General features: G+C 45.8%; 14 protein-coding genes and 4 long non-coding RNA genes across 22 annotated transcripts; 8 read left to right on the top strand and 10 right to left on the bottom strand.

Moving 5' to 3' along the window:
* Positions 1–396: 396 nt before the first annotated feature.
* LOC4340276 (26S proteasome regulatory subunit 6A homolog) lies at positions 397–5,024 on the bottom strand. Its single transcript, XM_015785616.3, has 10 exons — positions 4,799–5,024; positions 4,522–4,638; positions 3,622–3,729; positions 2,863–3,054; positions 2,487–2,678; positions 2,086–2,204; positions 1,861–1,948; positions 1,414–1,533; positions 1,170–1,310; positions 397–623 (listed from the first exon to the last, which is right to left on the bottom strand). The coding sequence occupies exons 1-10, from the start codon at positions 4,931–4,933 to the stop codon at positions 546–548; spliced, it is 1,290 nt and encodes a 429-aa protein (XP_015641102.1). The 5' UTR covers positions 4,934–5,024; the 3' UTR covers positions 397–545.
* Positions 5,025–6,002: 978 nt separating this feature from the next.
* LOC4340275 (uncharacterized) lies at positions 6,003–12,421 on the bottom strand. 2 transcript variants are annotated; one of them, XM_015786547.3, is made up of 9 exons: positions 12,043–12,421; positions 10,802–10,863; positions 10,523–10,672; positions 9,736–9,912; positions 8,977–9,192; positions 7,208–8,886; positions 7,021–7,086; positions 6,866–6,935; positions 6,003–6,779 (listed from the first exon to the last, which is right to left on the bottom strand). In XM_015786547.3, the coding sequence occupies exons 1-9, from the start codon at positions 12,317–12,319 to the stop codon at positions 6,141–6,143; spliced, it is 3,336 nt and encodes a 1,111-aa protein (XP_015642033.1). In that variant the 5' UTR covers positions 12,320–12,421; the 3' UTR covers positions 6,003–6,140. The 2 variants fall into 2 exon arrangements, with proteins under 2 accessions (XP_015642033.1, XP_025881776.1); XM_026025991.2 differs by lacking the exons at positions 6,003–6,779; positions 6,866–6,935; positions 7,021–7,086 and having other exon boundaries at positions 8,812–8,894.
* Positions 12,422–15,873: 3,452 nt separating this feature from the next.
* Positions 15,874–19,116, top strand: LOC4340274 (probable galactinol--sucrose galactosyltransferase 6). Its single transcript, XM_015788409.3, has 6 exons — positions 15,874–16,291; positions 16,374–17,495; positions 17,588–17,797; positions 17,882–18,016; positions 18,122–18,431; positions 18,548–19,116. Exons 1-6 carry the CDS (start codon positions 15,897–15,899, stop codon positions 18,899–18,901), a joined length of 2,526 nt encoding a protein of 841 aa, XP_015643895.1. The 5' UTR covers positions 15,874–15,896; the 3' UTR covers positions 18,902–19,116.
* A 2,132-nt stretch (positions 19,117–21,248) lies between these two features.
* Positions 21,249–25,682, bottom strand: LOC136356800 (uncharacterized). Its single transcript, XR_010741795.1, has 2 exons — positions 24,912–25,682; positions 21,249–24,214 (listed from the first exon to the last, which is right to left on the bottom strand). It is a non-coding gene; the product is annotated as an uncharacterized lncRNA (long non-coding RNA).
* A 1,960-nt stretch (positions 25,683–27,642) lies between these two features.
* On the top strand, positions 27,643–35,971 carry LOC112939312 (probable inactive receptor kinase RLK902). Its single transcript, XM_026026218.2, has 3 exons — positions 27,643–27,699; positions 33,303–34,069; positions 34,574–35,971. Exons 1-3 carry the CDS (start codon positions 27,643–27,645, stop codon positions 34,677–34,679), a joined length of 930 nt encoding a protein of 309 aa, XP_025882003.1. The 3' UTR covers positions 34,680–35,971.
* Positions 35,972–37,638: 1,667 nt separating this feature from the next.
* Positions 37,639–38,252, bottom strand: LOC4340273 (small ribosomal subunit protein eS30z/eS30y/eS30x). Its single transcript, XM_015788955.3, has 2 exons — positions 38,115–38,252; positions 37,639–38,040 (listed from the first exon to the last, which is right to left on the bottom strand). Exons 1-2 carry the CDS (start codon positions 38,116–38,118, stop codon positions 37,856–37,858), a joined length of 189 nt encoding a protein of 62 aa, XP_015644441.1. The 5' UTR covers positions 38,119–38,252; the 3' UTR covers positions 37,639–37,855.
* A 653-nt stretch (positions 38,253–38,905) lies between these two features.
* LOC107281237 (ubiquinol oxidase 1c, mitochondrial-like) lies at positions 38,906–39,763 on the top strand. Its single transcript, XM_026026217.2, has 3 exons — positions 38,906–38,934; positions 39,077–39,476; positions 39,568–39,763. The coding sequence occupies exons 1-3, from the start codon at positions 38,906–38,908 to the stop codon at positions 39,625–39,627; spliced, it is 489 nt and encodes a 162-aa protein (XP_025882002.1). The 3' UTR covers positions 39,628–39,763.
* Positions 39,764–40,586: 823 nt separating this feature from the next.
* On the top strand, positions 40,587–41,935 carry LOC136356963 (uncharacterized). The gene is made up of 2 exons (XR_010742069.1): positions 40,587–41,322; positions 41,399–41,935. It is a non-coding gene; the product is annotated as an uncharacterized lncRNA (long non-coding RNA).
* A 1,954-nt stretch (positions 41,936–43,889) lies between these two features.
* Positions 43,890–45,179, bottom strand: LOC4340272 (probable calcium-binding protein CML30). The gene has a single exon (NM_001421357.1). The coding sequence runs from the start codon at positions 45,140–45,142 to the stop codon at positions 44,432–44,434; it is 711 nt and encodes a 236-aa protein (NP_001408286.1). The 5' UTR covers positions 45,143–45,179; the 3' UTR covers positions 43,890–44,431.
* Positions 45,180–50,078: 4,899 nt separating this feature from the next.
* LOC4340271 (pentatricopeptide repeat-containing protein At5g48730, chloroplastic) lies at positions 50,079–53,933 on the bottom strand. Of its 2 annotated transcripts, XR_001546402.3 has the most exons (4): positions 53,387–53,933; positions 52,896–53,302; positions 51,226–52,664; positions 50,079–50,482 (listed from the first exon to the last, which is right to left on the bottom strand). XR_001546402.3 is itself a non-coding variant. In XM_015785808.3 (3 exons), the coding sequence occupies exons 1-3, from the start codon at positions 53,819–53,821 to the stop codon at positions 51,971–51,973; spliced, it is 1,536 nt and encodes a 511-aa protein (XP_015641294.1). In that variant the 5' UTR covers positions 53,822–53,933; the 3' UTR covers positions 51,045–51,970. The 2 variants fall into 2 exon arrangements, 1 of the variants encoding a protein (XP_015641294.1); XM_015785808.3 differs by lacking the exon at positions 50,079–50,482 and having other exon boundaries at positions 51,045–52,664.
* A 1,308-nt stretch (positions 53,934–55,241) lies between these two features.
* On the bottom strand, positions 55,242–61,984 carry LOC4340270 (uncharacterized WD repeat-containing protein C2A9.03). Its single transcript, XM_015788009.2, has 10 exons — positions 61,698–61,984; positions 61,407–61,596; positions 59,989–60,156; positions 59,805–59,891; positions 59,057–59,191; positions 58,812–58,922; positions 58,483–58,574; positions 58,295–58,400; positions 58,127–58,213; positions 55,242–55,892 (listed from the first exon to the last, which is right to left on the bottom strand). The coding sequence occupies exons 2-10, from the start codon at positions 61,578–61,580 to the stop codon at positions 55,479–55,481; spliced, it is 1,374 nt and encodes a 457-aa protein (XP_015643495.1). The 5' UTR covers positions 61,581–61,596; positions 61,698–61,984; the 3' UTR covers positions 55,242–55,478.
* A 9,027-nt stretch (positions 61,985–71,011) lies between these two features.
* LOC136357110 (uncharacterized) lies at positions 71,012–73,300 on the top strand. The gene is made up of 3 exons (XR_010742190.1): positions 71,012–71,150; positions 71,242–71,325; positions 73,054–73,300. It is a non-coding gene; the product is annotated as an uncharacterized lncRNA (long non-coding RNA).
* A 6,220-nt stretch (positions 73,301–79,520) lies between these two features.
* Positions 79,521–81,809, top strand: LOC136357113 (uncharacterized). The gene is made up of 3 exons (XR_010742193.1): positions 79,521–79,659; positions 79,751–79,834; positions 81,563–81,809. It is a non-coding gene; the product is annotated as an uncharacterized lncRNA (long non-coding RNA).
* A 1,118-nt stretch (positions 81,810–82,927) lies between these two features.
* LOC136356898 (uncharacterized) lies at positions 82,928–84,505 on the bottom strand. The gene is made up of 3 exons (XM_066311444.1): positions 83,954–84,505; positions 83,390–83,881; positions 82,928–83,035 (listed from the first exon to the last, which is right to left on the bottom strand). The coding sequence occupies exons 1-3, from the start codon at positions 84,503–84,505 to the stop codon at positions 82,928–82,930; spliced, it is 1,152 nt and encodes a 383-aa protein (XP_066167541.1).
* A 5,066-nt stretch (positions 84,506–89,571) lies between these two features.
* On the top strand, positions 89,572–96,386 carry LOC4340269 (fanconi-associated nuclease 1 homolog). Of its 3 annotated transcripts, XR_010741752.1 has the most exons (16): positions 89,590–89,766; positions 89,869–90,016; positions 90,457–90,992; positions 91,068–91,172; positions 91,748–92,009; positions 92,098–92,160; positions 92,587–92,661; positions 92,736–92,854; positions 93,763–93,833; positions 93,906–93,993; positions 94,118–94,258; positions 94,345–94,362; positions 94,508–94,568; positions 94,759–95,032; positions 95,157–95,390; positions 95,683–96,281. XR_010741752.1 is itself a non-coding variant. In NM_001421242.1 (15 exons), exons 1-15 carry the CDS (start codon positions 89,662–89,664, stop codon positions 96,130–96,132), a joined length of 2,895 nt encoding a protein of 964 aa, NP_001408171.1. In that variant the 5' UTR covers positions 89,572–89,661; the 3' UTR covers positions 96,133–96,294. The 3 variants fall into 3 exon arrangements, 2 of the variants coding, with proteins under 2 accessions (NP_001408171.1, XP_025881989.1); NM_001421242.1 differs by having other exon boundaries at positions 89,572–89,766; positions 94,345–94,568; positions 95,683–96,294; XM_026026204.2 differs by lacking the exon at positions 89,590–89,766 and having other exon boundaries at positions 89,885–90,016; positions 90,518–90,992; positions 94,345–94,568; positions 95,683–96,386.
* An 82-nt stretch (positions 96,387–96,468) lies between these two features.
* On the bottom strand, positions 96,469–98,759 carry LOC4340268 (uncharacterized). Its single transcript, NM_001421233.1, has 5 exons — positions 98,529–98,759; positions 98,354–98,427; positions 98,149–98,252; positions 97,993–98,061; positions 96,469–97,110 (listed from the first exon to the last, which is right to left on the bottom strand). The coding sequence occupies exons 1-5, from the start codon at positions 98,600–98,602 to the stop codon at positions 96,844–96,846; spliced, it is 588 nt and encodes a 195-aa protein (NP_001408162.1). The 5' UTR covers positions 98,603–98,759; the 3' UTR covers positions 96,469–96,843.
* Positions 98,760–98,894: 135 nt separating this feature from the next.
* LOC4340267 (ALBINO3-like protein 2, chloroplastic) lies at positions 98,895–106,544 on the top strand. The gene is made up of 15 exons (XM_015788185.3): positions 98,895–99,376; positions 99,871–99,977; positions 100,459–100,586; positions 100,711–100,782; positions 101,590–101,691; positions 102,281–102,340; positions 103,334–103,399; positions 104,262–104,309; positions 104,717–104,815; positions 104,986–105,105; positions 105,198–105,253; positions 105,342–105,459; positions 105,565–105,630; positions 105,721–105,830; positions 106,224–106,544. Exons 1-15 carry the CDS (start codon positions 98,907–98,909, stop codon positions 106,360–106,362), a joined length of 1,761 nt encoding a protein of 586 aa, XP_015643671.1. The 5' UTR covers positions 98,895–98,906; the 3' UTR covers positions 106,363–106,544.
* Positions 106,389–109,543, bottom strand: LOC4340266 (uncharacterized). Its single transcript, XM_026026216.2, has 2 exons — positions 108,253–109,543; positions 106,389–106,810 (listed from the first exon to the last, which is right to left on the bottom strand). The coding sequence occupies exons 1-2, from the start codon at positions 109,007–109,009 to the stop codon at positions 106,806–106,808; spliced, it is 762 nt and encodes a 253-aa protein (XP_025882001.2). The 5' UTR covers positions 109,010–109,543; the 3' UTR covers positions 106,389–106,805.
* Positions 109,544–110,862: the final 1,319 nt, after the last annotated feature.

The following is a 110,862-nucleotide window of genomic DNA, read 5'->3' as shown; positions in this document are numbered from 1 at the left end:
TCACCCATCCACTGAAATCCAAACGAGGCCTCGTCATTTCCCCCAGTTCAATATCATAAGACGTTTTTGATTTTTTTTTCCTAAGATAAAACTTTCTTGAAGCTTAATTATTTATAGAAAAAATAACAACATCTACTACACCAAATCTATTTCATTGAATATATTTTTCTATACTATATGTTTTGTATTGAAAATATTGTTACATTTCTATAAACTTGGTCAAAGTTTTTAAAAAAAGGTTAAAACTTCGAAAAAGGTCAAGTTAGCTTCCAAAAAAGTATGAAACGGGTTACTACAATATAACGTGGTTGGCCTGGTTCATCGATCTATCGCCCAGCATCTATATGATAAATAAACAAAAACTTTCCAGTTTCCATCACATAAGAAGCTTTCCAGTTTCCAACTTTCCATCACATAAGAAGCAAGTGATGACTTTATAGTGTAAAAAAGTTATACCTCAAATGAAACGTGAAGCCATATTTTCGATTATCCAAACAGTATGGTTACAAACAACTCCAGAGCCCTGATGATTCTAGCATAGCTTGTTAAGCGTAATAATTTAGGCTAGACTTCTTCTTAGCCTGCACCTGTATTATGCCTTCGTTGAAGTCCTCATGAGTCACCTGCGCAAGAAACGATCAGGATAAGAAACCACAAGTAGTTATCAACATAATTAGAGTTGGTAACAAATAGCTTATCTAACAATGCCAAGCAGATTAACACAATCTCCAGTAATGAAATGCCAAAGAAACTTAATGGTGTAGAGGGATTGCCTAGAACCCCCAAAAATAAAGCTTTGCAAAACTATTTCCTATGAGCAGAAACCACAAATTGGCAGGCAAAGCGGCACCATGTCAGAGCAGAATCCTATGCTGAGTGATACCACAAGAGAACATGTCCATGGGAAAAACATACAGTGCTATTTGTGTGCATGGCATTTAACTTGTGAACCCTGAGATTTTTATCGAGTTTTGCAAATATTCACATAATATCCATCTAAAAACAGTCACATTAATTCTTTACTAAGTTCTGTCAACTAGAAACAAATGAATCTGGAAAGAATCTTTTCCCCCTCAATAAAGAACTGAAACCAAAACCTTAGGGACATTACGGGATTATAAGAACAAAGGAACGTTATGGGATTATAAGAATAAAATAGGAAGTCACACCTCTGTAGCATCTCGCCGCAGTGCAAGCATACCAGCTTCGACACAAACAGCTTTCAGTTGCGCTCCATTGAAGTCATCTGTTGAGCGAGCCAGCTCTTCAAAATTCACATCTGGGTTTACATTCATTTTTCTTGAGTGAATCTACAGAGAACCACATATTAGTTAAAGCATGACTTGTGGATTACAAAAGCAAATGGATGAATAAACATTAGCTGATTAGACATCACAGGTTCTGGAAACCTACTTGCAAGATTCTAGCTCTTGCTTCTTCAGATGGATGAGGAAACTCAATCTTTCGGTCCAAACGACCAGATCGCATCAAAGCAGGATCAAGAATGTCAGCACGATTCGTTGCCGCTATGACCTGACCAATAATATACCATCAAACAGATGAAATGACTAAAAAGAAAACATTGCTAATCAAAACATAGAGATTCGAAGCAATGATATCAAGATGATATTGATAAATGAAATTTCAGAAGCTAGATAAAATCGTAGCAGCGCAAGGATGGTTCATGAACCAAACATAAACATGGATTTGTCTTTTCAACATGAAATGTAACACCATCCATTTTCAGATTAGATCAAGAAATCAAAAAAGATCAAGTGCTCAACTAAACCATCAGGGCAGGGATAATCAGTACATGCATGTCGGCATGCAACAAAGAAACAAATATTAATATATCCTAACCTTTATCCGCTCGTCACTACTAAATCCATCGAGTTGGTTCAGCAATTCCAACATAGTCCTCTGAACTTCTCTGTCACCACTAACCTCACTGTCATAGAATAAAGCAAAATGCTTGTTAACAATAAGAATATATTTTTTTCAATAAGAATGTTTTGATTATATTATAGAATTTGAAACAATGTAGGAAAAATTCCAGGGGATAAAAATCATGTGAGACATACATACCTGTCAAACCTCTTAGTCCCAATGGCATCAATCTCATCAATGAAAATGATGCAGGGAGCTTTCTCCTTAGCAAGCTGAAAAGCATCCCGAACCAGCTTTGCTCCATCACCGATAAACATCTGGGCAAGCCCAAAAAAATATGATTATTGTTGCGCTAGAAAACCATATGCAAGTAAATAGTAAATAAATAGACTTCTGAAGGCAAGGCTGTTCATATGTGATTCTTGAATGATATTCATAGAACCATACAATCAAATTGACATCTGTGTAATACCAACAAACAATGATGATCAACCACATAACTATTGCCTCCCCATGAACACCAAATAAATATCAACATGGTCACAAGAAAAAAAAAAGATGATAATCAATGGAGCTTTTTAATTGAAATAAATAATTACCTGGACTAATTGTGGACCAGCTAATTTCAGGAACGTCGCATTTGTCTGTGCAGCACATGCACGAGCCATCAATGTCTTCCCAGTTCCAGGTGGTCCATACAAAAGAACTCCTTTGGGGGGGCGAATGCCCAACTTTTGGAACCGATCTTTGTGTGTCATTGGCAAAACAATTGCCTCCACAAGCTCTTGAATCTATATTCAATAAAATAGGATGGAAAGAATGATAAATTATGAAAAGGAAAAGATGGATGGAAATGTAACATGCTTGATGCATGAAGCGATACAAATTGCTCTATTATTCCCTAAAGAGATGGTTGTCAATATTTCCAGTTCCAAAAAGGAACACTGAACTTTCAACATTTATTAAGCAATGTACCTGCTTTTCAAGACCTCCAATATCATTGTAGTCCTCTGTGGGTTTTTCATCCACCTCCATTGCCTTTACTCGTGAATCATACTCTGATGGCAGTGTGTCCAGTATAAGGTAGCTGTCTTTGTTTACTCCAACCAAATCACCAGGCTTGAGTTTATCAGGGTCAACTAGCCCAACCACAGGAAGGAATATAGTCTGCAATCGAAATAGGAACAAAGGATATTTTACAAAAATGAGTTTGATTTCTCTTTTTTTTTTGAACTATAAGTCATGCTTAAGCCTAAAAAATATTATGTTACAGAATATTTCATTGCTTTTAGATATGAACCTAAAACAGTAATACACATTCCAGCGGACATTTGGAAGTAAACATATGTTTCAATAAAAGACTCACAATCCCACATAACAAAGTCCGACACTATTGTACCAAAGCAAAGACATTAACTGAGAGCACTTTGCTTGCTGGACGACAGGCATAAATTGTTCTGTAGAACTGTTTACTTTTACAAAATTTCCAACCAACTACACTTGCTTCAACATATTCTTCTTTGCAGTTATATTCATTTTATGGATCATATCTAATCCAAACCATTCAGTTACAACAGAAACCTTATTTTAATTGCCAATATAGAAATAACTGATATGTGAGGCATGCTGTAATTTAATCAATTTTTTCCATTTCATGAATAAAGGAAGTCGTCCATTCATATGATGTAAAATCTAGGAGCTAAAGGAATAGGGAAACCAGGTTTTTGTTCTTACTTGTCTTGTGGAAGTCTTCAGAACAACACATTTTCCTTTCCTTTGTGAGTCTAAATCAATATTAGCACCATCCTCCTCAGCTTCATCCTCAGGGTTCATTTCCAGAATCTAAACAGTTGAGAAAAGCAGAAACCATATGGTTACAATACGCAATTGTTCCAAAACAATAGGTCACATTAATAGGGAAACAGCAATTTCTGGTAATAGCACTTAATTATCATGCCGAATCAATAGAAGTGGTTTAGTTTTAAATACTTTATCTATGATGAATCGTACCATATTGCAAGTCATGTAGGAGTGCAGATACTCAAATGCATCATAGGTGATAGTATCTACAGAACCATCAGATGTTATGCTTATGCAAATTTGCGTTAATCTACTCAGGATGAACTTATTCAGACCTTGAAGATCTTGAACACTAAGAGTACTGACATAGACCAGTAATCAAGTTGAAATGCTATTTGATGTTAGTAATCCAAGCCAGATCAAGTTGTTGGTTGTTACAGTCCTATGGATCAAAGTCACATAATTTAGACTTTAGAGAGTTATTACTGCTGCAAATACATGCTAACACTTAGATAGATAATGTGTAGGCACAAATAATGGAAATAGCAGAAGCAAAATCAAATGATCACAGTATCAATATTTTCTTACAAGGAATTGTGGATCTTCTGAACACAGCGAGCTAAGACAGATTATTGAATTACAGAACAATGTTGACAAGAAACAGGATGAATCAGACCAAAAGCAATTTATACCGAATTGCCCCCACACTAAAGCACACGCATTTGGCTTTTCTCTCACGCACTACTCCACGATCTCATATCAAACTAAGAAGTATCTCAACACAATAGAAGATCCAATCTGATAAACTAGGATGGCATTTTTGTTATTTTTTACCTCAACGATGTTGCCGACGAGGTAGGGAAGCTGCTTGTTGAGCTTAATCTTCTCCTGGTTCTCCTTAATCTTCTCCTTGAACGATTCCAGCTCCAAGTTGGTCCGCTGCAGCTCATCCTGCGCACCAAAATCACACCAAAAAAAACCCCAAACCGATCAGACGACCCGGAAACCCTAATCCAAGCAAAGATTCACCGGAGGAGGCAACTGGCAAAAACCTCGGAGGGAGGGGGATCTAGGGTTAGGGGAGAGAGAGAGAGAGCGGAGGCGGGCTTGCCTTGAGGACGCGGATCTCGTTGTCGAGTAGGCGGGAGGCACGGACGATGTCCTCCGTGGACATGGAGGCGAGCTGGTCGTCCTCCGCGTCGTCCACGGCCATCGCCGCCGGCGGGGGAGCGCCGGATGACGTCATCGGCGGTAGGGTTTCGGCCTCGCGTCGGGAGGGGGGGGGATCGGAAGCGGCTCGACACCAGCAGCGGAGGCGAGCGACTGAGCTAGTTGCCGGGGAGGGAAGGACACGTGTACTTTATATAGGGTGTATACCGTAACGTACTCCTACGGACTAGGGAGAAAACGGGCTACGGTGGTTTCCATTTTTTTTTTCCTGAATCGGAGGTCCCCATCAGTTGACCACTTCTTATTATAAGCCATAACGGCTTATTAGCAATTAAAAAAATGATATGTGAGTAAAACTTTTATATGTATGGTCTTAGTGATTGAAAAGCCAAAGTTGAAAAAAAACTATGTTGAAAAAACATTAAAATCAAATTCGAACTCAAGTTTTAAAAACATTTAAAAAAAACTATAGGGCAACCGATGAGGCCCGGAATTAGAACAGGAAGCACAAATACAAAAAATGGAATTGAATATTATAGAATACAAATGCGAAAACAGTAACAGATATTTATCGGAATATAAAACCTCTCAAACTGAACTTCTCGAATCAACGAAGAGATGTAGCTTATTATTATTTCTACTCAATATTTCTAGTATATCAATTTTGATAATAATACAACTACTCCCTCCGTTTCACAATGTAAGTTATTTTAGCATTTCCCACATTCATAAATATGAATATGGGAAATGCTAGAATGACTTACATTATAAAACGGATGAAGTAGTTGTTTATTTTATTTCCCAATAGAACAAGAATCATATTCATCTATAATAGTAGAGATAGAGATAGATCCTTATTTTGATGGTTTTGGGAAGGAAAATCCTTTTCCACGAAAAGCCTAATCAATCTTTCAATCAGACTTGTCTCAAAAAATCTGCTACCCAGAGCCAATTATATAGAGTGAATTATATTTTGAAGTTAGCAACCATGAAAAAAAAAAGGCTAAAGTTAATCCTAAAATCAAAATTTAAACTTCAAGATAAGCTGGTAATCCACAGGAACAACAAATAGGGCCCGATAGGCTTTACAAAACAACCGAGGAATAGTTGAGGAGTGAAGATAACCAGTATTACGGTTCAGGATATTTGACAAAGTCAAAGTGTATCTATTCCAACAACCAATTTAGTATAACTGTATACAAATGTACAGCAGTCTTATAAACTTTTTTCGGGAATACAACTTTTTTTAGACGATCATACAAGCAAATATGTTCGTGGCATATCTATCTTTTTCTTTTAAGCATTTCAAGTATTAATTCCGGTTTCCTACACGCTTTGCTTTCCATGTAATGCGATGAGAAGGCATCAGCATCAGTATCCTTTTTAGAGCTAAAATTACCAGGAGGAACTGTACTTTTTCCAGGTTCCCTTGGCTTCATTGAGTACTTCATGATCTTCAACCTCTTTCTCCCTAGACCCACAGAGATCTTAATAGATTCATCATTCTTCTCCAACTCAGAAATTGGGTGTTTGAACTTCCTCAAAATGTCGATTTCTTCGAGCGCGATGGCATTGTGAGGAGTGCAAGGGTCAGTAAGATCTTTTCTTCTCTCCATTGGCAATTTATCCAGTTTAGAAAGGGAGAATGATGAGTGCTGCAAGGTTGAGATATCATATCTTGATGCTCTCCAGGCTGGTGTAGTTGCAACCGAAATGGGACGATGTGGGTGACTGACTGCCGCTTGAAGTAGCATTTGCTGCTTTTGAAGGAAGGAACAATCATTGATGAGCTTGCTCATCTTTAGGCACATGATGATCTTGAGCCAGAGTTTCTCAATCTGATTAATGGTTTCCCCATGTTGCATTTCACGGTATAATGTGCCAGATAAAGAGAGACATTCAGTTAGTTGCTCTCCAATTATCTGCAAGGGGATGAGTTGAAGTTTTGTTAGTGCAACTAGCATGAAAGATGCCATGAGCCTTGTACTTGTACAAAGATTTCACAAACCTCAAAGAATAGAAGAACATCTTTCTTCAACAGAAGATACCCAGCGAACGCAGATAAAGATGAAAAAACCCTGACATATAACCAAAGTAAGAGAAGAATAATATAAAATCCAAACTAAAGCAGATTCCTGCTAATGATTAAATCCAGATGTTTACCTGCTCATGATCTGGTGTTGGGTAGTTGGATTTGCTTTGATAACAATAGTTGACAGTCCCATAAACCTGCATTTGCCATGAATTTGTTGGGGATTACTTAAACATTCTGAAATCATCAAAATTTATCCTTTCATGTCAGACAGGACAGATTACAAAGTATTTCCTCTGTAAGTTTAATTCAACATACCTGCTAACAAGCCTCAAGCAACACAGAAGGATGCTAGGCTGGCTATATCCAGCAGACTCTTCACTTGCTTCTGTTGGCTCTTTGATAGCGTAGTTCAAAATATGACCATTCTCTAATAATCCGCTAACTAGTTCGCCAAGAGTAGAAAGGATAGCACAATTTTTAAACTTCTTCTCTGAACAGTACTCAATGTTGGCTTGGAACAGGGAGATGTTTTCATCAATTATGCTTACAACAAATCCACAAAAGCTCTCCAGGAAAACCTTGTGATCAGCCTCTGGACCATGATTGGAGTTTGCACAAATGGATCTATAAACCTCAATAGCCACTTCCACCTCTAGGTCATGTGTCAAAGAAAGGTATGACTCAGAAGAACTTTCAGAGCCACAGAGAGTAGATTTCCTCCCAGGCAATAGGAAAGCAAAAAATGGATAGCAGAAGAACTGATAGAGTACATCATGGACACCTGCGCCGCAGATAATTTTTTTTAAGTTTGGCGTAATTTGCCCATTCAAGCGCTTCGCAATTTTGTTCCACACCATCAACCATCTCATTCTTAGCCTATTATCTGTCAGAAGCATGATCTGCTTATACATAAAAGAAACAGCAGCATGAAAATTGTCCTGGAAATTGGATAAGCAAATAATTATAGCCAATTGCTCAGCATCTCCATGTGAGAGCTCTCCAGTAAACTCAGCTACAATTGATAGAGACAGGACAATCATGTAAACTTCTGGAGAAACCATTTCCATGTAAGAATATGACTTCATTCCTGGATATGATAACTTTGGGCTGCAATCTGCATATTCCATCTCTTTTATGTGTTCGATGTCTAAGCCTATCACACAGATTCCAGAAGCCAGTAGGCAATGATCCAATTCCTCCAAAATAACTTTCACAAACTGAAAAGCATATTGCAGTAACACTGAACAATTGTTGTTGTTTTGCTTTCCTACAAGATCCATAAACACCTTCTTCACAAACTTGCACACCTTAGCAACGCAAATCTGAGCGTTGCCATTAGCACATTTTGCTTTACAATCAACTTGAACTCCCTGAACAAGCAATCTGAAAATATGCGTAGCAGAATCCATAACAGTCACCACGCTTTCAAGAGTCATCTTACGAAGTAGTTCTGGATTTACAATACAGACCAGGATGTCCAAATGAAAATCAAAGCAAGTAACATCCCATGGTAACCATCTGATACACTGACCATCCATCAAGGTCTTGAGATGTATACAGGATTGGGACAGCAAGTTCTGATTCAGTGGAATGGGCAAATACTCTCCATGTGAGGCCATGTCTCGGACTTTTGTTGAAATATATTCATGAAACAGATTGACACAAAATGAATAAAGCGGCTTATTCTGAATATCTGGTCCAATGGAGAAAACTATTTTGAGTACTGGCCCAAAAGCAGCCTCCAGAATAGGTAGCTGATTTATCAAATCACCAAGTTTATATAAGAGGTGATGCCATGTGCTCAAGCAGGAAGAACTTAAAGCAATACTATGACTTCTTGACAGAATTCGACCCAAAGGCATCATAATTAGCCTTATCTTTTTCAACTGAGCATTTGTATCTGCTCTGGATTCAATGGGAGAAATTTTAGTTTTTGGAACCAAAGTCTCCGAAGCCTGAGGAAGAAATGCATTCACCAAATTTCTCCAGGCAACCTGTAAAACTGAAAGTATTATCATATTACGACAGGATAGATTCTCTTAATGGAGAACAATTTCACTTGATAAATGAACAGTTTAGCTCACCATTGTGGCAATCTGGACTTGCGTATCAGAATCAATGAACAACTGCTCAGGGACCTTAAGGATTTTATTAAGTAGATGTCTATTATCCACCACATGTAAGCCAAGTAAGGATATGTACCAGCCCCATGACTTCACTGCTTGAACTTTCTTTACAGGATCATGGATCATATTCAACATACAAGAGAGCAGAGAATGCTCAAGGTCTGAAGCTATTGCCTACACAGCAAGCATCAAAGAAAATTAAGTTCAGAAGCTGTCACACCATGTAGATTGGAAATGGGATTGCATTAGCAAGTAACATGATACAACAAGCGGTTGGTAAATAAGTAATGCAGCATCAGAATTGCAAAAGGATGCATTAATATGGCACATCTCTAAATCACAAAAATAATATAAAGATTCACATGTCAAATGCCACATAAATATGTGACAAGAAAGTGCCATTGACACGTGCCAGTCTGCCAGATACACATTGGCCAAATTAATCTACCAATAACTTTTAGTTTGCTTTGTACATAGATTCTATAGCATTTCAGAATTACAGCTCAGTTCAGTACAAATACTACGGAGATAGGCCAATGTTATTTTTTTTTGTTTGTCCACGAAGTTTTCAACAACTCAACATAAAATATTTCAATACCTAATTTATTAAGTGTTTTTTCATTAAAAAAATAATATGTGGCTTTAACAATGAAAGTATTATGCTACCAATTAGAGGCAACTCTTAGACATTCAGAATAGGAGCAATATTTCAATTACCTTCGATAGAAGAGATTGTGGTGGTAAAACAACAGATGACACTTTAATCAGGCACCTTTCTGCCATATCCCTTTCTGCCTTATCAACACTCAAGAGTCTTCGGTATATCGGTGGAACCCATATGCTTGATAGTTCCCTCATTTTTTCTGGATTTTGACTCGTAAGTTTCATGATAGCCTTCACAGTTATCAAAGGGAATGTAAGTTCTAAGTGGTATTAGCTGGTAACACAGAAAAAGAAAAAAAGAAGCATGTTTTGACTCTCAGGATAAAGGTGCTCGAATTTCCCCCTAAGAATGATTGTCCAATTGTCCTATATTGTCCAATTCTCATAATAGCAATGGCATAAAAAAATGTTTTTTTACTAACTCACAACTGTTTCCTTGCATTGCCTATGCCAGTGCAAGAGCTATATGTGTTGGTGTAGAATGAAATTCATCCAAAAATGTACATAAAAAAGACAGAAGGAATCAATTAATTAGTAGCCTCGCTCATTAATTCATGTGGAAAATCTGTAAAGCTGTCTCAGTTTATAAGATCTTTGCAGGGTTTCAGGTCAACTCCAAACAAAATAAAAAGCTTATGAATGCCGTTGATTATCTGGTCATTTATTGGCATCATACTACAATGCAAAGCAATTATTTACATGACTTGTTTGTTATTTGCATGTGATAATTCCTAAACAATCAACTATACAGGAATCAGATGCTCAGAAGATAAATTTATTGCATAACTGCACATCCAGAGCTAGGCAATGAAGTAGGGATCAGTTCGAGTATGCAGAATACCTGAACAGCCTCAAATGTTGTAGACAAAGAACAAAATGGATTGTCAATGGCATGAACAATAGCAGTTAGCAAAGAAGTTGCTCGATGATCTACAACGACAGCCTCCAATTCTTGCACAGAGATGCACCACACACCCAGATTACAAATAGCCTACAGTACAAATTGGTAAATTAAATAGGATAAAATAAGAACTAGATTACCAAAATATAATCAAACTCTCCATGCTAACATTGAACAATAGAAACATTTATACACAGAAGGATAGAAAGTGTGAACAACCTTCATCTGAGTGGTCATGATTAGCTGTATCACGGTATCTAATACTGACTGAGCCATCTGCCCTGCAGGATTTTTTTTTCAAAAAAAAAACAATATCAAAATTGTCCGTTCAAAGATAGAAAGCTATAAACATTATCAATCATGTGTATAAGCACATTGAATCAGTTATTCAGTTGTGAGGGGCAATTGACTGGTACAGAATGGAAGGGATAATGGCAAATAAAATAGCGACAATAAAATATGTGTTACTCCTTTCATCAACTATAGAAAGCACGATATACATTAAAAGAAACTTGTTAATCCTAACATCGTTTACAATATTACCTAACAGGAAAAAAATGAAAATTGACAATTTCCATAAAGGGCCAGTCCACTAGCTTATAACTGTACCATTGGTGGATGTACCTATAGTCATGTATATATTGTCAGAATTTAACATCAAGGGTTAGCGTAAACAACAGTAAACTATATGTAACAATCTTAAATTAAAGAACCTAAACCATCAACAGGACAGGGCATTCAGTAGAATAAACAAGTTAATGCCTAGAAATATCAAATCAGGCTGCTGGTGAAGTTCAAGCTCAGGATCTCAATGTGTATGCATAGGAGTAAGTTTCGGAAATAAATCACACGGTTAAGGCCTATTTTAGGGGACCTTTATTCCATACACATAAAAAAACATTTTATGCTTCGTTTCATTAACCGGATTACACAAATGTACTGGGGAAAGTGAAATCATCCCTCGAGGGGATATCCTCTCGTTTCATGCATGTCACCTAAATAGTCATAAAAAAATATGAAAAAAATTGGCAACATAGATTAATATGAAATATATCACTCCACAAACATGCAAGTTTAAATTCAACTTCTACAAGTTGTAACAAAAATAACACATATAGTTGCGAATGTGCGATCACTATTTTCAGTTTAGTTTGTTATTTTTGTTATAACTTGTAGAAATTTAATTTGGTCTTGCATGTTTGTGGAGTGATATATTTCGTATTAATCTATTTTGTCAATTTTTTTAAAATTTGTTGATAACTATTTAGATGACATGCAAACAACAAGGGGATGTCCCCTCGAGGCCTTGAGGGATGAAAATCCACATCCAAATGTACTGTAGGAGTAGTAACTAAGCTGAATCAAATTTGTGACATCACAGTTACTCAACAATCCCAAGTCTGCTCAACCGAAACTGCACATTTCACTGACGAGTTGTGGATACAGGGGAGCCATTCTACCTGAGACGGTGGAGACGAGGACCGGATGGTAGAGCGTGAAGCCAAGGCACTTGAGCGCGGAGGCGGCGACGGCCTCATCACGGTCACCGGCGTCGCGTAGGAGGAGCGGGAGGAGGATGGAAGGGGAGGCTGCGGCGAGGTCGGCGGCCGCGGAGGGGTCATCGGCGCACGCGCGCTGCAGGTGGAGGAGACGCGCGTACGCGGAGGCGCGGTCGGGCTCGGCGGCTATCTCCGCCACCTGCCGCTCCACGGACGGCGGCGCCGGCGGCGGCGGCATGGCAGTGCAGCGGCGGAGGGCTAGGGTTTCACTGTTTTGGCGCGAATGTGAAGCGGCGGCGCCATTCGCGCGCGCGGCGCGCCCACAAATTCAGGGGAAGTTGGCGGAAGCGGAAGTGACACTGACACTTGACGTCATCTTGCTGCAGATGCGGTAGATGTACACAAATACGCCAAGATATAAGAGAAGGCGTATTTTGATGTCAATGGGCCTCTCTTTACATTGAACCATTGAGGCCGCCTTTTATGGGCCGAGTTTCTGGGCTGTCCAGTATTTTGGTCCAGAATTGGACCCGTTTGAAGGAGGCATGAAGGCTCATTTGGTCCAGATCTTCTAGCCCACACATTGTGATGCTAGCCGAAAGACCAAGTGATCCATATCAAAGTAACAAAATTATGACATTTTTCAACTTTTTTTTCGTCTCTTTGTCTTCGAATTCGATGAACCTTTAAACAAAACTATGGAATGATCTCATGGACCATGATGGGCTAGCTCATATTAAACAAGACAGTAAGTGATCTTTTACTTTTCTCCATTCTAATTCACGATTCATCGCAGCACCACATCTGCACTCGTTTTAATGTAAGGGCCTTTCGAAATGTACAGTTTTTTATAAGGCTCAAAATAATTACTGCAAAAAAAACTCCTACAAAATTCATGCGTTCAGCAAAAACACGCCCAAAGAACCGTCGGCGAAATATCTTCTTTCTTCTCTGATCCAACCAATAACCCAACCTGACCATCATCCACCCAATCCATTCACGAGCTTAGCCGACTCGAAATGCTCAAGCTAGAAATCACCAAAATTTCAGATTACGGACAGATCGACAATGGCAGCCTCCCCGGCTCAAAGCTTGTCGCCATAGAAGACTCACGCCGGATCAGTCCAAGAACGGAGCAAGCAGCCGAGGCAGACAGCCTTATCGTTTGGCATATTGAAGAGAAAAACTAAAGGGCATATTTATAAATAAAATAATTTATAAATAAAACTTTTTTATGTGTTTTCTCAACGATCTAAAAGCAAAAGTTGTAAAATAAACTATATTAAAAAAAACCATAAAATCAACTCCAAATAGAAAATTAAAAATTTAAATTTTGAACGATACGCATAGGTAAAAGCGAAAAGACGATGCTGTACACGGGAAACTGTCCTTGGCACCAATGGCCACTCGACTCAGCTCTACTGCCAATCGCTCGCATTTAGCCGCCAACTGGAGGTCGTCGAGAGAAATCTGGGGCCATCTCGCCGTCTCGATCCTCCAGTAGTTCGAGGTCGGCATCCCCCAGATATTTTTCTTTCTTCCTTCTCGTCAGATTTTGTAATAGTTGCATGCATGTGTGATATGTGCTTAGATCATAATCATGCACTGATTGATAGTGTCACTGCTTTCTGACGGCAAGGTTACATTGGATTGTTGGTTGGTTTGCTTGTTGGCTTTTCTGGTTTCTGGATTGATTAAGGTTTCTCTCTCTCTCTCTCTCTGAAGATGGGTTGGTTCTGTCCGTAGATGGAGCTGTCAAAGAGTGGCCACTTGCTGTTTAGTTTTGTAATAATCGTAATAATCTGAGCATACTACGAATGATGCCATGTTGCATTATTCGCATAAAAGAATAAACTTTAGGCAGACTTTGGTATCCTTCCATACACTGGTCCAAGTATCCGAATAAAACTGCATTATCTGAATACACATATCACAGCATGCATTATTGGTGGGAGACATAATTAGAGAGATAGATTAGCGAAAAAGAGAATTAAATAAGCTTTCATTGCTCATGATTGGGGCCGATGTGGCACGAGCAAGGCAACAGCTGTGCGGTGCATCACGTGGCTGACTGGCTGTCCAAGTAAACACAAAAGTCGATCAGGGTCTCGATTTCTTGCAGGTGTGCTTATCTAGACCCGGGAAATTTGCTTTGTTTTGTCCTAGTTTATTTATATCAGGTTATCGTATATTACAAGTAGAGATTTTTTTTTCTAGAAAACAGAGCACTAGTAATAGAGAAATTTGACCCTCTAATTCAATACTTCAATGACGCGCGGGATAGAATGGCGAACCATCACATCTTCGATTAGAAAAACAACAAATCATTAAATCGCACCAGCAGGTAGCTAGTACTCCCAACTATGGAGTACTGCCTCCATCCTAATTAGGGGTGGGCGTATTTAGACCGAACCGAAGAACTGAACCGAAAAGACCGAGACCGAGAAATTCGGTTATTTGTTCGGTCCCAGCCCTCAAAAGACCGAATTTATTTCAGTCATTTCAGTTATTGGGTTCGGTTAACCGAATTAACCGAAATGACCGAAATTTTGGCTCAATAGGCCTAGGCAGCCCAATAAGCCCACTAAAACAAACCCTAGATGCAACCCTAGCACCAGTCCACCACTGCCCGCACTCCCCACAGCGCTGCCTCCACCGCGCAGCCTCCTCCTCGAGCCTCCACTGCGCCGCGGCCGCCGGCTCCGCCCTCCACCGCGCCGCCGCTGCCTCCGCCTTCTACCACGAGGCCGCCGCCGCCGTCCTCCATCGCGCGGAGGCCACCGCCGCCGCCGCTGTCCTCCACTGCGCGGCGGCCACCGCCGTCCTCCACCGGGCGGCTGTCCTCCACCGCGCGGCTGCCGCCTCCGTCCTCCACCGTGCCGGCGACGCCTCCGTCAAATTTTTTCATTCCAAACTTCCTCCTGAAAAATTTCGGTCAGACCGAGACCGAATTTGTCGGTCCTGAGTTTTTTTTTGATGAAATTCGGTCTTGGGTTTGCAAAGACCGAACTGACTGAAAAAACGAAGACCGAGACCGAATTTTTCGGTCTGACCGAACGCCCACCCCTAATCCTAATATGTAGCAACATAACCCATCCTAGATTGCTATATATTGGGACGAATATGTAGCAACATGACCCATCCTAGATTGCTATATATTGGGACGGAGGGAGTAATAAGCTTTAGAATAGCGACAAACAAAACAAACCCAACAAACAGAAAGTCTTGTTTAAAGCGAAGTAAGCGTCAACTGATCGGATTTCTTGTGATGGAACTAGCTCGTCAGGGTTTAACACGGTTACTCGCATCTATGACTAATTATCCTTTCGGTGGTAAGCCCATGTTGACTTCCTTAATGCCAAAATATGCAAGCTCGGTCTTTCAGGAATTGCTCATATGGATAAGGCGTACGTGTGTACTTATCACAAGGCATGAGTTAGTACAATGTTTCTAGAAAAAAGAAAGCTTGTTATTAATTAAAAAAAATCAGACAGAAAGCCAATTTGACCTTGTTCCTTTTGTCCGGTGACGTGTATCCGCCGTGTCAGCCTCGTCCGGCTTCATCCCGTTGCGTCCCATTTTCCTCGCCCTCGTCGCTAGTTCGCGACCCGTATGCGTCGCGTCGCGTGTTCGCCCACCACACCACCACTCACCTCACTCACGTGACGACTCGTCCAACCCAAACAGCTCAACCCGACCAGCCAACCCAATCCTGCACACGCACGCGGCACGCGCGCAGTGTCAGAGTCACAGGCCAGTCACCAACCAACCCGATCCGATCCAGCCGCCGCCGCCGCCGCCAATCACCCCCGCCAATGTCCGTGCCGGTGGCGCGAAGGCTGCTCATGATCTCCACCACCCGCGCCACGCCGCCCGCCTCCTCCTCTCCCCTTCTCCCGCGCCCGCGCACCATATATACCTTCCCTTCCCGCGCATTTCCCCCCATCGCATCCGCCCCTCTCCCCTCCTCTTCTCGCCGGTGCCAGAGGCGGAGCAGGTGCGCCGCGTCGTCGTCGGAGATGACGGTCACGTCGTCGGTGAAGGTCGCTGGTGGGGAGCTCTCGGTCCATGGGCGGACGGTGCTGTCCGGGGTGCCGGAGGCGGTGCGTGCGTCGTCCGCCGCGGCGGCGGGGCCCGTCGATGGGGTCTTCCTCGGCGGAGACTTCGCCGAGCCGGCATCCCGCCACGTCGTCTCCCTCGGCGCGATGAGGTTTTCGATCTCTTCGATTCGATGTCTTTGTCTCCAGATTTGATGGCGCTAATCGGATTGGTGGATTTGGGGTGGGAAGCAGGGGGGTGCGATTCATGGCGTGCTTCCGGTTCAAGCTGTGGTGGATGGCGCAGAGGATGGGGGAGAAGGGCGGCGACGTGCCGCACGAGACGCAGTTCCTGCTGGTGGAGTCCAAGGCCGGCGTCGATGGCGGCGGGGGTGACGCGTCGTACCTCGTCTTCCTCCCGCTCGTCGAGGGCGCGTTCCGGGCCAGCCTCCAGGGGGGCGGCGCGGGCGGCGACGAGCTCCAGCTCTGCGTCGAGAGCGGCGACGCGGGCACGCGCGCCGCGTCGTTCGACCGCGCGCTCTTCGTCGGCGCCGCGGACTCCGACCCCTTCGCCGCCATCGCCGGCGCCGTCGCCGCCGCCAAGTCCTGCCTCAAGACGTTCCGCATCCGCGCCGAGAAGAAGCTCCCGGGCATCGTCGACTACTTCGGGTGGTGCACCTGGGACGCCTTCTACCAGGACGTCACCCAGGAGGGCGTCGAGGCCGGCCTCCGCAGCCTCACCGCCGGTGGCGCGCCGCCCAAGTTCGTCATCATCGACGACGGCTGGCAGTCCGTCGGCACCGACCACCAGAACCCCGACGACACCGGCGCCGACGCCAAGGACAAGCAGCCGCTCCTCGCGCGGCTCACCGGAATCAAGGAGAACAGCAAGTTCCAGGACGGCGACGACCCGGCCGCCGGCATCAAGACGGTGGTGCGCGCCGCGAAGGAGAAGTACGGCCTCAAGTACGTCTACGTCTGGCACGCCATCACCGGCTACTGGGGCGGCGTCCGCCCCGGCGTCGCGGGGATGGAGGGGTACCACTCCAACATGCAGTTCCCCAACGTCTCGCCGGGCGTCGTCGAGAACGAGCCCGGCATGAAGACCGACGTGCTCACCACCCAGGGGCTCGGGCTCGTGCACCCGCGCGCCGTGTACCGCTTCTACGACGAGCTCCACGCCTACCTCGCCGCCGCCGGCGTCGACGGCGTCAAGGTCGACGTGCAGTGCATCCTGGAGACGCTCGGCGCCGGCCACGGCGGCCGCGTCTCGCTCACCCGCCAGTTCCACCAGGCCCTCGACGCCTCCATTGCCAAGAACTTCCCTGAGAACGGCATCATCGCCTGCATGAGCCACCACACCGACGCCCTCTACTGGTACACGATTTACATTAACTCGATTGAGTTGAGCCAATGGTGATGAATTCGATTCTGATGTGTGCTAAAAATTTTGATCAAATTTTTTGCAGTGCTAAGCAGACGGCAGTGGTGAGAGCATCGGATGATTTCTACCCGAGGGATCCGGTGTCTCACACGATCCACATTGCCTCGGTGGCGTACAACAGCGTATTCCTCGGCGAGTTCATGCTCCCGGATTGGGACATGTTCCACTCTCTTCATCCTGCCGGCGACTACCACGGATCGGCGAGGGCGATCAGCGGCGGCCCTGTCTATGTCAGGTTCGCACAATTCATTCCTGAGTTGTTATGAATCAATTGCGATGCCAATGTAGCTCAATTGTGTTCTTGGCAATGGCATTGCAGTGATGCCCCTGGGAAGCACAACTTTGAGCTGCTGAAGAAGATGGTCTTGCCCGATGGCTCCGTTCTTCGCGCGTGGCTACCTGGCCGGCCAACCAAGGACTGCCTCTTCACCGATCCGGCGCGTGACGGCGTCAGGTGAATTCGACCCCCTTTGCTCGAATTGTCGAGCTGCACGTTGTGCCAATGCATCTTGGAGCATTTGTCTGAACAATGCTGAACTGTGTTGCTTGGTTGCTGTAGCTTGCTGAAGATTTGGAACATGAACAAGTTCACCGGAGTGCTCGGAGTCTACAATTGCCAGGGCGCGGCATGGAGCTCTGTGGAGAAGAAGAACATCTTCCACAAGACTGGCGCCGAGGCCCTTTCTTGTGGCGTCAAGGGCAGTGACGTCCATCTTATCGCCGACGCCGCGACAGATTCCGAGTGGAACGGTGATTGTGCGGTGTACCGTCATGCCAGTGCTGATCTTGTAGTCCTTCCAAATGGCGCAGCACTGCCCATCTCCCTCAAGGTCTTGGAACATGACATCCTCACCGTGTCCCCAATCAAGGTCAGGCCATTGCCTCATCTTCTTCTCCACTAGTATCACATATGTTTTAACCTGCTGTATGGTTGCAAATATTGGCTTGGCATCTGTGGACTGAACAATGAATCTTGCCATTGCAGGATTTGGCACCCGGATTCAGGTTTGCACCAATCGGGCTAGTCGACATGTTCAACAGCGGGGCAGCGGTCGAAGGCCTGACCTATCATCGTCTCGACGGCGTAAAGTCACTCAGCAATGGCTCTGCTTCCACCTTGCCTGAGCTTCAGAGCTTGAGCTCCCAGGCCATCGGATTGGTCTGCATGGAAGTGAGGGGATGTGGAAAGTTTGGTGCCTACTCTTCAGTCAGGCCAAGAAAGTGCATGCTAGGCTCAGCTCAGGTGGAGTTCACCTATGATTCCTCATCTGGGCTGGTGATCCTTGACCTGGAGACCATGCCCAAGGAAAGGGTTCACAAGATTGTTGTTGAGTTGTAAGATTCATTGTAGTGGTATCACTGTATCACAAACACATCAGAATGTGAGCTCTTGTGAGTCCATTATGATGTTCAGGAGCAGCATATGTTGGTTGTAAGAATTTGGAGAGGTATAGGATTTGATAGTGCACATATCTGATTCTTGGCTCAATTGAAGGATGGAATATATGGTGACATTTTTTCTTTCAGAAGAAAATATATGATGACATTGTTGAATTGATCTACTACCATTGGTAGGACTGAACAAGTGGGCTTCAGAATTATGCTACTCTGACGAGTACCTCTTCATTTCTGAACCCTCCAGTGTTGAGCACATGGTGACATGGTAGCATTTGTACTACTAACTCCGTCCTAAAATACTTGGCGCTTTGAGTTTTATTTGCAACATTTGATCATTCGTCTTATTCAAAAAATTGTGAAATTATTATTTTTTGTTACTCGCTTTATTATAAAAATACTTTAAGTATGACGTATCTTTTTTTATATTTACATTATTTTTTCAAATAAGATGAATGGCCAAATGTTGCAAGTAAAAAGTCAAAGGGACCACTAATTTAGGACGGAGGTAGTAATATTGATCATCATCATCATCATATTCTTCTTCTTTCTTTGTTGTTGGTGGTGGTGCTGAGATACCCATTGCAATTTCAGTTTGTGTGGCTGTACACTGAAAAGGAAAAAAAAACATCTGTAGGAGAGAAAATGACTGGAGTGACTCTAGTATATACTCCGTCCCTAAATATTTGACGCTGTTAACTTTTTTAAACATATTTAACCATCCGTCTTATTTAAAAAAAAATGTAAAATATGTAAAGCTATATGTACACATAAAAGTATATTTAACAATGAATCAAATGATAGGAAAAGAATTAACAATTATTTTTTAAAAAAATAAGACAAACGGTCAAATATGTTTAAAAAAATCAACGGCGTCAAATATTCAGGAGAGACAGTACTTGTTTAGCTCAAAAAGCAGTGAATTCATCACAGCGAGGTCAAGACACGAAACACTGATGGCCCTTTGGCCTTTGCTGTTCGGACATGTGCCAGTATGGTTCCTGAATTCTGAAAAAAAAAGTTTCAGTTTTTTCTCAGAGCTGATGCTCTGGAAGGCTGCAATCCTCCAGATCTGGAGTAGGTTACTATTTGGGCATGCTGCATGCCCACACTGTACAACACAGTAACACACAGATGACAGCTTTTATTATGCCTCGTTGATTTGGCCTCTACTGATTTACTACTGTCTAAAGAAAAATGTCCGCTTGGGTTAATTTTGTCTGAAAAAGTTGTCTATTTGGGTTAATTTTGTCTGGTGGCGAAGGTGTCTAGCCGGCGGGAACGCCAACAACAGTGTCACCGGAGACAATGAAGGAAGCAGGAAAGGAAGAACGGTGAATGAAGAGGGCGGCGGCGGTGTTGCTGAGCTCGTTGACGCTGAGGTGGATGGAGATGGCAGCCGCGCTGGATTTTTAATATTTTGTTTTTTAAATTTATTTTATAAAATAGATCCTTGAAAAAACTTATTTCAGAAATGTACTCTTTTCTCAGCGCTATTTTCTCAGCACTAGATACCGAGATCCAATGTCCCAGCATCAACGACACTTATATCGTCCAAGGAAAGAAAAACACCCGATATATATAGGGGTTGGCGACAAAGAGACCGGTAAAGGGAACCTATTTGCATAATATTTTTTAAATAGGGTTAAACTATAATTTTTGTTCTTACAAATAGATCCTTGGTGTTAGTCTCTTTGACACCAACCCCATTCACATCAAGTTAGCGATCATGTATTTTTTTCGCGAACGCGCAAAATGATTGCACGCCAATATATTAGAAGAAAAGAGAGTTTGTTTACACAAAGCAATCAGCCAGACCAGCTTATGCCAAGGTAAGGGAGAAAAGACAAAACAAGAAAAAAACCGAAGGAGAAAAAGAAAGAGACTACTACGACGACTAAACACAACTCCAATCAGCGGAAAGGAGGCAGAGCCACACTACCCTCCCAAGAAAACCCCAAAAGAAGCAATGCCAGCTAACGACCAAAGATGGCCCTCAGTGAGGATGGACTCTAGAACAATTAAGATCGAAGAGAGAGTAGAGTCGAAAATCTTGGAGTTCAGTTCCTTCCATAGTTGCCAAAATACTAGGAGGACCAGAGAGTAAACAAGCCGGCACGGAGATGCTCAGGTAAGCAAGCCCTAGAAGAAGGCCACCAGTCATGGAGCTAGCTGTCCACGAGGAGGAGAGAGGGCAGTCCAATCAGAAGACGACAGCACACGGAGCCAGATCTATCAAGCCGGCACGAAGATGCTCAGTTAGCAATCATGTAAGATTTAAAATATTAACGTCAGTGTAATTGGCACCGAGACATTGAGCCTCAACTTCAATAGCCTTGGCACCGAGAAGAGTTTATTCCTAAAATAAAGTTTTCTGGGGATTAATTTATAAAATAAGTATTCAGAAATGATCAAAATGTGAAAACATCCAGGGCAACCGCAGCCGCAGGCCCGCAGCGGCAGAACCTCGATACAGGGACCATTGTGCAAAACAACCAGGACCGCTTCAATTGGTACTTTGGTAGCGATCCAAAGTAGGGACCACTTTGCAAATTGCTGTTGACTGACATCCACACCGTTGGTCGACGAGCCTGCGTATTCACAGCCGTTGGATCCCCTCCCGCGCCACGCCCTCCGCCGTAGCCGTCGCCGTCGCCGTCGCCGGCCCTCCGCCTCCACGGCGACGGCGATCTCGTGATCGCCGGAGAAGACGAGCTCCTGCGACTGCGAGATGCCCTCCTCGATCCGCCTCCTCCTTTCCTCGCCCACTTACTGCAACGCCATGTGTCTGTTTCCATCGGATGATCCGTACGTCGCGCGGGCGCGGACGCCGAGCTCGAGATGACGAAGCCACGAATTCTTCGACGCCGGCGATGGCGCGCGCCGACTCGCCGTCTTCTCGTTCTTATCGGCGGGGAGAATGCGGCGGCGGCGGTGGTGCTGCCTGCAAAACTGCAAAGAAGCAGGAGTCTGACTCTGACGTCTTGTTTCTGAACTCTGAAGGAGTGGGTGGGAGTGAGCAAAGTGCAGTTCTGAATCTTGGCGGTTGCAAAATCTTCAGAAAAATCCCCATTTATTCGGCCGTATTCATGCAAAATCATGGTGTGAATTTCACTCAATTATGGGCATTGGGCAGCAAGTTAAAAATCAAAATATCACTATCTTTTAATTCGACAGCTGAGCAGCCTTGTTTCTGAACACTGAGAGAGTGGAGTGAGCAAGGTGCAGTTCTGAATCTTGGCAGTTGCAAAATCTGTAGAAAAATCCCAATTTCTTCGGCCATTGCACAATCATGGTGTGAATTTCACTCAATTATGGGCATTGGGCAGCCAGTTAAAAATCAAAATATCACTATCTTTTAATTCGACAGCTGAGCAGCCTTGTTTCTGAACACTGAGAGTGGAGTGAGCAAGGTGCAGTTCTGAATCTTGGCAGTTGCAAAATCTGTAGAAAAATCCCCATTTCTTCGGCCATTGCACAATCATGGTGTGAATTTCACTCAATTATGGGCATTGGGCAGCCAGTTAAAAATCAAATATTATTACTATCTTTTAATACGGCAGCTGAGGCTTAGCAGCTGCTCGTGCACTGATAGAGTGACACTGGCTGACTGACAGGTAAAGGTTGGTTGCTGCTGGGCTTCTTCTCTCGCTAAGCTAGCTAGCGGCAGGAGTAGGGTAGAGCAACAGTGGAAGAAACACTAGGGTTTCATACTTCCATCAAATACTAGTACTGTTTACTGATTAAACCAAGTTATTATGATTCAATGGTGACTTGGGCAAGCACAAGCTAGAAGAAGTCCTTCTGTACTTTTGTGCTCATGAGCCCTTCAGTTTTCATTATTCAGTTCATGATGCTATTGTTTCTCTCTATATATCCCTTTTTAAAGAAAAATGTGTATGAATATACAAAGATGAGAGATGAAAGTGTGTGCAGGGAAGTAGTATATCTGATAAAATGTGGCCTGTGGATCCATCCTTACAGTTCAGGCCTACAAGGGAAATCAGGCTGATTACTGTTGTCAGTTCAAGAAACAAGAGCATTGCAATGCTAGTGTAGAATAGTTTCAGAAGACTGAACAAACTAAAACATAAAGTGTACAAAACTTCTGCTATAAATAACATATATACTCTTCATGCATGTTGTTGGATACTATTTGAGTTTGTTTCAGGAGGAAATGAAAGCACAGATACAAATTAACATTCCTGGTAACGAATCAAGACCAGTGTATATACTACGCTTAAATATACAATAATCTTCAGTAGTATGCCTTAATTTATTCTCACTTTTGGTGTACTTCCATGTACTGTTACTCCAATTAATAGGATGATTAGGCAAATATACACCCCAAGTTGTTACTGGAGTATTAACACGTGGTTTACTACATGGGTCCTAATTCCTAAACACCTAAGACCAGTACACCACATGAAAGAGTGCACACCATGCATGCATGTTCAGACTTTTCTTTCTTGAAGCAATTGTTCAGAGTTAGTTAAATTAGTACTAATCAGTACAAGAAACCAAATACTAATCTGTACATGCATGAGAACAGGGCCCTCATGCATGTAAGCACAATCCGCTGGATGTCTACATCAAACTGATTGTGTATTTCCCTACTGCAATAATTGAACCAAAATGATCACAATATGCAGCAGCTATCCATATGGTCCTGAATTCCAAAGTGGCCACATCTCTGAATTGACACTTGCCAGTTTGTTTCTGCATCACCTTTCTTTCCATGGATGGCTACAGTACTCTTAGTTCAGGGGTGTGACAAGATGCATCCACACACTGAATCACTGAAGAACACACATGCATCCCCCACACATCATCAGAGATCTCCATGGCTCAGAAAAATGCAGACTGTTCAGGGGTAAGAGGCCAATGTCAGTGCAGTGTTGCCCCAAGACAACACACACAGAGCACAGCAATGCAGAAGAGGCAGTGAAAAGAACAATCAATGGCAATGGCATGCAGTGCATGACTATTTAAGGAAGCCTCCTTGACCTCACCAGTGGCTGTGATGAGCAGCAACCATGGCAATGGCAGCATCTCCATGATCAGGAATACAAGTCCCATCATCTCAGTGTGCCTTTGCTTGCTCACTAGGCATATCAGTATAATTGGGCTCTCTCCTGTCTCTTGCATACAGCAAATAAAGGGCCAAGCAAAGGACTGGTATGATTTGAGGTTTCATGATCTTTGGCAGAAACCCTTTTTTCTCTTTCACCACCAAAAGATCTACTCATTGCAACCCCTGAGGAACATCTTTCACCATGGTCAGCATATCCATCAGTTTTATTTTCAGAAAGCAGTCTTTTGTTTCCCCCTTTTATTGCAAAAGTATGTACTGATGTAAATTAGTAGTGGGAAACAGTATGGAGTATATATAAAGTAGAGAATATCAGCAAAGTATCTATTAGTTATCTTAAATACTGATGTAACATCAAAACTTAAGAGAAGTGGCTAGTCCATGCATTATATTATCCAGTAATTAATTAACTAAAAAAACAAGAAACTAGCTAGTCTATACATATTACATGCATTAACATTTTGGCAAGACCTCAAGAGAAGGAAAGAAAAGAAAACAAGAATGCACCTACAGACATCATGTCGATTCGCTGCGAACTAATTCATATATAATTTCCTAGGGCATAATAAAAATAAAGTTGATGCAATCAGATTACTTGCATTTATTGGATAAGTAACAGTTAAGAACACAAGGTGAAGAACTGAGAAACTATAATCAGAAGTTAAATGCCAAACAATGGACCCAACAAGACATAGTAAGAAAACTATTTGAAGCTTTTCATTCAAAAGAAGGCACGAAACCAAATCTTGTCACATAATAGAGTTGGAGAGCCATGACCATATAAACTTTCTATAGTACTTGCCTTCTAAATATGTAGGTACCTTGCATCTACATCCTAAAATTGGTGAAAGCTCCAACTAACCTTGCTGTCAATTGACCTCTCTCTGTAATTTCCCACAGCTTTATTGAACTGCACACTCGTGCAAGCAAAATCCACACATAGGGATGCTAATCTCTCTCAAAGATGCAGTTCAAGAAAGCTGTGGAAGACCACAAAGAGGACCATCTTCTTTTGCAGGTGCACAGCTAATAACATGCAATAATTCATGTCAAGAAGCTGGCAAGAAACTGTGGCTAGCTAAGCTAGTTGTTCACTTCTTTGTATAGTTCAGGTGCTCATGTAGCTGAAGAAGAGTTGAAATGAAGGAAGAAGGCACAAGAAGCAGCTAGTTCTTGTAAGCTTCAGCTTAGGGAGGTGGAGGGAGAAAGAGGGGAGAGTTAGGGCTATTTATACCAGCAAGGTGAGGAGGAGGCCAAGCATGGGGTTGGTGAGAGGTTAAGGACCCCAATCCCAAGAAGAATATGGAGGCCTTCCTCATTCACTTTCTCCCTCTCTCAACTCTGATGAACTCTGAAGAAAAAGGAGAATTTTTGGCTCATCAATCCAAGGGAGGCTGTAAATCAGACAGGAGACAGAGGCCAATTTCTTTACTTGACACACTTGTAGCCAAATGTGCCACTGGCTTCTTAGAAAAAAAGATTGGCATTTCACTTTGTTTTCTTTCTGTTGGTGGTTTTGATATGTGGGTTGCACAAAACATGCAAAGAGATGTTGCTGAAAGCAGTGAAAAGATGGAGCTTTTTCTGCCTTTCTGGTTGAGTTGAGTAAGCTATTGCACACCCTACAGGCAGGTCAGCACTGAGCAGGTGTGATCAGTGAGCTAAGTGGGGTACAGATCACCAGTGGGTATAATGTGCCAATATTTTCAAGAACAATTCTAAAGTAAGATTTCCATGGGGTCTCCAGTGATTCTATACTTGATTGTATCCCTTAAAAAATGGATGAAATGGTCTTGTCTGTTTATCACTTGATTTAGAATTGTGATCTTGTTTCAAAACAAATATTTTTTTGAAAGGAAATATCAAAACAAATATAAAGGTGACTGTTATTGTCGGTCCCATAGTTTAACCGTCTATAGTTAGGTTGAGTTCAGGTTCGAAACTACAGAATTTCTCTGAAAAAAGGGGTCTGTAACTATAGTTCATCTAAATGTAATTTTTGTTTTGCCTATATTTCAATATTAATTTCGGTTCACAATTTTGAGCCGAAATTTTGGGTACTGGTAAGGATGTGCTTTTGGCTGAATTTTTTTTTCCTTAAAAAAAGGAAAATTTGTTCAAACTCAGTAATAAAGTTTCCCAACTTTTCCCTAAAATTTCCAAAATGTTGGATGTCACCCCCTCTGAAATGTTTTTGTTTTTTAAAATAGTTAAAATCCTAGTTTTAATCGTATTATCGTTTTTCACTAGCTACATGAAAAGTCAAAGGTATGTTGGTAGCATTAGATGTGGTGTTTCAACATTACCAAAATTTTGGCACATTTTAGTGTTGCTATGTTGGTAGCATTAGATGTGGTGTTTCGTTTTAAAGCCTCATATTTTAGTGTTGTCAATTTTTTTAGCGTTGGATGTGGTGTTTGGTGTATATTGTTGCCAAATGATTTTAGTAGAGTTTTTAAGAGCAAAAACTTCCGTAATTACCTCACTTGATAAGGTAACAATGATAAGAATATGTTCGATTTGTTGCCTTATCAAAATTTGGTGGGATTGAAAGTGGTTGTCCAGAGAGTAAAAATGGTTGAAAACCTGTCCTTGACACCTGAATTAACAACCCGGTCCATGTTGAAGCGTAGAAAAAGGGGGAAAGCATGCGCCAGGTTCTCGCGCAAAGGTCAAACCGATCTGACATGCGTGAACAGAGGCCTGCCTGCCAATGCCAATGCTTTCTCTTCTCTATTTCTTGGGGCCATCAAGCAAGCAGTAGTTATTAATTAGTTAATTATAAATTTATAATCAGTTAAGCAATCTCAAAAGGAGAAGCTAGGTAGAGGAGATCTCGGGGCAAAACACACACCAATGCTAGTAGCTTCTCTGAACAAATTTAATTTTACTAAATTCAACATCATCGCTAGCTGTCCCAACACGATCGACCGGCCTGTCCAATGCTGTCTCAAATGGAGCAAGAACCTGAATTTCCTCTTGTCCCAGATGATAACTACACCCGGATGCAGACATGCAGTCAAAGCATGGCTGTGAAATTTCTGAATCCAGAGATCTGAAGCCTTCTCGGTTGATCAGTCGACGACGGCCACGTACGTTTAGTAACTACTAGCATGCTGTAAAAGTGTAAATTATTATTATTTTTAAATTACACAGTACAACACAGACACTCACAACGCACGCACACTCACCCCTAAGAACGCATGCACGCGAACCCTACCCCTATGAGCATCTTCGAAGACTAGGCCGGTAAATCCATCCTGGAGATTGATCAAGTCAGCACAGGCACCTCGCTGTCGATGAGTATATCGTCTACCACTGAAAGCACAAAACTGTTAAATCCTGAAAAATTCGTTCCCATGAGAAGTTGAACCCAGGATCTGAGGTGCTACTGGGGCTCTGGTAAAAGTGTGAATTAAGTAGTGGTAATTACGCAGATCGATGCTGTAATATTATGATGAGATACTAGTAATAGAGAATTCAGGTAAATTTGCAGGTTCGATGCTTCTCTGACATGCGTCCGGTGTCAGGCCGGCGTCAGAGCGCTCCCGGATCAGACGGCGCCCTGCGCGCTGCATCGCCTGCACGCGCGCATGGCTTCCGCGAGCTTCTTCCATTATCCCAAGGCTAATTACGTTCTTGATGATCAGGTACTTACCGGTGATCGGTCGGTGTGGCGTTGTTTGGAAGCAAATGGAGGTAGTAGCTTGCTTGCTGTCAGACTGGCTGTCAGTCAAGAGTGTCAGTGAGTGAGTGAAGCACGCGTGTTTCGATCACTAGCTAGCTGAAGCTGATTAATTCTGCTTAATTAGCTTGCATGCTTTGACCAGATTCATGCATATCAGCAGAAATGCAGAGGCAATGGCTGGGTGGTGGGGTGCTTGGAATTTGGACGGATCAACCTGAATTATGCAGAGGCAGCGCGGCATGGGGGGGAGGCCGTGCGCGCGTGCGGCGTGTGGGGAGCAGGGCGAGCGAGGCGGAGACATCCTGCTCGCGCGCGGCCGCGAGGGCGCCATCGATCTTCGAAGCTGAGACTGAGAGCTGCCCGAGATGTGACTCGGCAACCGGCGGCATATTATTCACTTGCTTTAGTTTGCCTTGGACTAAACCTAGGGTCCATTTGAAACGCGGAATAGGAAAAACGAATAGAAAAAACGTAGGAATTAAAGTTGTATGTTTTTCTAATTCTATAGGAATTGAAAACACAAGAAATGAAGAGAAGAGTCCTTTGATTACACCATAGGATACACTCAACAAAGGAAAGTTTCACAAGAGGTCTAACCTCTTGCTTATTTTCCTATGGAATTGATCATAGGAATGCAATCCTATGGAAGTTTTCCTATCCTCTTCCTATGAATCAAAGGGCTCTATAGGAAAAAATCCTTATGAAAATGAATCCTCTAAAATTCCTTTGCTAATTCAAAGGGGCCCTTAGACGGGTACGTGTGTCTAAATTTATAGTATGAGAACTTTTATAATGAGAGAAAAATTTTATAATGAGAGGAGTGTATATCTCTACTATTATAAAAACTAGGTGGGTGGCCCGCGCAATTGCGCGGCTAGCACCCAAGCAAATCATATATTTTTAGTATGATTTTACTAAAAATTTATTAAATAGCTATCTCATTGTCTTAAGAATTTGAAAGACCAAACCTTATCATCCCGTGTTTCTAATTATATAGTTTTTAAAAGTCACATCAGTTGCTACCCCTTATGTCATCTTCTTCTTTATTTGCTTGCTCGATCTACCACTATTTCAATTCATTCTCCTTGTAACCTTTAAAAATTGGAACTTAAGTTTTTAGAGTTTATTGTAACGTTGGGTTTCGTTTTTATAATTTGTAGACGTCCCGTCAAGCATTGCCATTATGCTCCTCTATAGCATGTTCATTGTCTTTTCTCTTTACTGTCATTGAGATTTTAAAAATCGAACATGATTATCGTTGGGTTCATTTTTACTTTTTAGAAGTCCCGCCAAACCTTCAGCGGTTTTACCATTGTACTTCTCTACGGCTCGTCCGCTGCCTCCTTTCTTTATTGTCATTGAGATTTTAAAATCGAGCATGATTATCATTGTTTTTTTATTTTTTAGAAGTTACGAACCTTTAAAAATTGGACATTGTAGTTTTTATAGTTTATTATCTTGTTGGGTTTTATTTTTTTATAATTTCAGAAGTTTCGTCAAACGATGCCACTATGCTCCTCTACGGCCCGTCCGCCGCCTACTCTTTATTGTCATTGTGATTCTAAAAACAAACATAACTATCATTGTAATTCATATTTTATTTTCTAGAAGTCCCGTCAACTGTCGGTGGCTCTGCAACTATACTCCTATACACCCCGCCCGCTGCTTCTCCTTTTTATTGTCATTGAGATTTTAAAAGTCGAATATGATTATCAATTGGGTTTATTTTTTTTACTTTCTAGAAGTCCCGACAACCGCCTTGCTCGTTTGCTTCGCAGCCTGGTTGTCGTCCATCTTTTTAATCATCATTAGGATTCTATTTGGTGTTTTATTAACAATTTTTATATGTCATATCAACCGCCACCACTCTACTCCTTTACAGGCATGCTACTTAATTTATCTCGTCATATGTTTTAGATGGTCTTTTCTTTCAATAGTCTTTATTTTTATCACAAGTTTTAGTTATTTATAAATTGTATTCTTAATTGAAATCTTATTTTTATTTTTCTAATTTCAGAATTTATTTTTTTTTTCAAATTTTAATTAATATCATATTGTGTTCTTTTAATATTTTTTATTTTTATTTTCAATTTCAGTTGTTTAAAAATTGTATTCCTACTTGAACTCTCTTTTAGTTTTTCTAATTTTTGATATTATATTATTTGTTTTCTGAATTTTAATTAATCTCATATTGGGTTCTTATATGGATTCTTCTTTCAATATTGCTTATTTTTAATTCCGAATTTCAGCTAATTTTAAATTGTATTCCTACTTAAACTCTTCTCTTTTTTTTGCTAATTTTATATTTTATTTTTATTTTTATTCCCAATTTTAATTAATCTCGTATTAGGTTGTTATATGGACTCTTCTTTTAATATTCCATATTTTTAATTCCGAATTTCAGTTATTTTAAAATTGTATTCCTACTTTGACTATCCTTTTATTTTCTAATTTTGGATTTTATTTTATTTTTATTTTGAATTTTGATTAATCTCGTGTTAGGTTCTTATAAGGAAACTTCTTTCAATATTGCTTATTTTTAATTTCGAATTTCAGGTATTTTTAAATTGTATTTCCACTTGGACTCTTTTTTTTTTAATTTTGGATTTTATTTTATTTTTATTTCGAATTTTAATTAATCTTGTATTGGTTTCTTATATGGAAACTTCTTTCAATATTGCATATATTTAATTACGAATTTCAGCTATTTTTATATTGTATTTTTGCTTGGACTCTCCTTTTCTTTTTTTTCTTTTTCTCCGATTAATCTGGGAATTTCTAGCCCCCACAACGAACGTGGTGTTTCATTTCAAAGCTGTTTTAATAATATAATAGAAAGATAGATAGATAGATTATGACTTTACGTAGAGGGTCAAAGAATCGGGTGTGCAGCCGTCTTGGAATGACGTGCTCGGTGACATCCGCCGATCTGGTGTTCTGGTGACATGCGACTCGCAAGGAGGTGGCGAAGATCGGCCGCAAAAACGTTCAGTGCGGGTGTCATCCTTGTGGCATGGTCGGTTTAGAAGGATAGGGTATTCGAAGACAAAGCAACCTTGGTGACTCAGCTATGCGCGACCATGACGGATGAGTGGGGAACTAATTAGACAGCGGTCGGTCTCTTGGCGCTCATAAGCGAAACCTGAACGTTGCGAGGTGGACCCAGGCATCGGGCCAACTGAGCCACGGCCCAAGGCACTGAAAAGCCTATTATGCAGTACAAAACTTCGCCATGTAAATTCAAGTTTAGCCCAAAATAAATCCTACATGGCGTTGATATGACATGCCACATAGATATGATGTGGCATAATCTTGACTGACAAATAGGACCTACTTAAAAATTTTTCTTTTCTTTTTTTCCTTTTTCCTTTTCTTTTCCTTCACTTTTCCCCTTTCTTCTCCTTCCTCTCAATGCAACTGTAGGCCACCGTTGCACGGGGTGCTTAGGTTACAGAGAAAGGAGAAAGAAAAGAAAAAAAAGGAGAAGAAGAAAAAGAAAAAGAAAAAGAAAAAATGAATATATATTTTGAGAGTTTAGGAACCAAGATGACATATCTCTATAAGTTTAAAGACAACCTGTGCACTTTACTAAAATAAATACTTCCTCCATTTCAAAATATTATAATCTAGAACAAGATTTGATCCATTCTAGGATGAATCTAGTATATAGTTTTGTCCAGATTATAACTTAATATAATACTTACATGTATCCCAGTCCGGCTACCTACTCATTGTTTGCACCGTACTTGATAAAAACCGTGGAAAAATAAATGAAATTAACTAAAAAAAATTATAAGTAGACTTTTATATGTATGTTTCTAGCAATTTAAAAGATACTGTTAAAAAATTAATCTGTTCTGAAAATTCTTATAACTAACTTTTAATCAAGTTCTAAAATTTAGATTTTAGGTACGGGCGTACGGCTCATAAGCAATCAAGCAAAGCTTTGGACAGGGAGCATCATGCACTGTGCGCGGGGGTAGCAGCCGCAGCGAACCAAGCAATGGGAGACAACACACGAGGTCGAGCTCTGCCTGGAACCCTGCAAACATCATGAACTGTCTGGATCGAGTAAGGCAGTAAGCAGGTAGAGTATGAACTAAAGGGATTCAAATATTCAGAGATGTTCCCCAAAAAAAAAAAAAGATATTCAGAGATGTTTCAGGGTTTCAGAGATAATAGGGTTTTAGGGATTCAGAAATTCAGAGTTTTGTCGTCTGAAAAAGGAGTTCCAGGGTTCCAATTAAGAGACGTTAATCAGTCGTTCGACACCTCTTTTTTTTCCCGCAACTGGGATTGGAACCATAAAAACACTGTAGTACCAAAGGAACAAAAACATTTCAACATACACAAATATCCTCTCAAAAGAAAATATACATACTCATGTTACGAATCGACGATTAGATATTGCATGATATGACGCTGCGAATTATTCCCTGACATACGCCCATCTTTCATTTGACTTTATGCATGCTGCTTTACCTCTAGAATCTGGACCGGAAAGACAGCCATTCCATCACCACTTGGTAAACAGCCAGATTCTCAATCTCCTTTCTACAGTAATACATAACTAGAGGTAAAAAAAATAAATTAAGTGGTCACAGTGACTTGAGTAGCATTTTAAGGTCCTGAATTTAAATCTCCGTAGGAGTGAATTTCAGATTGGGTTATTTGAGGAGTTAAGTTTCCGATTTAAAAGGTTGCATATATTCGGTTGGATGTAGAGACCGAATAAAAAATATCCTTCTCTAAAAAGGTTAAAAAAAAGGTACAAAAATCTGTCTCAAAAGCTATTTTTAAGGTTGCATATATTCAGTTGAATGTAGAGACCGGATAAAAAAAATATCCTCCTCTAAAAAAAGTTTTAAAAAATCTGTCTCAAAAGCTATTTTTAGGCCATTCATCTGCGCAAGAAATACTTGTGCAAATCATAGATGGGCCTCAAAGAACACACTTGCTTTGCATGTATGGCATTTTCTACTTGGAGGTAGGGGTCAGAGTTTAATACTCCGACTGCGGCCCCAGTTCTCTCAATTCTCTCGCATCTTCTCATGGCATCCATCTCTGAAGAAAATTAAGAACTTGCTATCAATCATTCTGCAAACCATACATCATAGCTGAATGTTCAGGAGTATACAAACTGGTAGTCTTTGCAAGAAGATAAAATTTACCACAGGACATCTAAAAATCATGTAATTAATTAGAAGACACCCAAAAAACACGACACTTTCAATGGATACTACAAAATTTGTGTAATTAGCTGTAGGACACCCGAGGTAATATTTTATTATTTTCGGTGAAAAAGAGGAGAGAGAAATTTCAAAAGGACGGAAATGCCCTTAGCCTCAGTACCTGAAATCCCCATCCAACTTCAACTGCGGCGGCGAACTCCGGCGAAGGCACCACGCCGCCGCCGTGGTGCGTCGTGCATGCCAGCTGCATGGACAAAAACCCGAGCTCTTCCAAATGGAGAATCCTAAGCTCTCTCGCCGCCCATAAATCCTTTACCCAGCACAGCGTCCTCCGCCTTCCTCGCGAGCTCTCGCCTTGCCATGGCGTCGTTAGGCGACGCCGCGCCGTTCTGCTGCTGGTGGTGGTGGTGCTCGTCGCGGGCGCGGTGGCGGCGGCGGCCGACATGGCGGGCGACCGCGCGGCGCTGCTGGCGCTGCGGGACGCGGTGGGGGGGCGGCACCTGCCGTGGGACCCGTCCGCGCCCACGCCGTGCGGCGGCGCGTAGCACGGCGTCGGGTGCTCCACTGCTCCGCCGCCGGCGACCGCGTCACCGAGCTCCGGCTCCCCGGGAAGAGCCTGAGAGGAGCGGTGCCCGTGGGCACGGTCGGCAACCTCACCGCGCTGCGGACGCTGTCGCTCCGGACGAACGCGATATCCGGCGGGGTCCCCGCGGACATCGGCGGCTGCGTCCAGCTCCGGTCGCTGAACCTCTCCGGGAACCGGCTCGCCGGCAGGTTGCCGGAGGGGCTCTTCTCGCTGGCGCTGCTCGAGAAGGTGGACCTCTCCGGGAACCGCCTCAACGGCGGCGTCTCGCCGGAGTTCAGCCGGCTCGCGAGCCTGACCACGCTGAACCTCGACCGCAACGGCTTCAATGGCACGCTCCCCGGTAACCTGATGCTGCCGAAGCTCGCGCAGTTCAACGTGTCGTACAATGGCCAGCTCGGTGGCGCCGTGCCGGCGTCGCTCACCGGGATGCCGGCGAGCGCCTTCCTCGGCACGGCGCTCTGCGGCGGCCCGCTCGCCCCGTGCGCCAACCCCTCGCCGCCGTCGCCCGGGGGCAGCAAGGGCGTACGTGAGGAAGAAGAGGATAGGAGAGAGAGGTGTGGACCCCACTTATGATTAGCAAATAGTAATCTCTCTACTAATTACGAATAAATTAGTCCATGACTCATGGGCCCAGGAGGTTAAAAACCTATTAAAAATTAGATTAAACATAGGCTGTCCGTGACATGTGGGACCCACCGGTATTTAAAGAAGGAAAGAGAAAGGGCAATCCAAGCATTTAGATAAATATCTCACCTTTTTTTACCCAGAAATAATAAAATAATGCGACCGGTGTTCTACAGTCAATTATATGTTTTTTTTTTCCATGAGCCGTGTCACATTTTCGCGGTGTCTCTCAGCTAATTACATGTTTTTTTTGCGTGTTCTGGGGCAAATTTTGTCTTGCAAGAATCATACTTCATAATTACCTAGTAGAGATAGCTGCTGATTAGTTCATCTATGCATCCAACCAGCACAGGCCGGATGATGTGATAACAAAGAGCAGAGTTTTTGTGGTGGTGGTGATGACTGACGAATTGTGTTCTGATGGTCTCTTCCAGATGCCATGAAAAATGCAATTGCAGGATGAGGCCTGAAGAGACGCAGAGTTGCAGAGCCAAGTTTCAGAATCGCCTTGCAGCTTTCAACAGGCACCACATGAACTAACTCTGGAGTTCAACGAGCAAAAATGGGTGGAGTTCAACATGCTGGCTAATATGTAAAATGAACGTTGGATGGTTCAGTTACGCGCCGAACACTTCCAGGGATGATGCAACTTGGAACAAAAAGTTTCCTGCAGAAGTTCATTTACAGCCAGATTCTTCATTCCAGGGATGATGGAACTTGCGATAACTTCTGCAAACAATATGCACTTTACAGTCAGATTCTTCATTTATTTTTCATTATTGCCTTGTAGGTATTTTTGATCATTCATCTGCCAGACAAAAATTTGTGAAAAATGCAAATCATAGATGGGCCTCAAGAACACACTTGCTCTGGTATGGCCTTTTCTACCTGGAGCGGGGTTCGGAGTTTGATTCTCCGAACCCCTGTTTTCTCAATATCCTAGCTTCTTTCCTTGGCAGCATGAAGGTTAGCTGCAACGAAAATCACCTCAAATGTTCACCCAAGATTTATGCATTAGTTTTGGGTACCATCACCCTGATTTGTGAGAAAATTCAATTATGATACAGAGCTTCTCATCGGAACATCTGACATCATCAGCTATCAACTTGCGGCACAACCGAGGGATAATATGTAATAATTCTCTACCATTGTTTATGTCTTAGATCTAATCAGTTTCTGCTTTCTCCAGTAGTCATAAGTTCATGTGTTCAGAGAAATTTTCTTCAGATCAGATGATCGACTTGATGCTGATGACATGCTTTTTAGAGCAGGTACAATAGCAAGTTATTAGCCAGCTACAAACATATTTTAATGAGATAAAAGATAAGAGAGAAGAGTAGCGGGCTACAGATTTGTAGCCAGCTGCAGCACGGACTCCAAGATGCAATGTGTGTATGACATATGAGACCATATATTAATAGTATAGTAAGCAACTATTATATGAATTGGCTATTAGATTAGCTATATATAAATTGGAGCTAGTAGTGGGCTATACTATTAAACTTGCTCTTAGGAGCGTAAAATTTGGAAATCTTCAGTGAACTGCGATGATACTGACATGGATACAGTCAGGGAAGCTTTAGCTAGCTGCTGCAGAGAACTAGGATTAACCTGAATATACAGGCTTGACCATGAACATTCGATAATCAGCTTATTCTCCCAGAGCAGTACGCCATGTAGCAATGAACAGATGCTTGTATCCTAACTCCTAAGTAGATTTTGAAATGAAGCTGCTGTGAATTCCTGCCTGAGCTATGATGCCAATCTTTTTTTTGAGATGTAATTCAGATAGTTCCAATCTTCACTGAGATGTACAGCATTGTTTGTCTACATGGAGGTGTGGGTCGGAGTTTAAAATTCCGACCCCCAGTTTTCTCAAAATCCTTCGCTTCTCTTCGTGGCAACATCAAGGTAGCCGTAACACAAAAACACCTCTAAACAAGAACATTCATTGGTGTCAGGATCCATTGCTTTTGGATGCAGGGTGCAGCCTGACTGCCTGGGCGATGCATAGTCTCACAGCCATAACCATAAGTAGATCGTTGGAGCTACAGCCATAGTCGCACAGGCAAATCTGCAATGCTGCATGGGCTTGAATTGCAACCGTGCGCGCAAGCGGAAATTCAGATCGCATGATTCGCGTCAATCTCGTCAAAAAAAAAAAAAAAGAGAACAATCAAGAACTGCAGTATCTCCGATGGTCATCTGTTCTGGTGCTATGAGAAGATTTCTTTATAGCAGATGCTCTGCATTAGCGCCTGATACTGAATTCCTGATGTTGATACTGCGTTGCTGAAGTGCCTGAGTATACAAATTGGCAGCCTATGCAATAACCTGAATCACACCTACGTACATAATTTCTTTCATTTCATATTATAAGTCGTTTCGACTTTATTCTATATCGAACTTCTATAATAAGTTAGATCAAATATATTTTAATAGCACTTTTGTACAAATTGGCTTAATAATAATATGAAAGAGGATGTAGTAGAGATCAGATAGCTGCTGATTAGTTCATGTATACATCCAATCCAACTAGCACAGGCCACACAACAAGATAGGAGTAGGATCGATAACAAAAAAGAGCATTTGCAGTGGTTTTGTGGCGGTGACACAGAAGGTCTCTTCCAGACAGCCTGGAGAGACGCCGAGTTCCAGAGCCAAGCTTCAGAATATATGAGTGCAACTTTCAACAGGTATCACACGAACTAACTCCGGAGTTCCAAAAAACTTCTGCAGTATTAATGTGCATATCTCAATTGCACTGCAAACAATATGCACTTTATAACCACCACTGAAACAATTACCCAACACACGTTCACTTGATGATTTCAAGAAATGTGCAGGGTGGGGCTACCGATTTGCAAAATCAGAGTTGTTGCTCACCAATACTGACCACTGTGAACTGAGTGGTGATCACTGATACGAATTGGTGTTTACTAAAAGCATAGGAATTCAAGAACACACAACATTATTCCTAAAATAGCCAATGAAATTTAAGTACAGATCAAACATAACAATGCCTGACAGCCATTTACTAACAGAACACACAGCCAAATAGGAACGAACGCATCTTTCTCACATCCCAAGTTCTTTAAAAAAGAAAGAAGCAGGCAAAGTTCAAGGCTTCAACAGTTCAGCTCAATCCAGCCACATTAACAAGATTTTTCGTATTTAACAGGTAACCCTTAGCAAAGACCCACAGATACGCAAATTTTCTACTCCCTCCGTTTCACAATGTAACAAAAATTATCAAGGTGATATGGACATTACTACAAAACAACATGCATACATTATGCAGAGGGGAAGAGTACTACTGATAGAGGTGAGGAAAGTTACTTCTTCAAGTAACAGCCGTCTACTAAGTAATTTACATTAGAAACCGCAGCCTAGTGACAAAGCTTGGTACTTGACAAACGGCACGATTCACAACGCAAGGACGAACACAAGCACAGATTTGAATTAGTCACAATTGATAGAAGATAAAAGAGGGTAAACATTAAGCAAAATTAAGTCACGAGCTCATATCATATCTCAAACTTAACATGCGGCATAATAAGACTAAGCACTTTTGAGTTCGATCCAAATCACACGAGCATCGAGCTCACACGCTACAAAAGATTGGTTCCCCCTTCTTGTTTTCTTGCATATAGCACTTAAAAGGAAACTACTACCAAGAACAAACGGGACATCACCGGCGGAGCGGCCCGGCGCGTCTACTTCTCGGAGGAGTTGGGCCCGCGCTTCTTGCCGAATCCGACGACGGCGGTGACGAAGCGGCGGTTGTACTGCATCCTCTTGTGGGCGCGGCCGCGGGGCTTCTTCTTCTTGTCCTGCTTCGCCACCTTGGGCGTCTGGCCGCGCACCTTCCCGGCGCGAGCGAGCGATCCGTGCACCTTACCTGCGGCCGAATCCCATCAGCAAAAGGCGCGAGGGGGTAGGGAGAGAAAGAGAGGCGATCGAGAGGACACTTACCCATGTCGACGGCGGCGAGGCTGCGGCGGCGGCGGCGGCTTCGAGGGCGCGGAGGAGGAGCGGCGGCGGCGGCGAGCGCGGAGACGGGAGAGGAAACCCTAGGCGAGGGTAAGGGCTTTTATAGACGTGGGGTTGGGTGCGGATTGGGTTGGATTTTCGTGGGCCTTGAGGCTTCAAATTTGGCCCAGTAGTTTCGGCCCAAGGTTACTCTTGTGGACCCAATGTACTGGGCCGTACTCTAATCTGGGCCGCGCATTTTAATCCAGTAAAGGAAAAAGGAAAAAGTCCACTTAGACTCCCTTAATTGTTAATCGAATCTAATTCGTGACCCTTAACTAGAAAACCGGGTAGACTGACTCCCCCAATTACTAAAACCAGTACAAATTGAATCCCTTGGCGGTTTTGAATAGTTGTTTCGCTGACGTGGCATCTACATGGCAATGTTGACTTGGTCTGCAGTTGACGTGACGCTTAGGTGGCATTATAACTAAAAACATACACGTGGGACCCATTCGTCATTCACATAGAAGAAGAATTCGTGGGGCCACATGTCAGTCTATCCCTTCCTCATCCTCCCCAATCTCCCCCCTTATCTCTCTCTCCCTCCCAATTCAGCAAGCGGGGGCCGGCGCCAGCGGTGACGGCAAGCGAGGGGCAGCGCCGGCGACGGCAGGCAGGGGGCGGCGGCCGCTGAGCTCCGCATCTGGGCGACGCCGAGCTTCGCTCTCGAGCCTCGGTCAGGTCTGGGCGGTAGCGGGCGCGACCTCAACGAGGAAGTTGGGCTGCGCGCCATGTCGGACTCCCAGACGCGGTCGTCGGGGTAGCGGACGGGGTCGGTGGGAGGGGGTGCCGAAGTTGATGCGGGTGGCGAGGGAGAGGAAGAAGGCACCCTCGAAGATAAAGGGGTGACCGGTGGTGGCGTTGATGAGGCAGTCGGAGAGGAAGGCCCAGGGTTGAGCCAGCGCCACCAGCTTCGAGCACAGCGGCGGCTGGATACACGCGCTGCTGGAGGAGGCCGAGAACGAGCGGATGCACCTCATGACCTTCATGGAGGCGGTCAAGCCGAGGTGGTACGAGCGCACGCTCGTGCTCGCCGTCCAGCGCGTCTTCTTCAACGCCTACTTCCTCGGCTACCTCCTCTCCCCCAAGCTCGCGCACCGCGTCGTCGGCTACCTCGAGGAGGAGGCCATCCACCCCTACACCGAGTACCTCAAGGACATCGAGGCCGGCAAGATCGAGAACGTCCCCGCACCGCCGATCGCCATTGACTACTGGCGGCTCCCCGCCGGCGCCACGCTCAAGGACGTTGTCATCGTCCGCGCCGACGAGGCGCACCACCGCGACGTCAACCATTTCGCATCGGTACGTGCGTGCGTGTGAATTCCCAAGCTTGATGTGTGCTTTGTGTAGGTTTGTGATGACTGAATTATTTTTACTTGTGATGTGCATGCAGGATGTCCATTTCCGGGGGATGGATCTCAAGGATACGCCTGCCCCGCTCGATTATCACTGATGATAAATTTTCAAAAGAAGATTATCACTGATGAAATCTTGCGGCGGCTTGTGTCCTGCTCAGCTCTGCAGTTGTTACCAGGAAACACGAGTTGCTGTTGATCTGTTGTATCCTCTCTCGGCCTCCCCGCCAGGCGGACGCGCGACGGGTGCAGCGTCTCGGCGACAAGGTTGCGCCGGAGGATTTGCCACATGGGCCCGCATCTGCAGCGCGTGATGGTGTAGCCGTTCTCTCCGAGGAGCGAGCGCGCCACCTCCAGGCGGTCGGCGAGAGTGGTGCCGCGCTCCACAAGGGTGGCGTGCGCGACGCAGCAGTCGGCCACGAAGGATGAGGAGGAGGGCGACGAGGCAAAGCGGTGCCACAGACAACCATCACTATCGCCATCCACCGCTGCCGCCCGCACCACCGCCATCGCCATCGCCGGCGGCGGCGATTGCTCTGCTGTTTTTTTTTTAAGATAGAGGGAGAAGAGGGCCCTGACAAGCTGGCCCTACGTTTTTTTATATTTTTCCCTAATCAATTGCATGTGGGCCTCATGACTGGGTTGACACGTCAGCATAATGGGCCAAGTCAGCATGCCACATCAGCAAAACCGCCCTCTAAAACCGCTGAGAGATTCAATTTGTACTGGTTTTAGTAATTGAGGGAGTCATCCTGCCTGGTTTTGTAGTTAAGGGTCACGAATTAGATTCGGTAAACAATTAAGGGAGTCAAAGTGGACTTTTTCCAAGGAAAAAGTACACCAAAGTTCCCTCAACTTGTCGTCGGGATTAAAAAACGTCCTCGAACCGTAAAACCAGATATGGGGTCCCTTAACTATACAAAACCGGTCACCCGAAATCCTTTGGTGGTTTTGACCCCGGTTTTATCTACGTGGCGGTTGAGTCAGCATGAAACCTACGTGGGCCCCACATATCATTTGTCCACGTCACCCTCTCTTTCCCCTCTTCTCTCCCTCATCTTTCTCTCTCTTTCCCCTCTCTCTCTCTCGCGCGCACATGGAACGCCAGGAAGTAGTGGCGGAAGCCCTTCTGCCACCCCGCCCACAGGAAGAACGGGAGCGCGAGCGGCGGCGGCGGTGGCGGGCGAGCGCTGGGGACCTCGGCGACGAGCTCGGGAGCCACGCGGCGGAGCTTGGAGAGGTCCGTGACGACGGGCGGGCCCCAGCGTTGGTGGCGGCGGAACGTGTTGAGGAGGAACCGCGCGAGCGGGGAGAGGCGGCGGGCGGCCGCGGTGGCGGAAGGCGAAGGCGGGGAGGAGGAGGAGGAGGAGGAGGAGGGAGGAGGCCGCGACGGCCTCGGTTGGGAGGAGGCAGCGGTGGCGTGGAGGTCGGCGAAGACGCCGCCTCGGTTGGGAGGAGGCGGAGGTGGCGGGCATGGTGGTCGTCGGCGTCGGTGTGCCCCGTGCCCCGCTCCTCCCGACGAGATCCTCTCCTCTCGTCGGCGTTGTCGTCCCCCTCGTCCCTGCCGGATCCTGCCGCGGCGCGGTGGCCAGCGTCCTCCTCCTCCTCCGCCGCCGCATCGACGGCGTGCGCTGCTTCTCCTTCCCGGCCGCCTCCGCGGCGTCGTCCATGCCGGGCTCCTGCATCCCACTAGCGAGCTCCTGCATCAGCCCCGCCTCCTCCAGCCTCTTCGCATGCTGCATCATCGTTTTCATCAGCTCGTGATTAATCTCAGCTAATTAATTACACTCTTAGTTCAGTTCGTTGCCAATTCGCCATCGCCATTGTTGCCAACTCGCCAATGCCAATAATGATGAATTGATGATGCAGATATATGTGGAGAGCGAGCTTGCCGCCGGTGAGCTTGCCGGTGACCGGCGAGTTGACTGACTGACCTCGTGGCCGTCGTTGGCGGAGTCGCGGCGGACGATGCCGGCGGCGCGTGGCTGCTTCATCCCGAACCGGATGGCTGCAGGTGCGTCGGCACGCAGTCGATGACATCGCCGTCGGGGCTGCCGCGTCGCCATGTTTCCCGCTGCGGCCGCCGCTGCCGCCGGGTGCCGGCCGCCGTCCTCTCTCCCGCCTCGCCTGCTGGCCTCTGGCCCTCTGCACCCGCGCGCCGCTTTGCCTCGCCCAGAAAGAGAGAAGAGAAGAAAAAGGGAGGGTGATGACGTGGATTACCCTGATATGTGGGGCCCACGTAGGTCCCATGCTGACTCAGCAGCCACTTAGGACAAAATCGGGATCAAAACCGTTGAGGGACCTTCTGTTTTTTAGTTTGAGGATGATTTTATATCTTTGATGACAAGTTGAGGGACGTTGGGTGTACTTTTTCCATCCAGTAAATGGGTTTTCCATTCAAGGGCTTGAATTGGAGTGTACTGTGTACGTGATCCGCTTACAATAACAGCCCATTCCAATCAAACAAAGTTTCGGAAGAGAACTCGGGATAACGAAGGGGCAATATTTTCGGGACATTAAACTATTTTTTTGAAACCTAAAAAAGAAAACAAAATTTGAAACCTAGACATTTTACTATTCGTCACTCTTAAATTTAGCCTTAACCATTTAGCACTAATACGTCAATGAAATGTGAGTCTCATATGTTAATTACCGCATGCGAGGACAGATAACAATGGCTAATTACCACATCTAAGTGATAAATAGTTAAATATTCTTATATTTTCGGAACATTTCTAAATTTTCGCGCGAATTTCTGGCAAAATTTACCGCCGCCACCGGGCAAGGCCGCCGGCGGCAGACCAGAGGCGGCGGCGCCGCCGCGCGTCGGCAGGGACGATTCGTCCATATCCCCATCTGTTTCCTCTCTCTCTTTTATTAAGATTTTTTTTTCTCGCGGTGCGGCAGCCAAGATGGGATCGAAAAGTTCGAACCATATTCCACCTGTCCCTCGCCTTCAAGAATCCGCATCTCGTCTTCATCATTCGCGTCCTCCGCCATTGATGCCGATGGAGAGCACATGCTTCGCTTCGCGTGCCCTCACGATAGCAGCGAATCTTGCTGCCGCTGTCGCTGCCGTTCTTGCTGATTCTTTCCATTAATTGCTGACGCCGATGAAATTGTTTCACTGTGATTTTTAAGCATCCGTGTTGTTAATGGTTAATTAGCCGTCTGATTAGATTAGCTCAACGCAGTGGCTGAATGGTTTGGTTTACCTATCTTTTAACTACTAGCCGTTCGAGCGTCACAAGTGGATCGAATCGATTGAATTAAAAGTAGTGCAAATTAGGTGGAGTTCACGCGTAATTGCAGCTGAAAACCAGCCTAAACCACACTGTTGTAGCGCATCACCAATCCATTATGTCAACCTTGTAGAGTTGTTATCTAATTATCTGTAACCATCAGAAGGGGCAATCAAATAGAAGAAGAGCATTATGCATCCACTTGTACTGTCACTCTGTCACTAGTGTAGATTTGGCATCCCCCACATGGGCAGCAAAGAGTAATCTAATTGCTTAGCTGCAGGCTCAGCTCAGCTCAGGCCTTGACACTTTCTTGCATGATTCAGTAATTGACAATTAAATTATCATCATCATCTTGTGCAGGCCCCAGATCCAAGCTTGGAATTTCTTAATTACCGTGATAGAGATCTGAGAGATATTAGTAAAACATCTCACAGTGCTTGTGGCTGATTGTTGAAATGTCATTTCATTAACCTGGTCACAGTTTTTAACTGGTCTTTGCAGTCTCAGCCAAAGTTCAGAACGAGACGAAACTGGTGGTGAGGCCTTTCTGACACTTGGCAATTTGGTTGCCAGGTTTACGTTGCAAGGGTAGCGTAAGCACAAGGCTATAGAGCTCATAGCCTTTAAATCGAAGACAACGACTTTGCATAAATTTCACAGAAACGACATGTATCGGTGCTACTAGGTTGTATAGACTTCAGTAATTTGTTTTTGCAAGACGAGAAGAACATGAAAAAACATGTTTTTTTTTTCATGGATCAAAGCTTTGTACAGAGAAAAGACAAAGGAGAAGTCAAATTCTCCTTTTTGCAAGTAATACTACTCGTTGGGAAATTAGTTCTTGTCTGAGGGTCTTTGAGGTCCTGACCACGTAAAGGTAATACATGAATGACCATCTCAAATATTTGACCATTGAATTTTTCAAGGAAAAATCATCAAAATTTGAACACCAAGAAAAAAAAATTACCTTGAATTTTCGAAGTAAAAAAACAGAACAGGAGCACATGTGAACCCATGCCGCAGAAGACCACAAGATTCAGTCTTGTGATCACAGAAGAACAGAATAATCTTACTTAGCTACCTTGTTCATACCGCCAAGAACTTGGTAGCTTTCTCCATGAACAAGCCAACTTTACAGATCAACTATTAAAAAAAATTATGATAATTTGCCTTCAGAAACTATGCCATTGGAATCATACACCAGTAAGGCTCAAGCATAATACAGAGGCCGAATTAACAGCTAATAATATCAATTAAACCTTTCCATTTCAGCCACTGTTTCTTTTGGACAAATTAATAACCTGACAGTAGGTAGCAGGAACTAATATTTACATGCATATATTTGAAACTTGTCAGTCAAAACAGGCACTGAATTACGAGGTTAATTAGACTGCAAAAAAGAGAGAAAAAAAACCAAAGAAAGTGATCAAGAACAGGTGGGAAGAAACACAAAGCGAGCGAGAAGAAGAAGCTGGTTAGTCTTCAACTCCACTCACAAACAATTGATTTTTTGCTTTGATTTCTCTCTCCCGCCGATCGATCTGCGAGCCTCGTCGTGTCCAAGAACAAATTGAGGTTACTTGCCTTTGCGAATCCGCTCCGAATTTTGGTTTTTGAATTTGAATTTGATAGAAGTTGGAGATTGCCCGCCTTGGTGCTAGGCCTTGACGACGGTCATCATGCGCTTGAACTCCTCGAAGCTGACCATGCCGTCGCCGTCGCTGTCGACGAGGCGGATCATGTCGCGGCACTCGGCGACGGCGGGGCGGCCGCCGTGCTGGCGGAGGCCGAGGGACTCGAGCACGGTGCCGAGCTCCTCGGCGGAGATGAGGCCGTCCTTGTTGCCGTCGAACACGTCGAACGCCTCCCTCAGGTCCCTCTCCTCCTCCTCTGCTTCATACTCCTCGTCAGCGGCGGCGGCTTCCTCGTCGGCGGCGGCGGTGGAGGGGAGCGGGTGCTGCTGGTGGCTCTTGCGCCGCTTGGGGATGGAGTCGTAGAGCTCGCGGAACTCGTGGATATCGATGAGCCCGTCGCTGTTGGCGTCGACGCGGGCCACCAGGGCGGCGGCCTCGGCGGCGGACGACACGGCGATGCCGAGGCGCTTCAGGGACTCCTCCAGCTCCGCCGCCGTGATGAAGCCGTCGCCGTCGTGGTCGAACGTGGAGAACACGATCCCGAGGTCGGCGTCCGGGTCAGGCCGCCGCGGCTCCTCCTCCGGCCTCTTCTTGGCCACCACCACCACCTCCTCCCCCTCCTCCTCTCTCCGCTTCTTGGCATCGCCGCACTTCTTGGTCGCTGGCGAGGAGGAGGCGAGGGAGAAGAGGGCGCAGAGGCCGCCGAGGAGGAAGAGGAGGAGGAGAGGCGCCATGGGTGGTGGTTGGGGTTGGCAGCGAGTGAATGTGAATGGGAGAAGTGGAGGAGACAGGGAGGTTAATATATGCGGAGGTTGGAAGCGATGGTGCTGGCGAAGAAGAAGAAGAGGAGGCAGTCGCAGTCGTCAGTTGCCGATCGTGCGACCTGGTGGTGGTAGTAGATCGATGGGTAATTTTCACTTGCGTCCTTGTGTGATGCTAATATTACAGTTTAAGAACTTGGGAGAATAGTACTCCCTTCGCTTCGTATTATAAGCAGCGAATTAAATTTGAAAATATAATGTTCATTTATTTTATTTATAGAAATATCCGGGATTCAAAACTTTTACAAAAATATACCGTCGATCTCGCACAACCATTGCACGAAAGTGACATGGGCGTGACGTCGCGGGCGGTCTCGCGCAGGGAAAGCGCGAGACCGCGCGGTCTCATGAAATGGAAGAGCGGTCTCGCTTAACCAATCAGCGATACCGGATTTCAAAATAGTTAATTAGTGATTAATTACCATAATTAGTGATTAATTAATTATTATTTAATCACTAATTATTATTAGTTAAATAATTAATTAGGTCATTAGTCACTAACCAAATGCAGTTTAGGACGGTGTCGCTCTCTGCTTGAGCGAGACCGCTCGTCCATCCTGCGCTCTCGCACCGTCGCTGCGCAAGACTGCGCCGTCTCGCGCTTTCTCCGCACGATATCGCTCACCCTTGCGTTATTTTCGCTCAACGGTTGTGCAAGATCGATGGTATATTTCTGCAATAAAATTTATATCCTGAATATTCTTGAAAATAAATTGAATAAACAATATATTTTTAAATTTAATTCTATAAATAGCTTACACTTTTTAAAGTCAAATTGCTTGAAACTTTAACAAAATTTATAGAAAAATATAGCAATATTTATAATATTAAATTAGTTTTGTTAAATGTAAGTATGTAACATTGAATATATTTTAATAGTTTATTTGTTTTATGTTGATAATATTGCTATATTTGTTTATAAACTTATACAAAGCTAGAGAAGGTTGATTAATAAAAAAGTCAAATCGATTTATAATATGGAATGATGTTGTATCCAAAAGTGGCTAGTACTATTGGTTGAGGTTACCGACCAATTTTAAATTTTAATTTTTAATTAGATATGTAATAATAAAAAAAAGGTGGCTAGCTTGTATCCGGTGTTTTATGAAACATTCCGAAACTTTGATTTTATGAAACATATTGCAAATCATAGGATGGTATGAAACATATTTAATCTTCATATAACTACGAGTTTATTTATTACTAGTTTCTTTTGTCAGGAAATTATCACGTACATTTAACATTTTCCTTTCTGATAATAAAAGGAATAAACAGGACATGTACTGATGTACTATTATCTAAAAAATGTACTGATGTACTTACATAGTACTGTACTGTGTAGAGAAAATGGAGTACTACACTACTACTACCATCAGATTTGCAAAGGAGCCCCCCTCTGAACCAAGGGCACGGACAGAATTCCAAACCACTCCACGGACCTATCAGCAGTTGGCACAAGGAAGGGAAACATTTTTAAAAGGGAAGGCCGGAAGCGCGTCGCGAACCGAATGCCGCGTGAAGCCGTAAGGCAGAGGCACCATAAATCCCATCCATCCATCCACCCCGGAGCCGGAGGACGGTGCGTGCGCCGCGCCGCGCCGTGCAGCGCATCATCCGCACATAATTCGCCGCACGCTCGCACGAGGAGGAGGAGGAGGAGCCGTTTTTCTTTTTTTTTTTTCTCACGAGAGGCGCGCGGGCCTTGGCCGGTGTCGGCCTCTCTGAGTCCAACGGCATTGTCTCCCCGCGGATCTCATACACCACGGCCACCACCACCTCCTCCGTCCACGTCTCCATCGTCTCTCTCTGAAAGTCTCACCTGCTAGCCTCTCTGTAGTGTCTGTACCGTGCGAACGGCGATGTCGCCGCGCCGAGGTGAGGCAATCGCGTGGTACGGAGGGGTAGCTTTGTAACGGCAGGTAGGCGCATCAGCGGTTATGTTGGTGTAGTACTTGGGCTTGCTTTTCACTAGCTTTTGGACGGTCAGTGGAGTGGACGGAGAGACTAGTAAGGCCTTGTTTATAGTTTCTAAACAAAAACTTTTTATCCATCACATCGTATATTTGACACATACATAGAGTATTAAATATAAAAAAAATCAATTACATAGTTTACGTGTAAATTACGAGACAAATATTTTAAGCATAATTGCGTCATGATTTGACAATGTGGTGTTACATTAAATATTTGCTAATAATGGATTAATTAGGCTTAATAAAATCATCTCGCAGATTCCTGGCGGAATCTATAATTTGTTTTGTTATTAGATTGTATTTAATAATTTAAATGTATGCACGTATATCCGATGTGACAACCAAACCAAAAAAAATTTCCCCAACTAAACAAGCCCTAAGATTTTCTAAGGTTGCACCCAGGATAACGAGTGGGTCGACCCACGAACCCACTTATAGATAAAATTAGTGAGTAATCCACGAATCAATTATTAATTTAACATATAAATAGATTTATGGGTTGGTCCACATCCTTAGATAAAAATAAACCGGACCACGACATTGCCAGTTACTATTTGGCATATAAACGGGTTGGCGGGTGAGCTTGTTTGCATCTCTGGACTCTAGTTGTGTCGTACGGAGTGTACTAGTATTTGGCTTCGGCACCCCGTGGAGTGCGTGCGTACCTCCCACGGTGTGGTGTGATACGTGTGATTTGTGCCGTTAAACGTGACACATGGACCTTTTTTTTTCTGAGAAACACACATGGACCTTGTTGATAGTAGTATTTTTCTAGTTTTGCCGTTGTCACTCTAGGCAACCCACAAATTCACAAGATTTGGCATGAAAAATTAAATCTTCACAAGTAAATTTCATTTTGGGTCACTTTCATTACTGTTTTGGTTTAGACCACACTTTAAGAAATATTTTTATTTTGAACTAAGTAAATTTAACTTTGTGGCATTTTAGACCACCCTAAACTATTTTTATCCATTTGTATCTACTTGTCATATCAAAGCAATAGTCTACGTATAATTTAACTATTTTTAGTCTATGTAAGGTTCATTGACAAGCAAAAGTCGTCGTACTCGAAATTGTTCATATGCTTGATAAGAGAGTCAGGTAGTCTAAAGTAAAGTAAAGGTAAAATTATCCAATCCAAAATAAATACGTTTGTTAAAAGTTAATCCAAAACAAAATATCGGTAATAAAAGACAACCCAAAGAGAAATTAACTCAATATTCACAGCTATACCTTTGGCTTTCACCGGTTAGGTTACGACTACAAGAGGAACACGACTGCAACATAAAATCACATCGATCCCATGCTCCCTTGTCGTCAAGCAGCAGCAGCAACAATCCAAGCACACATTACCGTAGAAAAAAAGCCACTGGAACACGTAGACAGATGGACGGCTGATTGAGCGAACAGCAAACAAAGGAGACGTTTGGGGCACACATAAACTCAGGAAAACAACACGGCAGCAGCTAGCAACAGGGCGTACCACCTATTTTTTCTACAAGATACACGAGCGACCACGTATTGCTCGGACCTGGAGTTTTATCAAATGCGGTATATATGCGTCGTATATACCCCGGGCCCTCTTTAACTCCGACAAATATGTGTTCAGAAGAACAAGTCGTTGCTCTGTAATAATAAGTGAAGCAATCACTGGCTTAAATAGTTTCCTGACCTGTTCATCACCTTCCACCTGAGATAATGAACAGAGAAATCAGATGCAGACAGGTGGCAGATTAGTAGATGTTAGAGACTTGTTAGTTGCCTGCGCATCAGGGCGGAAGGCTTGTGATTATCCTTTTTTTTTCTTTCCTTTTCTTTACAAATGTTCACTACACTTTTCCAGGATCTTTGAACAATTTTTTAGACCAAAGGATATTTCTTCTTTTTCCTAAGATAATCTCTAGTGCTGCTTGCGTCATTTGTGCCAACTTTTATTGTTTGTTATAAGCCCGAAATGGACCTACCAAAGTACCACATATAAGCTGAACCACTTGCCCTTCAAAATGGTTGCAACACGCAGAAACTGAGCTAGTGGAATGGAACAGTTTTTCTTATAAGTTGGAACCCCAAATTATCTGGACATATACATATTGTTTCAACAGATCATAAAAGCTTTTGTGACTAATTAATTGCACACATTGCACGAGTTATTCTCACCAGGTTAGTGTTCCCTCCACAAAACGTAAAGTCCACCTTTCTCCCAAATCCAACCAAGAGTCACAGGAAACAAGGGGGGAAAATAGAACAAAATTCTTGGCATGCAATGATGCAACTAAGTACAAGTCAGGTGTATATCACAATCTAGAGAATATATGTATAGGTATATAAGTTCAGATGCTTGGTTGGAGAGAGCTTATTCCAGTTAGGTACCTTTGCTTTTGCTTTCAGCAACAGGGCAGCAACATCTCCCTGAAGCCACAAAAAAGGGAAGCAAAGAAACGAAGTGGACTGGGCAGACTGACCAGTAAACACCAGGAAGAAGAAAGAAAAGGCCTGGATGCTTTGCGTTCATCTGCATCCAATAATACTCCAGTAGTCCACAGTCCAAGTAGTGTGTTCTCTTCTCCGAGTCTTTAGTTTGGCCGGACCCACGTTGGCCAGTTGTTGCTCACTGGCAGAGTCCAAATTCCAAGTCCTAACTATGAATTCCTAGCAGAATATTGGGCCAGCCATTCATCAGCATCACTCATAACAGTCACTATGGTTTTATTATGTTTTTCTAAGGAAAAAATGAGTGAGTTTCTATCTGGAATTTTCTGTTCCTTCTAGTACAAATCTTGTCAGCAAATCAGCAATTTAATTAACCACCCCAACAACAGATCATTATAGTATATTCTACCTCTATTTCTTGAAAAAAAAAGGGGCTGCAATTCATGTGATCTGTGCACGGGTTGGTGGCATAGTGGCATTAGATGTTCCCCCACTATACATAAATCATGATTTTTATAGATGATCATGTTCTAAAAAGAGAGATAATTATAGGTGATCAGATCAGTTCCTGTGCAGTTTAGCTAGCACTTAGCTGTGTTTGGCCCGGCACGGTTGCAGTTGCTCCGGCTGCATCGCCATCGACTAGACTAGCCAGAGCTTGGCATAACAGTACACAGTATTTTGCTATATAGTACGTAGTAGCATTGATTGGTGAAGGTTGGAAGATTTTGATGTTCATACAACAGGAGGGCCCAGGTAGACATGCAGCAGCAACAAATGATGTTGAAAATGAGCCGCTCCAGTTCAGTGCCAAGCTGCCAAAATCTAAATGCTTCCGGAACAAAGTTCTCTGAAAACAGGAAAGGTCAGATTACATTAAAAAAATGTACAAGAGACCAGAAAGGTTTCATGGTGTGTACATTCTTATAGATACTGCTGATTTGGATCAAAATTGATATAAAATAACCGATAACTTGATAAGTACCACGAAATATTAGCATAAACAGACAGCCTGACCAGTTTCACAGCCATTTGGGTAGTTCAGTTGCGCAGAAAACATCAGAACAGGCTAAGAAATGAATGCCCATACAACACCACAAGATCTGAGTATCGAGATAAAATTGGTACTCCCTCCATCACATACTGTAAGTCGTTTTAATTTTGTCCCAAGTCAAAACTTTTCTAAATTTAATCAAATTTATAGAAAAATGCACCAATATCCACAATAACAAATAAGTATACTATCAAGACATATTTCATGATGTATTTAATGAAACTAATTTGATATTGTGGATGTTGATGCATTTTTCTATAAGCTCGGGCAAGTTAAAGAAGTTTGACTTAGGAGAAAACTAAAAATGACTTGTAATATGGAACGGAGGAGGTATGTACTAGGTAAGTGACTAATTGAGTACTTAACCATGATGTGATATTATAATTCTGCAAAAAAGGTAACACGGCAACATGCTCTTTTTGCCATTGCGGAAATGTAATAAAACACCAACACATAGAAATGACAAATAGGCGATTAAAGCTGCAGTCATTTAAATCAAAAGAATGAAAAGTTCCACAGGCTAGCTTTGATTCCAACACCTTTGAGGCTTTGAAGCTCTTATCGAATCAATGTTGATGCCTCATGGAGAATCTTCCTTCAGAACAATTCCTTGGTCCATATGTTAGGTGCCCATTCTCTCTCCTTTTCTATTTGCAGGGCAATGATAGCACAAAAATGTTTTAAGTGAAATGCCAACAAATCATCTGTCATGCTAGAATAATCAAAAGGGAGCACACAGAAGTCTACAACATGTAATTCATAACCACTTAAGTTTCTCTCCATCTTTGCACGAGTCAATACTGAATATCATGTACAGCTGTATGATCCATACATCAAGTCACAACAGCACAGCACAATCTAACTGATTGGTCACCGACACTTAAGATTCACTGTTCGTCAAGGCCTTCTTCTTTATTTCATTGTCCTGATCCGTTTGCTCGGATAGCAAAATCTTGCTCAGATCCTCAAGACATAATTCATTTATGGGATGCCATAACCATAGGCAGTTTTGCCAGATGCAGTCAAATAGCTCCATTGTTAAGATCGTAAAACAAACTTTCATTGTTGTGTTGTGTACATTACATGTTGAATAAGTAACAATGAAGCTACCTACAAAGAGCAGGCTAAGATTGATGTGTCTCTGCTAACTGGAGTTCTTACAGGTTGTTCCATCTTTCTTGGAAAATTACGGAGAACAAATATCACCATTGTCTGCTTAGTGTTCTGACAGGTTGTTCCATCTTGCAAACTGAAGTTCTGACATTGTCTGCTTAGTGTTAGTGCCTATATGTTATCTTTAGATCGCCCGTCTTTTAAGTCCCGTAGGTACTGAACACGATGATCATCAATTCCTTTGATGAGAAACCATTTAATCATGGTAGTGCAGGTTACCTTGTCTGGTTTGCATCGTTGTAATTTCATTATATCAAGAACATCCCACATCTCCGCCAAGCACCCCACCCTCCCAAACGCGTCCACCAAACAGTTGAAGAACACAATATCCAACGTTATGTCAGAATTCTCAACGATTCTCAACACTGTCTTTATTTTCTTAACATCCCCAGCCCTTCCATATGCTCGAACCAACGAGCAGAGTGTAACACAGTTGGGCTTTATACGCTCAGATTTCATCAATCTAAAAATATATTCCATCTGTTCAAGGTCCCCAGCCCTTCCAAATGCATCAATAACTACATTGTATGTGACTATTGTCCAAGAATAGTAATACTTCTGCATGTATTCCATCACAGCTCCCATCTTCTCATACATTTTAGCTTTACCATAGGAATCAAGTAAAATATTGTAAGTCTTAATGTTTGGGGAGATACCGGAGGCCTGGAACTTCTCATAACAGCTTTCCATAGTTTCAATTTGACCACTGCCACCGAAAGCTCTGAGAGTAGAATTCATTGTCCATACATCAGGCTTGCAATTTTCAGTCAGCATCTCCAGAAGAGTTGATTCCATCTCAGCAAACCTTAATCATAAAGCATCATTAGTTCAATGAAATCGCATCAGGAGTAACTACAGATTTGGAAAGAATCAGAAATGCATTTCAATTACGGTAATATTCAAATTCTGGCTGTTCTTGAAATTAAGATTCTCTGAAGTTCTCCGCATAAAGTTAATCGCATTTTCAATAGTTATTTGTATCAAATATGAGAAAGGCATGTTCATATTTTAAAGCATGAATTTTACTATCAATTACCTTCCTGCTTTCCCATAGGCATCAATTAATGTGTTATAAGTCACGACATTGGGACGGATACCCGCCCGCGCCATATCTTCCATCAAATACTTGACCCGCTCAAAATCATAGGCGTGCAAGCATGACTTGATGAGAATGGAGTAGGTCTGCACATCAGGTCGGCAACCAGGGGTGGCCTTCATCTGCTCGAGCAAGGAGAAGGCCCTGTCGAAGCGGCCACTCCTGCTGTACGCGGAGACGAGGGCCGTGTAGGACTCGAGGTTGGGAGCGCAGCCTTCGTCCACCATGGCCTGGAACAGCTCGTGCGCCCTCTCCGGCTGCTTGCACTTGCCCAGCATGGTGATCAGCTTGACGTATATCCCGACGTACGGCCTGTACCACACCTGGTCGCGCATTAGATCGAACACCTGGTCGGCAATGGACACGGCGAGGTTAGCGGGAGACACGGGTATAGGCTATGATGGGATGGAGGCAGTGGTGAGGGTGAGGACCTTGAGGGCGGAGTCCCAGCGGAGGGCGGTGATGCGCTCGTGGAGGGCCTCGAGGACGGTGCGGGGGAGGAGGCGGCGGGTGCCCTTGCCGGGCTTGCGCTTGTCGAGGACGGCCTTGGTGGCCTCGCGGCGGAGGATGACGGAGAGCGCCTTCCGGGACGCGATCTTACGGTTCACTTCCTCCTTTCGCCGCCGCTCCGCCTCGGCCTCGACCTCGCCGCCATCCTCCTCGCCTCGCCGCCTCCTCCTCTCCCCCGCGGCGCCAGCCAAGGAGGAGGAGGATCCCCTGGTGCGAGCCGGCTCGCGCCCCGCGGCGGCTGGCGGTGGGAGCAGCGCGTCGTGGCACCGGCGCGCGGCGGTGGAGGCCGCGATGGTGGTGGAGGAGGAGGAGGAGGGAAGCGCCGGGAATGGGGAGGCCACCGGCGCGGCGGCCATTGCGGCGCGGCTCGGAGTAGCCGGAGGCGAGGGCGAGCTCGCCTCGCTGCAGTTTTGCGCCGGAGAGCGGCGCGATTTTTCGTCCGCGCGGGGAAGAAGAGGATGAGGCTGTGCTTAGTGACGTGGCAACGAGAGTAGTCAAGCGTAACAGGACAGGGAGGGGCACCAAGTGACCGTTGGATGAGATAGCGACGCTCCAGATCTCTCCTCTTATGGAAGACAGGCAACCAGCCAGATTTAACACCACAGGTTTAGCAGATTTCACGGACAATTTTGGGTAGATTTGGATTTGATTTATACTAAGGGCCCATTTGAATTGTAGGATTGAAAAAACGGAGGAATAGGAAAAACACGAGATTTTGGTAGGATTGCAAGTGTAAAACAGAGGATTACAAAACATAGGAAAAATATAGGAATGACCGTTTGATTAGACCGCAGGAAAAATGCAGGAATCACATGAGAGATAGACTCAAGGAAAGTTTTCCGAGGTTAGAGTGGATGTTAACTTTCCTACGTTTTTGCTCTAGAATTGTAGGAATAGGAAAGTTTCCTACGTTTTTCCTTTTCTCGTTCCTACGAATCAAAGACATGAATAGTGTAGGATTTCAATTCCTTTGTTTTTCCTCCATTTTTCCTCCAATTCAAAGGAGGCCTAACTCTTTGTTTTTCGTCGAGAAGTAAGAGCCCCTTTGAATCAAAGGAATTATGAAAGAATTTCATAGAATTGAAATCCTACAGGAAATTTTTCTATGTAACCCTTTGATTTAAAGGATTGAAGTTTTCCAAATCCTACAAAATTCCGATGGAATGGCTTGTTGCATATTGCATATAGGTTTTGAAGGAAACTTAGCAAGAGGTCCAACCTCTTGGTAAAAATCCTTTGAGTCTATCTCTCTCATCCGATTCCTGTGTTTTTCCTGTGGTCCAATCAAACGATCATTCCTGTGTTTTTCCTATGTTTTGCAATTCTCTGTTTTACAAACACATTCCTGTCAGAATCCTATGTTTTTCCTATTCCTCCTTTTTCATTCCTACGATTCAAAGTAGCCCTAAAATTATACTAGTAGTTAACACTCTTTGTTTTTTGTCAAGAAGTAAAATTATACTAGTAGTTAATAACATTATTGATCCATATTTTTCAGACACAAAATACTCTTATTCTTCTCAGTCCTCTCTTCTCCCCTCTTCTCAAACACACTTTTAACACAATTAAACAGCGTACAACCTTTTTTTCTCTCCCAGCAGTTAGCATGAAAAACTATAATCCAGATGATAGAACTTAACCGTAATTAAGTAATAAAATAGATTTAGGATTTACTACACTTATTATCTCAACTCTCAAGTTGTCAAAAGAACAGTGCAATTATCACGCATCAGCTCGAAATTTTCAGCATCTTTGGCGCTCAGTTGGGTAGAACACTAGAACCAACAACCGAAGATATAGATTACTTCTGCATTATTGCCCAGAGAGAGTATTGGTCCATACAGTCTATGATTTACTAGCTAACTATTCACAAGGCAAGGATCACGCTGCACGCTTGAGCCTTTGACTAAACATGCACTTGAACAGGCAGATACATTCCCTGAACACGCACATCAGAATCGCCACCGAGATGGGTGGCCTATCACATACAGAAACACCACTTTTATTCCCTCTCTACATGAACGAGTCGAGGTATCCAAAGGAGTGGACCATTCTGTAGTGCAGCAAGCTGGCGTACACACGGTCGCACACTCCGACGAACAGTGACTCGTCGTCTGGGCTAAGCGAGATGCCGGAGATCTCGCCGAAGAAATCTATCTCCTGCCTCTTCTTGTAGTCCGCAGCGGCGCTGTAGACGTGCACGAAGTCAGCGGGCTCCGAGAAGAGCATGAACTGGCCATCCGAGGAGTAGCGGATGCAACGGATAGCGCCAATGTTGCCCCTAAGTACTGAGAGGGAGGTTGACAGGTTTCGTACGTCCCAGACGCGGCAGGTCTTGTCTTGGTTACCGGTTGCGAAGGTGCGGCCATCAGGGTGCCATGCCGAAGCAAACGAATAGTCCAGATGGCCAACTAGGGTAGAGGTTACCTGAAGAGAAGGATTCAGCGTTCAATGTCACTATCCAGATAAACACCAGAACGGAACAATTCTCAAATAAAGAAAATCAATCTCTCTTGAAGAAGTTCATATACTGCATAATTTTGTTATAGGTCATGGAAGCAAAATGCCTGTGACTTGTCAAGAAAAGGGTAAGACCCTAGCAGTCCAATGTGCTACACTAATAAGCATGGAGAGACAGGGTTTGTCCAAGTTAAAACGAAACAAAACAGAATAATTAATATCTTTTTTTGAATTTTCAACGGGGGGAGAATAATTAATATCTACAATGAATATCTAACAATAATGGTTGAGAATTGAGACTAGGCCAGACAGTGGCGAAGCCAGGATTTATATATTAGAGGGGCCAACCATAAGGTCAATGTATCTAGAAGAAAGCTTATTGCTGCTTGGTAAACAATGTACTGTATGCATGATCAGTTTTCACCCCCAACAAATGGTGGCCTCGGAATCGACCTTGTGTGAGCGTCTAGGCGGTTTATCCCCATCCATCCACCTCTTTAGTAAGGCTGAGTTGTTTTGGGCAACTTCTCCTTTTTCATTAGCTACTACCCAAACGGTTAAATAAATTGTTTGTGCAAAAGTTTTTTAATAGAAGTTTGTTAATCTATTTTATAAGTTTCTAATAATTAATACCTAATTAATCATACGCTGCCGCTAGAAATATACTTCCAATAACTGAATCGAACGTACCCTAAGAATTGCATAGTTGAATCATGCAAGAGAGACTTAAACACAATTTATGTAGTTCGTCTATACTAGAACTGAGATTTGATACACTACAAAACATCTCAATTACTTCTTTAATTTGAAGACTTCATCTTGTTAATTGGTCACATCACATCAAAAGCTTCGCCCAGCTGCATGCGGGAGTTAGTGAGTGCTGATCGATGCTCCCAGCTAGAGCCATGCATATGCATTCAGCTACACATATGCATGCGGACTTAGTGAGTTGCTAGCTACTGATATACTCCTGCATCTGTTAATTATTTATCGAGAGAGAGATTGAGGGGGGAGGGGGGGGGGGCGGTTTCGATCAGAGGATGAGGGGTGGCAGGCTGCGGATACATGTGAGATACGTCCGGATAGGTATCCCGTACGTATCCCTCTTTTTTCTCTTTTTCAGATAATTAAAATAAACACCGATACTCTTCCGATACGGTGGGATGCGGACCTGATACGGGGGAGCCCTAAATCGCGTAGGAACAAAACCGCATCTCTCTCCCCCTCCACCCGCGCCGCCCCTCGCTCTCACAACTCACACTGCCCCTCTCTCCTCACTACCCCAATCCCCATCGCAGCGCCGCCGCCTACACCGTCGCTGCGTTGCCTTGCCGCCGTCTCTGATCCGTCCTCCGCTGTCCGCTTCGACCGGCGCCCAGTGCCGTTGTCTTCCTTCGATCCCAGCCTCCGATGACATTGAGGACTTGAGGTAAATGAAAATCCCCTCCAAGTTTGATCTGCATCGTGCATAGTGTTCCAGTTCCCTTTTTCTTAGTACAATTGCTGTCGTCTTTGATAGATTCAATGGATTTTGATGCATCGAGACTGCTAGAACTGTCACTTGATGAGCCTGACCCTGAGAGACTGCTAGATCTTGGTGCATTGGACATATAAGGTGATGGGCCTTCATCCACTTCGGTTCCAATGGATGAAATCAACAATCAATTTATCTAGTCTTGCTATCTAGTTATTGAGTTGAATTTGAAGTCATGGACAAGTTAATTCTAATTAGTTTAGCACTGTGGTTATGTTCTACTATTGGTTTATCTACTATGTGAAAAATGTTGTCTACCATCTATTTGAAGAACTATGTTATTTTCATGATTTCATCTACTGTGTAGTCTTGCACTTATTTATGCATGCCTCTTCAGTGAATGGTGAGATGCTGTGAATATGTCGTACTGAGATATATATCATATATATGATGATCGGTGCATTGGTGGTTTGATGCTGTTGTGCTGCCTAATTTTTCAGTCCATATTCCACACTTAATTTATTTTGTATTTTTAATTATATATATATATATACACGCGTATCCCCGTATCCATGTTTTTTAGAAGACGGTGTATCCCGGTATCGCCGTATCGCGTATCCGTATCAGCCTATCAGGGTAACGTAGGTGTCAGGCCCTCCCCGGCACCCCCCGTGGCTTCGCCACTGAGGCCAGACGATGTGAGACTGAGCACATGTTAGCCATTTACCTTTCCATTTCTTGAATCAACAAGAAGAGCATCCCGATCATCTCCAACTACTGCCAGAAGTTTCCTATCAGGGCTCACAGATGTGTGCTGCATAGGAGTAGTAAGGAAGTCAAACAAGGATGGCTGGACATAAAAGCGTTGTGTGGATATTGAAGAGAGATGACTTACATTTACTGGCCAGTTATAACTGAAGTGGTTCAAGAGCTGAAATGTTTCCATGTCAAATTCACGAACACCACAATCATTGTTGGACACGGTAACACGCAAGCTTCCACTACATGGACAATTTTAGGGCTTTAGATTTCTGTAATGATAGGTACATCTTCAGCCAAAGATTTAAGCTGGTATATTTTTACCTTGCAGATCTGTGTATATCTATCGCATTTGTGATAGCATTGTCGCTTAAAGTTGTCCTTGTGCAGAACTTAACATCACGGTCTCCCACAACCTGTACAAAGATAAAAAATATTGAGCACGTAAACCTGATATTTAAGGTTTGCCTTTTCTATTTAAAAAAACAATATTCATGGTTGCCTCTTTTATTAAGAAAAGGTAAAGGATCCCCAAACCTGTAGCAAGACTGGCAAATACTGAGCATGTAAGCCTGATGATACTCATGGCTTGCTTTTTTTTCATTAAAGCAGGTACTTATTATAAAGCAAAAGTAGGGGAAACAGCACCTTACCTTGCAAATTAGTTCTCCCTGAAAACCACCAGCAACCAATAAACCCTCATTCACTGAAAGTGTGCTAACTTGAACCCCGCTAAACCCTTCCAGTAAACTGCCAGGGTGTTTCTGTGTGACAACATTAATTTCAGAATAATTTTACATAAAAAAACAAGAGTAATTGAACTTGGGAGAAACATCACTAATAAAAAAAAGATCTTTAGTTCAAATAAACACAAGCAGGAAATGAAAAAGAAGAAAACCTGCGCAGGAGCAACATGCCCGGAGAAATCAAGAACCTCTGATAGATTGTGAGACAATGATGACCAGTGGCCTACTGTGGAATTTGACATGAAGTAGACATCATGCTTCGACGTTGCCCATAACAAATTCCTAAGCTACAGAAGCAGTTCGTCAGTACTGAGCAGCCTTGGGACTCATATGACAAGACAAATTCAGATAGCTGCTATAAAGAAGAATGGACCTCATAATAATGAAGACATCAAGGCAAAAGTGTTTAAGTTTGCATCATTGATTATATCCAGTCATAGTTCAAAATTCGCTTGTATGAAGAACTTTAAACTTAATTTTTCACTGGCAAGATTGTGTAAGCCATGATTTCATGTGTTTAACAGTTCCATGAAAACATCCAAGTATTTAGCCACTACAGCATTCCCTTTGAAATATCCCAAAACCTTTTTACCAACATAACTGAACCAGAATCCTGCAAAACAATTGAACTAATTCTATGCTCTGGAACAGTAGTTTTCTTGTTTAGAGGCCAATTTCACAATTTGTTAAAGGTTCCCTTTCCCTAATGATCATACAACATTTTTTATCTTTGTAGTTCTTATTGACATGGCCACATACGTAAGACAAGTAAATGAGGTGTAACAACTCCGATGATACACAACTAATGCTAACAGCTAAGAAAAATAGCTTATCCCGCATTAATCTAGTGGAGGATTGATAAAAAGGAGTATTTGTCAGCTAAGAAAGAATGCAACTCACCTGAAAGTGGAGGATTGATGGCTTCACTAATCTAGTGTTGTAGTGAAATTCATAATACTTGCTGATCTTATCCACTTGCTTGCATATCTGAAAAATGTAAGATGCATTTTTTTTCAGGAATTTGGAACATCCATAGAGCAAAAAAAACAAACATTGATAGATAAAATTTCATGATAATAGAGACCTTATCCATGAGCTCTCCTGATTGAGGGAAGTTTTCGTAGTTTTTGTACTGTACCAACCTAGCTTTTCTGTAATCGCTCCTGGTTATTTGTAACCTCTCCCATGGTATACCTTGTATATCCTTTCCTGCTCTTGCTTCAGCTGCTGATGTATCAGTTATCCTAGTGAGCTGCACAGAAAAAAAAACACTTTGTTTCAACCTATTTTTATTTCATATGCACAAGACCATTTAATGAACAATCACATCTGAATAATCCTAAAGATTGAAGCAAACTCATCATGCTTCTGTTCGGATTTCACAGTACAGAAAAGACCAAAGGAAAACACAAGAAGTTTGAACAAAACAGATAATCTTTATCCTTGACAAGCTGTTGCATCCGATTCTCCAGCATCCTGTGATCTGGCAATTAGATAGGCATGTTGACCCACATGGGCACTATCAGTTATCACATATGCCAAAAGACGGGCCCAGCTGAGTCGGCAATTAATTGAATAGGTGAACTGATCTAACTTTGATCAACAAGAACAAGACATGAGTCCTATTTCCTGGTAGAAAACCATATTTGATACTCATTGGTCTTAGCCAATTCAAAAGGCACTGAAAAACAATGCATCCACAACGCCGGGCCAAGATGGGCATAGAAAAACTATGCACTATACCCCTTTTATGAAAACGACCTAACAGAGAGAATGGTATGCCATGCCATTATTGGCTGAAGATAAGCACAACCTAGGTAGCAATCTAGAGCTGCATGATTGGGCAGAAAAAATCTACTCCACAAACACCGTTGACATGAAGTCTCTAGTTAACGAAAAGAATTCAGCAACCAAGGACTAAATGGGAAAAATTGTCCAAATGCAGATCTGCCCTATTAATCAACTAAAATTAATTACACATACACTTGTTTAGAGTACATCACTGCACTAAGGCTCCCCGTGCAATCGATGTGTTTTTGACTAAGTAAATTCCCCACTTATCATATATAATAACTGTTTATAGATGCCAACTTAGCCTTTTCTACTTTGTCATAACAAAACAATCAACTGCTTAATTTTTTAACTTATTTCCTATGTGTCCTTTTCCACACGATGCATCCTAGCAGCAGCACTGCAAAACATTAGAAAACTAACCCTGTATACCTATGATAGCGATCAGCAGGGACCTGATTCGGAGCAGAAGGCTATCCTGTGTCCATGAACAACCCTAGATACTAAGCTCCGACGCTTATCGCGACATGCTACCCACCAAACGTAACCCAATCTCGAAGGTTAAAAAAAATGAAAAAAAAAAGAAGGAATGGAACCCTCAGACAAATCAAACGAGAACCAAGCCAGAACAGTGACACGGCGGCGGCTCAGATTCGCGGCACGAAAACCACCAAGGCAGCCACCACCAGCAGCAAGGAAGGCGTTACCGACCAGCGCGTACTCGTCGTCGCCGTCGCCGCCGTCCCTCCTGTCGCCGTCGCGCGCCTGCGACTCCTCGCCGCCCACCTCCACGTCCATATCGCCGTCTTCCGAAGCCGCCCCGTCAGGGTCATCCTCCGCCATGTACCCCGCCACCGCCGCTCCGTCCCGCACGGCCGCCGCCATCGCCGCCTCGCCCCCCCTGCACACACGCAAACCAAAACCAAACCAAACCCAACTCAGATCACACAAACACAAACACAACAAACCACAACCAGCCATCAGAACCCGGGATTACTAGACCTCTCGGCTGAAGCAGATAAGAAGCCTCAAGAGGTAGGGTTCCGCGAGCTCTGCTCCGCCCCCCGCGTGTCGGCGGCTGCTGCTGCTGCCGCTGCCGCTGCCGCCGCTACGGATCGGAAGAGGAGGAGAGCGAAACGTGTGGATGGGAGGGGAGGCGCACGGGCGGCGCGTTCGCCTTTGCTTGCCTTTTTGCGCCGTGCGGCGATGGCGAGGCGCGTAGGAGAAGGAAGGCAAAGCTCGATCCGGAAAGGATAATAGGAAGGTGAGGAGAGGAAGGAGGATGGGATGACAGTGACGGTGGTGCGGAATGGGTGATTAGGATGTGTTCGGCACTCTGATTTCCCAACTCTCCTCTTTCATTTTGACGTGTATGTTTTTTAAACAGCTAAACGATGTTTTTTTTCACTAAATATTTCTATATGAAAGTTGCTTTAAAAAATAGCTAATACTGATTACTCTCTTCGTCCTAATAAAACTCAACCTAGAACTTGGATGAAATTCGTGCATACTAGAACTTGTCCCTAGAACTTGGATGAAACATAATCTAATAAAATAAATCTGGATAGAGAAAATTCGTGCTAATAGACCGTTTCACTTTTCGTGTATACTGATCATGTTGGGAACCGGCTGAAACGAAAGTACTCCCTCCGTTTCAAAATATTTGATACCGTTGACTTTTTAGTACATGTTTGACCATTCGTCTTATTAAAAAATTTAAGTAATTATTTATTCTTTTCATATTATTTGATTCATTGTTAAATATACTTTCAAGTACACATATAGTTTTACATATTTCACAATTTTTTTTAATAAGACGAACGGTCAAATATATGCTAAAAAGTCAACTGCGTTAAACATTTTGAAATAGAGGGGTAGTACAGTACATTAGATAGGGGCCAAGGTAAGCCACCGCGTGAGATGTGATGGGGTGAGGAAGGGGATTAGGACGAAGGAGATGGATGGCTGGGATATATATAACCTGGGTAGTCTCTAGAAGAAGTGGATTTTTGCTACGTGCACAGCGGTTAGGTTTCTGTGTATCGGTCTTATATCAAAAATTACGAAAAAAAAATTATAAAAAATAAGTCACGCATAAAATATTTTTCATATTTTATCATCTAATATTTTTTTATTACTGAAAGCGCATCCATCTATCCATTCCCCTCATCTACATTACGATCATACGCGTAATGCTCCTTTCTAAAGAAACAGAAGAACCGTTTTCCCAATAAGCAACGTGCCCTAAAGCTATAGATTGCTACCTAGGTTGCTCTTTTAAAATTAAAAATATTCATATTTTATCATCTAATAAACAAACAAAATACTAATCATATAAAAATTTTAAATAAGGTGGACGGTCAAGCGTTTGACAAAGAAACCTACTTGATGGAATGAGTAATTTTCTTAGCTGAGAATATCTAACGTTGTTTTATTGTTCACTTGATGGTTTTATTGTTCTTGAGGTATTTTTATATGGAATGGATTTGATCATTATCTATAATAAATTTTGAGTCGTGGGTTTAACATCTTATATATAATTTCAAATAGTCCTTTGGCGACTGTAACAGATACCATATACACAAAAAAAACGTAGCAAACAACTAAAGAAGCTTGTCATTTCACTATGTCGGTGACATGGGACCGGGAGTATCATGACTCGAGGCTTGAGGCAGACACAATCGCCCACGTGGCCTGGCACCCTCGGGGGACGTCGGGCCCGAGGGTGATGTGTGCGCCCACCTCTTGGTCTTCCCGAGGGGGGGGGGGGGGGTCGGGCCACTCCAGCCTCGCCCCCGAGGGCTGAGGCGCCCCGACCCCTCGCGTTTTTTACTCCACGTGTATGGGTTAGGTGAGCACAGCGGGGCTCACCTAACCGCATTTATTGCACCACGGCTAAGCGTGTCACGCCGCACGAAATGCAGTGCAGTGCACTCGATTATCCGGTCTGTGACCAGTCACAGACCGGTCAAATCGCGGGTTAGGTGGCGACAGGCGGTCAGACGCATGCTTCGCCCCATCCTGTCTAGACGAGAGCTCCTAGGCACTCGTCCCCGGCTGGAGCTAGCGTGTTACGTCCCAGAGATGACACGTTAGCCCCGATCGATATATGCCAGGCTTCATCCTAACCATTACAAGCAAGATGTTGTTTGAAAAAGGGCAAACATGCACGTTGCTGAGCCGGCGTGTGGTGGACAAGAATGACCGATTTGTGACCGGTCTGACACTGCTCATGCCGTCAGTACACAGCCGCCTTCCCGCAACGTGCCCGCCTCAGTCAGAAGTGGAGGTAGGTATGTGCCGTCCCATCAGAAGGATGTTCGGAGGACGACCGTGCAAATCTCCGTCCATTTATGAAAAGAAGAAAAGTCCAGTTTGGAAAGGGAGGGGTGCATGTGGTATCCCCTTGAAGTATAAAAGGAGGACCTTGCCATAGGTGGTGGGGGGTTGATTCTCTGAAGATTCAGAGTTTAGAACAAAGGAGAGGTCGGCTCGCACTTTGTAGCTCCTTCATACACAGATCCACCAAAAACACAGGAGTAGGGTATTACGCTTCTCAGCGGCCCGAACCTGTATACATCGCCCGTGTCTCGCGTTCTTGAGAGGTGGCGATCTTTCCACGTACCGAGAGAGCTTGAGATCTCACCCTGAGCCCCCGGCCGAACCGGCAAAGGGGGGCCTGTGCGGCCTCCCGGTGAGGGGCCACGAGCTCCGTCATCTGGCGCGCCAGGTAGGGGGCTCAGCGTGTGTTTTCTGAGCTCTGGCACTTTTCCGGGTGCGTCAAGCTTTTCTTGATCAGCCTCATGGCTGAGCAAGCAAAGGCACCCGACCTCTCTCCCAGTGTGAGTGGCGACGACGGGGAGCCGAATCCACGCCGTCGAGCTCGTACTCCACCGCCCCCTCCTCGCCAAAGTCCTAAGCAGGGGGAGGCGCTCGAAAGGGTCGAAAGATCCGCGGTTTCACCGATCGCGGGCGATGGAGGAGAACGGCGAGATGGGGAGCGTCGCCTCCTCGTCTACGGCGACGGCAGCACGCCCCAGGGTGCGCTCCAAGCTGCGGGCGCGCTCTTACGCCACCCACCTGTCGTCCCTGACCCGGAATCTCCAGCCCAACGATGGCTGGACGACGTGGCCAAATTGGTCATGACGGCGCGGCAGCGCCTAGATGTTGGTGGGCGGTCCTCCGCCACCAAGACCTCTGGTGCTGCTACCACTGGCTCCGCGTCGTCAAGACGAAGGGCACGACGAGCGGCGGCCGCTGTTCGCCGTTCGGTAGCCACTCCCTCATCGACTCCTTCGACCCGAGAAGATCTGCGTAGGGAGCAGGACGCCCGCGCCAGCCTCGAGCGCCGGCGTAATGACCGAAGTGCTGCCCACGCGATGGAAGGCGCTTCCTCGTCCAGAGTGTCACCTCGACACGGACGCGGGAATCAGCCCTCCGTGCCCCCGGTTGGTGGTGTTGGCTGTAGAGCCTTCGTGGCGAGTCTTCGGAATGTCCGTTGGCCCCCAAGGTTCCGGCCCACCATCGCCGAAAAATATGATGGCAGCGTCAACCCCGCCGAGTTTCTCCAGGTCTACACGACCGGGATTGAGGCCGCCGGGGGTGACGACAGGGTCATGGCGAATTTCTTTCCCATGGCCCTGAAGGGGCAAGCACGGGGTTGGCTAATGAACTTGCCACCCGCGTCTGTCCACTCCTGGGAGGATTTGTGCCAGCAGTTCACCATGAACTTCCAAGGCACGTATCCGCGCCCCGGTGAGGAAGCGGACTTGCACGCTGTACAGCGAAGGGACGATGAGTCGCTTCGATCGTACATTCAGCGGTTTTGTCAAGTCCGCAATACCATACCATGCATCCCTGCACACGCAGTAATCTACGCGTTCAGGGGGGGTGTGCGGCACAACCGCATGCTCGAAAAGATCGCCTCAAAAGAGCCCCAGACCACCGCAGAGCTTTTTCAGCTCGCGGACCGAGTGGCTCGCAAGGAGGAGGCCTGGACTTGGAACCCCTCCGGTTCCGGAGTGGCAGCCTCGGCCGCCCCCGGATCCGCCGCTCAGCCAGGACGGCGTGACAGGAGGAGGAAGAAGAGGTCAGTCCGTTCCGACGACGAGGGTCATGTCCTCGCCGTCGAGGGCACTTCACGGGCCACCCGAAAGGGGAGGCCTGCGAGCGACAAAAAGAAGGAGGCCAGCGTCCCCAGCAGGGAGCGCCCTACCGGCAAGTGGTGCACCGTCCACAATACCTCCCTCCATGACCTTGCGGACTGTCGCGCAGTCAAAAGCTTGGCTGAGCGAACAAGGAAGTGGGAGGAGGAGAGGAGGCAGGAGCGCCGGGAAGGCAAGTCCCCGGCGGTTCCTTCCGGCCGTCGGCGAAGTGAGGCCAAGCAGAAGGCCCCCGCCGAGGACATCGATGATGACGATGATGACCTAGGTTTCCAAGAACCTGGGGCCACCATTGCCACTGTCGATGGGGGAGCGTGTGCTCACGTCTCTCGCCGGAGCCTCAAGGCCATGAAGCGAGAGCTTCTGGCCGCGGCCCCTACTCATGAGGCGACGCGCCGGGCGCGGTGGTCGGAGGTTGCCCTCACTTTCGACCAGACCGACCACCCACCGTGCGTCGCCCGGGGAGGGCAGATTGCGATGGTGGTTTCCCCCACCATCTGCAACGTGAAGTTGGGGCGTGTCCTCATAGATGGGGGAGCGGCCCTCAACATCATTTCCCCCGCGGCTTTTGATGCCATCAAGGCCCCGGGGATGGTGCTCCAGCCGTCCCAACCGATTATCGGTGTGACGCCGGGGCACACTTGGCCGCTAGGTCATATCGACCTCCCGGTCACCTTTGGTGGACCCACCAATTTCCGCACGGAGCGGGTAAACTTCGATGTGGCGGACCTCAGTCTGCCCTACAACGCGGTCCTGGGGAGGCCCGCGTTGGTGAAGTTCATGGCGGCTGTCCACTACGCCTACCTCCAGATGAAGATGCCGGGCCCCGGTGGCCCCATCTCTGTCCATGGCGACCTGAAAGTCGCGCTTGCTTGCATGGAGCAGCGCGCGGACCACCTCGCTGCTGCGTCTAAGCCCGAGGGTGGTGACGAGAGGCTTGGCACCTCCGCCCCCACTGCCCCGAGGCAGCGGATTGTCACATGCGCCGAGGTCCCCGTCAAGGAGGTCACACTGGGCGACGGCCCGTCCAAGACCACGCGAATCGGTGGTCTTTTGGACGGCAAATAGGAAGACGCGCTCGTCTCCTTCCTGCGGGCAAACGCTGACGTCTTCGCATGGAGACCGGCGGATATGCCCGGGGTCCCCAGGGAGGTGATTGAGCACCGTCTCGCCGTGCGGCCGGGCGCAAGGCCGGTCCGGCAGAAAGTGCGGCGCCAGGCCCCGGAACGTCAAGCCTTCATCCGCGAGGAGGTGGCGCGACTTCTGGAGGCCGGATTCATCCGCGAGGTCATCCACCGGGAGTGGCTGGCGAACCCGGTGGTCGTTCCCAAGGCGAACGGCAAGCTTCGGATGTGCATCGACTACACCGACCTTAACAAGGCATGTCCTAAGGATCCTTATCCCTTGCCTCGCATAGATCAGATTGTCGACTCCACAGCGGGGTGCGACCTTTTGTGTTTTCTAGATGCATATTCTGGTTACCATCAGATTCGCATGGCTAGGGAAGATGAGGAAAAAACTGCGTTCATTACTCCCATAGGAACTTATTGTTATACGACAATGCCCTTTGGGTTAAAGAATGCAGGTCCTACTTTTCAACGTACTACTCGAATTTCTTTGGGTAGCCAATTAGGACGTAATGTTGAGGCTTATGTCGATGACTTGGTTGTAAAAACGCGCAACCAGGAAACGTTGCTTTCAGATTTAGCGGAAACTTTTGAGAGCCTCTGCTCCGCCCGTATAAAATTGAACCCCGATAAGTGTGTGTTTGGTGTACCTGCGGGCAAGCTTCTCGGGTTCTTGGTCTCTGCCCGAGGCATCGAGGCCAACCCCGAGAAGATACGAGCTATAGAGCGAATGCGCCCCCCCAGTAAACTTAGGGATGTACAATGTGTCACCGGTTGCATGGCCGCCCTAAGTCGGTTCATATCGAAGCTGGGAGAGAAGGCGTTACCCTTATTTAAGCTCCTCAAGCGCTCCGGGCCGTTTACTTGGACGGAGGAAGCTGAACGCGCCCTCACTCAGTTGAAAGCATATCTCAGCTCTCCTCCGGTTCTAGTCGCCCCGGAGCCAAACGAGCCTCTGCTACTCTACCTAGCGGCGACCCCCAAGTAGTTAGTGCAGCGTTGGTTGTGGAGCGCGATGAGGGCAATCCTCACTCCACGCACCCCCACCCTGTGCTGACTTGGCCCGGGAGCGAGCAGGGAGGAGAGGCCCCCGAGCCGAACGGTGGCCTAAGGCCCCTGGCGACCGGAGTCGGCCCTCTCCCCGCTCGTCAGATGGTGCTGGGCGCCCCCGACCCTCAGGAAGGCCCCGAGGCCACTGCGGGAAGGCTGCACCTATCGCCCTCTGACCCCGAGGCTAACCCTGTACCGATTCGACCCGGGAGGGAGCAGGGAGAAGAGGCCCCCGAGCCGAACGGTGGCCTAAGGCCCCTGACGACCAGAGTTGGCCCTTTGCCCGCTTGTCCGACGACGCCAGGAGCCCCCGACACCCAGGACGGCCGCGAGGCCACTGTGGGAAGGCCGCCCCTGTTGTCCTCCGACCCCGAGGTCATCAGCACAGAAGACGAGTGCGCCCCGAGGGGCCACTTGGACGAGGAGCGCCCCGGGTATATGGCCCATAGCGAGGGGGATCGGCCCCACCGAAAGGTGCAGCGGCCTGTCTACTTTGTTAGTGAGGCCCTCCGGGACGCCAAGACCCGATACCCTCAGGCCTAGAAGATGCTTTACGCTATTCTGATGGCCTCGAGGAAACTGCGCCATTATTTCCAGGCGCATCGGGTCGCTGTGGTTACGTCTTACCCCCTCGGTCAAATCTTGCATAATCGAGAGGGTACAGGACGAGTGGTAAAATGGGCAATCGAGCTTTCTGAGTTCGATCTGCACTTTGAACCACGCCACGCTATCAAGAGCCAGGCCCTCGCCGATTTTGTGGCAGAGTGGACCCCGGCTCCAGAGACCGTCTCAATCCCCGAGGCCGGCACGGACCCCTCTCAGCTGCCTCACGCCGCCCACTGGGTGATGCAGTTCGACGGTTCGCTGTCTCTCCAGGGCGCCGGTGCGGGGGTCATGTTGACCTCTCCGAACGGAGACTTCCTCAGATACTTGGTCCGTCTCGACTTTCGAGCGACTAATAATATGGCAGAGTACGAGGGACTCCTTGCCGGACTCAGAGTGGCAGCTGGACTGGGGATCCGCCGCCTCTTGGTGTTAGGCGACTCCCAGCTGGTCGTTAACCAGGTCTGTAAGGAGTACCGGTGCTCTGACCCACAGATGGACGCTTACGTACGCCAAGTGCGGCGTATGGAGCGCCATTTTGACGGGATAGAGCTTCGGCATGTACCCAGACGGGATAACATGGTTGCCGACGAACTCTCACGGCTCGCGTCCTCGCGAGCCCAGACCCCACCGGGCGCCTTTGAAGAAAGGCTTACCCAGCCGTCGGCGCGACCCGACCCCTTAGGGGAGACGGATGCGCCTGACCGGCCCCCGAGGCCCGTCGGAGTCCAGGCCTCGGGACCCGAAGGGAGCGCTCCAAGCTCCCTTAGATTGATTGCTTGGATCTCTGAGATCCAAGCATACCTCGCAGATAAGACTCTACCTGAGGACCGTGAAGGGAGTGAACGCGTCCAACGCATTTCCAAACGCTACGTGCTGGTAGAAGGGACCCTCTATCGGCGCGCGGCCAACGGAATCCTCCTGAAGTGCATTCCTCAGGAACAAGGCGTTGAGCTTCTTGCCGACATCCATGAAGGCGAGTGCGGAGCCCATTCCGCCTCGCGCACCTTGGTTGGCAAGGCCTTTCGTCAAGGGTTCTATTGGCCGACAGCTCTCAATGATGCAGTTGATTTGGTCCGGCGATGCAAAGCGTGTCAGTTTCACGCCAAGCAAATCCATCAGCCGGCCCAGGCCCTGCAGATCATACCACTTTCGTGGCCATTTGCTGTCTGGGGGCTCGATATCCTGGGACCGTTTAAGCGGGCCCCGGGCGGGTTTGAGTACCTGTATGTCGCGATCGACAAGTTCACTAAGTGGCCCGAGGCTTATCCGGTCGTCAAGATCGATAAGCACTCTGCACTTAAATTCATTAAGGGCATCACGGCCCGTTTTGGAGTGCCTAACCGTATTATTACGGATAATGGCACCCAATTCACTAGTGAACTCTTCGGCGACTACTGCGAAGACATGGGCATCAAGCTCTGCTTCGCCTCACCTGCCCACCCCAGAAGCAATGGCCAAGTGGAGCGCGCCAATGCAGAAATCCTCAAAGGCCTTAAAACCAAGACCTTCAATATTCTCAAGAAGCATGGCGATTCGTGGATCGAGGAGTTGCCAGCGGTGCTCTGGGCAAACCGAATGTCACGCCCTGAAGTTTTCCCCCTTTTGCTTGCTTTAAAAAAAATTGACTAAATAAATCGTCCGAAGAAATTATCTTAATTAACCTAGAGCTAATTCCCTAATTAATAAATGCAAATAATAATCGGAATCGGCATGTGGAATTTTTCTTGGATTCTACATGTCACAATATATTAACAGGATTTTTAGTGGAATTTTCAGAGCCTTGGAAATAATTTTAACCAATTAAAAATCACCAAAGTGCAATTTTTAATCCCAGGAAAAATCCTTTCTTCTTTTTCCTTTTCTTTTCCTTCTTTTTTTCTCTATTGGGCCGTCGGCCCACATCTCCCGCGCTCGGCCTCTTTTCCTTTGGGCCGGCCCGTTCCCCTTCCCCCTCTCTCCGGGACGCTGACAGGTGGGGCCCACCTGTCAGGTCGTCCCCTTCCTCCAGCCACCCGCCTCCGACGGCAACCGCCGCCGAATCCGCCACGTCGCCGCCTCCTCCGCTCTTCCCGCGCCCACGCCGCGCCGCTCCCGCGTCCCCCTCCCACGTCGCCGCCTCTCCCCCGCGTCTCCCGCCCTCGCGCGCCTCGCAAATGGGCGGGATTCGAATTTGAATCCCACCCCTCTCTCTCTCCCCCACCTTCCCACGTCGCCGGCGCAATAGGATGGGTTCCCGGCCACGTCCGCCTCCCCCTCCGCCTATAAATCGTTCCCCGCGTCTTCCTCTCTCGTTTTTCGCACTCGCCGCGCTCTCCCGTGCCGTCTACCGCCCTCGCGCCGTCGCACCCGAGCTCCGCCGCTGGCCGCCGCCTTCGGCCGCGAGCCGCCGCCGCTAGAGTCGCCGCCGCGCCAAACCGCCGCCGCCGTTAGCTTCGCCGCCGCAAGAGCTTTCCCGGCCGCCGCCTCGCGTCGCCGGAATCCCACCGGAGCACCTCTCCCCTCGCGAGCCGGTGAGTTTTTCCCTCCCCTCCATCTCCGGCCGGCAATTCAAGCCGCCGTGGTCGTCGTCTCCTCTCCTAACGCCTCTCCATCTTCTCCTAGGGTGTCGCCGCCGCCCGTCCGTGCCTCCGCGTCGCCGGTCATCGCCGCTCGTCTCTTCCCACGCCGGTCGCCGCCATCGCCTCGGTGAGGAATCCCTTTTCCTCCTTCCTTTCCTCTCCCCCGTGAGCGCCGCCGCCCTCCGCGCGTGCGCCGTCGTCTTCGGCTGCCGCCGCCGCCTTCGCGCCGGCCGCCGCCGTCTCCCCGCGCCGCCGGTCACCGCCGGCGGTCGTGCGCCGTCGTCGCCTCGCCATGGCCGGCCGGCTTGAGCCGTGCCGAGCATGCCGCCGCCCACTCCCTCCCCCTTGAGCCACTGCCCGTGGGGCCCACATGCCGGCGCCTCCCTCTCCTTTCCCCTTGTGCCGCTGCCAGTACGGCCCGCTTGCCAGCCACCCTCCTTTCCCTCTCTTAGTGTCGCTGACCAGTGGGGCCCGCCTGTCGGCGCCCGCCCCTCCCCTCGCTGACGTCAGCCCTGGGCTTTATTGCGCAATAATTAATTAAGGACTTTTCTTTATTAGTAAAAACACAGTTTATCTTCTAAAATTCATAAGTAATTCATCCGAGCTCCGTTTAAGTCCATTCAAGTCTCAGTAAATCAAGAAAAATGCAAAGAATCCATTAAAAATGGTTTTGTTTCCTGTTTCAGTAGTCTTATAGCATGTTTTGCTTGTGTGCTTTGTTTGTCGCGTAGGTTTCGGCCGTTTCGTCGATCCGCAGTTTCTCGAAGACGTTGCTGTGATCTCATCAGTGCGAGAGCAAGGCAAGTCATGCTTTACGTTTGATCATATTGTACCCAATTTACAAATATCCCGCATTTCTATTAAATGTTGCATTCTTTTACAATATCATGTGGGATGGGTCCTAATACTCAGCCATTTATTGTTTACCTTATGCCATTGATAACCTGGGTATCAAAATGACTAGATGTTGGTTAGGAAATGCTTAGCCATGCTTAGTTCAACTAGCACACAAATGGGGATCACCTTATTACATAGACTTTGTCTATTGGCATAGCTTTAGATTGGTGCCACCGCAATGGTGTTAGTTAATTAAAATACACTGAATGGTGGGCTGTGGGTGCATGGTTTTGCTGGTCGCACCCATGGCAGTTAAGGACCGGTTCACGGGAAACCCTGGGAGACTTACCGTGCTTACCACAAGCGGGAGTGGGTAACTGCTTGATCTGAAGTATAGCTCGACCCTTTCCTAGGCACCGGTGGCGAGGGTGGGCGTGATGGAGTTGGGTCGGCCGGGGTGTCCGGTTGTCCAGCTGCCGGATTCACCGCGGCGCAAGAGGGGACCGCCCACTGCCTTTTGAGGGGTGGGGGTGAAACCTTAGCGTGGTGTGGATGGTTAGGGGAGGGTTATGTGGAGGGTCTTGTCACGATTTCCCCCTTTGCAGTATCATGGTGATACTTCGGGGCATGGCGACATGTGTGGAATCGTGTCTTGTGGGTACAGTTGTACACCTCTGGCCAGAGTAAAACTATTCGAATAGCCGTGCCCGCGGTTATGGGCGATCAACCAGATTCACCGTGATTAGTCTCACCCCTAGTTTAGCTTAATGAACTGGTGTAGTTCAGGAGGTTGGTTGGGCCTGTTGCAACGTGGTGTAGCGTTGGACAGTGTTTGGTTAATATTGATTAATTACTACAGCTGTTTTACTGCTTTCAACTACTGCTTTTAAATGCTAGCTTTATGCAAAAGAACCTCTAGCCTCCTTGGGTTATATCCTGCAACATACCTCCTCTTCCGGTATGACTTGCTGAGTACAGTGGGTAGTACTCAGTCTTGCTCTCTTTTCCCCCACACCAGAGCTGAAGATCTTCCTAGTTGGAGCTGTTTTGTCAAAGTTGGTTTCGTCGCTGCCGTCAAGGATTGCCTGTGGAGTGGAGTCGCCCGCTGCTGAAGTCAAGCTTCCCGGTTTAGCTCGCTTTTATCTTTTCCGCTGCATTTGTAATCTTTTCTATTTTTGTAAGACGTGGATCTGTATGTCAACAATTGTCGTTTGTGTACCCTGGCTGGTCCTGGACAGGGATTTAATGCACATTCAGCTTAGAAATTCTGGTTTGAGAATTTCGGGGCGTGACAAGTTGGTATCAGAGCCGACCTTGACCGTAGGACAAGCCAACTGGAAACCCTAAGAGCCCTCTGAACCCCTTTTTCATCTGCATATGCCCTTTTTGCACCTGGAATTGTTTCGGGAAAATTTGGAGTTTTGCCTCTTTGGTTTGCGGGAAAAATCTTGGTCGTTCTTTCGGGTCGGATTTTTTTTTTTTTAAAAAAAAAAAAATTATTAGCTCAGCCTAGGGCTTTAGAAAAATTTTAGTTGGAGTTTATTCGACAGTCAGTCGGGAATTTATTGGGGGTTATGCATTAGGTCGTGTCTATATTCGATGGGGGCAATGTTATGCGCATCATTTTCCATGCAACTAGTCTATGCATTAATTTATTGTTTAGTTGCATTAGTGTCTTTATTTGAGTTCATGAAAAATGTTCTATGCATAAAAATCATCCTGCTCGGTTATTTATTTGAGTCTTCTTTTGCTTTGTTTAATTTGGATTTGAGCATGAATTGGTTCCTATCCCTTGTCTACTTTAGATGTCAGTCCTATCCCTCGTTTGCAAGCGCCGCCCCGAGCTTCAGAGTCGCCACCCTTAGCTTTATCGCCTTCTTAGTCTGTTTGCTTGCTAGTTTTCGTGTTTAGGTTTGTTGCTTGTGGGTTAGTCGGCGGTCGATATCATGTGTCAGTGGTATGACTGCCTCAATTAGGAGTTGCGTGCCTCTTTTTCAGTGTTTTAATCAAGATTAAGATAATTGCACTTAAATTCATAAGCAAGATTAGTTTCTGAGCCCCCTGTTTTTCTTCCTTTTCTCATATTTCTACCTATCCCCTTCAGATGGAGATAAGGAATGGTTCACGCGACTCGAACAACGCCAGTGGCAGCGAAGAGCCGATCAATGGAGCACGTGCCAACGGTGCATCTGACAACAGTCCGTCCCCACCGCCCGAGAACCCAACAATTGCTCAGGTGTTGGACAATCAGACTCAGATGATGACAATGATGATGCAACAGATGCAGCAACAGTACCATCAGGTGTTGCAGCAGGTGCAGCGGCAAGCACAGCAGCAACAACAGAACCTGCAGTTTGGTCCTCCACCTCCTCAGTCCAAACTGTTAGAATTTCTTCGTGTCAAGCCGCCCACCTTCTCAAGCACCACCAACCCAATCGAGGCCCACGACTGGCTTCATGCCATTGAGAAGAAGCTGAATCTTTTGCAATGCAACGAGCAAGAGAAGGTTGCTTTTGCTACACACCAGCTGCAAGGTCCCGCTTCTGTTTGGTGGGACAACTACATGGTGACCCGTCCAGCTGGGGCAGAGGTTACTTGGACAGAGTTTCGTCATAGTTTCAATAAAGCACAGGTTCCCGAGGGAATTGTGGCACAAAAGAAGAGAGAGTTCCGTTCCCTGCAACAAGGAACCAGAACAGTTATAGAGTATTTGCATGAGTTCAACCTCCTCGCGCGCTACGCCCCTGAGGACGTGCGTACCGATGCCGAGAAGCAGGAGAAGTTTATGTCTGGTCTTGATGACGAATTGACCAACCAGTTGATCTCTAGAGACTATGAGGACTTTGAGAAGCTTGTGGACAAGGCTATTCGTCAGGAGGAGCACTGTAACAAAATAAACCGTAAGAGGAAGGCAGCTCAGTTCCGGACTCCCCAGGGGAAGAGTCAGAAGCCTCGTTTCACGATGGGACATCACGGTGGACCTTCCACCATGATTATCCGGCAGCACCGTCCCTACCACCCGGGTAACTTCAACAAGAACCACCATAATGGCAGTCACAACAACAGTGAGCAGCACAGTCTCAACCCTACTCCGAGTTCACTAAAGATTCCAGCTCAATCAGTTCAGCCAGCTCTGCCAGAACAGCCCAAGAGGTTGGGAGAAAAACCCGAACTCTGCTTCAATTGTAACAAACCCGGACACACGGTTGGAAAGTGCCCGAAGCCAAGACGTGCCGGACCCAAGTTCGTTCAGGCCCGTGTTAATCATGCATCTGCAGAGGAGGCGCAGTCAGCACCAGAGGTTATATTGGGCACATTCCCCGTCAACTCGACACCAGCAGTAATATTGTTTGATTCTGGTGCAACCCATTCCTTCATTTCCAAGCGTTTTGCTGGTGCACATGGGTTATCCTTAGTGAAGCTTAAGATACCAATGCGAGTGCATACTCCTGGAGGTGGCATGACCACAACTCACTACTGCCCATCTGTGACAGTTGAAATTCAAGGGTTGATTTTTCCAGCCAACCTCATTCTTCTCGAATCCAAGGACCTAGATGTCATACTTGGAATGGATTGGTTAACAAGGCACAGAGGAGTGATTGATTGCGCCAGCCGCACCATCAAGTTAACCAATGCAAAAGGAGAGGAGGTAACCTTCCAGTCTCTAGTGCCGCGGAAGCCAGGGGTTAGTTTAAACCAGGCTGCTGGTGAAGAACAAGAGGTAGCAGTGGAGAAAACCACTAAGAAGCTGGAGGATATTCCCATAGTCAGAGAGTATCCAGAGGTTTTTCCGGATGATCTGACAACAATGCCACCAAAAAGGGATATCGAGTTCCGGATTGACTTGGTACCTGGAACTGCACCGATCCACAAGAGGCCTTACAGAATGGGAGCCAACGAGTTGGCGGAAGTCAAGAAGCAAGTTGATGAACAGTTACAGAAGGGATACATCCGCCCGAGCACGTCGCCTTGGGGTGCTCCGGTTATCTTTGTGGAAAAGAAAGACAAAACCAAGAGGATGTGCGTGGACTACCGCGCACTCAATGAGGTCACTATTAAGAACAAGTACCCTTTGCCAAGGATTGATGACCTGTTTGATCAGTTGAAAGGAGCTACTGTGTTCTCTAAGATAGACCTTCGGTCAGGCTATCACCAGTTGAGGATCCGCGAAGAGGATATTCCAAAGACAGCATTCATCACTCGGTACGGGTTGTTCGAATGCACAGTTATGTCTTTCGGACTCACTAACGCACCTGCCTTCTTCATGAATTTGATGAACAAGGTGTTTATGGAATTTCTAGACAAGTTTGTCGTGGTTTTCATCGATGACATACTTATCTACTCCAAGTCCGAGGAAGAACATGAGCAGCATCTTCGGCTGGTACTTGAAAAGTTAAAAGAGCACCAGCTATATGCCAAGTTCAGCAAGTGCGACTTCTGGCTTAAGGAAGTTCAGTTTCTCGGTCACATCGTGAATGCTCAAGGAGTAGCTGTGGATCCAGCAAATGTGGAGTCAGTTACCAAATGGACCCCACCAAGGACAGTCACTCAGGTTCGGAGTTTCTTAGGACTTGCGGGTTATTACCGCCGGTTCATTGAGAACTTCTCTAAAATTGCTAAGCCAATGACACAGCTATTGAAGAAGGAAGAAAAGTTTATCTGGTCTGCTGAATGCAATAGGAGTTTTGTAGAACTCAAACGACGGTTGGTGTCTGCACCAGTCTTAATCCTGCCTGATCAGACGAAAGATTTCCAGGTCTATTGTGATGCATCTCGCCAGGGGCTAGGATGTGTGTTGATGCAGGATGGCAAAGTGGTTTCTTATGCTTCACGGCAGTTGCGTCCTCATGAAGGCAACTACCCGACGCATGATCTGGAATTAGCCGCAGTTGTTCATGCTTTAAAGATTTGGCGGCACTATCTCATCGGTAACCGTTGTGAGGTATATACAGATCACAAAAGTCTAAAGTACATCTTTACTCAACCTGATTTGAATCTCAGACAGCGAAGATGGTTGGAGCTGATCAAGGATTATGATATGGGAATACATTATCATCCCGGCAAGGCTAATGTGGTTGCAGATGCCTTGAGCAGGAAGAGCTACTGCAATGTTGCATGGGTAGAGCAACTATGTTGTGAGGTTCAACGCGATTTGGAACATCTGAACCTTGGTATAGTTGAGCACGGATTCGTGGCTGCCCTAGAGGCACAGCCCACACTGGTGGAGCAGGTTCGCATAGCTCAAGCAAGTGATCCTGAAATAGCAGAGCTCAAAAAGAACATGAGGGTCGGAAAAGCCCGAGGTTTTGTTGAGGATGAACAAGGAACAATCTGGATGGGAGAAAGATTGTGTGTACCCGAAAACAAGGAATTAAAAGACCTGATACTAACCGAGGCTCATCAAACTCAATATTCCATTCATCCCGGTAGTACTAAGATGTACCAAGACCTCAAAGAGAAGTTTTGGTGGGTCAGCATGAGAAGGGAAATAGCTGAGTTCGTAGCACTCTGTGACGTCTGTCAACGAGTAAAGGCAGAACACCAAAGGCCAGCAGGTTTGCTACAGCCACTTCAGATTCCAGAATGGAAGTGGGAAGAAATCGGAATGGATTTCATCACCGGTTTGCCCAGGACATCATCGGGGCATGATTCTATTTGGGTAGTCGTTGACCGACTCACCAAAGTGGCCCACTTCATTCCGGTGCACACTACCTACTCAGGGAAGAAATTAGCAGAACTCTATCTGGCAAGAATTATGTGTTTACATGGTGTACCTAAGAAGATCGTGTCTGATCGAGGAAGCCAATTCACTTCAAAGTTCTGGCAGAAATTACAAGAAGAATTGGGAACCCGGTTGAATTTCAGCACCGCTTACCATCCACAAACAGATGGCCAGACCGAGCGAGTCAATCAAATACTAGAGGATATGTTGAGAGCCTGTGCGCTTGACTTTGGTGGGGCATGGGACAAAAGCTTGCCGTATGCTGAGTTCTCGTACAACAACAGTTACCAAGCTAGTCTGCAGATGGCACCGTTTGAAGCACTGTATGGACGAAGGTGTCGTACTCCACTCTTCTGGGATCAGACAGGGGAACGCCAGTTGTTTGGTACAGAAGTTTTAAATGAGGCAGAAGAGAAAGTCAGAGCTGTTAGGGAAAGATTGAGAATCGCGCAGTCTCGGCAGAAAAGCTATGCAGACAACCGCCGAAGGGAGCTCGCTTTCGAAACAGGGGATTATGTGTATCTCCGTGTCACTCCGCTCAGGGGAGTACATCGCTTCCAAACCAAAGGAAAGTTGGCACCACGCTTTGTGGGACCATATCGGATTTTGGAACGTAGAGGTGAAGTTGCTTACCAGCTCGAGCTTCCCTCCAACATGCTTGGCATCCATAATGTGTTCCACGTCTCCCAGTTGAAGAAATGTTTGAGAGTTCCTGAGGAACAGGCAAGTCCGGATCAAATCGAAATCCAGGAAGACTTGACGTATGTGGAGAAGCCAACTCGTATCCTCGAAACCAGCGAGAGAAAGACCAGAAACAAAGTAATAAGATTCTGCAAGGTTCAGTGGAGCCACCACTCAGAGGAAGAGGCCACTTGGGAAAGAGAAGATGAGTTGAAGGCCACCCACCCGCACCTCTTCGCCAGCTCTTCCGAATCTCGGGGTCGAGATTCCGTTTAAGGGGGGTAGGTTTGTCACGCCCTGAAGTTTTCCCCCTTTTGCTTGCTTTAAAAAAATTGGCTAAATAAATCGTCCGAAGAAATTATCTTAATTAACCTAGAGCTAATTCCCTAATTAATAAATGCAAATAATAATCGGAATCGGCATGTGGAATTTTTCTTGGATTCTACATGTCACAATATATTAACAGGATTTTTAGTGGAATTTTCAGAGCCTTGGAAATAATTTTAACCAATTAAAAATCACCAAAGTGCAATTTTTAATCCCAGGAAAAATCCTTTCTTCTTTTTCCTTTTCTTTTCCTTCTTTTTTTCTCTATTGGGCCGTCGGCCCACATCTCCCGCGCTCGGCCTCTTTTCCTTTGGGCCGGCCCGTTCCCCTTCCCCCTCTCTCCGGGACGCTGACAGGTGGGGCCCACCTGTCAGGTCGTCCCCTTCCTCCAGCCACCCGCCTCCGACGGCAACCGCCGCCGAATCCGCCACGTCGCCGCCTCCTCCGCTCTTCCCGCGCCCACGCCGCGCCGCTCCCGCGTCCCCCTCCCACGTCGCCGCCTCTCCCCCGCGTCTCCCGCCCTCGCGCGCCTCGCAAATGGGCGGGATTCGAATTTGAATCCCACCCCTCTCTCTCTCCCCCACCTTCCCACGTCGCCGGCGCAATAGGATGGGTTCCCGGCCACGTCCGCCTCCCCCTCCGCCTATAAATCGTTCCCCGCGTCTTCCTCTCTCGTTTTTCGCACTCGCCGCGCTCTCCCGTGCCGTCTACCGCCCTCGCGCCGTCGCACCCGAGCTCCGCCGCTGGCCGCCGCCTTCGGCCGCGAGCCGCCGCCGCTAGAGTCGCCGCCGCGCCAAACCGCCGCCGCCGTTAGCTTCGCCGCCGCAAGAGCTTTCCCGGCCGCCGCCTCGCGTCGCCGGAATCCCACCGGAGCACCTCTCCCCTCGCGAGCCGGTGAGTTTTTCCCTCCCCTCCATCTCCGGCCGGCAATTCAAGCCGCCGTGGTCGTCGTCTCCTCTCCTAACGCCTCTCCATCTTCTCCTAGGGTGTCGCCGCCGCCCGTCCGTGCCTCCGCGTCGCCGGTCATCGCCGCTCGTCTCTTCCCACGCCGGTCGCCGCCATCGCCTCGGTGAGGAATCCCTTTTCCTCCTTCCTTTCCTCTCCCCCGTGAGCGCCGCCGCCCTCCGCGCGTGCGCCGTCGTCTTCGGCTGCCGCCGCCGCCTTCGCGCCGGCCGCCGCCGTCTCCCCGCGCCGCCGGTCACCGCCGGCGGTCGTGCGCCGTCGTCGCCTCGCCATGGCCGGCCGGCTTGAGCCGTGCCGAGCATGCCGCCGCCCACTCCCTCCCCCTTGAGCCACTGCCCGTGGGGCCCACATGCCGGCGCCTCCCTCTCCTTTCCCCTTGTGCCGCTGCCAGTACGGCCCGCTTGCCAGCCACCCTCCTTTCCCTCTCTTAGTGTCGCTGACCAGTGGGGCCCGCCTGTCGGCGCCCGCCCCTCCCCTCGCTGACGTCAGCCCTGGGCTTTATTGCGCAATAATTAATTAAGGACTTTTCTTTATTAGTAAAAACACAGTTTATCTTCTAAAATTCATAAGTAATTCATCCGAGCTCCGTTTAAGTCCATTCAAGTCTCAGTAAATCAAGAAAAATGCAAAGAATCCATTAAAAATGGTTTTGTTTCCTGTTTCAGTAGTCTTATAGCATGTTTTGCTTGTGTGCTTTGTTTGTCGCGTAGGTTTCGGCCGTTTCGTCGATCCGCAGTTTCTCGAAGACGTTGCTGTGATCTCATCAGTGCGAGAGCAAGGCAAGTCATGCTTTACGTTTGATCATATTGTACCCAATTTACAAATATCCCGCATTTCTATTAAATGTTGCATTCTTTTACAATATCATGTGGGATGGGTCCTAATACTCAGCCATTTATTGTTTACCTTATGCCATTGATAACCTGGGTATCAAAATGACTAGATGTTGGTTAGGAAATGCTTAGCCATGCTTAGTTCAACTAGCACACAAATGGGGATCACCTTATTACATAGACTTTGTCTATTGGCATAGCTTTAGATTGGTGCCACCGCAATGGTGTTAGTTAATTAAAATACACTGAATGGTGGGCTGTGGGTGCATGGTTTTGCTGGTCGCACCCATGGCAGTTAAGGACCGGTTCACGGGAAACCCTGGGAGACTTACCGTGCTTACCACAAGCGGGAGTGGGTAACTGCTTGATCTGAAGTATAGCTCGACCCTTTCCTAGGCACCGGTGGCGAGGGTGGGCGTGATGGAGTTGGGTCGGCCGGGGTGTCCGGTTGTCCAGCTGCCGGATTCACCGCGGCGCAAGAGGGGACCGCCCACTGCCTTTTGAGGGGTGGGGGTGAAACCTTAGCGTGGTGTGGATGGTTAGGGGAGGGTTATGTGGAGGGTCTTGTCACGATTTCCCCCTTTGCAGTATCATGGTGATACTTCGGGGCATGGCGACATGTGTGGAATCGTGTCTTGTGGGTACAGTTGTACACCTCTGGCCAGAGTAAAACTATTCGAATAGCCGTGCCCGCGGTTATGGGCGATCAACCAGATTCACCGTGATTAGTCTCACCCCTAGTTTAGCTTAATGAACTGGTGTAGTTCAGGAGGTTGGTTGGGCCTGTTGCAACGTGGTGTAGCGTTGGACAGTGTTTGGTTAATATTGATTAATTACTACAGCTGTTTTACTGCTTTCAACTACTGCTTTTAAATGCTAGCTTTATGCAAAAGAACCTCTAGCCTCCTTGGGTTATATCCTGCAACATACCTCCTCTTCCGGTATGACTTGCTGAGTACAGTGGGTAGTACTCAGTCTTGCTCTCTTTTCCCCCACACCAGAGCTGAAGATCTTCCTAGTTGGAGCTGTTTTGTCAAAGTTGGTTTCGTCGCTGCCGTCAAGGATTGCCTGTGGAGTGGAGTCGCCCGCTGCTGAAGTCAAGCTTCCCGGTTTAGCTCGCTTTTATCTTTTCCGCTGCATTTGTAATCTTTTCTATTTTTGTAAGACGTGGATCTGTATGTCAACAATTGTCGTTTGTGTACCCTGGCTGGTCCTGGACAGGGATTTAATGCACATTCAGCTTAGAAATTCTGGTTTGAGAATTTCGGGGCGTGACACCGAACCACACCAAGCCGAGCAACCGGGGAAACGCCCTTCTTCCTCGTCTACGGCGCAGAAGCGGTTCTCCCATCCGAGCTCACCCTGAGGTCTCCTCGGGCCACCATGTACTGCGAAGCTGATCAAGATCAGCTTCGCAGAGATGACCTCGACTACTTGGAAGAGCGAAGAAGGCGCGCGGCCCTCCGAGCCGCGCGCTACCAGCAGAGCCTGCGGCGCTACCATCAGCGCCACGTCCGGGCCCGATCACTCTGCGTCGACGACCTCGTCCTACGCCGCGTCCAAACGCGTGCTGGATTGAGCAAGCTCTCACCAATGTGGGAGGGTCCGTATCGAGTGATCGGTGTCCCCCGGCCGGGCTCCGTACGGCTGGCCACGGGCGACGGCACTGAGCTGCCTAACCCATGGAACATCGAACACCTTCGTCGTTTCTACCCCTGAGGAGGGGGGGGTCGGGTGTCAGGTTTCGGGCTCGGGCCAACCCCGCACCCCCCCTCGGGTGTGCAGGGTTGGCCGGGGGCTACCACGCATGCACATTCTCATTTCTCTCTTTTCAGTATTTCAATAAAAGCAGTTTCAATTTCCTGAAGGTTGTGTCTGTGCCGTTTTTTCCTTTTGAAGAATTTTGACTTGAAATAAGGTCACTCGTGCTCAACCTTGCCCTCGGGGGCTCGGGTCGGTCAGCTAAAATCGCCAAACGGGGCCCAAAACCGAGCCGTGCCCCGGGGCGTGGTGAACTCCGGGGGGGAATCGGCAAAAACCCACAATCGGGTCACCCATAACCCTCGGTCGCCACGTTCCCGGCCTGGCCAGTCTCGACATGCGGATCTCCCCAGGCACTAGCCCCGACCCGCGCTTTTCGAGGACTGGGACTTGGGCACGGGCCCTTAAATCAAGCTAAGACACAAAAAGAGGATCACGGCACAGATCATCCTCATCTCATTCGCATAGCAAAATAAAATTAACATAAAGAGTTTTTTCATCATTTTTGATTGCAGATTGTAAGATGATTTATACAAAAAACAGGCCCAAGGGCCTTAGAAGAAAGAAAAAAGAAGAAAATTGAAGACTGGCGGGGGCCTGGGGGCTCAGTCCGATGCGCCCGGGTCGTCGGCCTCGTCGTCACGGTCGTCTGCACCGCTGAGATCGCCCTCCTCGTCGGAGTTGGGGGCGAACGCGAGCCGAGGGGCCGACCCCTCGAAGCTGTGGACGATGTGGTCGGCGGCATCCCGGACCCGCGCGCGCGCGTCGTCCTCGGTCCCGGGAGGGAATTCATCCAGCGCCATCCATGGGGAGAAGTTGGGGTTCCTGGCCTGGTAACTCGCTAGAACGAGTTCCACCGCTCCTTGGGCGAGGTCCCTCGAGGATGACTTAATCGTCCTCTCGAGCTCCTCGGGGAGCCGTTGGAGAGTCCCGGCTATCTCCGAAAGGCGCTGGGCGAGGCCCCCCTGGTTGGCGGCGTACTTCGCAGTCCGCCTGCCCCAGAGGCCCGCCTGCCGACCGGCGCGGTCTAGACGGGAGACGGCGTCCCGAAGCATGCCGGGCCCTACCTCGCTTGCCAGGCGGAGGGCCTCGGCCTCCCCGGCGGACGAGTCCAGCGCGCCCTGCAGATCGGCGATGGTGTGTTCGGCAGCTGCGAGGCGGGCAGTTAACTCGCTTTCGCCTGCGGCCACCCCGCCGCTGCGCGCCCTCGCGTCCACCTCCTTCTCCCGCGCCTCGAGGTCAGCGGCCCGCTGGTCCAGTGCGGCCCTCTCGGCGCGGACACATTCTAGATTACGGCGCGCCTGTTCCGTCAGCGCCGCCTCACGGAGGGACAGGGAGTCCGCCAACCGTTGCGCTTCGGCCTCGGCCTCTTCGAGAGCTCGCTCCCGCTCGGCAAGCGCGTCTTCGCGGAGGCGGAGTGCGGACTCCTCTTCGGCGCAGGCAGACTCGTGCGCCGCCAGCGTTGCCTCCCGGGAGGTGACGGCGGTCTCGCGGTCCGCCAGGACTTTCTCCGCGACGCAGGCGCGCTCCTCCAGCGCCATGGCGCGCGCCTCGAGGACCTCTTCGCGCCGCCGGAGCGCCGCTTCGGTCTCCGTCGCTCGCTGCTCTCGGGCAGCGGCGGCATCAAGAACCCCCTGGGCGGCGTCGAGCTTTTTCTTCAGCTCCGCCTCCCAGTTCCCGTGCTGAAGGAGGAGGGAGTCCTGCGCCTCGATCATCACAGAGGTGGCGATGAGGGCAGCCCCCCGCTCCTCCTCCACCTCTCGGGCGATCTCCGCCAGTGCCGTCTTGCGGGTCTCAAGATCTGAGACGTGCCGGCGGTGTGCCTTGCGGCCCGCTTCTACCATGGCCTCCACCGAGCGCCGCCCCTCCTCGACACGCGCCCATGCGGCGTCGAGCTCCGCGCGCTCCGCCTGCAGGGCCACCACCTGGGCATTGAGCCCGTCCAACACCGCGGTATTGGCGGCGGCTAAGGCCTGCAGAAGGGGCTCTGCGCTCAGCGGGGCGGCGGAAGGCGTGGGGAAGAGCTGCCTTGAAGAAGACGCCGCGTGGCTCAACCCGCCCATGGACGCGCCGGCTTCATCGCGGGCCACCCCCGGACCTGTTTGGTCTTGGGCGTCGCCCGAAGGGGTGGGCCCAAGCGAGGCGTCCACGGCCTCATCGTGAACTGCCTCGGAAGCCGCCATCGCCTCAGCCCGGCGAACCCGGGCGGCCTCCTCCCGGGCGGCTTCCCGGGCGGCCTCCTCCCGGGCGGCCTCCTCCCGAGCGGCTTCCTCGGCTTGGCGGGCCCGGGCGGCCTCCTCCCGAGCGGCTTCTTCGGCCAGGCGAACCCGGGCGGCCTCCTCCCGAGCGGCTTCCTCGGCTTGGCGGGCCCGGGCGGCCTCCTCCCGAGCGGTATCCTTAGCCTGGCGGGCCCGGGCGGCTTCCCGGGCGGCCTCTTCAGCTTCCCGTAGGCGGTCTGCGGCCTCCCGCCGGTCAGATTCCCGCCTCCGTGCCTCTGTAGCCGCCGGATCTTCGGCCTCGGACTGGCCGGACTTGGGATGGTGGGAGGAACGCGATGGGATATCACTGAAGCAGAAAGAAAAACCAGAAGGCAAACAAGATGGGTAAGAGAAAACTTGCTTTTGGGATAGAAGAAAAGACGGTCGCAATGAGCGTGGGACGAACCTGCGAGGGGGTCGGTTAAATGACCACCTTGGAGGGGAAATTAGGTTTCCCCGGGATGGTTCTGTCTCCCCCATCTTGCGCAGCCGCTTCTTCTTGCGCTCCCCCTCGGGCTGCGATGTTGGCGCGGCCCCCTCCGGGCGCCTGCTGCTGGCACGCACCGCCCCGCCCCCTCGGGGAGGAGATGGGGGAGGTGTTCCTCCCAATTTCCTCTTCCCCCGGGCGTCGGTAGGGCGGTTGCTCCCCGAGCCCCCAACGCGGGGCCCAGAAGCACGACCCCCTCCGGGGGTAGATTGATCCCCCCGGCGGCTTCCACCTGCGCCGTCATGGCCCTTAGGAGCCTGCTCCTCTGAGGCCCCGACCGCCGTCATAATGGTCAAGATGGAGGTGCGATCTGGGTCGCTGCAGAGGGGGAGGATACCGTGGGGGATAAGGGACGCCTCCACGGAGTTGAGATTTAGCACCCGTTGGACCAGTATCTTGAAGTCCTCGGGGGCCCAATCCCATCTGGCTCCCTGGTGAGTCCGCATGTAGTCTTCGGACCCGGTGTACTCCCAGGCGGCCCGAGCGCGCCGCTGGAGCGGCGCAATCCGACGACGGAGGTAGTCGCCGTACACCATGGCCCCGGTGAGCCCCTGGGATCGCAGGCCCGCGAGGCGGTCAAGGACGGCGTCATAGCCATCCCCCAGATCTACCGGCGCCCGCCAGCTGGAGGCCTGCGCCGGGGGCTGACTTGGAAGTCGGAGGCGCGCTTCGTCGGCGAGGGGGGTGTAGAACCAGTCGCTCTTCCAGTCATCCCACTTTTTACGGAGGACGCAGGGGATGTAGCGGTTCAACACCGGCCCCCGCGGCAGGAAATAGCAGCCGCCGACCACCGACGGTGGCGATACCGACTGCACGGTAAAGAACCACCGGAACAGCCGGAGAGATGGGCGCACCCCAATGAACATCTCGCACAGGTGTGCGAAGATGCCCAATGTCATCACTGCGTTGGGGGTAAGGTGCGCCATCTGGAGATCGCAGAACTCCAGGACATCCATGAAGAAAGAAGAAAATGGCGGAACCAGCCCCGCCATTGCGAAGGGGAGAAAGAAGACGGACCGCCCCGGGTAGTCTGGCGCCGGGCGTCCCTCACCCAGCATTACTATCTCACGGCCGGAGGCGGATTCCGGCATGAAGCGGCGCGGCAACCCAGCCTGCTTCTCGCTCACAATGCGAGAAGGCGGCAGCACGCTACCATCAAGCAGTGCGGAGCCCCGTGCCATGGCGCCGGACGAAGAGAAGATGAAGAGCGAGCGCGTGCGGCGAAAGAAGGGCGCAGGGAAGAAGGAGTTAGGACGCAAGCGGCGAAGGCAAGGGAAATGATGGCGAAAGGAAAGAGACAAATCCCATCCTCAGTGCTTTTATACCCTTGCCAAACGCTGCGCCCGGCTCCTCGTTTCTCGCGCCCATTATTTCGCCCCCTCGTTTCTCGCGCCCACGCTTCCACTAATCCCATTCGCCCGCCTATGGCGCGTGAGATGGATATGCGGTTGCGGCAGTCGAGATAGATCGTATCGTGCGCGCGTTAATTACGCTCGCCGACCGAAGCGACATTACCGTATCTCCAGGCGAGGCAAATCAGCTCGCCCAGATTCGTGCGCCACTCAGTTGATGTGGCAGTCTTGAAGAGACCGCCCATTATTGACAGCCAAATTACCATTACTGGTGTGCATGGTTTGAGACCGTTGGGTTTTTGCCCAACCATGGAGACCGGTCCCACCTGTCACCAGGCTTTAGGAATGGCGTCACGCCCGGCCGCTCCCCATAAGAAGGACGATCGCCCAGGCGTAACGCCGGGGGCTACTGTCGGTGACATGGGACCGGGAGTATCATGACTCGAGGCTTGAGGCAGACACAATCGCCCACGTGGCCTGGCACCCTCGGGGGACGTCGGGCCCGAGGGTGATGTGTGCGCCCACCTCTTGGTCTTCCCGAGGGGGGGGGGGTCGGGCCACTCCAGCCTCGCCCCCGAGGGCTGAGGCGCCCCGACCCCTCGCGTTTTTTACTCCACGTGTATGGGTTAGGTGAGCACAGCGGGGCTCACCTAACCGCATTTATTGCACCACGGCTAAGCGTGTCACGCCGCACGAAATGCAGTGCAGTGCACTCGATTATCCGGTCTGTGACCAGTCACAGACCGGTCAAATCGCGGGTTAGGTGGCGACAGGCGGTCAGACGCATGCTTCGCCCCATCCTGTCTAGACGAGAGCTCCTAGGCACTCGTCCCCGGCTGGAGCTAGCGTGTTACGTCCCAGAGATGACACGTTAGCCCCGATCGATATATGCCAGGCTTCATCCTAACCATTACAAGCAAGATGTTGTTTGAAAAAGGGCAAACATGCACGTTGCTGAGCCGGCGTGTGGTGGACAAGAATGACCGATTTGTGACCGGTCTGACACTGCTCATGCCGTCAGTACACAGCCGCCTTCCCGCAACGTGCCCGCCTCAGTCAGAAGTGGAGGTAGGTATGTGCCGTCCCATCAGAAGGATGTTCGGAGGACGACCGTGCAAATCTCCGTCCATTTATGAAAAGAAGAAAAGTCCAGTTTGGAAAGGGAGGGGTGCATGTGGTATCCCCTTGAAGTATAAAAGGAGGACCTTGCCATAGGTGGTGGGGGGTTGATTCTCTGAAGATTCAGAGTTTAGAACAAAGGAGAGGTCGGCTCGCACTTTGTAGCTCCTTCATACACAGATCCACCAAAAACACAGGAGTAGGGTATTACGCTTCTCAGCGGCCCGAACCTGTATACATCGCCCGTGTCTCGCGTTCTTGAGAGGTGGCGATCTTTCCACGTACCGAGAGAGCTTGAGATCTCACCCTGAGCCCCCGGCCGAACCGGCAAAGGGGGGCCTGTGCGGCCTCCCGGTGAGGGGCCACGAGCTCCGTCACACTATAAGTGAGATAATATTGTGTAGCTTTTATTTTAGGTGTGAAGCAAAATATGATATATATATATATATATATATATATATATATATATATATATATATATATATATATATATATATATATATATATATATATATATATATATATATATATATATCCTAAAGAAAGAAAGGTTTTGGTTGAAAGGGGCAAATTTCATGTGTTATTGATGGTCTTATTCACGATATATAGCTCTTGCATTTTCTTCATTAAGTTTCTTGTAGTAAAATGTTTTGTGCTCTTCTTATTACTAAAGACTCCTTGAACGTGTGTTGTAATATGATGGAAATTGATCAATGGTTTAGTTTTCTATGAGTTAACGGTTGCATGTAGAGCTTTTTTAGAGCACGTTGTTTCTAAGGGAAACGATTTTTCTGTTTTTCTTTAGAAGGAGCATTGTTCGTGTGACTGTAATATAGGGGAGGAGAATGGATAGATGTATGCGCTTTTAAGTAACGGGGATAAAATCAGATTTCTCAGTTAAGACAACACTTTATATTGTTTATATTTTTATAAACTTTTTTCGCATGTTAAACCTTCACATATGCAAATTGATATAGCCAAGTCAAACAATCGCTCACCCATATATGTCACAACAAATCCATACTATATTTATCTATATATATTTTTTTCGTAACATGTAGTTTCAATGTCCAAGTTAAATGCTGAACCCTAAATGTGAAACACAAATAAATCTGGATTTATATTGTTCGTGACAATATGACATACTAAACTCCAAAGCATAGTGGATGGTATACACAAATATTTATTTGATATATTTAACTACAAAAATTCTTTTGATGATAAAAAATGTGGTCCTTGTAAAATCTCTAAGACAAACCATTTCAACAAGAAAACTATATACAAATACCATAGCATAAATTTCAATGTACACAAGAAAGTTGTGTGGTATCGTACAAGCTTCAGTACTGATGATCTCTCTTTTCCCTCTGAAGGACAAGGGTTAGCTCATAGCTGGCTCAAAGTCAAAAACAACGTGCACGAAACCTGCAATCTTTCGTAACAATCTCTGCCACGGTGCACCCCTCCATGTACCAAAACCACCCTACCCCGCGAAAAACAGAATTCCAAATAAAAATAATTTAAAAACTGCGGTAGGTTTATAAAACTGTCATACATATTATAATTAAATGTAATTATATTTGAAATACACTCATAATATAATTAATTATGATTAAAATATAATTATACTGTAATTACCCAATAACTATATTATAACTGCATTGCAGGTGTGTTTTTCTCATTATTTTATTTCTTAAGGTTGAACCATAAGTCTATGGCTAGTTTTAGCATTTAATGTCTTATGGCTAGTGCTGCAATATATATGGCTAGTCATAAAGTTTTATAGCTCATTCATATGATACATTGTGGATGCCCTTATAATTACACCATAAATACGATATATCAACTATGGATTGGTTGGTTAGCACCGATATCTTACACATGATTTGTGCGAAAATTTTTTCTAGTATTTTAATTTCATGTACATATCTCGAGATAATTCGATAATCATAAATTTAAAAGTTTTATTAGAAAAAAAACTTGCAGAAGTTTTATAGCAATTCCAAAAAAAAAAAAAAAAAAGAAAAAAAACCGCGCGCCGCGGCTCTCTCGACCACTTCCATTCCTTCCCGGGCTCGCCGCGCCGCCACCTCGTCTCCCCCGCGGCGGCGGCGAAGGAGGCCATGCTGACCGGGCGGGAGAGCCTTGTCCGCCTCATCGGGCGGCGCCGCCGCTCCCCTCTCCCCGCCGCCCTCGCCCTCGCCGTGCCCCCCTCCCGCTCCCTTCAGGTTTGGTCAAACCTCGCGCGGCGCGGCGAACTCACCCACCCGCGGCATCGCCGGTTCCACCGTTCTCACCGCTTCTGCTCCGGCTCCTTCTGTGTTCTCCAGGATGATGCGGCCGATGCGGAGAGGGAAGCCGCGGCGGGTGGTTCTTCGTCGGGAGGGGGCGACGCCGCCGGCGCGGCGGGGTGGGTGGCGTGCCCCGTCTGCGGCGAGTCCATCCGCGGCACGGATTACTGCGTCAACACGCACCTCGGTTCGTACTCGAATCCGTGAATCCGCGGGATGTTGGGTGTTCCCCTGTGTTGCTACGGTGGAGAGGAGAGTGATTGGGAAAGCTGGCTGTGCCGCGCGTGTTTGGTCGGAAATTCTGCCAGTAGCCTAGTTCCATCCCGAGCTGGCTAAACGTTGCTCTGATTATACCACCCAAAGGCCTAAGCAGCCAGCTTTCTGCGATTAGCTACAAATTGGCATGACAAGCTACAAATTGGCATATTCATGTTTTCTAGGCTGCTCGCGCCGTTGTAATTTGTCACTCTCATGCTGCATTGTCATCTCTTGGTTGATTCTTTAAGTCAAATATATGTGTTTGTGCTCATTGTGTAGAACTTATTTTTTTCCCAAGTTAACTATTGTGTTGGTTGCTTGCTAGTATTCTAAAGCTTTACTCTCTCATTCTGACATTTAACTATGCAGATATATGCCTTACAAGAGGAACAAAACGGAAGTTAACTCAGAGCACCCTTCTTGATTTCAGTTTCAGTAGAAAAGCCACAGATGATTACGCTTTGAACAATTTGAACACCAGTGATGAGGCAGAGCATATGGAACCGACCGATGGAAATGTATCTAGCGATGGAGCTTTCTTCTCGTTGAATAATGACAAGGTCAATTCAAAGGGAAGTGCTAATGCTTCATCACCTGGCTGCCTGCATGGCTCTCCTGACATCTCGGAGACATGTGATACCTGTCTACCACCCAATGTATTATTACCATATACAGAAAATACTGCAAACAATGGTGTAGTCAAGAAGTGCTTGTCCCACATGCCTTCAACTGATGCAACTTCGAGTACTATTGGTTTGCTTTCAGTGACAGATTCTAGCAATTCGGTAGTAGTTGACACTGTCATAGTGGGCAGGAGGTTCCATGAAAACATAGAATTGCAAGAAGGTGCGAGCATTACTCTTCTCCGAGATCCTCAGAATGCAAAGGACCCTGACGCTATCAAGGTTTTCCATTTTGTCTAAATAAATTCCTGTGATATGCCTCTTCTGTGGACATTTTTTTCTTAACACCATGCATAGGTGCTTTATGCAGGCTATGAATGTGAACAGATGCTTGGATACTTACCTCGAGAGCTGGCTAAAGTTTTGGCTCCTCTACTGGACAGACACTACATTGAATGCGAGGTGAGCTTACTTCTTTGTATATCGCAGCAGAACCGCTGTCATTAGGTTACCTTGTTGAATTAACATATTCTGTTGGATATAAGTGTTGTATTTATGTAGAATGCATTACACTGATGAAACTGCAGCTATTGCTATGTTTCCCTTCAAGTTCTACTTTAACTATCCTATAGGTGGTAAGGGAACCAACATTGACCTGTGCATTAGATTATCTTTGAAATCTCAGTATCTCACCCCATGCCATCTTCGCTAATGGTCCCTGATGTTAATGCATGCATTAGATATGACAGCTTCATAATCAGATATTACTTTATATGCTACTGTCATGCTCTCTAGCTTGTCCTTCTCTTTAAGCGACTCATTCCAGTCGGAGCGTTGGGACGATGTTATTTCACCTAACCCCCGCATTTCTATTTCTTCTTGAAATTATTTGGTGGTCACTTTATCAGTTGTATTAATTTTGGTGGAAATAACTATTCACTTTATTTACTTTAGGAAGGATGTAATGTTTCTTTTTCTGTGACTCTGTACTACCAAGTTAATAACCATTCAACTTCTAATTATTCTTTTTTTGTTAGGGATGTGTGGTTGGCGTGCCTGAACAACAACTTGATCATGTTCCCATCCAGCTTAAGTGCCAGAAATATACAGATGAAAATGAGACATATGATGATCTGAAGCATCCACAGTTCTTATGGGAAAATTTCATATGTGCTGTTGGAAATGGAAATTTGCTGCAACCTAGCAGTACGAGATACCAGACAAATTTTAGTTCGATGATAACAGATGTGATGGCAAACCATTCACACCTTTTTAGTGACAAGGAAAAGTCATTTTTAGGTTGTTTCTTATTTCCTCCCCACTATATATATCTTATATTTGTGAATTAGAAAGTACTCATCGAGGACTCTGTTCTTATCCTCAACAGACTCTTTTCAGTTGTTACCAGATGATGGACAAAGGCTCTTTGTTAGGATCTACACTCGAAAAGGTTGCTATATCGGCATCAAGTAATAACTGAGATGCTCATTTTACTTCATTCTTGATTACATATTTATTTTTACATAAATAGCAGATGTGCAGCATGAATTTGGGAGCACTATTTTCAGAAGGGGCTAGCTGTGCTACTTGATTGCCTAGACTATCCACTCATTAACTTTGAAATGTTCTCTGCGCAGCTTTCTTACCTCTTGAAAGTGATTAAGTCTTACATGATTAATCTATGAGTTCTAGGGATTTTATATTGTGTATTACTATACTACAATAATTACCTTGGGTTTGCTACATTTCTGTATAAATTGATGCATCTGTTGATCTTCTCATTTAATTCGTAATGATCCACAATTGCCTCTAGACTTTTAATGCCTGTGTTCCTTAGGTAGTTCACATACTTATAAACACCTAAAATTTCTTGTAGGGCCATGGTTTCGAATGAGCAGTATCTCATATCGTGAGATATCAGATCTGGGGCAGGCAGCCATGGAACTTAAGTGTAATAATCTGGACCTGCTCACTTTTACTAATTCATATGTTGGCTGCTTCAATCATGATCTCTTTCCTATATAGTGGCAGGTTATATTGACATGATATCCTGCATGGATGATCTATCTAACTATGATTTGAAGGAGGTTATTGACGTGCTAAGTGTTCCTGAAATGAAAGAAATTCTAAAAGAGCTCCAAAAGGTTTTAAATCTTGTACTTAATATTTTTTTCTCAGCATTGCACAAGTTTGATGTTTGCATGTTGTGCATGTTGAGTAAATAGTCATATTCAAGATTGGTGAAGCTTGTTTGTGTCTGGTACACTATCCTTTTTGGCCAGTTAACTGCTTGATGTAATAACTAGTGTGATGCCGCTGCTGTCCAAATATTTGCATCTTGACTTTGAGTCTTTGAGAATCACCAGTTGTTCATTTTTTCTAAGAGAACCCAAAATCACAATTTCTTCATATCTGGCTACTTTCAAAATGCACAACTTTGGGGGTTTTTTAGTTGCAAAGTTGATTAATTAGACTACTAGAAGTATTGCAACTGATTAATGCCAAGTGTCGCTATTGATATATATTTGTATCAATTAAACTTATCTGATAACACATGGCGATGCATGTGCTAGATAAAATACAAAGCACAAACATTATAGTGATAGCTTGCAAAATGATGTTACCATTTAGGGAGAGTTACATAGGATGTGACAGTACATATACTAAATACAATCAGTAGTTCAGCACTGAACCTAGAAGAGAAAAAAAATCATGCACGCATATACATACAGACTTGGAACAAGATGATTGTAACAGGGGCTATCATGGAATGTGCAGCAATAGATATGCAGAGACATCTTGTTTTGATCAAATTAATGGAGAGGAAGATTTCGTAAAATTTGATAAGCATTGGAGAAGTAACATATACTCTGAATGGATGGACAGCACTGGTGTGCAGCTCACTCTGAAGTTCAGAGTCCTCGTTCTAGTTCACCATTGGATGATAAAGTTATCTATTAGTCTTTTGTCCTGTGTATCATCTCCTTTCAGTTTGTATCTGTCCACCAGCTGGTTGACTCAGTGGATTTCCCCCACTTTATTTTGCTTTCAGAATAACGTCAGCTGCACACGCCGACATGAGCTTCTTAGCACCCTTCTGTATTTATATCGTAATGGAACCTGGTAAAGGCTCTATGCTTGTTGCCTTTGTGGATATCATGGCCTTTTAAGAAAATTCACCCCTGGAACATGCAGCACAATTCTACCAAAGCGAATTCTGAAGTGGACAGGAACATGCATAAGAACTTCTGATGTGGCTGATGAACTTCTGTGGCGTGTCCAGGTGAATGCTAACTATTTTTAGTTGCAAAACTTAAATCTATGTTTACTGTTTATGCTGTCAACATCATTATTTCATCCAAATAGATACTTTTTCCATGTAATGATGATCGTGTTCAATTATGCAGAGACTCTTTTTTCTAAATGGTGATCAAGATCTCTCATTCTTTCTGTTAGTGGATCTTGGTCTGGTGAGGTTTCCAGTCTATGCCTGCACCATTTCTCACCGCGTTTTTCAGGAAATAAGTGATCTACTACAGTATGAAGAGGTTAAATTTTCATCTTACTTTTGTTTCCACCCCAAAAATATAACTTGCCTCTTCGCGATTGTATTTACTATCTATACTGCATTCAGGCTATTCAAGTGGCACAGGTAATGGATCAATCTCTTGATAATAGTAACATGGAAATGGTGACAAGATGCATTGAGTTATCTGAGAATCGACTAAGCACAGCACCAAAAGAAGAAAATGCAACTAGGGCTGAACCTCCCCCATCATTCTTCTCACGTTTTTCAGCTTCCTCGGTCTATTCGAAGATACTTACGTTAGGTGTATCTGTTTATGAACGAGACCGTAGGTAAGGAATAATTTTGAAAACATTATCGATAAAATCAAAGCAATCTCTTCAGAAGTTCAGATATATGGAATTTCTAAGTTTGTGTAAAATTTAGTTGACCTGAAGCTTTAGCCATACTAGTTTCTTCCTTACATGAAATAGTAAACATAATTAACTCATTTGCACATTTCGTGCGGATTTTACTTTACAGGTATACTGATGCAATAAGAGTTCTAAAGAGACTACTCAGTACTGTTGCTTCGGATAGAAAGCGAGGATATTGGGCTTTGAGACTATCTGTTGATTTGGAGCACATGAATCGTTCCAATGAGAGCCTGTCAATAGCTGAAGCAGGGGTAATTGATCCATGGGTCCGTGCTGGTTCAAAGATTGCACTGCAAAGGAGAGTTGTGCGTTTAAGCAAACCTCCACGGCGCTGGAAAGTTCCCAGTTATGCCAATGCTGTTACGACAAATATAAAAGAGGTACATATCACCTGATGCTCCTCATTGTGGACATTAGAAATTTTCCTTCTGATCTATTGCATCAAGGTTGTATAATCTTGCTAAATAAGTAAATATACTCGTGGCACTTTGTTGATTATAACAGGTAAATATAGAAGGAAGACCGTTAAATTGTGAAACAGGTGCAAAGAATGTATTTTACGGATACGATGGTGAGCTTTGTGGGGTAGAACAATTGGCTTTACAATATTACGCAGATGAAGGAGGGGGTTGGCGAGGTACCCATTCAGAAGGTGGCATTTGGATGACTATCTTTGGCCTTCTAATGTGGGATGCAATATTTTCAGACGTACCAGATGTTTTCCAGACTAAATTTCAGGTAGATGAACTACGCGTCAACTTTTTGTCACACTGTTTTCAATAGTGCTTAGCCATGTGCTTGATGTCTATACATGGCTGACAACCATTCTGCTTTTTAAAGGCATGTTTGAGTCGATGCTGAATGCTGTATTTTCTGTAAAATGGCCATACCTTTCTTAAAATGGATTCATCCTATTGCTCCTGTTAATCACTGTCAATAGATTGAGCTCATGATAACCCTCTATTCGGTTAAAGAGAAAATTACATGTCAACACACTTATCCATAGCTTGATTTGCACATTCTCTTGCAGACAGCCCCTCTGGACCTGGAAACTGATGAATTCTACAGATCAAGAAAGGACCTTATAGAGTCCCAGCTGAAAAAGATTCAAGATGGCATTGCTGAAGAGATTCTTATCAGCTCCTGGGAGCTACACCAGGGGACATCCTGCAGGGGTGTTAACTGGGACCGGCATTCCTTGACAGATCTACGAGCTGCCGTCGTATGCACCGGTGGCCATCGCTTGGCATCTCTGCTCCGGCATCTAGCCCTCGATTACAGAAGCTGGTCCAGTGGAATGCCTGATCTGCTGCTATGGCGTTTCCTTGATGAAAGAGGAGGCGGTGAAGCTAAACTTGTGGAGGTCAAAGGGCCAAGGGACCAGCTGTCTGAGCAACAGCGTGCCTGGATACTTGTTCTCATGGACTTTGGTTTTGATGTGGAAGTTTGCAAGGTAAGCCCAGTTTCTAAGAGGAGATAGGATAGGTTCCTGAATGTAAGTTATAACTGTGTAACAATTTCATTTTATTGACCATGAATGCATGAAGTATTCGATTGATTAGAGGGCCAACAATTGTAACATGTAAAACCAATGTTGTTACAAATAATCTACTAGTAGATTTTACAAGAGCTGAAGGATGTGATAAGAACTGTATATTTAGTCATGTTGGGGGTTCATGCGAATTGGCAGCTCCTAATTTTGATAATGTAGTCCGATCTGTTTGAGTCTGAAAAGATTTTGTATTACAAATGGGCCATGGCCAAGCTAGAGAAACAACGAACTATCACAAATAAGAAAACCAACCAGTCTCACTATCACAATATGCTTTTGATAATTTAGTCAGGCAAGCACACAACATTCATATGCTATGAACAAAAGCAGAAATGCGCAATTTTCCAGATTGCTGAGAATGGGAAGGGATGGTCTTTTCCAATCACCATTCATATGCTATGAACAAAAACAGAAATGCACAATTTTCCAGATTGCTGAGAATGAGAAGGGATGGTCTTTTCCAATCACCAGGCCACTTGACGATGATTGGAGCTTCAATCCCAAGTGCTCAAAATTCATATGTTTGGACCAAGCCAACCATGTCAATCGGTCAGTAAAAACCCATCATCTCATCCAAAGGATGTCCACAAAATTATCAGGCATCCTACATGTTAGGTGCTCTTGCGTCTAATCTGACCGTCAGACGAATATGGTACTGAACGCTTCCTGCAATGCTCTTCTCTTGCACATTTCGATGGACCATCCACCAGCTCGAGCCCCGCTCTCCGCACGTAGCCTCATGGTCTCCTCATCATCTCCTTGAAGAGGAACCGATGAACCGCCGATCGGTTGAGGGGCCATCCCTGTTGGCCGAGGCTGAGCTAGCCCACCGGGAACAGCAGCAGGCGCATACTGGCCTTCCTGAACTCCCGCGCCACTACTAATGCCCTGAGAGCTTCCAGCAGCCTGTTACAAGTTGCAAGAGTACCAAGTATTGGAATAAATACCACATCTTTCTAATAAACAAAAGAACAGAACATATTACAGTGTATCGAATCAATAGATGAATGCACCAATTTCAAGTGTTGCTGTTACAGAGAAGAAGAACGAGAAGTTTACATCAAATTCTTTCTACAATTCTACCTCACATCACATGAAGTAGTCAAATCAGATGAAATAGAATAGCTCAACAAAATTAGCAAATACTACAAAGTAAGGTCCAAACTGACATGGTACATAGTAATGCCATAATATAGCCAGATAATTTAAACAGCCAATTTGTGAAGCTGAAAGATTACTATGCAAACCAAATTGTTTAAGGATATGAAATGCATTGTCAACTGAGACATCATTTCTGAAACCAATGGTTGGCCTTTACATCGGCACCCTATAATTTCTACTTTAGTCATGTACTCATGTGGTGGCATGTTTCAGCTTGATCACAATTTGATGACAGTATTTCTTCTTTCAAGTCTTGTATCAAACGTCTTTTGATAGGATGTCAAGTTAAAAAGATTCTAAAGTTTTGCACTTTAAAATTCAGTAATTCCTTAAATATCATTTCCTGAAGAAATTTTATTAGATCTTTGTACAGTCGGGAGTAAAATTCAGTATGCCTTCAATACCATTTTCTGAAGAAATTTTATCAGAGCTTTTTACAGCTAGAATCTATTAAGATTCATACATGATGCTCTCCAAAGAGGAAGACTTGCAATCATTCAAAGATGATGGAATTTCTCATGTATATATAAAAAATACACATCCAACCATAAAATCCTCAACACCTATACTGTTGAAGGAGCAAAAATATATTAACTGTATAATCTAATGCTAATACTATCAACTAACCGTGTCATTGGCACCAGCCTTGCCAGGGTTCATTCTGCTTGCTTTAAGTGCGGCAGCAAGATCTTCGGCCTACAGACAAAAAGATGTTGAAATAAGATGGTTATCAATCATAAAATTCAAATACAGCACGAGAGCCCGCAATGATGAACAGCATACCCTTTTAGCCCGGGACAAATATATCTGTTCAGCATTTTCCTGTTGATATCTGGCAATTTTAGCTTCAATCACCTCGACATCTATCCCCTCGATCAGGTTGAAAGCTTGAAAAACGAATTTCAAACAAGCAAATCTTGATCAATCACATTTGCTTCCTTACTGTTGAATGATGACCAACCTAGAGACAAGTAATAAAACAACTTACTCATATCCTCGACTTCCTCAAGATAGTCGTTGTAATCTTTCAGGGACGGAAAATGCTCCCGCGTCTTGTTGAATCTGAGATCGTTATCCACACAAAGCATCAAACTCATGAACTTGACAGCTAAATCTTTTCTTTAAAAAAAGAAAATCCGAGGAGTTCAGGTTAGGTAGCTCACATGCTGGTAATCCTGCGGCGGATGGTCATCTCCTTCGCCCACGCGTTCCGCCCTCCACCGGATGCCACCACCATCTCGACGCCTCCTCCTCCTCCTCCTCCTCCGCCGCCGCCGCCTAGACCGCAAGATCACTGGCCGCGCAGCCTCGCCGTGGCCGCGTTCGAGCCGGAGACTGGCGAAGGTGGCTAGGGTTCTTGCCCGAGAAGAGGGGAGATGCCTAGGCCCAGAATTGTAATTACTACAAAAACAAGGGGGTTTTGTGAAAATGTATGTGCCATATTGGATCTGAGCCGTCCATTCCTAATCGAACGGCTCGGAGAGAACTCGTCACGTGCTTTACACCCTCCTGTGACGTCACGCCACGTCACGACAAACCACATGGCGCTTCCGCTTCGCCTCCTCGGCCGCCTCGCCGGCGGCGGCGGCGGCGGCGGTCGGCGCCTCCCGCGGCCGCTGGCCGTGCTCCACCACCACCACCTCTCCGCCTCGGATCCAAGCCCCACCACCCGCGCGCCGCTGCTCCCGTCACCCCCTCGCTTGCCGCCGCTGCTAGTCCCTTTCGCTGCCGTCCCCGCGCGAAGCTTCTCCTGGTACCCCCGCTCGCCGCCGCCGGCCGGCCCCGCCGCGGCGGAGAAGGCTCCCGAGGAGGACGTGCGCGCCGAGGGGGAAGGCGCGTACCTGCACGACGCGGGTGGTGCTGATTTCGGGGAAGTGGTCGCCACCAGCGCGGCGTCGGCGGATGCAGCCGGAGTAGCCGCCGCAGGAGATGGCGGAAGCGCGTCGGGGTTCGCTGTCAGCTCGCTGATTGACATCCTCGACGGATTTCATAACCTCACCGGGATCCCATGGTATGCGTCCTTCGCTGTCGTTACTGCTCTTGCTGCAATTGGTTGGAACTCTAGGCCCCATTTGAAATGTGGGAGCTCTCCGGTTTAGTAATGGGGGAAACTGATATGTTTGCTGTAAATTTCGTACATTTTAAATGAGCTCTTCATTGGTTTAGTTGGTTTGAATACCTCTGATGTAGTGTGCTTTGTTTTTTTTTAAAAAAATTCTCTCATATAGTGTGTTGTGGTGAAAGGGAATCATACTCAATCTCTAGTTCTCTACTTAGTTCTGTTTCTACCTTTTATCTCCAAATGACACGGGTATACCAATTGTATATTTGTATTCCGTGAAGTCTTGATCACAAATGTTATATCAAAGCAACTAGGTTGTTCTGTTCCCTCCAAAAAAAAAACTAGGTGGTTCTGGTGTTTTGAATCACTGTACCTTGTTTGGTATTTGCAAGTGTTGTGATTTCGTACATCTTGAATTGAGTATTCTGGATCCTTTATTGTAGGTGGATAACAATTTCTCTGTCAACTGTGGCCATGAGACTGTTGATACTTCCAGTACTTATAACACAAATTAAGAAGGCTGCTAAAATTGGCAAACTATTACCAGAATGTAAGTTCTAAATTTGTTTTGCAAACTGCAAACTGTGCTTTCTCATATCATAGTAAAATCATTACAATATACTCCCTCTGTCCCAAAATATAAAAGATTTTGGTTGGATGAGACATATTCTGTCCAAATTCGTAGTACTATAAATATGTCCCATCCAACTAAAATCCCTTATATTTTGGAACAAAGGGAGTATTGTCTAGCTTATCCCTGTAACGTATATGATTAAATGGTTCTTTTTTCTTTGAGAAATTTATTTCTAAATTTCCAATTGATTCATCTACGTTTACCATATCCAACAAAATACTTTATGAATACTAAACTCTTCCAGCTGTAATAGTGATTATTCTATTCTATGTCAAAATGCTTATTTTAGGTTTGCCAGAGCCTTCATTTTAGTCATACAGCTGCCCATTGAACTCATATTCTTTACATTTCTTGCTTGTGTTTGTGTCTGATTCCACTCATATATGTCCTTTTAAAGTGCCTCCTCCATTCCCACCTCCTCTATCAGGAAGGAGCTTTCGTGACCAGTTCTCTCTCTATCAGAAGAAAAGGCGAGAACTTGGTTGCCCTTCCTTTCTTTGGAACTGGGCCTACTTTTCAATCCAGGTAATGATTAAAAAAATGTTAAAAGGTCTTCTATCCTTGATATTGTCTAATAATAGCTACGAATCTTACATTGGCATCATAATTTGTTTTCCGAATTGTTCATTATTGTTTGTTGTATACGCAGTTCCCGTGCTTTATACTGTGGATGTCAACAATAAGGACTATGTGTTTGAGCAATCACCCTGGACTAGATAATGTATGTACAAGGTATTTTTTTTATTATATTACACATTTGTACTAGCAGCTATACTTTATTATATGTAGTGTTCCCCCCTGTTTTATAACCATTCATGAGCTACGCTCATTTTTAGTATTGTTTTGATGCTTTAAATTCCATTGCCGAAGGTCCTTTATAATTTCATATGCTAAAAAAACATTTCTATTAATTAAAATTATGATGCGTCTTTTTAGAATTTTAATAGAATAAAAACTTTGTAATATTTTTTTGGCTATGCCTTTGGCATGTTTGCCGGATCAAATGGAATACAGTTAACAAATGCTGTCACACATGCATTGGGTCATTTAGCCCTGAAAAATTAAAATGCGATGTGGAATTGCAAAGAACGTTATTTGTACTATATTGTCCAAGGTGACTTAGACTATTCTTTCAAAAGAGCTAGAGCACATAATATCTATTTAAGTTGTGATACAAATAGGTACTGGTGACATTGTGAGTCAGAAGTACATTTCACCATTTTTATAAAAGCAGCAAATGAGTTGTTTTCATGTTTAAATAAAGGAAACCTTGTGAACAGAGCATGGTAAGTAAATGGCCATTAAACTTGGTAAATTTGTTTTTTTTTTGTTGCCATAAGAGAAGTTTAATTTTCTTTCCCATTTCTATGAATCAGATGCACAATTGCAAATGTTCAAGGTTTCTGGTTCTTAATACAATAGATATATTCACATTCTTATACTGTCTACTCCATTTTAATTTATTTATTTTATTTTGACCTTCTTCAGGTTTAACCTTTTGTTTTCATTTTTTTTGACAATTATACAGGGTGGTATTCTGTGGTTTCATAACTTGACCGAGTTTCCACATGGTTCTTCGGGCCTTGTTTTTCCTACCCTAGTTGCAGGTCTCCATTACTTAAATATTCAGGTATTCTCCGTGCAGTTTTTGTTTCATATGTCGTGTTTAATATTTTTTTCTTTTTCTAGTGTGACCTTTTATCATGTAAGTCTAATGCCTAACTAATAGAAGTTATAAAAGGCTGATGAAGTAAAGACTATGCTTGCTTGCTTCTATTTCCTTCTCGTAGGCTTTCATTTTGTCATAATTGATTTGATGTTGCATATATCATACTGAGTCGTGCAAACACCCAAAGCTGATGATATCCTTCTGCAAAGTTGGTATAAACCATCAAGACCAAAAAGAGGTTACTGAGAATAGTTGATATAGCTGCCCAATAGGACAAAATTCAAATTTAAATCTACAAATCTGCAACTGCTCTAATAAATATAGGGATTTCCATTTTTTGTACATTAGGGGCTTCAAATAATGCTGTTGCTGATTTTAATTTCTGATTGGTTGCTGACTTCATCTGTCTTATGGTGGATGGAGCACAATGTAGTTTGAGAAATAAGTCTGAAGTCCCACTATGAATTGACCTAGAGCTACTTAGTTTTGATCATGTTGATGAAGCTACATATTTTGATCATGTTGATGACTGTTTGGTTTGTTGTCTCAGATTGCCTTTCATGGAACCCATACCAAGCATTATCCAGGTATTTTTGGCGTACTGGCAAAGGTATGCTCCTAAAACCATTGATATAATGCACGTAAGCTGTAGTTGTCACAAGTTCCCCAGTAAATTACTAGCATAGGAAACTGGCTTGTTATCAAGATCCTGTCATAGTAACATCGGAGATTGAAAACTCAATCAGAAAATTTCATGGTATTTTACTTGTTTGGTGGAAACCAGTGGTGGATAAATGCATACAGTTGTGTGGTTTAATTGGTGAATATACCAAAAATATACCAAGAGGTTTTCTTCTGTAGTTAGATCATACAGTGTCGAAATTCTCAGTGCACCCATTCACTGTCAAACGGCACAATTGTTATAACTGTACAATGGATGTTATATTGGCGTGTGCATGTTGGCTTTGCCTCTGTACTGGTTCTTCCTAGTGGGTGCTGGTAGTATGTTGTTGATTAATTGATTTGGGTGGTGTTTGTTATTAAATGTTGTTTGGGGTTAGAAATTGTAGGATGTGTAAATCAGATACAGAGAAAGGTAATTTTGATTTAAACTGACCAGTTACCATCAAGTAACAGAGAGAAGCGATTTTATTCATACCAACCAGTTGACCACAGTGTAATTGGCCAGGTTTTGAAACTGATGAGTACTGGGAAAAAAACTGCAAATCGGTTATTGCAACCCTGTATGGGCTAACACGCTTACTGGAAACCTTTGCACACTGGGAAGAACTGCATATCGATTTTTGCAACCTGTACTGGCACATGCTAGTTTTGTATTTGACAGGTCTTTACTTTCTTGTCAAATTATAAGTGAGAACAAGTTATGCTGCTATCTCTAAAGATTCTTGAGAGGCATTAGGCATGAATTATGTTTGGTAGTTTAGTGGTCCTGAACTTGGTAGCTACAATAGGGCATCAACAATATTTTATTTGGTCCAATAATGTTCATCAAAATACTGTGAATTTAGTTCCACGACAATTGTTATATTCTAGCTGCTGTTTCCTTTTCTCCTTCTGAATGTATTGCTATTTTTATTTGCAGTACTACAGGGTATACCTTGAAATCCTGACTATCCCTTTGTTTCTTATTGGGTATGTGATTCCTCAGGTCAGTTTCTTGCAAATTGTTTTATTTATTTACAGATGAATATCATGGCATCATGCACATCAGAATATCAGATTGATAAATATGTGCAAGGTTCGACTTTCTTTATGCTACGTTTTGATTTAGATTGATGAGATTAAATCAAATTTGCTTAACTATTTTCTTGGAGGTTGTTAACTGCTGCAAATTTTGAGTGTCAGAATAGTGATTAGTAGCTTCACTTAATCCTACTTGCTGTCAGCCTGTCACAAGCAAACCGGGAAAAATGTAGCCCATGGGATGAATTAAGATATTGCAATGGTACCATGTGCAAGCATGATATTGGATTACTTTTCAAACTAATATAAGCACGATATATGTTATGTTAAAATCATAGGTGCACGACTATTGTAGCGCGCACTACTAGCCACCATACAGCTTGTCATGGGGGGCAAGCTTTGTCTTGTTGAGATACAAATAATGAAATAAGTTTGCTCAAGATAAGATTGAGTTGAAGCAGGAGCATCAAGTGGTTGGTATCAATAGTTCGAAGTGCTGTTATTTATAGACACTGAGTCACTGTATCTTGCTTAAGCAAGAATAAATTTAAGTCGTCTTCAACTGGACCTTGGAGCCAATTAAGGGTGTCTGCCTTACTGTCGGTCTCCATACCCCATACCCAACTCCATTCATTACAATTTAGATTAGTGTAATTTGATTTCAATACAATTATTCAGTTGAAGGTGTTTTTATAGAAAGCATGGTTGTCATCATCCATAATTTCAAACAGACTGAAAGAACACAATTCTTTGCAACTTCTGTTTCATTCAGATCACAATTCAGGTAATAGTGCTGCATTTCATTTACTTCTATCTTTGATTGGCAGGGTAGCCTGGTCTACTGGACTACAAATGGTTTAATTACTGTAGCTCAGGTCAGTACAATATTTTGTTTTTCCTGATGTAAAGAAGGTCACTTGTTACTTGTTAGTCAAAATGTAATATCCAGCATCTGTGTTTCTAGTGGTCCCATGCCAAAATATCTGTATGTATATGATAGTTCTTTTACATATTTTCTAGAGAAGTGTTTAGAATTCAATAGAGTCTTTATTTATTTAGAATAAAGAAGATAGGTTCAGACCAGGTTCGGCAGAGTTCTCTCTTTGATTTCTGCAATTTGCTGTTAGTCGATATGGACAAGTTTGACATGTGTTGTTACAGTTCCAGTGGTCAACAAACAATTAGGTTAGGTTCTCATATACTTTAGTTTAAATGAACATTGCGTGATGAAAGTTACACTGTATTTTGCATTGCATCTAATTTTTCAATGATATAAATGCAGCAATTGTCCCTCAAAAATGACGCTGTCAAGAAGGTGTTGGGATTGCCTGATACTAGAGCTCACCAGAAGTTTCCTCGTGTGGGTCATAAGATGATGCAGGTAGAGGCATCGGCTGTATGTAGCCACTGTCATCATGATAATCTAAATGTCGATTTATTAGCTCCCGACCCACTTTTGTCCCAGCTAGACCACATTATTGCATTCAATCTTCATGAACACACATGCCATGCTTCTGAAGTTTGTTTTCTTCTTTGTGATAAAACTTTCAGGAACGGCCTCTTGAAGATGCTCACATGCACACTAATTTGACATCAACAAATAATGAAACCGCCAATAACATTATGGAAGGAAAAGTATCTGCGTCCAGTTCACCTGAGGAACTACTTGAAGTATGAATCTCTTTTTCGTTATGAACGCATATAATCTACATAATCTTGCCTTGGAATATTTTTCATTATGTAGTCTCTTGACTTATTTTTAGCAAGCATTACAACATTTGGAAACTGGAAACCAGGATCAAGCTATTCCACTGATCAGGTATCAGGGTGACTTGGTGTTAAGCTTTCAGTTGGCTAATATCCCATTTGCATACAGTGGAAGTTAATGGATAATTGTGTCTCCACAGAACAGCAATAGAGAAAGACTCTAGTCTTTATGTAGCACTGATTGGTATGGGACAGACATTGTTCTCAAACAGGTTGTTTCCTGAAGCCACAGTGTGTTTTGAACATGCTATACCAAAGGTATGTTGCAACATTGTATATTCTTTAGTACTCTTGAAGATGGTTTGAAGCCGTATACCAGGCAGGTAGGCACTATTGTAAGACTTCTTGTTCTTTGTTGTGTAGATTGAAGAGCAGGATCCACTTCTTGTGCTTGCATGCTACGGTGCAGGGCTTTCACGTATGCGGCAGGTAGATTAATACTACATGATGCTTTGGCTTTAAAAGCATTTTGAATGATAGTGGACAGTACAAGCATTTTGTTTCTTCTTTCTATTTTAGGGTGATAGCAAAATGGCGATCGAAAACCTCCAAAGATTAGCAGAGCTCAAGGAACCAGAAAAACCCATTAACAAAAAATGCTATTACCAAGGATTGGTTGCTCTAGGAAGGTAAACAATCTTTTTCATGTCATTTCATCAAGAGTGCGTATTTTCAAGTTTCATTTGCTGTGAAACAAAGTGCAATTGCTTGGTAATTGTTTTCACTATTGTATTGCATCTCTTGCGCCTCTTATAAGGATCATGAATCTGGCTGCGCGTAACTTTTTGTACCTGATAATTGTTTTCGAAATTGTACTGCATCTCTTGTGCCTCTTATAAGGATCATGAGTCTGGCTGTGCGTAATTTTTTACACATTGTGCTATTGGTCTAACCTTAGAGATTATATGTATGTGTTGTGTTGTCATGCTTTCAACTGCATGCAGCTAACTTAATTTTGCCAAATATCTTTTTATTCATATTAATTAATGAGGTTTATTGAAGTCGCTGATATCTCTTTGCAGTATACTAATTAATGAGGGACGGAAATCTGAGGCTGTCAAATTCGTGCAACGAGCGGTTGCTTATGATCCAAATTGTGAGATATATCTGAAAGAATGTGATGACACAACAGAAGATAAGCCGAAATCTGCAGAACACTGAATTGCCACAACTGAAGATCAGAGTCAGGCATCATGGATGACGTGTTCCATTCTTCGTTTTTTTTTTTTTTACAAACAATACAATTTTGTGCGATTTGTACACATGTAACATGTTCCATCAAATCTGTAGAATGCACTCACAAGATTTATACCAATATAATGCCGGAACGCACAATTTGTTCAGGCGCACATTGTACGGTTGCTTACAGCAGTTTGTGAACTTCATCAGAACATAATGGGTAATAGCTAATTAACAACCGGGAAACAGAAGGTTTGACGATTTCCTACCCTGAGCCCATATTAACAAAAGAAGAAGAAGAAAAAGGAGAAGAAGAAAAAAAGAAGACATCCCCTCTCTGTCATTCGATCTGAAGCAGCAGAAACTTCTGAAGAGATAATGAAGAAGTGATTGTCAGAGGTTCTGCTCCTGCGGTTCCTCTTCCTCTAGGCTGCATTAACATTGGGGTGTCTCAACCGATCAGCAACTGAATTTGCAAAGGACCAAATAAAACAATAAGACAAGTTAATTACAGATACACAACTCACAAGTTGTTCAATATTAAGAGATCAGCTAAAAACATCTGGGGGTCACCATTATGTAAAAATATTTAAGTGAACAGCAAAAATAATAAAAGGGTTAACTCATCTAGAAACCAGCATTATGACCAGAAGCTTGTGTCATGGTTTAATGGCAACAGTGTTGTCATTTGTCTATAGTACAGTGGTACAAGTGAACATTTTTACAAGTTAGAGTATGTGCAATGCATGTAAGACTCTCTTAAATCAAAGACTGTTGCTAAGACTGAAAATAGATTACTAAGATGATCTGGTCTTAAATACCTTAACTCTACTAACAAGTTAAAAAAAGGATCAATGAATTTTCTGAACTAGATTGGTGTATGAAACTGGTATTTTCTGTATCAGGTTTGCGCATGAGTTTTTAGATAATGGATAAAACCCGACCTTCACTTCAACTAACAAGTTAGTGTTCTGAATCACAAACAAAACTAGCTTCAGGCCATATTTTAGCATCTATACACAGATTGAAAAACCACAAGCCAAACTCTGAATACCTACTTATTTTTCAGACAAGTTTCTGACAATAAAATTTTGGATCAAAGAAAAAATGTTTCTCTCAACAAAACATGTGTGCATTTACCTTGATGACAAGTGCATAGAGTCTTATTAAAAACAGTTCATTAGAAAGATATCATCAGTACATGAGTTGTCACAAAACAATAAGACATTTTAGTTAGAGTATATACAATGCATGTAGGGTTGTCTTAAATCAAAAACCATTTTTCTTAGACTGAAAAGGAGCTGGATCTGGGCTTAAACCCTCAACACCACTACCAAGACAAAACAACAAAAGGAGCAACTGAATTTTCTGATCTAAGGATCTGTGCATGAAACCAGAATTTCTTTATCAGGATTGAGAACGAACATGTATGCAACTAACAAGTCATTGTTCTGAAATCACAAAACTAGCTTCAGGTCATATTTTAGCAACAGTAACAGTTCGCTGTTATCAAGAATCATCCTAAGAAATGCATCCTGGAGCAGAGCAAATTCAGAGGAGCAAGAAGTGAAGAACCTGACAACCTAGATGAAACCAAGAACTGCTCCCTCTACTAGTGCAACACACAGAACGGATATCTTGAGCTAAAATGCTACTAAGAATTACTTTCCCGTGCGCAGGACGCAGCGCACGATTAGGATTAGCAAATTAGCGATAGAGGAGGAAACTATTGCAAGAACTGAACAAAGAATTGCATACAGGAATGGAACTAACACAATGCAGAAATTTGACACAAGAAAAGATCAAGAATTGGTCCCCGAAGAACCCAGCGAGGAAACCGATGGACGATGGTGCATCACCAGGAAATCTCACCTATGGTCCTCGTGGTGGCATAGACGCCGCCGGGTGGTGGTGGTGCTCCGTCCACCACGCAGGTGGCGGCGCCGGGATCACGCCCGGCGGTGGTGGAATGACACCTGGCGGAGGTGGCGGCGGCGACAGCGGTCGTGACGAGGGCGGTGGCGCTGGCGGCTCCCCGCTGAGCTCGGGCGCACCTGGAGCAGAAGGTGCTGTCATCGTCGGAGGATTCCATGGGCCGTACTCCAATGCGTTCCCCGCCGGCTGGTGCGTCCATTCCGGTACCGGCCAAGCTGCCGTGGCCGGAGTCGAGAAACCGATCGCCGATGAGTCCAGGAGCATCCACCGCCCCGCGCGCTCCGCCACCGATTCTTGACGGCGCGAGGAGGAAGCCGCGGAGATGTCCTCGCCCCGCCGCAGCGGCAAGGCCGTCAGCTGGTTGGCGGCGAACTCCGCCGCGCACGCTCTGGCATCCTCCCGCGCTCTCCCGCTGCTCGTTTCGTTGAGCAGTCGGAGGCGCTCCGTAGTGGTACACCGTGTGCTTGGCGAAGAACTCGTGCCGGGCTTGAGCGATGCCAGGCAGAGCAGCCGCGGCGGCGGCTGGAGAAGTCGTCGGAGAAGAAGCAGACGACTCGGAATCCGAAGCCAATGGAGGGATGCACCTTCGGGGCGCAGCTCGCGCCCTCCTGTGCGGGTCTGGAGGTGGAGAGCGGATGCGCATCACAGCAGGGGTTGGCATCTTCTTGGAACCCGGCTTCTTTCGACCACCCATGGCGTCAGGCGAGGCGGCTCTTGGTTTCTTGGCGCTCTGTCCGGCGAGCAGCGGAGGCGGCGAGTGGGTTCTTGGTTTCTTGGCTCACCGGCGAGGGGAGAACGGAGGGAGGAGAGAAGTTCGTTGGCCAAGGTTACGGCTCGGCGCTCTCGGCGGCAAGGCGGGTGCAATTTGAAGGGAGTTCAACCCTTCGCTGACAGGTGGGGCCGCAGTCCCATGTCCGCTGACAGGTGGGCCCACATGCTCGATGACGTCATCCTCGCCTCGCGACGAGAACCTGTTGCCGCTGCCTGCTGCTTGCACAGGCTCACGGCCGGCGAGAGTCAGCCACGGCGTCCACGGCTGCCAGCATCGTCGTCCCGGCTACGTCTCGCCGGTGATAGGTAGAAGCAGAACAAGAGGCGAACAACTCGCAAGCATTTGAACGAACACCTCATGTGCGAGTAGAGCAGCACTGAGGCGTTCGGAGCCGAACTCGTCCTATCACCGGCCGCGGAGGCAGCGAACACCAGTGTGGATTGGAGGGCCAAGTCTAACGCGATTTGGTGAAACATCCAACCCAACATGCATCGACTGCGCGCGGCGGCGGCGTCAGTTGCTGTTGCTCTGTGTGTGTCCAACGCCGCGACGGCCGGCGGTGGCATCCGCCATGTGCTGTCGACGGCTACGTGGCGACGATTGGAGTGGCACCGCCGGTGAGGAAGGTATCGGCGTCGACGGGGACACAACTCCAGATCAGATCAGCTCAAGTGCTGAACTGATTTTTGTTCAGTTTCTGCTCCGAAGTCTGAAACTATTGATCTCCACAAGATATGGGCTGCCTTTTGCTTTAGAAAAGACCGAAATCAAAACGTAAACATTTCACTTCTCCAAATGTATGGATGATCAGTCATATATCATACTCCATCATACAGACAGCAATCCAAATGACCGAGGGCGGCAAATTACCTGGAATTTTTATATTTTGGTCCTTATTGAAAACTTATTTTACAAATAGGTCCCTGGAAAAACTTAAACCGGGAATGTCCTTTTTGGGGCGCCAGAGTGGTTGACGCCGTCCTCCAACATGGCGCCACCAGCCACAATGGCGCCGCGGCCGTGCCACCGTGGCACCAGAGCCTACGAGGGCTTGCTGACTCGGCAGAGCGGGGCGCCAAGGACCAAAATATAAAAATTTCAGGGCAAATTACATTTATTCCAAGAAAGAATACGATATACTTGTCATGCCTTTGGCTCGGCCTGGCACGAGTGTACGACACGAACCTATTAGGCTGTTCCTAGACTGTTGGTATAGCCCATGGACAGGCACGACACGGCTCGGCGTGTTGATTAGGCCGTGTTTGGTCGTGCTCGGGCCCAATGGCCTATTTGACCATCTATACTTACTTGTCAGCAGCACAATTGAATCAAACTCCATCGGTCTCTATTCTCTAAATATAAGGGATTTTGGTTGGATGCGACACATCCAAGTATAGCGAATCTGGACGGAAGCATATCCAGATTCTTTATACTAGGATGTGTCACATCTTATCAAAACCCCTTATATTTAGGGACGAAGAGAATACATATTAAACAAGAAAACAATAGCAAATCAGTTTACCCTCCCGTTTATCGAAAAGGAAGGTAAGTGGAACGTGGTTCTAAAATATTTTTAATTTATTTTCTTTATATAACCGACGTGGGCATTAGAGAGATTCATTATCTCTTGACATTTCAGGTAGAATTGTTGCGTCTCATTAAGTTTTTATGTTTTCCTTACCAAGTTATTGTAATTGAACGAAAGCACTATGTAGACGTCACACCGGATGAATTCTTGGGGACGTTTCACTAGGGCCGAGTTTAGTTCGAAACTT

This window comes from Oryza sativa, chromosome 6, assembly GCF_034140825.1.
Source record: "Oryza sativa Japonica Group chromosome 6, ASM3414082v1".
Lineage (NCBI taxonomy): Eukaryota > Viridiplantae > Streptophyta > Magnoliopsida > Poales > Poaceae > Oryza > Oryza sativa.
This window is presented reverse-complemented; position numbering and strand designations above follow the sequence as displayed.

Bases quoted from the DNA above. Each gene is read 5' to 3' on its own strand.
- LOC4340267 (XM_015788185.3), top strand. From the start codon at position 98,907: ATGGCGCTTCCGCTTCGCCTCCTCGGCCGCCTCGCCGGCGGCGGCGGC. The intron at 104,310-104,716 runs GTCAGTACAATA...ATATAAATGCAG, and splicing joins GTTTAATTACTGTAGCTCAG to CAATTGTCCCTCAAAAATGA. The intron at 105,106-105,197 runs GTATGAATCTCT...ACTTATTTTTAG, and splicing joins CACCTGAGGAACTACTTGAA to CAAGCATTACAACATTTGGA.
- LOC4340270 (XM_015788009.2), bottom strand. From the start codon at position 61,580: ATGGCGGCGGCCGTGCGGGACGGAGCGGCGGTGGCGGGGTACATGGCG. The intron at 58,214-58,294 runs GTAAGTCATCTC...ACTCCTATGCAG, and splicing joins GTTATAACTGGCCAGTAAAT to CACACATCTGTGAGCCCTGA. The intron at 55,893-58,126 runs GTAAATGGCTAA...CCTTCTCTTCAG, and splicing joins TTGATTCAAGAAATGGAAAG to GTAACCTCTACCCTAGTTGG.
- LOC4340274 (XM_015788409.3), top strand. From the start codon at position 15,897: ATGTCCGTGCCGGTGGCGCGAAGGCTGCTCATGATCTCCACCACCCGC. The intron at 16,292-16,373 runs GTTTTCGATCTC...GGTGGGAAGCAG, and splicing joins GTCTCCCTCGGCGCGATGAG to GGGGGTGCGATTCATGGCGT. The intron at 18,017-18,121 runs GTGAATTCGACC...TGGTTGCTGTAG, and splicing joins CCGGCGCGTGACGGCGTCAG to CTTGCTGAAGATTTGGAACA.
- LOC4340268 (NM_001421233.1), bottom strand. From the start codon at position 98,602: ATGGTGGTGGCATCCGGTGGAGGGCGGAACGCGTGGGCGAAGGAGATG. The intron at 98,062-98,148 runs GTATGCTGTTCA...TTTTGTCTGTAG, and splicing joins ATTTGTCCCGGGCTAAAAGG to GCCGAAGATCTTGCTGCCGC. The intron at 97,111-97,992 runs GTTAGTTGATAG...AACTTGTAACAG, and splicing joins AGGCTGGTGCCAATGACACG to GCTGCTGGAAGCTCTCAGGG.
- LOC136356898 (XM_066311444.1), bottom strand. From the start codon at position 84,505: ATGGCGGCTTCCGAGGCAGTTCACGATGAGGCCGTGGACGCCTCGCTT. The intron at 83,882-83,953 runs GTTCTTGATGCC...CGGCGCGAAGAG, and splicing joins AGCTCGACGCCGCCCAGGGG to GTCCTCGAGGCGCGCGCCAT. The intron at 83,036-83,389 runs GTAGGGCCCGGC...CACAGCTTCGAG, and splicing joins CCCTCCGCCTGGCAAGCGAG to GGGTCGGCCCCTCGGCTCGC.
- LOC4340272 (NM_001421357.1), bottom strand. From the start codon at position 45,142: ATGGCGCCTCTCCTCCTCCTCTTCCTCCTCGGCGGCCTCTGCGCCCTC.
- LOC4340269 (NM_001421242.1), top strand. From the start codon at position 89,662: ATGCTGACCGGGCGGGAGAGCCTTGTCCGCCTCATCGGGCGGCGCCGC. The intron at 92,662-92,735 runs GTAATAATCTGG...TTTCCTATATAG, and splicing joins GGCAGCCATGGAACTTAAGT to TGGCAGGTTATATTGACATG. The intron at 94,259-94,344 runs GTTAAATTTTCA...TACTGCATTCAG, and splicing joins ATCTACTACAGTATGAAGAG to GCTATTCAAGTGGCACAGGT.
- LOC4340276 (XM_015785616.3), bottom strand. From the start codon at position 4,933: ATGACGTCATCCGGCGCTCCCCCGCCGGCGGCGATGGCCGTGGACGAC. The intron at 4,639-4,798 runs GCAAGCCCGCCT...TTTGGTGCGCAG, and splicing joins ACGAGATCCGCGTCCTCAAG to GATGAGCTGCAGCGGACCAA. The intron at 2,679-2,862 runs GTACATTGCTTA...TATTGAATATAG, and splicing joins TTGGAGGTCTTGAAAAGCAG to ATTCAAGAGCTTGTGGAGGC.
- LOC4340275 (XM_015786547.3), bottom strand. From the start codon at position 12,319: ATGCCGCCGCCGCCGGCGCCGCCGTCCGTGGAGCGGCAGGTGGCGGAG. The intron at 10,864-12,042 runs GTAGAATGGCTC...AAAATCCTGCAG, and splicing joins CCTCGTCTCCACCGTCTCAG to GGCAGATGGCTCAGTCAGTA. The intron at 7,087-7,207 runs GTATGTTGAATT...TGGCAAATGCAG, and splicing joins TGCTTGAGGCTTGTTAGCAG to GTTTATGGGACTGTCAACTA.
- LOC4340271 (XM_015785808.3), bottom strand. From the start codon at position 53,821: ATGGCCGCCGCGCCGGTGGCCTCCCCATTCCCGGCGCTTCCCTCCTCC. The intron at 53,303-53,386 runs GTCCTCACCCTC...ATTGCCGACCAG, and splicing joins GCTGGGACTCCGCCCTCAAG to GTGTTCGATCTAATGCGCGA. The intron at 52,665-52,895 runs GTAATTGATAGT...TTTATGATTAAG, and splicing joins GCCTATGGGAAAGCAGGAAG to GTTTGCTGAGATGGAATCAA.
- LOC107281237 (XM_026026217.2), top strand. From the start codon at position 38,906: ATGTCGGACTCCCAGACGCGGTCGTCGGG. The intron at 38,935-39,076 runs GTAGCGGACGGG...GGGTTGAGCCAG, and splicing joins TCCCAGACGCGGTCGTCGGG to CGCCACCAGCTTCGAGCACA. The intron at 39,477-39,567 runs GTACGTGCGTGC...ATGTGCATGCAG, and splicing joins ACGTCAACCATTTCGCATCG to GATGTCCATTTCCGGGGGAT.
- LOC112939312 (XM_026026218.2), top strand. From the start codon at position 27,643: ATGGCTTCCGCGAGCTTCTTCCATTATCCCAAGGCTAATTACGTTCTT. The intron at 27,700-33,302 runs GTACTTACCGGT...TGGCGTCGTTAG, and splicing joins ATTACGTTCTTGATGATCAG to GCGACGCCGCGCCGTTCTGC. The intron at 34,070-34,573 runs GTGTGGACCCCA...GGTCTCTTCCAG, and splicing joins GAAGAGGATAGGAGAGAGAG to ATGCCATGAAAAATGCAATT.
- LOC4340266 (XM_026026216.2), bottom strand. From the start codon at position 109,009: ATGGGTGGTCGAAAGAAGCCGGGTTCCAAGAAGATGCCAACCCCTGCT.